Below are 144,179 nucleotides of genomic sequence, written 5' to 3'. Positions count from 1 at the left end.
ACTTGCGGGTTCCGCCCATGAACCTATGCATAAGGGTTGGCACACGTTCTTGATTCTCCGGTAGAAACTTTGGGGCACTCTTTGAAGTACTCTTATGTTGGTTGGATGAATCTGAGATTGTGTGATGCATATTGTATAATCATGCCCACAGATACTTGAGGTGACAATGGAGTATCTAGGTGACATTAGGCTTTTGATTGATTTGTGTCTTAAGGTGTTATTCGAGTACAAACTCTTTTATAGATTGATCCGAAAGAATAGCTTTGAGGTGGTTTCGTACCCTACCATAATCTCTACGTTTGTTCTCCTCTATTAGTGGCTTTGGAGTGACTCTTTGTTGCATGTTGAGGGCTTGTTATATGATCTATCTATGTTATTATTGTTGAGAGAACTTGCACTAGTGAAAGTATGAACCCTAGGCCTTGTTTCCTATCATTGCAATACCGTTTACGCTCACTTTTACCACTTGTTACCTTGCTGTTTATATATTTTCAGATTACAAAAACCTATATCTACCATCCATATTGCACTTGTATCACCATCTCTTCGCCGAACTAGTGCACCTATACGATCTACCATTGTATTGGGTGTGTTGGGGACACAAGAGACTCTTTGTTATTTGGTTGCAGGGTTGCTTGAGAGAGACCATCTTCATCCTACGCCTCCCATGGATTGATAAACCTTAGGTCATCCACTTGAGGGAAATTTGCTACTGTCCTACAAACCTGTGCACTTGGAGGCCCAACAACGTCTTCAAGAAGAATGTTGTGTAGGAGACATCAAGCTCTTTTTTGGCGCCGTTGCCAGGGAGGCTAGGTAAGTGAAGGTATATATTTAGATCTTGCAATCAAATCTTTTTGTTTCTTGTTTTAGCACTAGTTAGTTTATAAAATAAAACTACAAAAAAATGGAATTGAGTTTGTCTCATACGCTTCATCTTTTTAATATCTTTCGTGAAAATGATGGAAAGGAAAATTGTGCCAAAGTGTTAGAAGAAGAAATCTATAAAATGTTTGGCACTAAATATTTGTATGATGAGCAAGATTGCAATGTTGTTAGTATGAATTCCTTGAATATCCGTGATGCTAATGATATGCAAAGCCACAAGCTTGGGGAAGCTATGTCTCATGAAGATGATATTTTTTGTCCCCCAAGCTTTGATGAGAAAATTTACTATGATGAAAGCATGCCTCCTATCTGTGATGATTATTGTGATGACACGTATGCTTTAAAGAATAATGATAACCATGAAACTTGTCATCTTGATCTTAATTTGCAATCATATGATAGTTATTTTGTTGAGTTTGCTCTCACTACTATTCCGAATGAGAAGAATTTTGCTTATGTGGAGAGTAACAAAATTTCTATGCTTGTAGATCATGAAAAGAATGCTTTAGGTGCAGGTTATATTGTTGAATTCATTCATGATGCTACTGAAAATTATTATGAGAGAGGATCATATGCTTCTACATATTGCAATAATATCAAGTTTCCTCTCTATGTGCTCAAAGTTTTGAAGTTATGCTTGTTTTACCTTCCTATGCAAGTTGATTCTTGTTCCCATAAGTTGTTTGCTCACAAAATCCCTATGCATAGGAAGTGGGTTAGGCTTAAATGTGCTATTCATACTCTTCATGATGCTCTCTTTATGTTTCAATTCTTATCTTTTTGTGAGCATCATTAAAATCATAATGCCTAGCTAGGGGCGTTAAACTACACCGCTTGTTGGGAGGCAACCCAATTTTATTTTAGTTTCTTTCTTTTTGGTTCTGTTTAGTAATAAATAATCCATCTAGCCTCTGTTTAGATGTGGTTTTGTGTTTTAATCAGTGTTTGTGCCAAGTAGAACCTTTGGGAAGACTTGGGTGAAGTCTTTATGATCATGCTGTAAAAAACAGAAACTTTGGCGCTCACGAGATTAGCTTCAACTTTTTTACTGGAGAGTTCTATTTAGTTTATTCTTTTTGCAGATGATTACTAGACAAATTCCTTAGGTCCACCAATTTATTTTAGAATTTTTGGAGTTCCAAAAGTTTTCGTTAGTTACAGATTACTACAGACTGTTCTGTTTTTGACAGATTCTGTTTTTCGTGTGTTGTTTGCTTATTTTGATGACTCTATGGCTAGTAAAATAGTTTATAAATCATAGAGAAGTTGGAATACAGTAGGTTTGACACCAATATAAATAAAGACTGAGTTCATTACAGTAACTTGAAGTGGTGTTTTGTTTTCTTTCGCTAACGGAGCTCACGAATTTTCTGTTAAGTTTTGTGTTGTGAAGTTTTCAAGTTTTGGGTAAAGATTCGATGAACTATGGAATAAGGAGTGGAAAGAGCCTAAGCTTGGGGATGCCCAAGGCACCCCAAGGTAATATTCAAGGATAACCAAGCGTTTAAGCTTGGGGATGCCCCGGAAGGCATCCCCTCTTTCATCTACTTCCATCGGTAATTTACTTGGAGCTATATTTTTATTCACCAATATGATATGTGTTTTGCTTGGAGCGTCAATTTGTTTTGTTAGTTTTTGCTTGCTGTTAGTCAGAATAGTGTTTTGCATCTTTAGTTTCAATAAAAAAGTCAAGGATAGCCTTTGCCATGCTTATTTTGCTAGTATACATGTTGCTGTTTGAAAACAGAAAGTTTACCGCTGTTGCAAAAATTCTCTAGAAAAGTCAGAGAGTGGTATAATGTTGAATCGTTTTTCATATTGAGATCTAATAAATTTATTATAGTGGGAATTTTAGTTCATAATTTTTGGAGTTAGGTAAGTATTGATAATCTAGCATTCTTTACAGACTGTACTGTTTTGGCAGATTGCTGTTATGTTTGCATTGTTTGCATATGTTTGCTTGTTTAAAGATTCTATTTAAGGATAGGAGTATTAAATATGCAGAGGCATTTATTATGCAATGTTGAATAATAATGTTAGTGATTTGTTACAGTATAAAATGATAAGGTTTTGCATTGGTTTATACTAACCTATCTCACGAGTTCTTGTTGAGTTTGTTGTGAATGAAGCTTTTGATAAAAAGAGAAACCATGATATGAGAGGAATTAAGGAGACACAAAAGCTCAAGCTTGGGGATGCCCAAGGCACCCCAAGATATTATTTCAAGAAGTCTCAAGCATCTAAGCTTGGGTATGCCCCCGGTAGGCATCCCACCTTTCTTCTTCAACAACTATCGGTTAGTATCGGTTGAGCCTAAGTTTTTACTTCTTCACATGAGTTGTGCTATCCTTGCAATGTAGTTTTATTTAGCTTTGCTTGCTGTTTGAATACAATACCAAGATATGAAATTATTAAATGGGAGAGTCTTCACATAGTTCTATAATTATTCGACTACTCATTGATCTTCACTTATATCTTTCAGAGTAGTTTGTCATTTGCTCATAGTGCTTCACTTATATCTTTGAGCATGATAATTTTTGCTCTAGTGCTTCACTTATATATTTTAGAGCACGGTGGTAGATTTGTTTTAAAGAAACTATTGAACTCTCATGCTTCACTTAGATTATTTTGAGAGTCGTTAATAGCATGGTAATTTGCTTAATGTTAATATACTTGGTACCCAAGATATGTGAAACTTTCTTTTGAGTGAACTGAATACTAAGATAAATTTAATGCTTAATAATTGTTTTGAGATATGGAGGTAATAATATCAAAGTTGTGCTAGTTGATAATTGTCAATTTGAGAAATACTTGTGTCGAAGTTTGCAAGTCCCGTAGCATGCACGTATGGGTAAAGTTGTGTAACAAATTTGAAACATGAAGTATACCTGGCTTGTGCATCCTTATGAGTGGCGGTCGGGGACGAGCGATGGTCTTTTCCTACCAATCTATCCCCCTAGGAGCATTGCGCGTAGTACTTGATTTTTGATGGCTTCTAAATTTTTGCAATAAGTATATGAGTTATTTTGACTAATGTTGAGTCCATGGATTATATGCACTTTTACCTTTCCGCATTTGCTAGCCTCTTCAGTACCGTGCATTGCCCTTTCTCACCTTGAGAGTTGGTGCAAACTTTGCCGGTGCATCCAAACTCCGTGATATGATACACTCTTTCACACATAAACCTCCTTATATCTTCCTCAAAACAGCCACCATACCAACCTATCATGGCATTTCCATAGCCATTCCGAGATATATTGCCATGCAACTTCCATCATCATTATTATGACATACATTACTTTTGTCATATTGCCATTGCATGATCATGTAGTTGACATCGTATTTGTGGCAAAGCCACCATGCATTATTTTCCATACATGTCACTCTTGATTCATTGCACCATCCCGGTACACCGCCGGAGGCATTCATATAGAGTCATATTTTGTTCTAAGTTTCAAGTTGTAATTGTTGAGTTGTAAGAAAAATAAAAGTGTGATGATCATCATTATTAGAGCATTGTCCCAAGTGAGGAAAGGATGATGGAGACTATGATTCCCCCATAAGTCGGGATGAGACTCCGGACGAAAAAAAGGAGGCCATTAGAAAAAGAGAGAGAAAAGGCCCAAATAAAAAAATAAAAAAAATGAGAGAAAAAGAGAGAAGGGACAATGCTATTATCCTTTTACCACACTTGTGCTTCAAAGTAGCACCTTGTTCTTAATGTAGTGAGTCTCATATATTGTGCTTCAAAGTAGCACCATGTTTTTCATATAGTGAGTCTCATAAGTTGTCTTGTTCATACTAGTGGGAATTTTTCATTATAGAACTTGGCTTGTATATTCCAATGATGGGCTTCCTCAAATTCCCTAGGTCTTCGTGAGCAAGCAAGTTGGATGCACACCCACTAGTTTTCTTTTGCTGAGCATTCATAGCTCTAGTGCATCCGTTGCATGGCAATCCCTACTCCTCGTGTTGACATCAATTGATGGGCATCTCCATAGCACGTTGATTAGCCTCGTCAATGTGAGACTTTCTCATTTTTTGTCTTCTCCACACAATCCTATCATCATATTCTATTCCACCCATAGTGCTATATCCATGGCTCGCGCTCATGTATTGCGTGAAGGTTGAAAAAGTTTGAGATTATTTAAGTATGAAACAATTGCTTGGCTTGTCATCGGGGGTATAGAAGTTGGGAACATCTTTGCGTGACAAAAATGAAGCATAGCCTAACTATATGATTTTGTAGGGATGAACTTTCTTTTGCCATGTTATTTTGAGAAGACATGATTGCTTTGATTAGTATGCTTGAAGTATTATTATTTTTATGTCAATACGAACTTTTGTCTTAAATCTTTCGGATCTGAATATTCATATCACAAGTAAGAAGATTTATATTGAAATTATGCCAAGTAGCACTCCACATCAAAAATTATCTTTTTTTATCATTTACCTACTCGAGGACGAGCAGGAATTAAGCTTGGGGTTGCTTGATACGTCTCCAATGTATCTATAATTTTTGATTGCTCCATGCTATATTATCTACTGTTTGAGGGAATATTGGGCTTTATTATCCACTTTTATATTATTTTTGGGACTAACCTATTAACCGGAGGCCCAGCCCAGATTTGCTGTTTTATGCCTATTTCAGTGTTTCGAGGAAAATGAATATCAGACGGAGTCAAAACGGAACGAAATCAACTGGAGATGTTATTTTGGAAGGAAAACCACCTGATGGACTTGGACCCCACGTCAGAAGATACGGGAGGTGCTCACGAGGGTGGGGGCGTGCCCACCCGCCCGGGCGTGCCCCCCTTCCTCGTGGGGCCCCCGTAGCTCCACCGACGTACTCCTTTCACCCATATATACCTACGTACCCTAAAACTTCCAGAATAGAAGATATATCGGGAGTTCTGCCGCCGCAAGCCTCCAGAGCCACGAAAAACCAATCGGGACCCCTTTCCGCTACCCCGCGGGAGGGGGATCCATCTCCGGTGGCCATCTTCATCATCCCGACGCTATCCATGACGAGGAGGGAGTAGTTCACCCTCGAGGCTGAGGGTATGTACCAGTAGCTATGTGTTTGATCTCTCTCTCTCTCTCTCTCGTGTTCCCTCTATGGCACGATCTTGATGTATACCGAGATTTGCTATTGTAGTTGGATCTTATGATGTTTCTCCCCCTCTACTCTCTTGTGATGAATTGAGTTTCCCCTTTTGAAGTTATCTTATCGGATTGAGTCTTTATGAGAACACTTGATGTATGTCTTGCCGTGATTATCTGTGGTGACAATGGGATATCATGTGCCACTTGATGTATGTTTTAGTGACCAACTTGCGGGTTCCGCCCATGACCCTATGTATAGGGGATGGCACACGTTCTTGATTCTCCGGTAGAAACTTTGGGGCACTCTTTGAAGTACTTTTATGTTGGTTGGATGAATCAGAGATTGTGTGATGCATATCGTATAATCATGCCCACAGATACTTGAGGTGACAATGGAGTATCTAGGTGACATTAGGCTTTTGATTGATTTGTATCTTAAGGTGTTATTCTAGTACAAACTCTTTTATAGATTGATCCGAAAGAATAGCTTTGAGGTGGTTTCGTACCCTACCATAATCTCTACGTTTGTTCTCCGCTATTAGTGGCTTTGGAGTGACTCTTTGTTGCATGTTGAGGGCTTATTATATTATCTATCTATGTTATTATTGTTGAGAGAACTTGCACTAGTGAAAGTATGAACCCTAGGCATTGTTTCCTGTCATTGCAATATCGTTTACGCTCACTTTTACCACTTGTTACCTTGCTGTTTTTATATTTTGAGATTACAAAAACCTATATCTACCATCCATATTGCTCTTGTATCACCATCTCTTTGCCGAACTAGTGCACCTATACAATCTACCATTGTATTGTGTGTGCTGGGGACACAAGAGACTCTTTGTTATTTGGTTGCAGGGTTGCTTGAGAGAGACCATCTTCATCCTATGCCTCCCACGGATTGATAAACCTTAGGTCATCCACTTGAGGGAAATTTGCTACTATCCTACAAACCTGTGCACTTGTAGGCCCAACAATGTCTACAAGAAGAAGATTGTGTAGTAGACATCACATGCATGGAGGGTGCGCAGATGGCCCTTGCCCGTGTCAAGACATACTGGGCGGAGATGGAGGCCACCGCCGTTGCATCCCAAGATCCGCACGAAAGCCGAGTACCTGCCGAGCACTACTTTCAAGAAGTTCTGGAAGGCGCTCGTGCAATAGAGACGCAGTGCTTGAAGGATATTATGTTTGAATAACATGTATTCTTGTTGAAAACAATATTTTGCTGAAATCTAGAAGCTTTTTATACTTGTGCCTGCAAGAAATATAATACCTCCTGTGCGGCCGTTAATGTATATATGTATATAACCTGAAAGATGGCAGTCGTCGGCTTCAGCCCCCATGCACATAATGCGGGGGTGTTCGTAGAAGACGCATTTTCACACTTGATCCAACGTCTTGGTCCATTAAGGAGGTGATAGCGCAGCGAACTAGGCAATCAGACTATAATGCTTTATCACTTTCACTTAGCCATAGGAGTTTGACAGTGGGGCTACTATATAGCCCCTGGTGGCGCCGCGCTCACCTGAATTCGGGGCGCGTGTGTGCCTAGCCGGGAAATGGCCCTTCGTTAATGCGGAGGAATCCCGAAGATTCTGATAGGTCATCGAGTGGTTGACCAGTCTCACGCTATATCATGACAGTCAGTTTTCGTCTTTCTCTACTAAGGTGCTCACCTGGCTGAACCGGGGCACAATCGCAGTAGTTCTCCTGGTGCCGCCTTAGCCGATAGAGCGGTACGTAAGGCAACAAAACACAAGAGCCGGGCAAACCCAACATTTGACCAAAGGCATGATTCGAAGCTGATGCATATAAGGCCAAACTCACGACACCGAACACTCCCTAAGGTATTCGGTCTTTATGATTTTAGATGGGCTGAATAATGCCCTTAGTAATAAGCCCCTAGTGTCCACGTGCGTGCAGTATTCTGACATGGCCACATGCCAAGACGTCAGCCCCCTTCTCGGTTATACTGAGAATCCGGGGGATGTGTATCAACAAGAGACAGTAAAAAAGGTTTACGCAGGGTCTTAATCTAAAAAGAATCCTTGGAACGGGTCCCTGCTGCACGTCTGCGCCTGTGTCTCCGTTGTGCCGTGTCCTGGACGGGTGTAGCACGGTGTTCATCTGTAAAAGAAAGGAACTTAGATGAAAAAGTAGTCGTGTGAAATGTTTGTTATACTAAATAAACAAAGTATAATTCAAGATGGGTAAAATTGAGCCTTATTGTCACTTGTTTTACATGCGTGGAGCCCCTTGTATAGGGGTATACAGCTATTAAACCTTTATAAATTATATGTTTACGCTGGACTAGTCTAGCCGTGTCCGTGGTCTTAATGACCTGTTAAATGCTTTGGTTGGTAACGCCGTTTTAGTGCGTGGCTGCCAAGGCAGCCGCACAGTCTTCCGCGCGCGAGGAGCGCTCAATATTTCCCTTTAATGACATGATGCCTCGTGGACCGGGCATCTTAGGCGTGAGAGACACATAATGCGGTATTGCGTTAAAGCGGACGAAAGCTTCGCGTCCCAGTAATGCTTGATAACCACTTTGAAACGGAGCGATGTGGAAGGTTAGCTTTTCTCTACGGAAGTTATCGGGGGAGCCGGACATAAATTCTAGTAGGAGGGAGCCCTTGCAATGGGCTTCTGGGCCTGGTGTTACTCCTTTAAAGGAAGTGTTGCTATGGCTAATTTTTGTTGGGTCCATGCCCATTTTTTGGACTCTGTCCTGATATATCAGGTTTAAACTACTGCCGCCGTCCATCAGGACTCGTGTATAGTGGAATCCGTCAATTATTGGGTCTAACACCAAGGTAGCCCAGCTTGCGTGCCGGATACTTCCGGAGTAATCTCGATGGTTGATGGTGATCGGTTTTGACAACCAGTGGCGAAACTCCTTTGTGATAGGCCGCATGGCGTGTATCTCTATGGGCGCCACTTTGTTTCTCCCTTTTGTCACGTGTAGTACGTTTACTATTTTGACTTCTTGTGGGAATTTCTTTTGTTCCCCAGTGCTTTGTTTGTGGGATTCATCATCATCTTCACTTGGTGTATCCAGCCCCTTGTGTTTGGCGTTGAGTTTGCCGGATTGCTTGAAGACCCAACATTCTCTGTGAGTATGATTTGCAGGCTTCCCAGGGGTGCTTTGGATTTGACATATCTTGTCTAGGATTTTGTTTAGGTTAGACAGTTTGTCCCTGTTATTTTTGAGGGGCGGCTTTTGCTGACCCTGCCGAGAGCTTTTGAATCCGGTGTTAACTGTCGTGCTCTTCGGGCTGTTTCCCTTATTCCGGCGCTGGTCTTTGCTGCATCGTGGCTTCCCGTTTCCATCCCTGACTTCGGATGTACTTGGGTCGCTGGTGCTGCATCTTGCCAACCAGCTGTCCTCTCCCGCGCAAAAGCGGGTCATGAGGCTTGTTAATGCGGCCATTGTTCTTGGCTTTTCTTGGCCGAGGTGTCTGGCGATCCATTCGTCTCGAACGCTATGTTTGAAAGCTGCTAAGGCTTCAGCATCCGGACAGTCGACTATCTGGTTCTTTTTGGTAAGAAATCTGTTCCAGAGCTTCCGGGCTGACTCTCCGGGTTGTTGAGTTATATGACTTAAATCGTCTGCATCCGGTGGTCGGACATAGGTCCCTTGAAAATTTGCCCGAAAGGCATCCTCGAGCTCTTCCCAACTTCCAATGGTGTTTTCGGGAAGGCCTTTAAGCCAATGCCGAGCCGGCCCTTTGAGCTTGAGGGGTAAGTATTTGATGGCGTGGAGGTCATCTCCTCGAGCCATGTGGATGTGGAGGATATAATCCTCAATCCAGACCCCCGGGTCTGTAGTTCCGTCGTATGCCTCTATGTTTACGGGTTTGAATCCCGCTGGGAATTCATGGTCCAGCACCTCATCGGTGAAACATAGGGGGTGTGCGGCACCCCTGTATTTGGGTGTGCCGTGGTGTTCCGATATTTGTTGTGTTGCATTGCTTGCTAGAGCTTGCTTTCTTGGCCCGTAGATAGATCTGGCTGGCTATCTTTTTGATGCGAATCCTCGTGTGGATCGCGTGCTGGCTTGTGTGCAGCGCCATTTGCCGCTCTATGTTGGCCATGAGGTCGTCTATCCAACCGGATGGATGCTTTGTTTTTTGATTGCGGGGGCTCTAACGCCTCATCAAATTCGGGCAGTAGCTTTCGCTTCGGGTAACTCTTTGTGTGGCGACTGCCGCCATATTTGTCTGCAGTGTTGAGTACTTTGCTCCATCTGATTCTGAGTGCATCTTCTGCAGTCTTGAGCTTATGCTTCTGCTTTTTCAGGCTACGCGCAGTGGCGACGAGCCTTTTGTGGAGGTTCTTCTGCTCCAGGAACTTGTCCGACGTGAGGTCATCCGGACTGTTATCTTCGCCGGGGACGGGTTGTTTGGTTTGGTTATCCAAGTTGCCTTGTTCGGACAGTTGCTCGATGCCATGTTCATCGTCCGCCAGCTCGCCCTGCTCTGTGGCTGGGTCTGTATGACCCTGTCTCTGTCGAGGCGGGGTTTGGAGCGGCGCTTGCGCCGCCACTTTGACTATTTTTCAAAGGAACGATCCTTCGTTGCGTCCTCCCGTTCCTCGATGTTTCCTTTGGGTGTGTCCACCATGTATACATTGTAGGATGAGGTGGCTGTCCAGTGCCTTGTAGGTGCTGGTTCCTGTTCGTCTCCTATATCATCGTCCATACCGTCAATGTCTTCGGAGTCGAAGTCGAGCATGTCAGTCAAGTCATCGACAGTGGCTATGAAGTGGGTGGTGGGTGGGCGTCGAATTTCTTTGTCGTCCGCATCCCAATCCTGCCAGTCGTAATCCGGCCAGGACTCTCCTGACAAAGAGAGAGACGTTAGTGAATTCAGCATGTCGCCAAAGGGCGAGTGCTGAAAGATATCCGCGACGGTGAACTCCATCATCGGCGCCCAATCGGATTCGATTGGCAGGGGTGCGGATGGTTCAGAGCTCGGAGGAGAGTCCGGCAATGTGGAGTCACGGGCCTCGCGAAGGATAAGGTTGGTGTTTGGCTCAATCGTCGTTGAGCCTGCAGCCTCCGTGGAGGGGTCTAGCCGCCCGCCCTTGGTCGGCGTAGTTGGCTCCGAATTAAAGGTCGGAGCGGATGCGGGTGCGGCCTCCAGGACACTGTTCGACGGCAGAGTTAAATAATGCCCATCGTGACAGTGCGGCGCACTCGGCAGGGGCTCGAATCCGTCGAAGATCAAGTCTCCGCGGATATCGGCCGTGTAGTTTAAGATTCCAAACCTGACCTGATGGCCAGGGGCGTAGCTTTCAATCTGCTCCAGATGGCCAAGCGAATTGGCCCGCAGTGCAAAGCCACCAAATACAAAAATCTGTCCGGGGAGAAAAGTTTCACCATGGGCTGCATCGCTAACGATGATCGAAGGAGCCATCAAGCCTGATGATGATGACACGGAGGAACTCTCAATGAAAGCACCAATGTCGGTGTCAAAACTGGCGGATCTCGGGTAGGGGGTCCCGAACTGTGCGTATAGGCGGATGGTAACAGGAGACAAGGGACACGATGTTTTTACCCAGGTTCAGGCCCTCTCGATGGAGGTAGAACCCTACTCCTGCTTGATTAATATTGATGATATGGGTAGTACAAGAGTAGATCTACCACAAGATCAGAAAGGCTAAACCCTAGAAGCTAGCCTATGGTATGATTGTTGTTGTTGTGTCCTATGGACTAAACCCTCCGGTTTATATCGACACCGGAGGGGGCTAGGGTTACACAGAGTCGGTTACAACAGGAGGAGATCTACATATCCGTATTGCCAAGCTTGCCTTCCGCGCCAAGGAAAGTCCAACCCGGACACGGGACGAAGTCTTCAATCTTGTATCTTCATAGTCCAACAGTCCGGCCAAAGGATATAGTCCGGCTGTCCGAACACCCCCTAATCCAGGACTCCCTCAACGTCCCTTGCGGGGGTGCGAGCAATTAGGGTTCCTTAGGATTAGTACCTTTGTTCCCTGCGAGGAACTGAAGCAACACCCCGTGGGGGTATGTAAGGCGCCTGCCATGTCTTTTGTGAATATTATATCCTTAATATGAATCGATGCGAGGTGCTTGTCTTGTCCCGGCTCGGCTCCCCCTTTCTATCCTCATGAGGACTTGGCGCTCTACACTGACAGGTCCTAGTCCCCAGGCAGGCTTCAGCCGTCGCTGGTATGCCAGGTCGCGATGCCGTGGTCAAGGCCAGGAGGTGAGCGGCCCGAGGTCCGGTAAGAGCCCCCGAGTCACGATGCTTGAGAGGTCCCCTTTAGCGCTCGAGCAGCCCTCGCTGGGCAAGAAAGGAAGGCAACGTCGCTGTGACAGAGATGCACTGGGCGAGGGTTTGGCACTGCGTTGGTCCATCTCCTGTAAGGGCGTGACTTATCTTTTGAGTTTGGTGTAGCTCTTCGACGAGGCGCCTGGCCTGAGTGGCGACAGCCGGGGCGCTGCTGGGTTAGGTCCTCGCGAGCTTCTTCCCACTCCCCCGCACTTTCCTTAATGCTCTATGTCCTCAGGTCCCGGCCCTTGAGCGAGCTCAGCCGCGCCTTGCATGAAAGGTCGTGATGCCGTGGGTCAAGGCCAGGGGGTGAGGGCTGGAGAGCCAGTAGGAGCCCATGAGTCGCGATGCTCAGGCGCCCCCCTTTTAACGTGCGAGCGGTCCATGCCGGAGAGAGGGAGAGATAGCCCGCGACGTCCCTAGCGTTGCTCCTGGAGTGGGTCCTACACACCAATCATAAGGAGAAACAAGACCTGTCGCTACGGTTGCCAGCCAACCATTGGTCGCTTCGAGGGAGTGATTGGGGCACTGAGGGCCTGGTGAGGTGGCGCCTTGCGGGGCTGCTGCGGCCAGAGCTCGACCACTCAGATTTATCAGCATTGCAGGGACGGACCCGTACGCAGACGTTGTGCCAGAGCGAGCGGCTCCATAGGTAGGCGTCAATCGAGCAGGTGGTTAGGTTGGGTTTGTTAAGCGCACAGGAGGAAATTCATTTCAGGTAGATGCAGGAAAAGCAAACGCTGCTGGGTCGGGCCTGAGCAGCTTGGGGATGATGCAGCGCGAGGGGCGCCCCCAACAAGCTAGGTAACAAGCGTAAGCAAAACGGATACATGCCGCGGGGACGGACCCACGCGGCCTGGGAATGATGCGGCCCTGTGGGCGCTTCCAGCTAAAAATGGAACTTTGAAAGATGTCACACGGTGCCGTTGAAGATGAATGATGCTGAAGAAGCGGGCGATGCACGGTGGAGACGTCGGTCCTCATGAGCCCCCAGCCCCAGGAGCCTCGAGAGGCTCTGGGGGCACGGGTAGGTCTTCGAGGGCCATCTCCACCTCTGCCAGGACCACACAATGCCTGACCTCCTGAGCCTCCAGAACGGTTCTCATCAGGCGCTGATGAGCGGCGATCGCATTCGGTAGGCCGAAAGGCATGCGAACGTAGCTGTGAGGTGGTCCCTCGCAGCGCCCTGCGCGCGAAGGCCGGAGGCGCTCCTAAGACGCGGCTCAGTTGAGCCTTGGCACGTCGATGCAGACGCGCAACCCACCATCCTCGCCTGGATGTGGGGCTACGGCGGGCAAGCGGTTGCTGCCGCGCATGACTCTCGAATCCTGTAGCTCCTGGGTGTTTCTTGCGATGAACTCCTGAGGGTTTGGTCTTCCTTGCCTTGTACCTTCCTGAGGGAAACGTGCCTGGAAGCACCCCTCCAAGTGGTGCCCGAGCGCCTCCCTCGTGACGTTGGCAAAGTCGGTGGCTCTCCAAGAAAGAGCCCCCGAGCCCTGCCTGAGCAGGGCGCCGGGCGCGCCTTCCTATGCGAGAGAGGGTGGCGCTCCCTGAACGGGTGCAAATCCTGACGCAACGCCTCCAGAGGCGCCTGCCTCCTTTTGGCTTGGACCAGGCGAAGCCTTCTTCTTCTTCAGGGTTACCTCGGGAAGTCTTCCGCTCCTGTGATCTGGGTCTTCGATTGCTGTGGCTTGGGACGCGCGCTCAAGTGAACACACTGCGTCCCTTTCTTCACAGGGTACGGTGATGACTCCACCGCTTCCCAACATCTTGAGGACATTGTAACCATGGTGAGTCACTGCCAATAACTTGGTTAGGGCTGGGTACCCAAGGATGGCATTGTACGGTAGGCGAATGTGGGCGACGTGGAAGTTGATGAGCTCGGTGCGGTAGTTGTTGCGCTGCCCGAAGGTGACTGGAAGGCGAACCTGCCCTATCGGAATAGTGGAACCATCAGTGACTCCTGACAAAGGCTTGGTCGGCTGAAGCTGATCGTACGACACTTGGAGATTGTTGAACGTCTTAACGGACAGGACGTTGAGTCCTGCTCCGCCGTCAATGAGGGTCCTGGTGACCTGCACATTGCTGATGACTGGGGAGCCAAGCATTGGGAGGACTCCGGCTGTCGCCGCGCACTTGAGCTGATCCGCTGAGCTGAACGTGATAGCGCATGCAGACCACTTGAGAGGGCGCGTGGCCTCAAGCTTGGGGAGGACTGCAGTCACCTCACGAGCAAACTACTTGAAGATGCGCTGTGATGCTGGGGCTTGGGCGCCACCCAAGATGCAAGCGCTTGCACATAGCTCCTGGAAGCCCCCAGCCCCCTCGTCTTGATGTTGGTCTTCATCCCTCCTTGGTTGTGGCGGCAGAGGAGGAATGCCTGCATTGCCGTGTGGGCGATCCTCACGAGGCTGATCTCTCCAGCCTCCCTCGCGAGGCTGGTCCTTCCAGCGATCCTCGCGAGGTCAGTCACGCCACCCCTAGCGAGGGCCACGGTCTTCCATCATCCGCCACCTCTTCCTCCTCCTCGGCCATAGCCCCTGTCGTTGCGCTCGGGGCGACGGTCGATTCGCCCATCTCGCACGGCCCTGAGCTCTTCACATTCGTTGGTGTTGTGGGTGTGGAGGTCGTGGTACACGCAGTATCGGCTGCCCTTGGATGACTCAGGCTGATCCCTGCCTCACTTGGTGTCTGGTTCCGCTGCAAGCACGGCAGCCCCCTTGCGCTTCACGTCCTTGGCCTTGAGCTTTTTCTCTTCTGGGTCAGCTGCCGGGAGCTCGAGGAGGGAGAGGCGCCCTTCCTCAGCCCTGGTGCACTTGGTCGCCAAGTTGAACAGCTCCAGGGATGTGCACAGGTCTTCATGGATTGCTAGCTCCTCCTTCATCTTGATGTCGCGCACGCCATCGGAGAAAGCTAAGATGATTGCTTCTTCAGTCACCCTGGGGATCTTGAGGCGAGCGTCGTTGAAGCGCTGGATGTATTTTGCAGGGTTTCCCCTTGCTGTTGCTTGGTCCGGCGCAGGTCGCTCACGGCCGGGGGCCGGTTGCGAGTGCCCTGGAAGTTGGCGATGAAGCAGGTGCACATCTCGTCCCAGGAGGACATCGTGCTGGGAGCCAGGTTCAGGAGCCAGGTGCGGGCGCCGTTCTTGAGCGCCATGGGAAACTAGTTCGCCATGACCTTTTCGTCTCCGTTGGCCGCTTTGATGCCCAACTCGTAGAGCTGTAGGAATTCCGCGGGGTCCGCCCTGCCATCGTAGCGAGGGGGCAGGTCAGGCTTGAACTTGCCTGGCCATGTGACGCCACGTAGCTCGGGAGTGAAGGCGCAACAGCCTGCTGTGGCCACCGACTCCCTTTGCTGGTGCTGGGCCTGCTCCTGGTGATTACCACGTGCCGCCGCTTGGAGTAGCTCGGGGTCTTGGCGTGGAGGCGGAGGGACGCGATCTTAGCACGCCGGCTGGGAGTGTGCGAGCACCTTCTTGGGGACGAGGGATCTCCTGGCAGCTCCCTTCTTGCCGCGCTAGCGCTGGACGCGGAGGGTCTCGCCCTAGGGCTGCGCGCCTTGGATCCAGGGCGCCTTCTCGGGGAGGAGGTGGTGGAGGCGCCTCCTGATCCTTGCCCCCTGCACGGAGTGGAGGGCGAGGCAGCTAGAGGGACGACAAGGGGGAGCCCCCTGCGGTGCTGACGAGCTCGGTGATGTAGGCGAGCCAGTCCTCGTAGAGGTCGTCGACGGGGCGGTAGTGCAGGAGCTTTCTTGCCAAGAGCAGCATGGCGTGCACGTCCGGGGGGGCGCGACTGGCATGGGACGACGAACCAGCTAGAGTTAGCGACGGGGTGGCGGTGCGGCCATCCCGCCGCACCGAAGGATGCTGGGACGAGGCCAGCTGCTCGTTCCCCATTGGGCTGGTGGCGGCGTTGGCGGCAGGCGACGGGGAACGACGAAGGCGTCCGCCGACTGGCACCGTCTGGGCGACGCGGGTGGCGAGAGCAGTCCGGCGCTCGGCGTGAGCCCGACGAGCGTCAGCCATGGACACGATGGAAGAACACACGTGAACAACGGAAGAAAGATTCCGACGCACCCCTACCTGGAGCGCCAAATGTCGTATTTCGGGTTCCGGCAGACCCTTACGGTTCGAACTCTAGGGTGCACGCGGAGATCTCTCCCCTACCGATCTACGTCCGATCTCCTCGCGTGATCTAAGCTGGAAACGACGAACAACACAAGGGACACGAGATTTATACTGGTTCGGGCCACCGTTGTGGTGTAATACTCTACTCCAGTGTGTGGTGTGGTGGATTGCCTCAGGGGCTGATGATGAAGAGTATAGGGGAAGAACAGCCTCGCGAGAGGTGTTCTTGAACTAATGCGATGAATTGTTTGGGTGAGTTCGATTGCCTCTCTCTCTCTCTCTTTTCTAGGACTCTATCCAATTTGATCGGATTAGATTAGATTAGATGCCTCTACTCTGTGGTGGCTAGCTCTATTTATAGAGGCCCTGGGCCTCTCCCCAAATAATGAGTGGGAAGGGCGCCAACAATAGGCCATTTTGAAGGGGAACATCTAGTACAAGTTATCCTGACCAAAGGTGGTCTTCGGCTGCCAAAAGCACTGGTGATGACGCTGTCTTGGGCTCCACGGTGACCTCCGCCCTACCGCTCTACTGGTCTTGGTCTCGTTGCACCAGAATGGTAAACTTTGCCCGATGCCTTGGCCTATGCTTGGTCCCTTTGCACCGAAGGGGAAACAAGGACACTACACAGGCCGGTGCCCGCCTAGTCTTGATCGTCATGGCTTGCGTCATGGGCTCCTCGCGAGGTACCCCTGCCTTGATCTCTCCGCCTCCTCGCGAGCCTGCCTGATGAGGCTGCCCCTGAGGAAGCTTCCTGTCGTCCGCCCCGCGAGGCTTGGCCCGTCGCGAGGGTCTTGAGCCTGAGCTAATGAAGATGGGCCGCGCTGGGCCCCCACTCAAGCCACGCCGCAGGCCGCAGGTAGGCAAGTCTGGGGACCCCCGTTCGCAGAACACCGACAACAGTGATCCAGTTTTTTCTTCATTTCTTTTAAATGTGAGAAGGAATAATTGTGGCATGTTTGTTTAACCAAACTGCAGTTCATCATAGGCATTCATCTTGTACTCAGACAACAGACTGATCCAATTTTTCCCAGTAATATAAGTGATGGATAGTGCCTTCATTACTGACACGACATAAGAAGTGAAACCTGCAAAAATAGCCGTCGTAGAGCAAACCAAACGGTTTATTCTGTGATAAATGTCACATGGCAAAACCTGCATCGTAAAATGGCAGGAAAAGAAAGAAAACATGACATTAAATCAATAATATTTAGACAATAAATCAATAAGATTTACTTGATGTGACACGAGTGAATCCTTACCAGGAAATCACTATGTTGAAGTACTAAAGAGAAGATTGATCGTCCAACTACGCGTGGCATGCAGGGCCCCCGCCTAGTCCCACAAGAAGGACAACCCAAAGGTCATGACAAATCGTATGGACCGAACATCCATGGGACTGGAAATCCTGGTGGGTGCGATAAACCCTGCAATGTATACACATATTGGAGTGTAACCATAATTGATAAACCGTCCTCACAAAAAAGATGATCTGGATACTTCAAAATATACAGACTGAATTGAGTGGACAGACATTAACATAGTCTGTTCTCAGGACTCACCACACACCAAAAGTGGCAGTACTAAACAATACAGGGTTCACAAACACAAATGAAGTACTAAACAATAATACTTACTACAGACAAGCAAAGTTGCACTAATTAAACTTTGCAGACTATTTCTGGCCACCGACCTACAGGATGAACCCCGCATAACTAACTAAGCCATGGACTTCGTGAGAGATGTCTACCTGCATAGCAGAGTGGTCTTTCCACTCATAAATATGACGATGAAGACATGACACATAAGATTTGTCAAGAAGCTTTACAAGTACCACACCCTTCGTAATCAAAGGCACAGCCAGGAAATTGTTGTGGTCAAGTATAGCCTTGAGAACACGCTTGACAATAAAGCTACAGGAAAACACTAGTTGAGGACATGTGGCAACAAGGACACAACAGCTGGATAGTTTAGCAATAGAACTCATCCTCAGGTCTTCCAGTTCACAAGGCATGACTTTGAGAACTTCATCTCCACCGCGGACCTGGTTCTTAATCAAACAGAAATCAAATATTTTATTACTACCTCCATTTAGAAATATAAGATGATTTTCGATATTATACTCCATATATGACTACATATACGCATAGAAATGAGTGAACAAAGACACTAGAACATGTCTTCAAAGGCATGCGAGCAGAGGGATTACTTGCAATATCCATAACACAAGTTACTGAGGCAAATATACCCTTTTCAAAGGTAGCATTGATGTTCATAAAGTAGTTGAAAGTAATCTATAAGAAATAAGTGTCAACCTCTCGCATGTTTTGGTCAAAAGAGGAATTTAGAACCGTGATTTGGCACACAAAAATCACATGCAAGATCACCCAGAAATTTGTACTACTAGTACTAGTACTGAGTGTTAGATGAAAAAACACGATCAAGATTGAGAAAAAGATCATCAAGAAGAGATATTACCTGGACTTGCTTAACGAGGGATCACAAAGAGGGGGGCTTGGACAGGGCGATGGATTTGAGCTTGTCTGCGGTAGTCTCGGCGGGGTGCTTGTGCTTGTTCGTACCATGAGCCTCGACGGTTTTGGCCAGAGCCATAGACATCACTTCGGCCGGTGCTCAACGTCCATGAAGAGACTATCAAATAGAAATAAAAGAAAAGAAACCATAATCACAAACCCAAAAGAAGAACAGAGGGAACGAGTTAGAGGATCAGTCTCGGGGTTGAAAGACCGGGCCTTGGCCAGAATCAACATCATTGATGCGCTCACCTTTCCTTCTTTGGGAGAGAAGAACAATGGGAGAAGCAGGTCGGGGTTTTCTTTAAGAAATGAGGAACAAGATGAGGGAGATGCGAGTGGGGGTTTTCTTCAAGAGAGGAAGCTGAGAGAGAAGAGTGAAATGATGGTTGCTTCGTCCTCCAACTTACTACTGGAAAGGAGGGGGTTTTGTGATTTGACGGCTCATTGGGCATTACTGCGCGCTTCGATCGGGGTAGTCTACCGTGCACTTGGGCACTCTACTACGGAGTAATTTAGCGCATGGCTGGTGGACCCCGATGCTGGCTGTCCCACATGTCGGCGAATGTGAGTATTAAGGTTCCTGACGACCGTGGAGGAGGATCCGCACGGTAGAGCGTGTCCACTATTTTTTTGAAGAAAAAAATGATTACACCAAGCGTCTACACTCTTATGACGGAGGAGTGCGAAACATGGCAACCACTTGAACATACACAGTGCTCCTACTACTAGGCATGTGCAGTGGTTCATACGTCAGTACTACATAATCTTGTTGCTAGTGTAGTAAGATATGACGATAACAAATGATGTTGTGCGCATGTCAACTATATGAATAGTAATGTAGTAACATAGTACCACTTTTTCGACTGTCTGGTCGAGAATGAATGGTGAGATCAATGTTAACAGAACTAGGTCTACAACGCACGGAGAGTACGATGCTACATTACTCCATGAAACATGAACCATATGAAGCACGGATCAATGTTAGGCAGGGTGTATGAACGGTGCACGGGATGGGAGCAAAAGTTCCCTTCTCGACCCACTTTTGGGTGTTTGGCAGAGTGCATGAAGGGTGCATGAGTCCACACTAGTAGGTTAACACAAATACACGAAGAGGGAACAACTATATTGAGATGAGAATGCAACCAAACACACCCACACGCTTTGTGCTACAGTGACTGATCTGCACCGTCTGAGTTTAATCCAATGGTCATGTTGCGCCGAGACATGGACATGCCCATGCAGAGGGCGCCTAAACACCACCGAAGTCCCTCTACTTCTCGAGGTGCACGCCGTTGGTGATGCAGGGTGCAACCGCCCGCAGAGCCCGCTCCCGGTGGACGGGAGCCAGCTCATCAAAGATGGCGTCCAATGGCATGAATGGATTCCGGTGACGGAGCCCTGAGAGGATTCACCTAGCAACGGCAACGGCAGCCCACAACCTCTCCTTGCCCAGCTCCGCCCCCACCATCGTGCGGAGATGGCTCAGCTCCTCGGAGATATAGGTGAAGAAGGAGACCAGGTCAGGAAGCCACAGGTCGTTGAAGTCGACGGGGTGGTCAAACGGGTTTAGCCTGATGGCCGGCATGGTCGCGCTGGCACGATGGTAGGCATCGTGCAGCCGCAACACGTGCGTGTCAACTTGGTCCACCAAGTGGCTGAGGCGATCCTGGACCTCATCATGATCGGCTCGCTTGCGCTCTAGCCGGCTCCCCTGAGAGCCTATCGTATCTCCCGCTTTCTACAGCAACACCGCCGATGCCTCGAGCATCTTTGTGGTGGACGCCTGTCGCTTTTGAAGCTCCGTGAACTCCCGCACATAACAGAGGAGCATGGCACTCCTCTCGTCCTTCAGCTCACAGAGCTCCACATCCTTGCCCTGGAGCTCCTGTGTCAGGCGCCTCAACTCAGACTCCGTGATCAGCTGCGCCGCCATGGCACCAGGTAGAAGCAATGGGGAGAGGAAGCAAAGGGGTTGAAACGGCTGAAAGGCAATGCAATCTACGGGAAGGCGAAGGGAGGCAGTCGAGGAGAGGAGAATATTTTGGTTTTCACCATGGGAAAACACCAGTCGACAACTTCTCACATCAGGGAGCAGTGGGTTTTACAGGCGGAGTCATCATGACTAATTGCTGCCGCACCTACTCCTATCAATCAAAAACTTAAAAATCCTCCCACGCCTGCTCCCGTCAATAAAAAATTAAAAATCCTGCCACACCCAAACACCAGAGCAACGCCGCGGTGGATATTTAAATTTACCTGCCGGCAAGGAGATAAAAAAGGGGTGAAAAAAACAAATGTGGCGGCAACCTAGCTAATCGGTCGCACTACCCCAACTAGCTATCCACCGTGCTTCACTGATGTACTCGGCGAGAAAGGTGGTCTTTCATGATTTGATGACTCATTTACTTGCTTCGGTGCTACGATCGAGGAGGACCCAGAAAACGCGCGGTAGGGCGTCCCACGTCTCAGCAAGGAAGAATGTATGCGTGCACCACCCAGGAGGACCCCGAAACCGTGCGGTAGGGTGTGCCACGTCTCGGCACGGAGGAAACATGTGCTTGTAAAAATATATTGTATCAGACGTAGTACCTATGGTTCGACCTCGGGACCCAGCCAGTCGGTCGGAAACACCCCACTAGCCACACAGCTTCATCATGCTAACGTGGCACGGAGGATAGGTGTGGTTAGCTCCATCTCTACCAGCCACAACATCTATTTTTCTAGGCGATTCTTCTATTTTCCAAGCTTTTTTAGTTATAATAACACCACAGCAAGCTAGCGCCGCTCTTCGTGTGTGCCCGTGCGTCTAAAGGTTAGATGATGGAGAGGAGAGAGAGATCGCAGACCTGGGACCCACCAGTAACTGAGTCAACGGTCATGCATGTGTTTACTAGGCACTCCCTCTACTCTACTCAACGTAATACTGTATAAAATCAAGTTATGGGATAAAGCCAACAACTATTGTTGTTTCAGGCTATCGACTTACGCTTTGTAGTCTAGGATGCTAGTTCGAATCTTGTCTTTCAGATTTGTTAGTTTTAGGTCCAAATTTGATCAATGACAAGTGGGACCCCTGTGTGTTGTTCCGATATTTCAATGTGGGATGGTTTTTTTGAACATACACTTTGCGCGGTTAGACAAATAACGGCACGAGTTACACATATTTTGCAAGTTTACAAACAAAAATGACAGCGGCATAGAATATCATATCCACCCCGCATCTTAGATGCTATGGTGATACGAGTTTTTACATCGTTGGAAGTGAGATCCGATGGCTTGGGAGTAGTCTTTGTAATTATGCGCAATTTCCAAACTCTCCAAAGGTTTTTTTGCAAATAAAACATTCAGGCCTCGTGTGTGCCGCTACATCTTGGATCCAACGGCGGCTCCCCGTTGCTCATATTAGGTGCTCCCCGTAGCTTAATTAGCCGCTATGGTGATACGAGCATCTAGGTCGTATGATCTGTGATCAGATGGCACATGCGTAGTACTTGTACTTTCTGCGCAATTCCCAAACTCTCCCAGCCGTATATTGCAAAAACATTCAAACCTCCTACTGTGGGCCGTTAGATCTCCATGAACTCGTATCACCATAGAATCTACGGTGCGGGAGCACATCATATTCTCCCGTGCGAGAAAACATCAGGTGCTCTCGCAGCTTGGATGCTACGGTGATACGAGCTTTGAGGTTGTTTGATCTGAGATCCAATGGCATCTGAGCAGTCTTTGTGCTTCTAAGTAGTGGCCGAACTCTTTGGAACCTTTTCTGCAAAAAACCATTCGAACCACCGAGGAGTTGTTGGGTCACAAATCCAACGGCTCCGAAGAGCTTGTATCACCAGAGCCTCTAAGGTGTGGTAGCACATGATATTCTTACATACATGAGAATATGATGTCCTCCTTCATCTTAGATTCTATGGTGATACGAGCTTCGAGGTCACTGGATATGGGATCTAAAGGCATCTGAGTAGTTTTTGTACAAATTGTGTGCAATTCTCAGACTCATTAAGCTTTCCTGCAAAAATATTAAGACATCCTGCGAGCTGCTATATCTCAGATCTACAAGCTCCAAGCAACTAGTATCAGCATATAGCATCTAAGGTGTGGGGGCACATGATATTCTCTCGGGGACAAGGGGGTGCACAACCAATCGGTGTTTGGGAGGGTGGGGACAAATATAATCTAAACAATCCTAAACAGAGCTTCACAATTTTATCTAAGGTCGAGGGGTTAACCCCCGACAATCTACATTGCTCCACCTAAACACAACATTTGCATGTACTGTAGTACTAGACTTAATATTCATGTTTCAGTTTCCTCTTCATTTTAAATATTGAATTGAGGACCATGCAGGTCTTACATTTTACTCTCTTCGTTCCTAAATATTAGTCTTTTTAGAGATTTCAAATGGACTGGCACATACGGATGTATATATACATATTTTAGAGTGTAGATTCACTCATTTTGCTACGTAGTTAGTCACTTGTTGAAATCTCTAAAAGACTAATATTTAGGAACAAAAGGAGTATTTTTGAATTAGTGTCATACATGCATGGTTTGGAAAAATAGATGCACTATACTTATTGGATTGTTGTTGTGTTCGTGTGTGTGTGTGTGGTCATATGGTTGATACATACACAGTTTTCTCACCACCATATTGTTCATCTTTTAAATTTGAATTTGCAATGAAAAACTTACTAGGGATACCATGAAATGTGAAATCCACGTTGAGATCACTATATCACAAACTCACTCTAATTCAAGACTCGTCATAAATCAATTACCACGTTGAGATTACTATTTGCAAGGAAAATACGGGCATTGTAATACACATAGATTCGTTCGTCATTTAAAAGATTCCTTTCGTATTCTCGAATGGTAGGACCCAACGGCGTACCAACTAGACCTTGGCTCGTGTTGATCCTAAAAAAAAACCGGGCTCGTGTCCTTCTGGTGGCGTGCGTGGTACGCACATTAGGTAACCCCAACCAGTCGAGCCTCCACGTTTCGAGTTGAAATATCTAGTGGCCAAAATTCCAGCCCTAGGAAATTCCCCTCATGTCCCCGGTCTATAATGACTACCGATGAACAATGGAGGGATGCTTTAGTAACTAGACAACGTTACCTACCATGCCAAGCACGGTTGAATTCCCTCGGTCACCGCTCCCCAAGGTCACCCGTCAACTGCATTGCCTACTACTACACTAGGGAGCACAGAATTGAGCCCGTTTGTTCGTGCCTAGTACTTGAGTTAATATATCAGGCAATGCACTGGTACGGAGGGAATATCCATTTACTCTGATATAACTTGTCTGAAGTCTAACTAAGCAAAATGTTTGACCAAATCCTTTCTTAAGAAATACAACATGACAGATGTATCGCTTAAAAATTTATTGCATGATGCAGGTTATGATATTGTTTTGAATCCTGGATTTTAAATTTCAGAAAATCCAAAAGTGACCAGAAATTGATGAAACTGAGCATGGTCATGTGATATGGCACAAATATCCCTTCGTATTTTTTTATTCAATCTGAGACAAGCTGCTTATGACAAGTTGCACAAATGAAGAGCCAAGGTATTTTGGAACAAAGACCTGTCACGTTAAGGCGAACACTTTCACTATTGAAACTGTGGGCGTTTACGTGCCGCCACGAGTCCCGCTTCTCATTGGCAGGTGCCGCCAAAGCAAGCGTGTGAGTCGACGGGAGGCGTGCGAGCAGACCGCTGCGCCAGCTGACAGGGAGGCGTGCGAGCAAACCGCTGCGCAGGCTCACCGGGAGGCGAGCCCTTTGACAGCGCAGGACGAGGCCAAGTCGCGGGAGGCCGCCCTCATGGCCGAGTTCGAGGTCGAGCGCTCCGCCTGGACTAATAGGGAGGCGATGCTGACCTCTGGCTACCACGAGCTCGAGGACATCGTTGATGGTAAGTCTCTTTCATTTCTTTGGGCTTCCGACTGTGTGTCAGGCCGACTTCTGATTTTCCGATTTTTCTTCTTTTTTGTCTTGGCAGACTTCTTTCCTGGTCATTCGCAGGCAGTCCCTTTGGCCATCGAGGTTGCTCGGGAGGCGCGAAGGGCGAAGGGTGAGGTGATCGCCGCCAATGCCCCCCGAACCATCGACGAGCAGCTCCTGAGCATTGGGGCCCGTCTTCGTCCGGCTCACCGGCTGCTGCGCCGGCTTCGGCGTGCCGGTGCCCAGGCGGTTGCTGCCCTGTGGCTGGAGATGCCGGCTCTGCGCACCGCCAGTCGGACCGCCGACTGGCTGGAAGTTGCCGCCGGCCGTCTTGAGGCTTGGAAGGGCTCCTCGGCCCGGGCCGGCGCACGCCGGGGCTTGGAGTTCGTCAAGGCGTGGTATTCGGGGCTAGACCTGGACCGTTTGGCCGCGTTCTGGTTAGAAGCCCAGGCCGACCTGGAGGCTATAGAAGGCGCCCTTGTGGAGCGCGTGGCAGCCATCGCCGAGTACACGGACACCAGCGTCTTCGTGCCCGAGCGGACTGAAGAAGGCGAGGAAGTGCCACCGGACTGGTTCGGGATGAACCCGGAGTATGACGAAGACTCGGCGGAGGTGATCGACTCCAGTGCCGATGAGGAGGACGAGGCGGAGGATGGAGGCGAGGAGGAGGCGCCAGAAGACGAAGCAGGCGGCCAGCCTCAGCCTGATCGCGCCTCCAGCAACGAGCCGCGCGGAGACAAGGCGACTGCCGCCGGAGGCGACCAGGCTGAGACCGCCCAACCGACTGCCCCGGCACCCGACACCGCCGTCACCTCCGATCCTCCGGCCCCGGAGGCCGCCTCCTAGACTACTTTTCCGCTTCTGTTTATCTGTCTTCAGTAATCTTTTGAAAGACTTGTTAGGTTCGAACAATTCCACCCGCAGGGTGTATCCTGAATTTCTATTCGAAGATTCGGCCGAGGGCCTATGTAAATATTTATCTGATTTCCGCCTTTCCTTGCTTATTGCTCCTTAGACTTTTTCCTTTGCCGTCTTCCTTTAGTTGCCGCCTTGCCGGCTGGACAGCCGCTCTGCGGACTGTCGCTAGGTCAAGTGCTTGGCTACTTCAGGAAGGCAAGTACTTAGCCGTTTAGAGTTTCTTTAGCAAGTCGGCTAGAAAGCGACAGGCCGACTATCCGAGAGTCAGCTGTCTTTGATAAAAGCTAAGTCGCTGAGCCGACTACTCGTGAGTCGGCTCTGTGGGGGGAGGCTGGTAGCCGGCTTGAGCTATGCATAAGCTTTTAGGTCCTTAGCCATTTTTTCACGTGCGCGCTCGTTCTTGCTTGTTCTCTGCCTACCGGCAGTCGCTCTGCGAGCTGCGGCTTTCGAAAGGAGCCGGCTTGAGCGCAACACATTACTCGTCTGACTGCAGGAAGCATTTCATAGCGCAAGACGGCAAGTCCCCGGGCCAACTAGTCGGACCCGATGCCAGACAGTATGATAAAAAAGAGTAGCATATTCGGAAGCGTAATTCTTATCATACAGATAACGAAAAGGCAGTCCCCGAGCTCGTCTCGGGGGGCCTAAGGTCTTAGTACTTTAATACAAAAGGGGGTAGTGCGATACATACTGCATCAACTGTAAAATCTTCGAAGAAGATTCACGTTCCACGGGTGCTCTGTTTCTTTGCCGGAGTCGTCCCTCTTGCGCGCTCGAGGCTTCTAAGCGTTAATCAGATAGTAGGCGTCGTTCCCTAGCACCTTGCTGATGATGAAGGGACCCTCCCAAGGTGTCGACAACTTGTGCTGGCCGGCTGTTCTCTGAATCAGCCGGAGCACAAGGTCGCCCTCTTGGAATGGTCTCGGCTTGACTTTGCGGTTGTAATATCGGCGCAGACTCTGCTGGTAGATGCTGGACCGACTGAGTGCCAATAGCCGGCCCTCTTCCAGCAGATCAACACCGTCCTGGCATGCTTCTTCGGCTTCCTCTTTGCTGTACATGGTGACTTGTGGAGAGTCGAACTCTATATCCGTCGGGATGACAGCTTCGGCACCGTAGACGAGGAAGAAAGGCGTGAAGCCGGTTGACTTGTTTGGAGTCGTGCACAGACTCCAGAGGACGGCTGGCAGCTCCTTGACCTAACAGCCAGCCGAACGCTCGAGTGGTTTGACCAGTCGAGGCTTGATGCCGGACAGGATGAGGCCATTTGCTCATTCCACCTGGCCGTTTGACTGCGGATGGGCAACGGACGCTAAGTCCAGTCGGATGCCCTGCGTCGCGCAGAAACGAGCCAAGGCGCCCTTGGCAAAGTTTGTGCCGTTGTCTGTGATGATGCTATGCGGTATGCAGTATCGCACCGTTATGTCGGCGATGAAGGTTACTGCAGTCGGCCCGTTTAACTTCTTGATGGGCTTTGCTTCCACCCACTTGGTGAACTTGTCCACCGCGACAAGCAGATGAGTTAGGCCGCCTCGGGCCGTCTTGAATGGTCCTACCATGTCCAGGCCCCAAACTGCGAAGGGCCAGGCGATGGGGATTGTCTTCAGCGCGGAAGCCGGCTGAAGTGGCTTGGAGCGGAACATCTGGCACCCCTTGCATTTTTGGACTAGCTCTTTAGCTTCTTCCAGGGCAGTCGGCCAAAGGAAGCCGTGCCGAAAGGCTTTGGCGACGAGTGCCCTTGAAGCCGCATGGTGGCCGCACTCGCCCTGATGGATGTCTCTGAGGATTGCTTGGCCTTGTTCTGATTCTACGCAGCGCTGGTAGACACCAGTGACACTGCGCCTGACTAGCTCTCTGTTGACTATGGTGTATGCTACCGCTCGGCGCTGCACTTGCCGAGCCAGGATCTCATCTGTCGGCAACTCTCTGTTCACTAGAAATTTGAGGATGGGCTGCGCCCATGAAGGTGCTGCTATCTCTTCAACTGCTACCACAGCGACTTGGACAAGGGTGGCTGGGCTGGGAGGCGGCGGGCTGGAGTCTGCAGCCGTTTGCTGGATTGACGGAGTCTTTGGGCCGACTGGCGCAGCTCCTGGGCCGGGCTCTGAAGTCCCCGGGCCGACTGGCACAGTCCCCAGGCCGGGCTCTAAAGTCCCCGGGCCGGTTTCAACTGTGGTTTTCTTGAGGTTGTCTGCTGGGGCTTTGGAGTCGGATCCGACTACTTCTGGAGGAGCCGGCACAAAGATGGAGTTTGACTCTGGTGAAGGCTTGATAGATGGCTTGAGGAGGCGCTGAAGGGCGACGCCAGAAGGTATCGCTTGGCGAGTGGAGCCGACTCGTGCCAAGGCATCTGCTTGATCATTGTCATTTCTTGGCACGTGAAGGAATTCGCACCCCTCGAAGTATCCGCTGAGTTGCTGCACCAGGAAGCGGTAGCTTGCCATGTTTGCGTCTTTGGCGTCCCAGTCGCTGGATGATTGCTGAACCACCAAGTCGGAGTCGCCATAACACAGGATCCGGCGAATGCCGAGTTCTTTGGCAAGCCGGAGCCCATGAATGAGCGCCTCATATTTGGCAACGTTGTTGGAGGCGGCGAAGTGGATCTGCAGCACATACTTGAGCTTGTCGCCTTTAGGGGAGGTGAGGACAACGCCGGCTCCCAGGCCGGTGTGCATCTTGGAGCCATCGAAATGCATCCGCCAATGGGTGGAGTCAGGCGTTGGCGGCAGGTACTGGGTCTCGGCCCAGTCGACGAGGAAGTCGGCCAGCGCCTGCGACATGATGGCGGTGCGGGGCTGGTAGTAGATGGTGTAAGGAGCTAGATCTATAGCCCATTTGGCCACTCGGCCGGAGGCGTCTCGGCTTCCAATGATCTCGGCGAGCGGAGCGGTGCAAACCACAGTGATTGGATGCTCTTGAAAGTAAGGCTTCAACTTCTTGGCGGCAAAATGCACACCGTAGCACATCTTCTGGTAGTGAGGGTAGTTCTGCTTGGAGGTCGACAGTACCTCGCTCAGGTAATATACCAGTCTCTGGACAGGGAGCGCCTTGCCTTCCTCCTTGCACTCGACTACAATGACTGTGCTAACTACTCGACTGGTGGCGGCGATGTACAAGAGCATGGGCTCTTTAGGAGTCGGAGCCGCCAACACGGGGGGAGTAGTCAACATCTTCTTCAGCTAGAGAAATGCCTCATCCGCCTTGTGGTTCCACTCAAAAAAGGTGGTCTTCTTCATGAATTAATACAAGGGCAGAGCTTTCTCGCCCAGCCGACTGATAAATCGGCTGATGGACGCCGAGCAGCCGGTGAACTTCTGCACATCCAACAGTCGGCTAGGTACCTCCATTCTCTCGATGGCCTTGATCTTCACGGGGTTGCACTCTATGCCGCGTTCGGAGACCAGGAAGCCAAGGAGCTGGCCGGCTGGTACTCCGAAAACGCACTTCTCCGGGTTGAGCTTGTTCTGGAATCAGCGCAGATTTTCAAAGGTCTCCTTGAGGTCTTCCAGCAGTGTCCCATGCTTCTCCGTCTTCACCACCACATCATCCACATAGACGTGGGCGTTCCTGCCGAGTTGCTTGAGGAGGCACTTCTGCATGCAACGCTGAAAGGTGGCGCCGGCATTCCTCAAGCCGAACCTCATTGTCAGGTAGCAGAAGGCTCCAAATGGTGTGATGAATGCGGTCTTCAGTCTGTCCGCTGGGTTCAGCTTGATCTGGTGGTATCCTGAGTATGCGTCTAGGAAACTCAGCAGCTCGCATCCGGCTGTGGAGTCTATCACCTGATCAATTCTTGGCAGAGCAAACGGGTCCTTTGGGCAGGCTTTGTTGAGGCATGTGTAGTCGATGCACATCCGCCACTGCTTGTTCTTCTTCAGTACCAAAACCGGGTTTTCCAGCCACTCTGGAAAAAACACTTCCATGATGAAACCGGCTGCCAGGAGCCGGGCTATTTCTTCTCCAACAACTCTTCTTTTCTCTTCTGGCAGGCGGCGCAAGGGCTGCCTGACGGGCTTCATATCAGGCCTGACGTGTAGCTTGTGCTCGGTGAATTCCGTCGGTACACCCGACATGTCTTTGGGGGACCATGCAAAGATGTCTCGATTCTCACGGAGGAAATCGACGAGCTCGCCTTCCTATTTGCTGTCAAGGCCCGTGCCCATGACAACGTACCTTTCTGGGTGCTCCGGGTCCAAGGGTATCTTCTTGGTCTCTTTGGCCGGCTTGAATGATCCTTCTGCCTCCGACTCCTTGGGGTCGGGCAACATCTCTGGCTGCTTTCCGGCCATCGCCACGACTCGGTCAAGGAGCCGCTTCTCGGCCGCGATCACCAGGGACTCGGCCAGCCGACTGCTCTCGGCCGCGCAGGCGGACGACTTCTTGTAGTCGCCGGCTACGGTCAGAATCCCCTTGGAACTCGGCATCTTCATCTTGAGGTAGGCGTAGTGGGGAACCGCCATGAACTTGGCCAAGGCAGGTCGGCCAAGCAGAGCGTGGTACGGGCTCTCCAAGTCCACCACCTGGAACCAGACCGGCTCTTGGCGGAAGTGATCTTTGTCTCTGAAGAGGACGTCTATCAGGATCTTGCCGATCGGTGAACAGGAGAGGCCGGGTACAATTCCATGGAACACGGTGCGGCTGCTCTGCAGCTGTCTTCGCTTGATTCCTAGCTTCTCCATGGTGTCCTTGTACAGGATGTTTATGCTGCTGCGTCCATCTATCAGGACCAGCAAAAAACGGGCGGCCCGCCTATCAGTGGCCAAGGTCGCACCTAGGACCAGGGCATAAGAGCCCGGAATCGGCATCACCTCTGGGTGGTCCACCCGACTCCAGCTGATAGGCCTCTCGGAACAATGCATGAACTCTGGAGCATCTGTTGCTACTGCATTTACTTCTTGTTGCTGTTGGCGCCTGCTGCGCCGGTCATCTGCCACACTGGTGAAGACTACGTAGGCTCCATGCTCTTCTGGGAACTCGTCTTGTACTGCACCGACTGGCCGAGCCGCCGGCTGCTGGGGCGGCGGCGGAGGCGGCGGCCCAGCAGGCGGCGGAGGAGTGAGACCGTCTCCCTTGGCGATCCTGGTAAGCCAGTGGCACTTTCTGGTGGTGTGGTTTGACGGCTTCGCGCCGCTGTGGAACTTGGAGGAACCATCCAAAGTCTGCTCATAGGAGAAGGCTAGCAACCAATTGGATTTGCCGCCCTTCTGCCGCTTGGCCGGAGGCTGCCCTTCCGGCTGCTGATCTTCAACTGCCGCGACCTGCCGACTGTTGGAAGTCCGCTGCAGGGCCTTGCGTTTGTTGTCGTTCTGTTGCTGTCGCCGACCGGTGTCTCCAGCCGGAGTTCTGGGAGCCTGGGGAGTCACCTTGCCAGTCGCGTTGACTTGAATCTCCGTCTTCATGGAAGAGTCGGCCGTGGCGTACTTGTCTGCTATGACTAGCAGTTCATTAAGGGTTTCTGGCTCGTCGCAGAGGAGTTTGTGCTTGAGGAGGGTGCCCTCTCGGCACCCGGCAGTGAAGTACTTGATAGCCTGCACCTCGTGCACGCCCTCGCAGGAGTTTCGAAGCTCGCCCCAGCGCGTGAGGTAGTCGCGTGTTGATTCTTTAGGGCCTTGCACGCACAAGGAGAGCTGGCGCGGCTTGGGAGGTCGCTTGTACGTGCTTGTGAAGTTGTGGATGAAGGCTTCGGTGAAGTCGACCCAGCTATTGATGCTTCGGGGCTTCAGGCTGTTCAGCCATGTCTGGGCCGTGCCCTGGAGCATGAGAGGAATGTACTTCATGGCAACTCGCTTGTTGCCGTTTGCTATGTTGACGGTTGTGGAGTAGTCTATCAGCTAGTCTTCCGGCTTCACGGAGCCGGTGTACTTGGGTGTGTCTTGGGGGAGCGTGAACCCTTTGGGGAAGGGCTCGTCTCTGATGCGGGGCCCGAAGCAAGGCGGACCCAGCTCGTCTTCTTCTTCCAGCGCCAGGGATCGGTGGAGTCGGTTGATCCGATGACGGGCGTCATTCTCTCCGACTCCCTCTCGGTGGCCAAGGCGACCTCCGAGAGTCGGATGCTCAACAGGCGGCGGGGAAACCCGCCGCTCTCTTCTGGGCGGGGGAGGCAGGTAGTCGTCCCGCCGCTCTACTGCTCTCGGGCGGCCGTCTTGGTCGCGGTCGATGGTGATATGAGTCCGACTGTGACTGACAGCTGGCTTCTTCTCTTTCCTTCCGCGGACTCCGCCAGTCGGCGTCCGGGAGGTCGCGCCTTGATCTCGGCGGGGAGGGAAGTCGTCGTTCGGCTGCTGCAGCGCATCTGCGCGGCCACCGGCCGCGTTTTGCGCAGCAACCGCGTCAAGGAGCTGCTGGACTCGCTCCGTCATCACACGGCGCTCTTCGCCCTCGAAGTTCTTCAGCTCGTCAGTCGCCGCTTGGGCGTCGCGGATGTTCTCCGCTGGGGTGGCGTACACGGGGCGTTTTGCCCCGAGCAAGTCGGCGATGGCTGCGCCGCGCTGCCAGACCGCACCTAGACGGCTCGGCCCAGTTGGAGCCGGCGAGCCGCCCACGGCGCGATACATCTCGCGTTGGTATGCCTCTGACAAGCGCCTCGTGCTTGCCAGTTTCTTGGTGCCTTCGATGATCTGAAGGCGGCGCATCTCCAGCGTCTCAGCGTCTGCGTCCTCTGGAATGGGCGCGGTTAGGTCTTGCAGGGCCGCAGCTAGCGGGACCTGGGCTTCTTCGCCGGAGTGCTCGCCGTGGCTGATGACGAGCACCTCCGTGACGGCGCTTCCGCCGCTCTCCTCGTGCGGAAGCAGCTCGTCGTAGACCACCATGTTGGTGGGGAAAACATCAAGCGACACGGCGTCGGAGTCGACCAGCATCGGGTCGGAGGAGCCTACGCACTCCAAGTCTACGGTAGGCTCGCCGGCGACGTGGAGTTGGTCGAGGAGGCCCGCGAGAAGGCCCTCGGGGCCACCCATGCCTGCGTCGGATGCAGGTTCGTCGGAGAGGCACACCTCGCTGATAAGTTCGGCGAGGCCGCTCGCGGCGCAGGCGGCCTCAGCGCCGCGCAGCGTGTCGATGCAGACTCCGTCAGGCGAGCCTGGCTGGCTGCGCTCGCCTGGGAGGAAGAGGGTTCCCGTCCAGAATAGATCTCCGGACGACGGTGCACCTCGCCCCACGGTGGGCGCCAAATGTCGGGGGTTGGGTGCGACATATGCCAAAGGATGGCTTATCATGGTGGGGGCGAGTAGAACATCGCCGGTGCCTGGAAACGGGATGAGGCGTAGGCATGCACGCCGGCGAATCTTACCCAGCTTCGGGGCTCTCCGGGGAGACAACACCCCTACTGCTACTCTGCGGGGTCTCCACATGGTCACTATAGCAAGGTGACTGCAATGGTGCTCCTAGAGCTGTGTTGGGAGGCAGGAGAGGGCAAGGCTAGTTCTCTCCTCCCTGGGCTATGTGTCTATCTCTATCAAGGTCCGAACCCTTTGCATGGGTGCCCCGGGGGGTTTATATAGGCCTACCCCCCGGGGATACAATGGTAATCCGACTGGGCATGGGGTCCAGCCGTCTGTCTCTCATGTCGCCGTCCTTCCCGCCGGCTTCTGGGGCCCGCCGACTGGTGGGTCCCGCGAACAGGCCAGACACTGTGCTGCACTCCTGATAACGCAGGCTTGGTCATTGGGTCATGGCAACAGTTCCGCCGTCTATCAGGCGATCACTGTCGCCACTCCCCATCCAATCTGGTTTATTGCTTGTGGGGCCCTGGAGGGGAGACGGCCGACTCCGGGGAGGCCGACTCCCACAGGGCCATCTTCGGGCGCTCTGGCCGCCTTCGATTCACCCACTGACAGGCGGCCCCGCGGTCTTCGGGCCGTACAGGCCGGTGTCGTGGGCACAGTGCGTCGTGCACTATGGCTGAGGTCAAGGCAGGCATGGCTACAGTGCCGCGCCTCGCCGGAGATCTCCCAGCGATACGGCTCACTATAGCCATGCCAGGCCCTCGTAGCAGGGAGGGATGGCCACGTCGTGACCGTACCCCGCATCGGGCTTCGTGAAGTGTCATGGGCCGACTCCCATAGTCGGCACTCCTGGAGGTCGCCAGCATGGAGTCGGCTTGCTTCGAAGTCGTCATCTGGGACTCGGCTTCTCGGGAGATCGCCAGCTGGGACTCGGCCTCTCTGGAGGTCGCCAGCTGGGACTCGGCTGGAGGGGCATGGCCTGCCCCGATGTCTTGAAAGATCCTGGGTCCCGGGTCAGCCTACCCGTGGCCCATTACTCCGACAAGTGGCAAAATGTCCACTCCCACGTCGGCTGCGTGAAGCCAAGTGTTTGGGAGATGGAAATTATTGTCTACCCATTACACGGACAATCCATCGGCCCGACTTCCACTGCTCTCAATAGGGGTAGGTTAGTAACTTCAATTAGACGTGACACGACCGCCTCTGAGCCCATTCTGACACGGTGGGCGCCAAACATGGGCGGCAAAAGACATTTGATTCAAGCTCGTCTGAAAGACCTCTGTTTCTCCCTTCATTTCCCCATTCATACACGGTGGGCGGTAAAACAAACTCGACTCAGCCGAAATCGATGTAGGCAAATATTTTCAATAGGGGCAGGTTTGTAACTTCACTCAGACGTGACACAACCACCCTGCCTGTCTGCCCCGTTCATACACCGTGGGAGCCAACCATGGGCGCCAAAACACCCTCTCCTCGCCCGAAATCGCTCTAGGCAAATATTGGCGAGATGAGAGATTACTGTCCTATCCCCAACCGATGAGACATCTAAATTTGAAACGGGGGCTAAGTTCGTAACTTTCCCATATTTCAGACAGGCGCATCCCAAGAACATGGTTCCCCGTACCTCCCCCTCCATTTTCCCATTCATACATCATCCGCGCTAGAACACCATCCCCACACCAGCCTCCTCCGTCCGCCACCCCATCCATCACCGCCGTCCTCCACCCCATTCCTCGCCACCGTCGTCCACCATGCCGGAGCGCCTACCAAGACCGCTTCGTCCACTGCTAGAGATGGACGTTTCTCATCCACGGCGATGGACCAAGAGCCTTGCATCGCGTCCTCTCACTTCAGTGGCGCCGTCGTCCTCTTTGCCGGGGCCACTCACACGACCTTCTCTTCCACCGCAATGGGACTTATCCCTCGATGCACCCGTCTACCGTCACAGATCTGCTTCAATGCCACCGACAGCCATCGCACCCCCGAGGCCTACACAGCGCTGCAAGAGAGGTGGTACTTCATATCTCCTCAACTTTTTCATCTCAACCAGAAAATAGATCGTAACTTGGTTACTCTACTTTCTTTTCAGCTCTTAGAATTTCGTTCTTAGTTTGAAGCAAACAATGGATGCTAAATCTCATTTCTCCGGTTTGCAGCTTTAAATCTGCCATGGCATATTCATAATACAGTTTAATTGATCATGTTTAGGGTTTAATTGATCATGTTGCTTCCATGGTGGTTTCTTTAATAGAAATCAGAGGGGAAACCCTCTTTTGCTCAAAAAAATGCTGAGGGTTTTCCCCTTTTATGATCACTATAAGATCAGCATACGTGCTTCGTGTCATAATAGCACTGCTCCACCAATCAAGCTAAACAAGCTTAGTTGTTCAAATACGAATATGATATTATTAAAACATAGTCGTTTAATTGGTCAGCTAAATGTTCCTAATTTAGTTTCAAAAATGCATGTTCGCCGCTCAGGTGTGTATCTGTAAAGGGTGCCCATGGTGGGCCGCGGCCCACCCTGGGATTTGGGTCGTCCCAGGCCCTGATTCCCCTCTGTTCTGCTGCGCGCTTTCGATCTCTACTCGCCCCCAGCCGCCTACCTCACCGGTGACTTGCCGTCCCTGGACTACATGACTCTAGGAGGAGACGCTGGACTAACAGGAGGTCAGGAGCCGCTCGCCCAACAGCGTCACCGCTACCCGGGTGCACGACCGTGCCTATCTTCCCAGTCCGTTCAGGGCTCAGGCGTGCAACACCCACTAAGCCAAACCGATTTATCATGAGATATGTCCTCAACACTCAACAGCCACTCCTCATCACCCATTTTCTAATTGAATCATTATTCATTAGGCATGACTGTCATTAGGGTTTGTTGTGTGATGAGTGCTACTTACACTTAATGGTTCAGATGTATTTCAATAATCCTTAGTACCTGCAAAGTTCACAGGGTTTCAAAATTCCGGCCCTAGGAATAGACACTAGTCATTTTGGATTGTTGGTCGTAGTGACATTGACCCAGATTACTACTGCAGGCCAGGTTTGTTGACAATTTTACTTGTATTTCTTACTCATTCGATATGATATCGAATTATTCATGTCGATTAGTTGCGAACAATAAGTGCTAGACAAACTTCTTGATTCAGATTTTGGACGGTCTCTTACTGTAGTTACAATTCTGCATAGTTGTCCTAGTAATCCTCACAAGTAAATGATTGATTCACTACATCTATGCTTGCCTTGTCAAATTTGATGTCAATATTCTTTGAGGGTGGACCACCCTGTTTCAAAATACTGGAACCATAGACATGAGTGAATTGTATTTCTCTGTGTGATCTCTTCCATCATGTGTAGGCAACGAACATTGCATTGTATAGAAAGAAAGTGTCATTTCTAGCTTTTACATAGGCTACGATCTTTTACATGGAATACAATCTGCCTACTTGCTTTCTGTCATAGTACCAACACTCCACCCTTGAAGCTAAACATTGTGCCACTCATAATTCCTTAGTTTATTTGTTCAAATACGATTATATGATTCTAATGTTTCTACTTCAGTTTTGAAATGTGTGTCTGCCTGTTATAGAGACATAAGGGGTTTGTATTTCTGTGTGTGGTCTGGTTAGCACGGTCGGGGGTGAACTTTGCATATGCAGGGGTTTATAGGGAGACACTCTTCGAGTTGAATCCGCAATGCATTCCATAGATAATCTGACTACTTTTTATGTTTTCATGAATCTCAGATTCTGAATAGCATCATAATGATTATGAGCTTGCGCACATGAAAAGAATAAAGCAGAACAATGCCATGGCTGTCAAACTTGGCATTAAGGGACTGAAATCAAGTCTGGATGCAATGCAATGCAAACACTCTCCACCAACAGATTCATGCTCAGAATATGATCCTAACAGTGAGTCTGAGCTAGAGGGAGACCTAAGTCAATGTAGCTCCGTAGTGGAGGAGTCACAGGCAGATGCCCTATCTTATTCGCCCATCAAGGTGCTTGCTCTAACTTTCCAAGGTTATATTGGTCACACATATCTTGCAACTGATGCTTTGTATTGCTTCTACTTTGTTGCACTGCCATTAGCTTAGTTTACACATCATGTATGTGAATATGCCCTGCCTATCCATTTTCAGTACATATTCCATCTGTCATCATACCATATTTATCCATTCAAATGTTGTTCTTGTGTATCAGACATTCAAAAGGAAGAGGGTGATTGCTGATCACGGAGGAGCACAAGCAAAGTATTTGGAAAAGGTAGTGACACCTGATAAATCAAATAGCCCATTAGGTGTAGTTGCAATATCACCTAGCCCACAAAACACCCCAACTCTAGCAGACTCTAGCCCTACTAGACTGGTCATTTCTGATGCCCCAACTCAGCAGACCCCAACTGCAGCAAACAGTATGATGATGCCAGTTTACATAGCACCAGCTCTACGATGCAAAACCCCCATTCCAGCAAAGAGTACACCAAATCCAATTGCCAAATCCCTTTTCGAACCAAAGAGAGCCCCAATTGCATAAAATAGGACCCCTGTTCCATTTCTTCCCAGTTTAGAAGATGAAGATTATATTGTTGTTAGGAACTTTGTGTCGGATTTCGGGTTCCGGCAAACCCTCTAGGTTCGAACTCTAGGGTGCACGCGGAGATCTCACCCCCTACCAACCTGCACCTCGTCGCCTCGCAAGGATCTAAACTACACAAAGAGCAACACAAGGGACATAGGGTTTATACTGGTTCGGGCCACCATTGTGGTGTAATACCCTACTCCAGCGTGTGGTGTGGTGGATTGCCTCAGGGGCTGATGATGAGCAGTACAAGGAAGAACAGCCTCGCGAGGGTCTGTTCTTGGCCGGTGCAACGAACTGCTAGGGGGAGTTCGGTCGCTCTCTCTCTCTCTAGATTCAAGATGCCTCTACCCTGTGGGTGGCTAGTCCTATTTATAGGCAAAGGCCCTGGGCCTCTTCCCAAATATTGAGCGGGAAGGGCGCCAACAATTGGCCATTTTGAAGGGGAACATCTAGTACACTTATGCTGACTAAAGTTGGTCCTCGCCTGCCAAAGGCTCTGACGATGACGCCGGCTTGGGCTCCACGATGACCTCCTTCCTGCCGTTGTGTTGGTCTTGGTCTTGTTGCACCGAAATGGCTGCCTTTGCTTGATGCTCTCGCCTGCGCTTGCCTTCTTTGCACCAAAGAGGAAATGAGGACACTGCGCGGGCTGGCGCCCGCTTGGCGCCCTTGGTCGTCATGGCTTGCATCATGGGCACCTCGTCAGGTACCCCGCCTTGATCTCTCCGCCTCCTCGCGAGCCAGCCTGACGAGGTTGTGCCTGAGGAGGCTTCCTGTTTTCCGCCCCACGAGGCTTGGCCCCTCGCGAGGGTCTTGAGCTTGTGCTGATGAAGATGGGCCGTGCTGGGCCACCCCTTGAGCCACGGCGCAGGCCGCAGGCAGGCAAGTCTGGGTACCCCCGTTCCCAAAATGCCGACAGTAGCCCCCAAGCCCAAGGCGCGCCTGGACTTGGCTTACAGGAGAAGCGAAGGGGCAAGTGCGAAGCGCCGCGGGCTCTAACAGCCTACGGCCTTGGGCGCCGCATGGCGGTTGATTGGAAGTGGGCGTCTCTGCTTCCCCACGACGCCTCGGCGACTACACGAATTGACAAGTCCCTGCATGCAAGGCGGGTCATGATTACCTGTGATCGTGGAGGTCGACGGTTGGCCTGCCCCGGTTATAAATACGGGATGGCGCGTGCCCTTCCAGTCCATCCCTTCTCGCTTCTCCTTCTTCTCCATGGCTCCGCCGAAGAGGTTCTCGGCCGCGGAGAAGGGAAAGGCCCGCCAGGTGGAGCCTGACTCTCCCCCAGCCAAGCGCGGTCGAGGTCGCCCTCGCAAGCACCCTGTGGTTCCCGCAGCGGCTTCTCGCGGCCGTGGAGGCGATCTCCCGCACGGCGACGGGCGCCAGGCCGCTGATGGGGGGCGTGCTACGGCCGTGCGACCCCCTAGGCCGCGCTTCCATTTGGCAGAGGTGCTACCGGAGTTTGTTGTGTGGTCGGCAGAACCGACCAGCACCTGGCTCCAGCTTCCCCGCTTCCTTTTAGGTGAACTTCTAGCCGGCGCCCCCGGCGGCCTCCAGCTCCAGGCGGACGGTTGCTGTAGCCGGGCCTCCTGGGCTTCGCTGGAGGTCTCCGCCGCCGAGAGCGTGGCCCTGACCCGCGGCTGGCAAACGTTTGCCCGCGTGCGTGGTCTGGGCCGATGGTGCACCCTGCACTTCAATTTCGATGGCGACGCTACCCTCTATGTGAGGGTGTTCAGGGAAGACGGTCGCCGTGCTGGGTGCTGCCCCGAGGACGACGACCGCGGCCGTAGGCCTAGTCCCGGCGGCGATCGGGACGAAGATGGCGGCGCGCGCGTTGTTGGCGGCGCTTGGGGTTTGTCAAGCTTCAGCGACTCTTCTTCGGACAGCAGCTCTTCCAGCGGTGGCCGTGACCAGCCTCCGTGCCACCGCGCCCGGCTGGAGGGAGGTAGCGGGTTCGCCCGCCGTCGCGCCTCGGTGAAGCGTGAGAGGGAGTCCGCTTGAGCTCCAGAGGCAGTTCGAGCCTCCGCCGCGAGTCGGTGTCAAGCGAGCCGCGCCTGTCTTATTATTTTCCTTTTCCTGCGCAAAGAGACAGTAGTGTAGGGCCCCGCGGGGGCGTGCTTGGACTGTTGCTGTTTAATTATCATACTGTTTCCACTACTTTCGTATCAGGCTTCTATGCCACACGCCTGCGCATAGAAATTACTTAGCTTGGGGGCGACCTGTCGCAGTCTTCGCCTCCCGAGGCCGAGGCCTCATCAAACGCTTCATGCCCTGCAAAGATTAGCCAGGATAGGTAGTTTCCGGCCTCAGTCGTGGAGGAGACCAACCCAGGTCCTGTGTTCGCGTCGCGGTGCCTGTGGAGCACGGATTGGAGGGGTGCTCCCGTAGCGAACCCGGTTAGGGAAGCCTCAAACAGTAGAAGCAGAAAACACTCACGAGGCTGCCGGCGTTGCTCCCTCGCGAGACTCGCACGAGAGAAATCGAGGTAGGAGAGCGAAGAAGGCAAAGAGTCGCAAGCCAAAGACGGCAACACCTTCAATAAAACTTTAAATGGGAATGAACAAGCCAACTGCTGAAAGCAAATGAAAAAAGCCGCATCCTGCACCTAATCTAGTCTTCGATGTCTTCTCACCAGCGCGGAGCTAAGTGCTGCCACTGGGCGTGGGAGGGAGCCCCAGGGCCTGATGCCGGCGCTCTTGAGACTCCGGGGCGTGTACAACCCCAACTCATGATTACGTGAGAGTGTCACAGGCGGCGAGCTTCACAGGCGTTGGCCTTCTTCATAGGCACCGGGCCTTTTCCAAAACGCAATCACTTCACAGGCATTCGCCTTCTTCACAGGCACCGGGCTTTCTCAGAAAGATAAGCTTCACAGGCGTTTGCCTTCTTCACAGGCACCGGGCCTTTCTCAGAAAGATAAGCTTCACAGGCGTTTGCCTTCTTCACAGGCACCGGGCCTTTCTCAGAAAGATAAGCTTCACAGGCGTTTGCCTTCTTCACAGGCACCGGGCCTTTTTAGGGGTAAAACCTCCGGAGGTGCTGGATGTTCCACGCGTTCTAGACGGGCACCCCCTCCTGAGTCTCCAAGCGCGTGGATCCGGGCCTTGAAACATGAACAACCTTGAACGGGCCCTCCCACATGGGAGAAAGCTTATGTAGTCGCTCCCTGGAGAGAACCCGTCTGAGCACGAGGTCCCCTACCTCAAGGGTTCTGGGGGGAATGTTGCGGGAGTGATATCGCCGCAGTGCTTGTTGGTACCTCGCCGCTCGTAGCGCGGCTTCTCGACGGTGCTCCTCCCCCAGCACGAGGTCCATCCCCCGCATGGCGTCCTGCTGTGCCTCGTCGAATGCCAGGACACATGCGGAACGACGTCTGACCTCGTGAGGGAGGACTGCTTCAGCTCCATAGACCACGAAGAACGGGGTCTCGCCAATCGGCTTGGTCGCGGTCGTGCGTATGGACCACAACACGGACTGAAGCTCGTCATACCAGCCTCTGCCGCAGGCCTCCAGCTTCTTCTTGAATGTCCTAGTTTTGAGGCCCCTCAGGACCTCTGCATTGGCCCGCTCGGCCTGACAGTTGCTCCGTGGGTGTGCTACCAAAGCGTAGCATAACTGCGTCGCAAGGTTAGCACAATATGTTTTGAAGAGGTTACTGGTGAACTGTGAACCATTGTCGGTGATGATGCGGTTCGGCACCCCGAACCGGCTCACGATGCCCTTGATGAACTTGACCGCAGAACCTGCGGGGATGGTGTGGACGGCTTCCACTTCAACCCACTTGGTGAACTTGTCCACGGCGATGTAGAGGTAACGATAGCCTCCTGGCGCCCGAGGAAACGGGCCAGGATATCCATCCCCCAGACTGCGAATGTCCACGAGAGGGGTATAGTTTGCAGACCTCCCGCTAGTTGATGGATCTGCTTGGCACGAAATTGGCAGGCCTCGCAAGCCTTCACCAGTTCCACGGCATCACTAAGCGTAGTGGTCCAATAAAACCCGCTGCAGAACGCCTATCCAACAAGGGTCCGTGATGATGAATGATGCCCATAGTTTCCACCATGTATGTCTGCCAGCAGCTCCTTCCCTTGCTCCCTGGATATGCAACACAGGGACACATCATTTGGTCGCTTCTGGTAGAGCTCTCCATCCCTGATGCAGTACGTCGTGGCTTGCCGCAACACACGCTCCGCTTCCTCCTCCTTTTCCGGCAAGGTCCCTTGCGTCAGGTAGCTCCGGAGCTCTGTGATCTAGCATCCCTCCTGAGGCTCCAGCGTTCGGAGCAGACGCGCTCTCGAGGCTGGGCCATAGACCGGGGCTCCCGAGGCAGGTGGCTGGGGGAGCTCTTCCTGAGGCTGCACCATGCTTGACAGCGATGGCGTTGCCGAGGGCTTGAAGAGCCGCTCCTCGAAGACGCCGGGCTCCTGAGGTAGTCGCCTGGATGCCCGTTTGGCGATGTCGTCAGCCTCTTGATTGGTGCCACGAGGCACATGCTGCAACTCCAGTCCCCAGAACTGCTTCTCCATCCTACAAACCTCTGCGAGGTAGGCTTCCATGTGATCATCCCTCAGCTCGTATACTTTGTTGGAGAAGTTGACGAGGAGTTGTGAATCACCCTTGATGGTAAGGCGCTTCACTCCCAGGGCAACCGCGGCCTTCAGGCCTGCTATTAGGCCCTCATATTCCTCTATGTTGTCGGAGACCTTTTCTCCGTGCTGGAAACAGAGCTGCACGACGTAGTAGAGCTTGTCTTGAGTAGGAGATATAAGCACTGCGCCAGCTCCCGCGCCGTGTTTGGAGAACGCCCTGTCGAAGTACATGATCCAACCGTCCGGTGCCTCGCTTCTTGGGGAGAGGGATCGATCCTCATCAACCTTGAGGCCCGGCGCCTCCGTCCATTCTGCAACGAAGTCCGCTAGCGCGGCTCCCTTGATGACTCTGGTGGTGCTGAATTCTAGCTCAGACGCTTGCAACACGATGTTCCACTCAGCGAATCTTCTAATTGAGTTGGGCCTCCTGAGCACCCTTTCCAAGGGGTACACCGAGACAACCTTGATGGGATGGCCCTGAAAATAGTGTCGCAGCTTGCACGAAGCCACCAAGAGCGCGATGAGGAGTTTCTGGGGCATGGGGTACCGCGCCCTCGCGTCCCGCAACACTATACTGACGAAGTACACAGGGTGTTCGACGAGGTTGGGAGTGTTGGTGTTGTTGGCGTCCTCCGGAGGCCGTGGCGCCTCCTGAGACAGTGGAGCCCCAAGTGGCTGGTCGTTAGGGGGAGGGGTCTCTTCTGTTCCGGGTGCGCTTCCCTATGGTGGCTGATCCTTCTCGGCTGTGGTAGTGGTCTCTGTGAGGCGCCCTTGATCACGCTTCGCCTTGCCCCGGGCAGCCGCCGCAGCTTTGGTCCGACGCTCCTCCATAACCGCCACCAGGGCTGCGCTGGCAGAGCAGGGGGTGGCTACAAGGTAGAGCACCAGGGGCTCTTGGGGGCGCGGAACCACTGAGGGAGTCCTGGACTAGGGGGTGTCCGGACAGCCGGACTATCATCGTCCGCCGGACTCCAAGACTACGAAGATACAAGATTGAAGACTCCGTCCCGTGTCCGGATGGGACTTTCCTTGGCGTGGAGGGCAAGCTTGGCGATACGGATATGTAGATCTCCTACCATTGTAACCGACTCTGTGTAACCCTAGCCTCCTCCGGTGTCTATATAAACCGGAGGGCTTTAGTCCGTAGGACACAACATACATTACAACAATCATACCATAGGCTAGCTTTAGGGTTTAGCCTCCTCGATCTCGTGGTAGATCCACTCTTGTACTACCCATATCATCAATATTAATCAAGCAGGACGTAGGGTTTTACCTCCATCGAGAGGGCCCGAACCTGGGTAAAAACATCGTGTCCCTCGTCTCCTGTTACCATCTGCCTAGACGCACAGTTCGGGACCCCCTACCCAACATCCGCCGGTTTTGACACCCACATTGGTGCTTTCATTGAGAGTTCCTCTGTGTCGTCATCGATAGGCTTGATGGCGTCTTCAACCAGCAACGCTGTCCTGGGTGAGACTTTTCTCCCCGGACAGATCTTCGTATTCGGTGGCTTCGCACTGCGGGCTAATTCGCTTGGCCATCTGGAGCAGATCGAAAGCTACGCCTCTGGCCGTCAGGTCAGATTTGGAAGCCTAAACTTCACGGCCGATGTCCGCGGAGACTTGATCTTCGACGGACTCGGGCCACAGCCGAGCGCGCCGCACTGTTACGATGGGCATGATCTAGCTCTGCCGCCGAATAGTGCCTTGGTGGCCGCACATGAATCCACTTCAGCCATCAGTCCGGAGCCGATCGCCCAGATCGAGGATCGGTGGGTAGACGCCGCCTCAGGGGCTTCAACTTCCACGGCGATGGAGCCGAACATCGATCTTGTCCCCCGTGAAACTCGTGATTCCGAGGCGCCGGACTCCTTGCCGGACTCTAAACCTCCCGTGCCCCTACCAATAGATTCGGATTGGGCACCGGTTATGGAATTCACCGCCGCGGACATCTTCCAGCACTCGCCCTTTGGCGACATCCTAAATTCGCTAAAAAATCTCTCGCTATCGGGAGAGTCCTGGCCGGACTATGGCCAGGACGGTTGGGATACGGACGACAAAGAAATTCAGAGCCCACCCACCACCCACTTTGTAGCCACTGTCAATGATCTAACCGACATGCTAGACTACGACTCCGACGACATCGACGGACTAGACGACGATGCCAGAGACGAACAAGAAACAGAGCCTATAAGGCATAGGAGGACCACCCCGTCACATGACATATACATGGTGGATACCCCAAAAGAGAGCGATAACGAGGACCAATGGGCCGCGGCAGAAAATAACCCCGCCGATAAACAACCAAAACGGTGGCGCAGACGCCGCCCTAAGTCCTGCCTCGACAATAACAACGCTCCTAAGGAGCCTGCAATAAAGCAGGGCTCACAAGTGGACAACGAATATGCAGATAAGCAACTGTCCGAACACGATGAGTCAGATAATCAGTCCAGGCCCGACGAAAACAACAGTCTGGACGATCTCATGCCGGACACACCGCCGGAGAGCAAAAACATTCGGAAAAGACTCGTCAACACTGCAAGAAGCCTGAAGAAAGAAAAGCGGAAGCTCAAAACGGCGGAAGACACACTCAGAATGAGATGGAGCAAAGTACTCAAGACCACGGACAAATACGGCAATGGTCACCAATCAAAGAGCTACCCGAAGCGCAAGCTGCTACCAGAATTCGACGAAGAAGCCATAGAGCCTCCACCGTCAAGAAACAAAAAGGCTGCCTGGTTGGATAGATAGCCAGATGATAGGCCACATTCTGAAAGCGGCACCGCACATAAGGAACCTAGAAAGACAGATAGCCCACCCAGGTCCATCTATGGGCCAAAAAAGAAGGCCCCAGGAAGTAAGGCAACACGTCAAGTGTCCGAAGACAGTGGCGCACCCAAATACAGGGGCGCCGCACACCCACTATGTTTCACCGATGAGGTGCTGGATCATGAATTCCCAGCAGGATTCAAACCCATAAACATAGAAGCCTACAATGGAACAACAGACCCTGGAGTCTGGATAGAAGATTACATACTACATATACACATGGCCAGAGGAGATGATCTCCACGCCATAAAATACCTACCCCTCAAGCTCAAAGGGCCAGCCCATCATTGGCTTAAAAGCCTCCCAGAAAACATTGTGGGAAGCTGGGAAGAGCTCGAGGAAGCGTTTAGAGCAAATTTTCAAGGGACCTATGTCCGCCCCCCGGATGCAGATGATTTAAGTCATATAGCTCAACAGCCCGGAGTGTCAGCGCGCAAATTCTGGAACAGGTTCCTCACCAAAAAGAACCAAATAGTCGACTGTCCGGACGCCGAAGCCTTAGCAGCTTTCAAACACAATGTCCGGGACGAATGGCTTGCCAGACACCTCGGCCAAGAAAAACCGAGGACAATGTCCGCGCTAACAAGCCTCATGACCCGCTTCTGTGCGGGAGAGGATAGCTGGCTAGCGAAATGCAGCACCAGCGACCCAAGTACATCCGAGATAAGAGATGGAAACGGAAAATCGTGGCGCAGAAAAGAGCAGCGCCGGAATAAAGAGAAAAGCCCAAAGAGCACGGCAGTCAACGCCGAATTCAAAAGCTCGCGGCCAAACAACAAAACATCGCCTCTTAAAGACGACGGCGACGAACTGTCCAACTTAATCAAGATTTTGGGTCGGATATGTCAAATCCACAGCACCCCCGGAAGGCCTGCAAACCACACCCATCGAGATTCTTGGGTTTTTAAATAGTCCGGCCGATTAAACGCCGAATACAAGGGGCTCGACGCGTCAAGCGAAGACGATAAACCCCGCCAGCAGAGCACCGGAAAACAAAAACTTTCCCACAAGGGGTCAAAGCAGTGAATTAACTTCATGTGATAATACGGAAAAATAGTGCGGCACTTCCTAAAAAGAGCTTCGCACGGACCAACCCAGAGATTGGATATCAAAACCAATCACTTTCGACCATCTAGACTTTTCCAGAAGCGTTCGAAACGCGGGACGGACTCCCCTGATATTTAATCCCATAATAGACGGATTACAATTTACTAAAGTCCTAATGGATGGAGGCAGCGAATTAAACCTGCTGTATTCACACACAACCCGTCAGATGGGGATAGACCCTACAAAAATCCGACACAGCCGCACTCCCTTCAAAGGAGTGACGCCAGGCCCTTACGCCAAGAGCACAGGCTCAATATTACTAGATGTCGTGTTCAGATCACCGAATAACTCTCGGCGCGAAAAACTAAATTTTCACATCGTCCCATTTGAAAGGGAAAATCAAGCACTCTTGGGATGAAAAGGTCTCGTCCGTTTCAACGCCATAACGCATTACGCTTCTCTTACGCTCAAGATGCCCGGTCCGTGTGGCATCATTTCAGTGCAAGGGTCACTCAAAGACCCCGGACTCGGATAGACGAGTCCGGCTTCAGCAGGCTAGGGTTTCCCTAGCCGCACACCCCTTCACAGGGGGCTGCGCACACAAACAATCACGGGTTCAAATAAACCCCGCTCTATTTATTTATATTCCTTCTTTCACACATACATCTTTCGCACAAATTGTTTTCAAACTGAAACGTTCCTCTCCTTTTACAGATGAACAACGTGCATACCCGTCCAGGATAATGGCGCAACGGAGACACAGGCGCAGACGTGCAGTAGGGACCCGTTGTGAGGATTCTTTTCAGATTAAGACCCTGCGTAAACCTTTTTTACTGTCTCTTGTTGTTATTCTCCCTCGGCTCTCTTCCTATAGCCAATGCGGAGCCTGACGTTTTGGCATCGGCCGCGTCAGAAGACTACGCCCGTACCTAGACACAAGGGGCTTAGGGCGTCGTTCTGCCCATTATAATAAAGACCGGACACCTTCGGGAGTGTTCGGCGTCTCGAGTTAGGCATTATATGCATCAGCTCCGAATCATGTCTTTGGTCAAATGTTGGGTTTGCCCGGCTCCTGTGTTTTGCTGCCTTACGTTCCGTATCATCGGCTAACGCAACACCAGGAGAACTACTGTGATTGTGCCCCAGTTCGGCTGGGCGAGCACCTCAGTAGAGAAAGCCGAAAACTGACTGTCATGATATAGCGAGAGTCTGGTCAACCACTCGATCGACCACCGGAGTGTTTAGAATTCCCCGCCTTGACGAAGGACCGTTTCCCGGTCAGGCACACACGCGCACCGAATTCGGAGAAGTGCGGTGCCCTAAGGGGCTATATTGTAGCCCCACCCTCGAGCTCCACAGGCTAAGTGAAAGTGATATAGCATTATAGTCCGGATTGCCTCGTTTGCTACGCTACCACCTCCTTAACAGGACCGAGACGTCGGATTAAGTGTGAAAACGCGCTATTTTTGCGAACACCCCCGCACCTTGTGCGTGGGGGCTGAAGCCGAAGACTGCAATCTTTCAGGTTATACAAACGTATACGTAAACGGCCGCATATGAGAAGTTTCATTACTTGGGACGCACAAGTATAAAAAGAAATCATAGCATAATCATTGTTTTTACAAGCTAAAAACGTTCATTTGAACGTGACATTTTTCGAGCACTGCGACTCTATAACACGAGCGCCACACATAACTTCGCCGAAATAGTGCTCGGCGGGGAGCCGGTTTTCATCCGATCCCTGGGCGGCAATAGCGGTGGCATCCATCTCCGTCCAATGCGCCTTCACGCGGGCAAGAGCCATTCGTGCGGCCTCGATGCAGGCCGACCGCTTCATCTCCTTGATATGCGGCACCGCCCCAAGGAATTGCTGCAGTAAGCCGAAGTAGCTCGTCGCCTTGGGCCTTTCCGGCCAGACATGAGCCACGATGTCAGTCATGGCAAGTCCGGACAACCTATTTAGCTCGGCCCATTCGGCCAACCGGTCGGTCAACGGAAGTGAGCGATCCGGACTATGGAATTGAGACCAAAATAGCTCTTCCGTCTCGTGATCCTTCTGGCTCCGGAAGTGCTCAACGGCATCCGCCGCACTTGCCGCTAAGTCCATATACGGATCCTCCGGACTCCACAGCCGATCAAATTGAGCATACTTTTGATCCATAAACCGGCGACGCAGCAGATAAGGCTTGCCAGCCACGATATCTCCGGCCTGGCGCAGTTCCTCCTTCATGGCCCGCATCGCAGATCGGGCATCCTTGGCTTCGGCGGTGGCCTTCCTTAGGTCTTCCCGCTCCGATAAATGCTTCTTTTCAAGAGCCTCGCTGCGGTCGGCAGCATCCTTCACTTTCACAGCCAATTCGGCAACCTCTTCCCTGCCTAGGTAGTGCGCAGCCTTTTTGGCTTTCAACACCTCGGCCGCCCTCGAGGCAGCCGCGTCACTCCTTCGGGCTTGCTCCTTAGCTTGGGCAAGTTCGGCCCGAAGGTTCTCCACAACAGCAGCACCGTCTGTAAAACAGCATATAATTTATCAAGAAGAGGGCTTTGACCTCCTTAATAAAGCAACTGCGGAGAACTAATTTACCTTGCGACTCGTCAAGTCGCCGGTTAACGAGCGCGATGTCCGCATCCGCCACGTCAAGTTGCCGCATTAACTCGGCAACTCCAGTAGTCCGGCTATCCCTCGGACTATCCGCCACCTGCATAGGAATGGCGACATTAATCACCTAAGATTTTGATCCTCGGCACGCTGCCGTCTTCGACAACCTACCGAGTTTCGGGGGCTACTATCTATACAGGGCGCATTTTCATATGCAAAACTATTAATAAACAAAGAGATGCGTTATTTTCGCGTACCTGAAACCCCGCCAGCAAGCTCATAGCGGCATTGCGCAATCCGCTCTCGGCGGACGAAATCCTTCCAATCACCACACGCATCAACGCACAGTGATCTTCTGAGATGGACGCGCTCCCAAACAGATTCTTCAGTTCTCCCGGCCGAATACTAGTGGGTGCCGAACTCTCTGGCCCCTCTGGACTCGGGGATACCCTCCGCGACGATACTTCAGGCTCGCCCGCCTTATCTGACGGCGCAGAAAACGGAGGCGTTTCTCTCTCCATCATCTCCGGAAGAAGGTCCCCCGAAGATGAACTCATCTAAGAAGGCTGCAGATCTGAACTACAAGATAAATGTTTCGGTTACCCATAGAAGCACAAATGGAGGTATTTCCCTACTAATGGTCTCCCTTTTTTTTATATATACTTACGGTTCGCTGGAGGGCTGATCCTTTGGCGATGATTGTGCGTCCGGATCTTCTCCGGACGCCGGACCCCCCAGTGAAGATTTCTTCCCCCGCTTAGGGGCTTTGGCCTCCGGATCTTCAGAGGCGGTCCTCTTCTCCCCTTGGGAGGAGGGGTTTTTTCCCCTTTCTTCAGACGCCCCTCGGGGTGAAATAATAGCTCCTTTATTTTCCCCATCGCCCCCTTCCGTGGGCGCAACCTCCAACATTCTGACCAGCACGGGCTCCAGTGCGGTCTCTGGGAGGGGGGCCGGACACCTTATCAGCCTCGATTGCGCTACCCACTCCTGTGAAGAGTAATGGGTCAAGAGGCGAACTCTAGAAAAGAAGATAAATAGAGCGTCCGGACTATGAGCTATTTACCTGGGTATCCGGGCAATCGCGGCTTAGGCCTGCGTCCTCGGCCAACTCCAGGCACGCTACCTGCAGCCTGAAGAACAACTTGTACATCTCCACGGGTGTCGCACCCATGAAGTGTTGGAGAATCCGAGGTCCCTCCGGGTTGAATTCCCATAGACGGAGAGGACGGCGTTTGCAGGGCAGAAGGTGCCTGATTAGCATGACCTGCATCTCTACAATCAGATTGATCTCCCTCGTCTGGAGATCTCGAATCCGGCCCTGCAATAGGGGCACGTCTTCGGACGGCCCCCAGTTGAGCCCTTGGTTGACCCATGACATCAGTCGACGTGGAGGTCCCGGGCGGAATGGAGGCGGCGGCTTTTGGTTGCTACCCTTCGGAGCGGTGATGTAAAACCACTCCTGCTGCCACAGCCCGAGCTCCTCTTGGAAGGAACCCTCGGGCCACGGGGCGTTGGCCTTTTTGCTTATGGCCGCCCCACCGCACTCTGCTTGACGCCCCCCGATCATCTTCGGCTCCACATTGAAGGTCTTCAGCCACAGGCCGAAGTGGGGAGTGACGCGGAGGAAAGCTTCGCAGATGATAATGAATGCGGAGATATGGAGGATGGACTCCGGAGCCAAGTCGTGAAAGTCCAGCCCGTAGTAGAACATGAGCCCTCTCACGAAGGGGTCCGTCGGGAAGCCTAAGCCCCGACGGAGGTGGGACACGAAGACAACGAACTCACCGGGCTCAGGGGCGGGCACGGCCTGCCCTTGGGCGGGCAACCTGTGCAAAACCTCATAGGCCAGGTACTTGGCCTGATGTAACTTTAATATGTCCTCCTCCGTGACGGAGGAGGGCACCCACCGGCCCTAGAGGTCGGAGCCGGACATGACTGAGAATCCGAAGTGCTCGAATCTGAAGCTCTGGGTGTTGGAACTGGGAGCGAGGAGGACATTCGATGCGAGATTGAAGAAACAAGGACAGGCCTTGGTCCTCTTATAAAGGGGGAAAAATACCAAGAGCCGTCTCCGTGACCGTTCGGGATTCACCTTCGATAGAGGAGGCACGGCGACGGGAACGGTTGGGTTACCCACGCACGTATTGATGAGAATCCCGGGATAAGGGGAACACGATCTCTGCTTCGACAAGACATGCCAAGGAAACCGCTTCGCTAAACGTGCTGAGGTGGTACGAAGTAAAAAACGATTCAAACAAAGGCTTGGTAGCGGTGTGACGTCATGCCGCATAATACGTCAGCAGATTGGACTGGTGTACATTTTATTCTCTCTACGGTGGAATGTGGAATTTATTTTGCAGAGCCGGACACTATCCTGGTGATCACGATCTTCTCCGGATTATTCAAGGAAGGAACCCGCCTTGCAATGCCGAACATTATGCGCGCCGGACTTATCATCATTGAAGCCTGGTTCAAGGGCTACTGAGGGAGTCCTGGACTAGGGGGTGTCCGGACAGCCGGACTATCATCGTCCGCCGGACTCCAAGACTACAAAGATACAAGATTGAAGACTCCGTCCCGTGTCCGGATGGGACTTTCCTTGGCGTGGAGCGCAAGCTTGGCGATACGGATATGTAGATCTCCTACCATTATAACCGACTCTATGTAACCCTAGCCTCCTCTGATGTCTATATAAACCGGAGGGCTTTAGTCCGTAGGACACAACATACATTACAACAATCATACCATAGGCTAGCTTTAGGGTTTAGCCTCCTCGATCTCGTGGTAGATCCACTCTTGTACTACCCATATCATCAATATTAATCAAGCAGGACGTAGGGTTTTACCTCCATCGAGAGGGCCCGAACCTGGGTAAAAACATCGTGTCCCTCGTCTCCTGTTACCATCCGCCTAGACGCACAGTTCGGGACCCCCTACCCGAGATCCACCGGTTTTGACACCGACAACCACCATTACCGGAGGGCTGGTTAAGTACCTTTTGAGATCTTGGAACGCCTTGTCGGCCTCTTCAGTCCATTCAAAGGGGCCCTTTTTCTTCATTAGCTTGAAGAAGGGTAGCGCTCGTTCCCCCAACTTGGAGATGAAGCATCCTAGTGCGGTCACGCGCCCAGTGAGCTTCTGCATTTCTCTAAGGGTCTTCGGCGGGCTCATGTCCGCGACTGCCTTGACCTTTTCTGGGTTAGCCTCGATGCCCCGATGGGACACGAGGAAGCCCAAGAGCTTGCCCGAGGGGACCCCAAACACACACTTCTCTGGGTTGAGCCGCAGGTCCACTGCGTTGAGGCCCGCGAAGGTTTCCTCCAGGTCTTGTATCAGGGTTTTGGCCTCCCGAGACTTCACCACAATGTCATCAACGTAAGCCTCAACATTCTTCCCGAGCTGCGGACCCAAGGTGATGTGCATCAGCCGCTGAAAGGTCGCTCCTGCTTGCGCAGCCCGAATGGCATGCATGTGTAGCAGTACACTCCACACGGGGTCAGGAAAGCCGTTTTCTCCACGTCTTCTACCGCCATCTTGATCTGGTGATAGCCAGAGAAGGCATCCAGGAAACATAACAAGCCGCACTTGGCGGTGGAATCAACGATCTGATCGATACGAGGGAGCAGGAATGGATCCTGCAGGCAGGCTTTGTTGAGGTTGGTGAAGTCGACACACATGCGTTCCTTCCCCCCTTTCTTTGGCACGACAACCGGGTTAGCCAACCAATCTGGGTATCGAACCTCGCGAATGACCCCTTCTGCTTCTAGCTTGCGGGGCTCTTGGACGATGAAAGTCTGCTTTTCAGTGGACCGCCGTCTCGCTTTCTGCTTCACGGGGCGTAGGTTGGGGCACATGTTGAGGTGGTGCTCGATTACGCCTCTCGGGATCCCTGCCAACTGATCTACTTCCCATGCGAATACCTTCTTATTCGCGCGCAGGAACTTGACCAGGGCCTCCTCCTGCTCGGGCTCGAGGTTGGCGCCAATGGTGAACGTGGCGTTAGTGGACCCGTCCTCGTAGACCAGTATCTGCTTGGTTTCTGCTTTGTCTTGGGTGAACAGCTGCTTCTTCTTGGCGAGCGCAGCCCCCTTAGGCTCAGGGGCGTCTCAGTTGGCGGACTGTGCCGCCGCCGCAGTCTTGAAGACGACCTTGAGCACTTGCAACGCATCCCCGGCGTCTCCGGACACGGTGAGGACGTCGTTGCTCCTGGGCATCTTCATGAGGTTGTACGCTGGGTGTGTCGCGGCCATGAATCGGGCTAGTGCTGGGTAGCCGATGATGGCGTTGTATGGGAGGCCGATGGGGGCGATGTCGAAGTCGATTAGCTTCGTGCGGAAGTTGTCGTAGGTGCCGAAGGTCACCGGAAGACGGATCTGCCACATGGAGCCGACTGAAACGCCTCCGACGCCCAAGAAGGGCCTGCTAGGCCGAAGCCGCTCCGGCGGTATGTGGAGGAGGCTGAAGGCTTCAACCGAGAGCATGCTGAGGCCCACACCGCCGTCGATGAGAGTCCTGGTGATCTGGCGGACGAATGGCTTGAAGTAGCGGCGCCGAAGGATTGGTAATCCTACAGGCAGTCAGGCTCTGATACCAAAGCTGTCAAGCGCCGATCCTAAGTCACCCCGATCTAGGCTGTAACACAACATATCACTTTGCTGGCTCACGCACGGTATTCCCACAGGTGCCACCTTACCTGGCCCGGGACCGTTTGCGCCTTGTGGCTCACGTATATGATAGTGTCGCTAGCATCCATATGACAGAGAACCTGGGCTAACATGACTAATCGTGAACCCAAAGTGGCACTAGGTTACGGGGACAAGCATACATGACCCAGCCTCGAATGTGCCGGTCATCAGCGTGTGAATCTGGGCTATAGCAACTGGGCTAACAGGATTCCGGAAACATGGGCTTTAGTAGGCTAGCAGGACTCTGGAAGTCACCGTGTGACATTTCCCCGAAGGGACAGACACATGAACGAAGTGGGACACATGCCGGCCAGTCTGGGTGTTCCGGAGCAGTAGTAACTGGGCTAGCAGGACTCCGGTAAACCCGGCTGTAGCAGACTACCATGGCTCAGTGGAAGCACCAGACTACATTTCCCCATAAGAGAGGCTACCAAGGATAGACAACTAGGTTGTCGAATCCCACACATACCAAGCATTTCAATCATACACACAATATGCTCGATATGTGTAAATACAACATGGCATCACAACAAAACACTAGACTCAAAGTATTTATTCATTAGGCTCCGAGGAACCAAGTATTACAATCATGGGTCTCATGACCCAACATACAGAGCATACAAGCAACAAGCACATGCGGAAGCTTAACTTGTCTGAGTACGGATAACTACAAATGGAAAAGGCTGTGAAGCCTGACTGTCTACAAGACCCTGCCAAGGGCACAAGATCGTAGCTGAGGTAACAAGCTAAACGTCGAGGTCCACGCGGAACTACTAGTGAGACTGATGTCTCTCTGCAAAAACATAAATTAAGCAAACGTGAGTACAAATGTACCCAACAAGACTTACATTAGAACTAGCTACCTATGCATTAGTATCAACAACAGGGGTGGTGGAGTTTAACCGCAGCAAGCCAGCTTTGACTCGGTGGCTATCCTGAACTACGACTGAAAGTAACTCTTTTGAGGTGGCGCACACGAGTCTACATATTCACCATATCAATACACCACTATGGATCTGCTCCCATCTCCCTACGAGAACGCCATCCATAGCACTCACCCTTATCCTGCACATTTTAGAGTATCCAGTTCCACTTGTCTATGAACTATACAGGCAACCCAGAAGTCCTTTACCGCAGACACGTCTATTCGAATAGATCATTTATAACCTTGCAGGGGTGTACTTCTTCACACACGCTCTCGCAACTTACCACCATGTACACGTCGTGTATCTCGACAACGTTCAAGCGGAAGCCTGGCTCGGCCACGACCTGACTAGTCCAGGTTTATCGCCTATTCGGGTTCCATCCGCGAGGAGATTCGGCCGGGGTTTCGCTCACAGCCTCAAACAATGTGTGCAGGGTTCACGAGACACCAAACGGGCACCCGATACACCTTGCCACGGTGTATCTACCGCATCAAAGCCCACCCTTAGGGTCAGCACTATGCACGGCCTCCAACACATATCCTACAAACATCAGAAACTAGTTGCAACTCTTGGAGAGAGATCAAGGCAGTTAAGAAGTCGACAAGGTCCATTGTTTTCGAGCCCAATGTGTTAGTAGTTGTTCATGGATCACAAACACAGAACTCAGTTCCTAAGGATGGTTTCAAAGAGACAACCCACCATGTACTCCTACATGGCCTCTCACCGGTACCTTTACCAAATCGTGTTTATTGTGCCAATGATAGGTCATGCAGAGGAAAAGGGGTTCAACAACCGCAGCATGTAACAGATGAATCATTGTTCTCCTAATGCAGTAAAAGAGAGCAGGAGCGAGAGAGTGGGATTGTATTGGAATGAGCAAGGGGGTTTTGCTTGCCTCGCACTTCTGAAGATAGTATAGTTCTTCATCGGTGTCACCGATCTCATCGTCAGAACCACGTCTTCTGAGAGGGGACAAATACCGGCAATAGAGAAGGAACACAATGAATGCAATGCAACAATATGATGCATGATCATGACATGGCAAGATGTTGTGATTTGAGCTAATGTAGCTAGCAACAGAAGAGTTTGAGTTGATTTGGACCAAAGGTTCAAATTCAAAATCAAACTATGAAATTCCAAAGTGCATTTATATGTTTTGATCTATATAACAAGATTAAGTTGCTTTATCATGCATGAAACCAGTACCAATGGATAGATTAGATTTTTCTGATAATTTTTCATATATAAATCTTTTCAATATGCGTTATAGATTAATTTCTATGATTTTTTTAAGTTTAGGGTATTTCTGAAAATAAATAAATCATTTAGATTTAGTTAAATTCCAGAAAAGGCTTTGTGACGTCAGAGTGACATCATCACTACATCAGCATGTCAAAGGCACCATCCCAGGTCAAACTTGACCATTTGGGCCCACTAGTCAGTGACTCAGTGCTGCCTAGGGTCACAGACAGGTGGGGTCGGGTCAACGGACACGTCAGCACGATCAACTCTGACGCGTGGATCCCACTGGGTTATAAACTAATCAAAACAGAAAATAAACCTGGTGTTAGTTAGGCGTGGGGCCCAGCTGTCTGTGTCACTGGAGGGTTTAATTAGTGGGTCATTAGCCACTAATGATGCCCACGCCACCTAAACGGCGATTAGTCGCCGGTGCTAAGCAGGACGCGACGGCACTCCTCGTCCGGGCGACTCCAGCGACGAGAGCGTGCGCGGCTAGGCTCTACGAGTGCAGCGCGACGAGGCGCGTCGGGTGGTGGCATCGAGGCGGCTGGAGGTGGAGCGAAGCGATGGCAGCGGCGACAAGCGCGGCGGCCGGAGCTCGGACGTCGACGAAACCGACGACGCAGCGCGCGGGGCAAACAACAGTTAGTACCTATAGGTTCTACACATGCTCATGAGGCCAACGGGCGTATGCACGGGACCAGTTGGTCACCGGAGCCTCGTCGGCGACGAGCTCGGGCGGCGGCGCATTTGGGCGCACGCGATGCGGTGGCTACGGCGTGCAAACGAAGCAAAGGAGAGGGGTGTCCGGGACAGGAGCTCACCGTGATCACGTTGGGCGGGTCGACGAGCTCTAGGAAGCACCGGAGTGAGAGAAGCGGCGAGGGGGATCTCCGGCGCCCGGTGATGAAGACGGTAAAGATGGCGACGCTATGGGGCACCCGGTGGTGCGTGTGTTCTCGAGGAGGCGTAAACGACGGAGGCGGAGCTCCTGGACATGTTGGGGAGGCTAGGCGGTGGCTGTGGCCACGGCGAACGGCGTCGATGGCGATGGTGGCGCTCGTGCACGAGGTGCAAAGCGAGGGAGAGGAGGGGATGAGGACGAGGGAGTGGGCGAGATGGTCCGGGGAGATGCATGATGTCGTCCAAACGCATCAAGGCAGCGGTGGAAAGTAGGACGTGGCACAACACATTGTTGCGCGCGTCAGACACGCGCCTCCTGTCCTTCTGGCGAGAGGAGGGAGATGACTGGCAGAGCTGGTGGGCTAGGCCGCTAGGTGGGCTGCTGCTACAGGTAAGAGGCCAGGTTAGTTTCTTTCCCCCTCTTTTCTAATCATTGTTCTGTTTTCTACTTATTCTGTAACTTTAGAGCTTTATTAAAAATACCAAAGCAATCTCAAAATTCATGAAACTGCTCAAGGCTACTGTTTGGAATATTTCCAACAGTAAACATTTTATTTCATGAATATTTGGACTTTTAAATATTATATAGCATTTAAATGCCGAAATGCAAATAGCATATGATTTAATTCAGTGACCCAATGCAGTCCTAGAAAAGTGTGAACCATTTTTGTCAGAAGTTCTAGACCAAGGCAAAGATGATGAACATTTTTGAAGGGCATTTCAGGTTCATTGAAAAAAAAATTATTTTGATCCTAGTTGCATTTCATTTGGTGCTATGGTTTGAACATCCCCATTTCAAGTTTAACTGAAATTTAAACATGATGCAACACCAGATGCTAGCACTAGGCATTACTAGAACTAGGGATGTGACAACTCACCCCCACTAAACAAGAATCTCGTCCCGAGATTCAAGCGTAGGGTAAGATGGAAGGGGGAACGCATAACTAATACAACCTTCACGATCCAGGTTGTACTTCATAAGAACGTTGATACGATCACCATCTTTGTCTTGATGTCTTGCTCTGAGAACTCCAACTAACATGACAACGGGAAGAAAGGGAGAGTTTTAGAAGAATCAATCTCCTTAAGGTTTGAGCAACTTAGGATCATATTAATGATCACAAGATCAACTCACGGAATGAGATGTAGAAGCATCTCTGGAGTTGATAGGCAAAACATGTATCAGGTGGGATGGAAGAAACAATTTGATGAGGGTTTCAAAGTAGCGAGGAAACAATTACCATGATCCCATAATGGGGCACGTTGGGGAGGTGACTCGTAGAGTTATTCCCTTAAATGGCAAAAATAATTACTTTTGATATCTAGATCATTGAAAATCTTTATACCAGCCTAAGGCAATCACAATCGATCGTTTGGCGGAGTTAAAAGGAATGGCATATCCGGATTCGAATGGATGATGTGGACTACCTTGTTGAAGACAACACGATGGATGATTTTGCTTATCATCGAAAATGGATGGGACCCATGGTAGGACCATTTCTGAAGATGATCCTGAACAAGAATTGCTAAGAAGGGCAGTCCAAGGGAGATTGGCACAAGGCGTTGCAAGCTAGGAACAAAATGCAAATGTCGGGAATGTTCCAACCATCATATCTGCCTGAGATTCAGATCTGGTTGGTGTCAGGATATTCCAGACTCATCAAGTCTAGAAAGAAAAATGAAAGTTTGCAACACAAATCGACGAGATGACGTTGCGAGATTCTCGGGGAGTGAACTACGATAGCAAGCTCCAAAACATGAGCTGGTTCTGCTACATACATGTGAACACGTTGTCCAAGACAAGCATAACCACGTAGAAGTCTTATAATAAAACGCTATCGAGTTCAGGTTAGGATCCATCATCAAGGATTTCGAAGTCCTTGCATAAGTCGTATGATTAGCTCTTACGAAGAAACTTCTTCTCCCTGAACAAATCAGCCAGTGGCTTGGTGTGCCAGGGAATACATATGGAATGGAGGTAATTAATCTACCAAACCACAAAATACTTCGCACATGCATGACTGGCTTGGGACGATTCCAGGGGAAGCAAAAGTAACTTTCTCAAATTCACAGCGCCAACTTGCACCTAATGCACGTGAACTTGGAGAAAGTCACTTCTTACACCAAACATGTATTTCATAAATGGGACATGAAGATAATGCTTACAAAAGTTTCCAACACTAGCTTGATGTTCAACATGAATCATGGAGGAGACAAGATGCTGCTGATGGGCTCAATAGCAACTCATCAGAATTTCCATATCACTGGACTTCCACCATCATGTGAACACGGTGATAGCATTGGTCAAACCAAAAGATGTAATGGTGTATGCTCGAGGGATCAACCACGAGTAACACAACATTACGAACATCGTTGGTTCTGATTTGACTTGACGATAGCCCATACTCAAGTCAAAGTTTTGACAACGCAATAGATCCAACAATTGATCACGAGGATCAATCGATAGAGATATCATCTTTCTTCAACACACACACACACACACACACACACACACAAAATATATACCTTTGGAATGAACTAAGTCAGAAAAAGCTTTATCTTCCAACTCCCCAAGTTGTTGTTTAGCTCAACCGACTAGTTCAGGGTATCCAAGACAAAATCTTGGAGAATGGGTTGTTTGGAGGAAAACCAACATGATCACGAACTCAATGTAGCGGTCAGGTGACAACCTGGTAATACTTCTGAGAAGATAATCGGAACATCACGAACCACCGATATGTTACTAAGCTCGAGAACAATCTTGCTTTTGAGGCAAGATGATATGATCAAAAGAGCAAGGGATTGACACAATCCTAACTCATTGATCGAAGGGTGCAATGGAAATAAGGACTAGGTAGCACGATCAATCCTAGAATAGTGGTTCGATAACCAACACACTAAGAATGATATTAATGTCCATTAACTACCCAGCAACACGGTTGCTAGGAGTATTGATTTCACACATTATGGTTCACTTATCGGCATTCCAGTTGCGACAACATGGGACCGAGAAATGAGAAATGATGGCAAGAAGTATCACTGTATCAAGAGTTCATAGGATGGTGTGCAATTCCCGTGATATTCCTGACATAAAGAAGGTAATACTCCAGGGTAGAACAGAACAAAAGCTAGATTGGCATTTTGATCTGTGGAATACAATTACTTTGACCCAATCCAAGAAATGGATAAGGTACCGGAGTTTGTTCCTCCTAGTCACTCCAGAATAGAATGGCTTGACGGACCACAAGAATAATAGGCATCAATGAATGAATGCACACATACTCTTGACTATCAATTGATAGATGAAGGTCAGAAAACAACTAGGGATTAACAACTAAAAGGAACATATAACTTTCTGAATTGGAATGCATGTATTAGCATGTCGAACGACTTCAACATATTTCTTCCGGATAACCCATGTAGTAAGTTAGAACTGGCAGAGTGACAATATAGAATCGAGAACTCATGAAGAGCACCCTGATTGTGATCGTTCGGTTCAACGAGGAACTTCTACCATAAGTAGTTCATGGTATTTGGAAGAAGAAAATACCACGAACCTCGAGGACTATCGCAAAGATTACTAATATCCTAAAGGAACGAGCAAACACTACCAACACGAGTTAAGTTGAGTGAATCTTGGGCTCAACAACCCAGAAATAGAATGCCTACTAACTAAATGGCATCACGAGATGCTTGCGAGAATGGTAGCCAGAATTATCACACTGGGGTATAAAGCAGTGCTAGACTAGTCGGTGGTTCTCTAGGATGACTGGGGTCATAATATTAGCTCCAACATATATGTTAAGGCAATGGAGTACCTCAACAGACCATTTAGTGTGCTTAATCTGGCCCATAATAACATCAAAAACGGGAAGAAGGGATTTGCAAATGCATCAGACTATTTAGAAACCTGGGATGACTCGGACAGCATAACGGCTGTAATTGCTCAAAAATATTTGGGACATCCTGCAGAAATGGTGGCATAAGCACTTAAGATCGCAATATCAAGGTTCTGAGATCAATTGTCAACACACGGAAGTAGTAGGAACGGAACTGAGGCTTGAATCCATCAATCCTATGAGTCTACGGATTAGTAACACGTGATCCTGATAGAAAGACGAGAAGCCTAGTTCTTAACCCCATAGAAAAGAAGAGGTTGACTCAGATCAGAAGGCATAACATAAAGGAGTAAAAAGAGCCTTACGTTCCCATCCACAATCAATCCCCTTATATAACTAAAGCATTTCTAGACTCAACTTTGACCAGTTTGGCTTGGTAATCCTACAGGCAGTCAGGCTCTGATACCAAAGCTGTCAGGACCCCGGTCCTAAGTCACATCGATCTAGCCTGTAACACATCATATCACTTTGCTGCCTCACGCACGGTATTCCCACAGGTGCCACCTTACCTGGCCCGAGACCGTTTGCGCCTTTTGGCTCACGTATATGATAGTGCAGCTAGCATCCATATGACAGGGAACCCAGGCGGACATGACTAGTCGTGAACCCAAAGTGGCACTAACTTACGGGGACATGCATACATGACCCAGCCTCGAATGTGTCGGTCATCAGCGTGTGAATCTGGGCTGTAGAAATTGAGCTAACAGGACTCCGAAAACTCGGGCTGTAGTAGCCTAGCAGGACTCTGGAAGTCACCGCGTGACACTTCCCCGAAGGGACACACACAGGAACGAAGTGGGACACATGCCGGTCAGTCTGGGTGTTCTGGAGCAGTAGTAACTGAGCTAGCAGGACTCCGGTAAACCGGGCTGTAGCAGACTACCATGGCTCAGTGGAAGCACCAGACTACATTTCCCCATAAGAGAGGCTACCAAGGATAGACAACTAGGTTGTCGGATCCCACACATACCAAGCATTTCAATCATACACACAATATGCTTGATATGTGTAAATACAACATGGCATCACAACGAAACTCTACGACTCAAAGTATTTATTCATTAGGCTCCGAGGAACCAAGTATTACAATCATGGGTCTCATGACCCAACATACAGAGCATACAAGCAACAAGCACATGTGGAAGCTTAACTTGTCTGAGTATAGACAACTACAAATGGAAAAGGCTGCGAAGCCTGACAATCTACAAGACCCTGCCGAGGGCACAAGATCATAGCTGAGGTAACAAGCTAAACGTCGAGGTCCACGCGGAACTACTAGTGAGACTGAAGTTTCTCTGCAGAAACATAAATTAAGCAAACGTGAGTACAAATGTAACTCTTTTGAGGTGGTGCACACAAGTCTACATATTCACCATATAAATACACCACTATGGATCCGCTCCTGTCTCCCTACGAGAACGCGATCCATAGCACTCACGCTTATCCTGCGTATTTTAGAGTATCCACTTCCACTTGTCTATGAACTGTATAGGCAACCCAAAAGTCCTTTACCGCGGACACGGCTATTAGAATAGATCATTTATAACCCTGCAGGGGTGTACTTCTTCACACACGCTCTTGCCACTTACCACCATGTACATGTCGTGTATCTTGACAACCTTCAAGCGAAAGCCTGGTGAGGGAGTCGGCCACGACCTGACTAACCACAAAAGTCTCTAGTCTAGGTTTATCGCCTATTCGGGTTCCATCCGCGAGGAGATCTGGCCGGGATTTCGCTCACAGCCCCAAACGATGTGTGCAGGGTTCCCGAGACACCAAACGGGCACCCGGTACACCGTGCCATGGTGTATCTATCGCATCATAGCCCACCCCTAGGGTCAGCGCTACAAACGGCCTCCAACACATATCCTACAAACACCAGAAACTAGTTGCAACTCCTCGACAGGGATCAAGGCGGTTAATAAGTCGACAGGGTCCATTGGTTTCGGGCCCAACGCGTGGTAGTAGCTGTTCATGGATCACAAACACAGAACTCGGTTCCTAAGGACGGTTTCAATGAGACAACCCACCATGTACTCCTACATGGCCTCTCACCGGTACCTTTACCAAATCGTGTTCACACACTTAGCTCTCAACAGTAGGACATGTTTACAACTTTCCAATTCATCCCCGATGAATTAGACCTGACACAACTCTAAGCAGTAGCAGGCATGACAAACAAGCATGAATGAGTAGGCACATCAGGGCTCAAACAACTCCTACTCATACTAGTGGGTTTCATCTATTTACTATGCAATGACACGTCATGCAGAGGAAACGGGGTTCAACTACCACAACAAGGAACAGCTGAATCATTGTTGTCCTAATGCAGTAAAAGAGTGCAAAAGCGAGAGAGTGGGATTGAATTGCAATGAACAAGGGGGTTTTGCTTGCCTGGCACTTCTGAAGATAGTATAGTTCTTCATCGGTGTCATCGATCTCATCTTCAGAACCACGTCTACTGAGAGGGGACAAATACCGGCAACAGAGAAGGAACACAATCAATGCAATGCAACAATATGATGCATGATCATGACATGGCAAGATATTGTTATTTGAGCTAGTGCAGCTAGCAACAGAAGAGTTTGAGTTGATTTGGACCAAAGGTTTAAATTCAAATTCAAACTATGAAATTCCAAAGTGCATTTACATGTTTTGATCTATATAGCAAGGTTAAGTTGCTTTATCATGCATGAAACCAGTACCAATCGATAGATTAGATTTTTTTGATAATTTTTCATAGATAAATCTTTTCAATCTGAGTTATAGATTAATTTCTATGAATTAAGTTTAGGGTATTTCTGAAAATAAATAAATCATTTACATTTAGTTAAATTCTAGAAAAGGCTTTGTGACGTCAGAGTGACATCATCACTACGTCAGCATGTCAAAGGCGCCAGTCCAGGTCAAACCTGACCATTTAGGTCCACTAGTCAGTGACTCAGTGCTGCCTAGGGTCACAGACAGGTGGGGTCGAGTCAACGGACACGTCAGCACGATCAACTCTGACGCATGGGTCCCACTAGGTTATATACTAATCAAAATAGAAAATAAACCCGGTGTTAGTTAGGCGTGGGGCCTAGCTGTCTGTGTCACTGGAGGGTTTAATTAGTGGGTCATTAGCCACTAATGATGCCCACAAAACCTAAATGGTGATTAGCCGCCGGTGCTAAGCAGGACGCGGCGGCGCTCCTCGTCCGGGCGACTCCGGCGACGAGAGCATGCGCAGCTGGGCTCTACGGGTGCAGCGTGACGAGGCGTGTTCGGTGGTGGCATCGAGGCGGCTGCAGGTGGAGCAAAGCGATGGCAGCGGCAACAAGCGCGGCGGCCAAAGCTCAGACATCGACGAAACCTATGATGCAGCGCGTGGGGAAAACATCAGTTAGTACCTACAGATTCTACACGTGCTCACGAGGCCAACGGGCGTATGCACGGGACCAGTTGGTCACCGGAGCCTCGTCGGCGATGAGCTCGGGCGGCGGCGCATTCGGGCACAGGCGAAGCGGTGGCTACAACGGGCAAATGAAGCAAAGGAGAGGGGTGTTCGGGACAGGAGCTCATGATGATCACGCTAGGTGGGTCGATGAGCTCTGGGAAGCGCCAGAGCGAGCGGAGCGCTGAGGGGGATCTCTGGCGGCCGGCGATGAAGACGTTGAAGATGGCGACGCTGTGGGGCATCTAGTGGTGTGTGTGTCCTCGAGGAGGCATAGACGACGGAGGCGAAGCTCCTGGACGTGTTGGGGAGGCTAGGCAGTGGCTCTGGCCGCGGCGAATGGTGTCGGTAGCGATGGTGGCGCTCGGGCACGAGGCGCGGAGCGAGAGAGAGGAGGGGATGAGGACGAGGGAGTGGCGAGAGGGTCCGGGGTGATGCGTGGCGTCGTCTAGATGCGTCGGGGCAGTGGCAGAAAGCAGGACGTGGCACGACGCGTGGTTGCGCGCCTCGAACACGTGCCTCTCGTCCTTCTGTCAAGAGGAGGGAGATGACTGGTAGAGCTGGTGGGCTACGCTGCCAGCTAGGCCGCCAGCTGGGCTGCTGCTACAGGTAAGAGGCCAGGTTAGTTTCTTTCCCCCTCTTTTCTAATCCTGTTTCTGTTTTCTACTTATTCTATAACTTTAGGGCTTTATTAAAAAATACCAAAGCAATCACAAAATTCATGAAACTACTCAAGGCTACTGTTTGGAATATTTCCAACAGTAAACATTTTAGTTCATGAATATGTGGACATTTAAAATATTATATAGAATTTAAATGCCCAAATGCAAATAACATATGATTTAATTCAGTGACCCAATGCAGTCCTAGAAAAATGTGAACCATTTTTGTCAGAGGTTCTAGACCAAGGCAAAGATGATGAACATTTTTGAAGGGCATTTCAGGTTCGTTGAAAATATTTTTATTTTGATCCTAGTTGCATTTCATTTGGTGATAGGGTTTGAACATCCCCATTTCAAGTTTAACTGAAATTTAAACATGACGCAACACCAGATGCTGGCACTAGGCATTACTAGAACTAGGGATGTGACATGCCACCAATTATAAGAAAATATTAGTTAGAAGTCGCATCTTCGTGAGAGATTCGTTGCTACTTCTAAAGTTAAATTCTGATTAGTTAGACATAATAGGTGGATTAAGAAGTAATCAAGGCAACAAGCAAGAACCAGATACAAAACTAACAAGGATGAACAATTGGAACGACGTCGGGGTGGAAGATTGGAGTGAAGATGAGACCAGGTCTTGCTATTTCCATCAACATTCATGCGCCAACTTTCAGTCTGTAACACTTGAGAAAGTTTATCCAAGTTCGCCCATAAAAAAAGCAGCGATCTTCTTGGTTCATGAACCCAACTCGGAACTTATATCCATGGCTTGTCTTCACTGTTACCATTAAACTGGTGTATTCAGTTATGGCAAGGCCGAGCATCTTGAGTACATGTGTTCTGGCAAAGCAAGTAATGCACTCCAAGAAAAATAATATGAGAACACAATGTATTCCCTATCCAAATCTATAAATAATTTCCTCCTTCACGTCAGTGTTGACCATCGTACTAGTAAATTTTATCCAAATATAGCAATCCAAATTTCCAAATTAGTCGACAGCATGTTCAAAAAACCCCACCCTCACGGATAGAAAACATGATTCTAGGAACATATTGTTCGCGTTTTAAAGTCCTATGTTAGGATGAGAAGCAACAAGTGTGGCGTCTCGCCGAGGGTGCAGAAACCTGTAGGGTCCTCGCACTTTGGGCACTGCAAATGAAACACACTAGATTCAGTAGGAAGAAAAATACATCAATAGCGGCGGCTTCCATCCTAGGATTACCCGCGACCAAGGGACTTGGATTTATCAGGGATGGATGAAGATTTCGTACCTGGTTCTCCATGAAAAAACCCCATGCAATCGCCGAGAGGGGGTTTTCTCTGAACAAGCAGACAAGGGAGAAGGGGATTCAGGCCCAGTGAAATATTGCCTCTTCGTCCGTCTAGCTTACTGCTAAAGCTGGAAAGGTGGGGGCTTCTGTGATTTGAGGGATCATTGGGCATTACTGCGGCACTACGACCGGGGTGTGTCTACCGTGCAGTTGTGCACTCTAATTTGGTGCATATTGGCACGTGGACCCTGTTGCCGGATGCCCCACATATCAGCGAAAGGAAGTAGAAAGACAGGAGTAACTAGTTACACATAAATACTATATTTTTGACAGAGAGATACTCCCTTTGTAAAGAAATATAAAAATATTTTATATCACTACTTTATACATAAGAAAAATCAAGGGAATATATATAACATATATAATTATAAAAAACAGAGTTTTTTTAACACAGTATAGACGAGTTGGTGATGATGGTGTGCCTGCCATCTTGCAATATAGGCCGTCCGATTTATATCTGATGGATAGGAAGGAAACTATGGCAATTTTGCAAAAAGGTACCCACACACCTCTCCACATTTGCAAATAAGGCCTTCCCTCATTCATCCTTTTCTTTCACAAGATAAAATACTTATACAAATGCATCTTGATGTTACGTGCAATGCACGAGCATTATGGGGGTTCAGCTAAGAATATAATACTCAGACAGGCTCACGGTTCTGGACTTTGGGCCACAGTCTGGTGGTCCTGCATGTTTGGGTGCCCATGTGTTCTACCTCAGCGCTTTTCATATTGCAAGCGATTGGTACGACGCTGGTTTTAGATGCTGTTGCAAGGCGAATTCACAAAATTGAATAAAGCATGACAACTGTTGGAATGAAATTGAATGACAGTTCCTAACCAGCAATCAGAGTTGCAATTCTATCAACGATATACCATGTGATAAATAATACTGTTGTACTACTTATGCACACAGGACACTTGTTTCACCATGCCAGATTATTTCATCAAAATCTGTCGGAGGATAGATCAGTTCGGCAGTTGCGTGCTGCTACTGAAGAATTTCAAAGTTGATTTGGACCAGCTCTCTTTGCCGAGAAAGTTCGATTTTGACATCATCCCCTACCGCAAGATATGATTTAGATTTGAACCTTGACCATCCATTAGTATCAATCATCATGCGACCATCCTTTGTACTTACGGTATATTGAGCAGGATCATTTACACCAAGGTTGCGCATGGTAAGAGAAACTTGGCCACGGTTGCCCGGATTGTTGAACGACTCCCTCATTGCTCTAGGAATTCTCTGTTTGCAAACAAGAGGACATACACAAACAGTTAGATCAACACAGCGAAGCATGTGAAACAACATGGAAAGAAAAAAGAGCAAAGCACTTGGGCGGCCAATGCTTACCAAGAAGGTGGACATGTCGGTTTTTGTAAGGACTTTGGTATATGAAGTGCGAACTGCAGCCCAATCTGTTGCCGGTGCAACTACTGGTTCGGTTTCCGCTGCACAGGCTGGAGCAGATGCAAGTGCAAGTATTGGTGCAGGTGGCGAAGCCATTGCTGGTTCCCGTGCCAGTGCGACTGGTAGTGCCGCTGCTGCTGTCGGAGATGGTGCTCCTTGTAGAGCTGGTGCCAGTGTCGGAGCAGGTGTTGGTGTCGACGCCCGATCCTCGGTAGATCAGCCTGATCCGCTGACGCGGTCGGTGCCTAATCCTCAGCTGGATCAGACTGAGCTGCTACCGTTGTCAGTGCTAGAGCAACTGCTAGTGCTCAATCCGTTGCTGAAGGTGGTACCGATGTGCGAGACAACGGCGATCGTGTCTGGTCTGCTATGATCAGCTTTCTAACTTGTCTAGGATCCGTGACCTTGATCCAGTTTTTTTCTTCATTTCTTTTAAACGCGAGAAGGACTAATTGTGGCGTGTTTGTTAAACCAAACTGCAGTTCATCATAGGGATCCAACTTGTACTCAGACAACAGACTGATCCAATTTTTTCCAGTAATATAAGTGATGGACAGTGCCTTCGTTACTGACACAACATAAGAAGTGAAACCTACAAAAATAGCCATCATAGAGCAAACCAAACGGTTTATTCTGTGATGAATGTCACATGGCAAAACCTGGATCATAAAATTGCAGCAAAAGAAAGAAAACATGACATTAAATCAATAAGATTTAGACAGTAAATCAATAAGATTTACTTGATGTGAAACGAATTAATCCTTACCAGGAAATCACTATGTTGATGTACTAAAGAGAAGATTGATCGTAGAACAACGCGTGGCATGCAGGGCCCCCGCCTACTCCCATAAGCAGGATAGTCCAAAGGTCTAGACAGATCATATCGACCGAACATCCAAGGGACTGGAAATCCTGCTGGGTGCGATAAACCCTGCAATGCATACAGATATTGGAGTGTAACCATAACTGATAAATTGTCCTCACAAAAAGATGATCTGGATACTTCAAAATATACAGACTAAATTGAGTGGACAGACATTAACACAGATTATTCTTAGGACTCAACACACACACCAAAAGCGGTAGTACTAAACAATACAGGGTTCACAAACACAAATCAAGTACTGAACAATAGTACTTACTATAGACAAGAAAAGTTGCACTAATTAAACTCTGCAGACCATTTCTTGCCACCGACCTACGGGATGAACCCCGCATAACTGACTAGGCCATGCACTTCATGTGAGATGTCTACTGGCACCATCACCATCTCGTCAACCATGGAGAACCTAACAGAGTGGTCATTCCACTCATAAACATGACGATGAAGACATGACGCATCAGATTTGTCGGGAAGCTTTACAAGAACCACACCCTTCGTAATCGAAGGCACAACCAAGAAATTGTTGTGGTCAAGTACAGCCTCGAGAACACGCCTGACAACAATGCTACAGGAAAACACTAGTTTAGGACACGTGGCGACAAGGACACAACAACTGGATAGTTTAGCAATAGAACTCATCCCCAGGTCTTCCAGTCCACACGACATGACTTTGAGAACTTCATCTCCACCGCGGACCTGGTTCTAATTCAAACAGAAACCAAATATTTTATTACTACCTCCGTTCAGAAATATAAGATGATTTTCAATATTATACTCCATATATGACTACATATACGCACAGAAATGAGTGAACAAAGACACTAGAACATGTCTTCAAAGGCAGGAGAGAAGAGGCATTACTTGCAATATCCATAACACAAGTTACCGAGGCAAATATACCCTCTTCAAAGGTAGCGTTGATGTTCATAAAGTAGTTGAAAGTAATCTATAAGAAATCAGTGTCATCCTCTCGCATGTTTTGGTCAAAAGAGGAATTTAGAACCGTCATCCGGCACACAAAAATCACATGCAAGATCACCCAGAAAGTTGTACTGCTAGTACTAGTACTGCGTGTTAGATGAAAAAACACGATCAAGATCGAGAAAAAGATCGTCAAGAAGAGATATTACCTGGACTTGCTTAATGAGGGATCCCGGAGAGGGGGGCTTGGACAGGACGATGGCTTTGAGCTTCTCTGCGGTAGTCTCGACGGGGTGCTTGCGCTTCTTTGTACCATGAGCCTCGACGGTTTTGGCGAGAGCCATAGACATCTCTTCGACCAGTGATCCAGCATCCATCAAGAAACTGTTAAATAGAAATAAAAGAAAAGAAACCATAATCACAAACCCAAAAGAAGAACAGAGAGGGAGTTATAGGATCAGTCTTGGGGTTGCAAGACCGGGCCTTGGCCAGAATTAACACCATTGATGCGCTCACCTTTCCTTCTTTGGGAGAGAAGAACAATGGCAGAAGCAGGTCGGTATTTTCTTGAAGAAATGAGGAACAAGATGAGGGAGAAGCGAGTGGGGGTTTTCTTCAAGAGAGGAAGCTGAGAGAGAAGAGTGAAATGATGTTTGCTTCGTCCGTCCAACTTACTGCTGGAAAGGAGGGGTTTTGTGATTTGCTGGCTCATTGGGCATTACTGCAATGCTTCGATCGGGGTAGTCTACCGTGCAATTGGGCACTCTACTACGGAATAATTTAGTGCATGGTTGGTGGACCCTGATGTTGGTTGTCCCACACATCAGCGAAAGTGAGTAGCAAGGTTCCCGACGACCGTGGAGGACGATCCGCACGGTAGAGCATGTCCACTCTTTTTTCTGATGAAGAAAATGATTACAACAAGCGTTTCCACTCTTATGAAGGAGGAGTGTGAAACACGGCAGCCACTTGAACATACACAGTGCTCCTACTACTAGGCATGTGCAGTGGTTCATACGTCAGTACTACATAATATTGTTGCTAGTGTAGTAAGATATGACGATAACAAATGATGTTGTGTGCATGTCAACTGTATGAACAGTAATGTAGTAACATAGTACCGCTTTTTCTACTGTCCGGTCGAGAATGAACGATGAGATCAATGTTAACATAACTAGTTCTACAGCGCACGAAGAGTACGATGCTACAGTATGATACGTCTCCAACGTATCTATAATTTTTGATTGTTCGTTGCTATTATATTATCTGTTTTGGATGTTTAATGGGCTTTATTATGCACTTTTATATTATTTTCGGGACTAACCTGCTAACCGGAAGCCCAGTGCAAATCGCTGTTTTTTTGCCTATTTCAGTGTTTCGCAGAAAAGGAATATCAAACGGAGTCCAAACGGAATGAAACCTTCGGGAGAATTGTTTCTGGAACAAACACAATCCAGGAGACTTGGAGTGGACATCAAGGAAGAAACGAGGCGGCCACGAGGTAGGAGGGCGCGCCCAGGGGGGTAGGAGCGCCCCCACCCTCGTGGCTCCATCGACCTACTTCTTTCGTCTATATATACTCATATACCCCGAAAACATCTGAGAGCACCACGAAACCCTATTTCCACCACCATAACCTTCTGTAACCATGAGATCCCATCTTGGGGCCTTTTGTGGCACTCCGCCAGAGGGGGAATCAATCACGGAGGGCTTCTACATCAACACCATAGCCTCTCCGATGATGTGTGAGTAGTTTACCACAAACCTTCGGGTCCATAGTTATTAGATAGATGACTTTTTCTCTCTCTTCAATTCTAAATACCAAGTTCTCCTCGATCCTCTTGGAGATCTATTCGATGTAATACTTTTTGCGGTGTGTTTGTTGAGATCCGATAAATTGTGGGTTTATGGTCAAGATTATCTATGAGCAATATTTGATTCTTCTCTGAATTCTTTTATGTATGATTTGATATCTTTGCAAGTATCTTCGAATTATCAGTTTGGTTTGGCCTACTAGATTTACCTTTCTTGCAATGGGAGAAGTGCTTAGCTTTGGGTTCAATCTTGCGATGTCCTTTCCCAGTGACAGCAGGGGCAGCAAGGCACGTATTGTATTGTTGCCATCGAGGATAAAAAGATGGGGTTTATATCATATTGCTTGAGTTTATCCCTCTACATCATGTCATCTTGCTTAATGTGTTACTATGTTCTTACGAACTTAATACTCTAGATGTATGTTGGATAGCGGTCAATGTGTGGAGTAATAGTAGTAGATGCAGAATCGTTTCGATCTACTTGTCACGGACGTCATGCCTATATACATCATCATGCCTAGATATTCTCATAACTATGCGCTTTTCTATCAATTGCTCGACAGTAATTTGTTCACCCACCGTAAGATATGCTATCTTAAGAGAAGCCACTAGTGAAACCTATGGCCCCCGGGTCTCTTTTCTATCATATTATATCTCTTTTGTTTACATCGCATCTCATTTACTATTTTGCAATCTTTACTTTTCAATCTATACAACAAAAATACCAAAAATATTTATCTTATTATCTCTATCAGATCTCACTTTTGCAAGTGGTCGTGAAGGGGTTGACTACCCCTTTATCGCGTTGGTTGCAAGGTTCTTATTTGTTTGTGCAGGTACTAGGCGACTTGCGTGTATCCTCCTACTGGATTGATACCTTGGTTCTCAAAAACCGAGGGAAATACTTACGCTACTTTGCTGCATCACCCTTTCCTCTTCAAGGGAAAACCAACGCATGCTCAAGAGGTAGCACAATACTCCACAAAACATGAACCATATGAAGCACGAATTCGTGTTAGGTAGGGTGTATAAAGGGTGTGCACGGGATGGGAGAAAAAGTTCCCTTCTTGACCCACTTATGGGTGTTTGGCAGAGTGCATGAAGGGTGCATGAGTCCACACTAGTAGGTTAACAAAAATACACGAAGAGGGAACAACTATATTGAGATGAGAATGCAACCAAACACACCAACACGCTTTGTGCTATAGTGACTGATCTTCACCGTCTGAGTTTGATCCAATGGTCATGTTGCGCCGAGACATGGACATGCCCATGTAGAGGGCGTCTAAACACCACCAAAGTCCCTCTGCTTCTCGAGGTGCACGACATTGGTGATGCAGGGTGCAACCGCCCGCAGAGCCCGCTCCCGGTCGATGGGAGCCAGCTCGTCAAAGACGGCGTCCAATGGCACAAATGGATTGCAGTGACGAAGCCCTGAGAGGATTAGCCCAGCAATGGCGATGGCAGCCCGTAACCCCTCCTTGTCCAGCTCCGCCCCCACCATCACGCGGAGATGGCCCAGCTCCTCGGAGATATAGGTGAAGAAGGAGACCAGGTCAGGAAGCCGCAACTCATTGAAGTCGAAGGGGTGGCCGAACGGGTTTAGCCCGACGGCCGGCATGGTCGCGCTGGCACGACCGGTAGGCATCACGCAGTCGCAACACGTGCGTGGCAACTTGGTCCACCAAGTGGCTGAGGTGATCCTGGACCTCATCACGATTGGCCCGCTTGCACTCCAGCCGGCTCACCGACGGCCTATCGTAACTCCCGCTTTCTGCATCAACGCCACCGATGCCTCGAGCATCTTTGTGGTGGACGCCTGCCGCTTTTGAAGCTCCGTGAACTCCCGCACATAACGGAGGAGCATGGCACTCCTCTCCTCCTTGAGCTCACGGAGCTCCACGTCCTTGACCCTGAGCTCCGCTTCCTTGGCCTGGAGCTCCTGTGTCAGGCGCCTCACCTCAGACTCCATGATCTGTTGCGCCGCCATTGCACCAGGTAGAAGCAATGGGGAGAGGAAGCAAAGGGGGCGAAACGGCTGAAAGGCAATGCAATCTATGGGAAGGCGGAGGGAGCCAGCCGAGGAGCGGGGAATCTTTTGGTTTTCAGCATGGGAAAACACCAGTCGACGACTTCTCACATCAGGGTGCAGTGGGTTTTACAGGCGGAGTCATCATGACTAATTGCTACCATGCCTGCTCCCGTCAATCCAAAAATTAAAAATCCTGCCGCGCCTGCTCCCGTCAATCAAAAAATTAAAACTCCTACCGCACCCAAAAACCAGAGCAACGCCGCGGTGGAGATAAAAAAGGGTGGAAAAACAAATGTGTCGGCGGCCTAGCTAATCGGTCGCACTAGCCCAACTACACTACAAAAAAATACACTTCCGTGATGATACGTGTTTGTCACAGTAGGTCAAGTTTTATGTCATGCGTGTACATCCATGACAATTTTATGACAGAATCAAGATAGTCATACCTGTGCTGTCGTAGAAGTGTTCCATGACATTACCAAATTTATCATCACGGAAGTGTCCACTTCCATGACGATAAATCGCGCGTCACAGAAGCGCCTTCGTCAAGGGTGACCGACACGTGGCATCCATTGTTACGGAACGCCGTTAAGCTATCAGGTCCGGTTTAGGATCTTATAACCCGTTAACAGCCCCGACCAATGGGGATTTTCCATGTGTAAAATCATCATTGGCTGGAGGAAACACGTGTCAGCTCACTATTGGGACATATGTCATCCACTCATTGGACCCAAGGCGCCTATGAAACGTTGACACATGGCACAGCCCAACAGAGGCCCATTCCTGTGAAAAGGCCGGCCCATTTGACCTGGTCAAAAGGTGGCGGGCCGGCCCACGACAAGCCTGTTAATGACATGTTCGCATATAGCCCATTTACAGCCAGCTAACCTACAGCCCGTTTACGGCCTATCAGAATTAGGCCTAGTAGCTTCATCTGGGCCGTCGAATAAAATTCCAGCCCGTTTTAACTTCCGGCCCATGTATGGACCATGACATCTTTCGGCCCATATGAGGCCCTTAGTAACTCTCGGCCCATTAACGGCCCATGGTAAAACTGGCCCGTAATGAACAGTGTATCACTTTATACCCGTTAACGACACATGGTGAAACTGGCCCGTAATGAACAGTGTATCACTTTATACCCATTAACGGCCCATTATTTCGTTGGGCCGTTTCCAGCCCATGTTATCTTTCGGCCTTCTCACGGCCCATTTATTCTTGGGCTCATTTCCAGCATTCGTTTACTTATGGCCCGTTACTGTCATTTTCTGCTTGTGGGCCAAATTCAGCCCGTGGTTACAGTCGGACCGTTTGTGGCCCATTAATACGTTGGGCCTTTTTCATAACATCATCAAATACGGCCGATTAACGACGGCCCGTTATGGTTGGCCCATGAACGGACGATTTCAATTCTATCCCATTTACGGCCATAATGTGGTCTGTTATTGGCCCATGTTTGGCCAACCGATCATACGACCCGTAGAAGGCCCATTGATGATACGGCCCGTAGGAGGCCCATTGTGTCTACGGCCCATATAAGGCCCATTGTTTCTACACCGCAGAAGGCCCATTGTTTCTACAGCCCTTAGAAGGTGCATTGTTTCTATGGCCCGTAGGAGGCCCATGTTAACTACAGTAAATATGTAGCACATGGTTATTGTGGCCTAGTTTTCAAAAATAGGTTATTGCGGCCACTAGCAAACCGCGGAAAAAGAACTGCACTGACTACAAGAAAACAAATAAACAAGACAATAAGGAAATAAATAAGCAAGCAACTTACGCTAGGCTATCACGACTATTACACATATTACATCCATTGGGCATCAAAGTTCGCCACCAGTGCAAATATAGGGAACAAAGCAGCATATAAACGCCGCAGCAGAACAACTCCAGAACTGAAACCACTTCAGAAGAGCTCAAGAAAATATATCCTGGGTGCCCATAATGCTGTCAAGATTCTTAGCAAGCTTATTAACTTTCTCTTGTTTGGCGCCTAAATCCTCCAGCACTTGCTGTTGCACCAGAAAGTATGCATATGAATTCTGCAGGGACTTCCTTGGTCCTTCGGCTTCTTGTCACATAACATCTGATTGATGTCTTTCAACTTGATTTTGAGACTCAAGAACCCAAACTGATTCAGGCAGCGAGTTCGAAGAGCTGGTGCCAGCAGTAGTAGCCAGTAACTCGAACACTACGTCAAGACAGGACTTTGGGGTTGTCTTAGTGTGTTCAATATAGTTTTTATCGGCTTTCTTGGAGACCAACAGGGATGTCTCACTATCTTGATCCTTATCTGCATTACTTCCTTTACCATTGCATAACGGGGTACTCTTCTCCAATATTTTATCTGCGTTCTAAAAGAGAAACAAACAAACACATCACAGGTTTACGATGTAGTATATGAAACTCATTTTGGTAAACCAGTTCAGTAGTAAGGTGGACAGGATAACAACATGAAATAAACATATATCTATGTAGTATGGTCACTGTATGGTCTATATCATTCTAGTTTATGTTGCCAAATCAAGATAGATACAGTTCGAATCATATCTATTTAAGACAAAGCAGCATAGACAGAATATAATTGTGGGAAACTACACAGCAATAACAACACTTGTAATGTGCATGGCATGAGAACATAACTGTTTATTCAATTGAAACTGAGATCAACATAGAGCAAGTTACAACATCAAGCACGTTAAAGAAACAGGTTTAAAACATACCTGTTGTGCCATTGGAGTTTCAGTTGCATCCTTCAAATTTGAAATTAGTGGGTATGAGTAAATACAGTGATGCAAGAGCAAAGTAGTAGGAACCATAGCTACGGAACCTGATCTGAGAACAATTCTTCTTCTGATTTAAGAGTTGACTTGGGGTTTGTAATGGTGGTCCTTGTGCTTTGGGCACCGCAATTGCCTTACTAACTGCTCTATTTGGGTGCTCTGTGGTGGAGACGGTGGTGTGTCAATGGTAACTGGGTTACTATCTGCTGGGGTTGGGGTTAGAAGGGGTGTAGCTGGTTCTCTGTCCAACAAGGTAGGGGTACAATCTGCGTGAGTCTGGGTTATGTGTGGTGGGGATGGTTCTTCGGAAAGTACAACTGTGGTTCTATCTCCATCGACAGGTAGCACAATCTTTTCTGAAGACTGTGTTTTTACTCCCACAGATACTGCCATCACCCCCTCCAATTGAAATGGCTGATAAACAAGAGAGATAATTGAATGTACAGACATTGTAAGATAGAAAGGTGCAATGGATAGTAGGGAAGAAAACAGGGCATGAAATAATTTACATTTATGTTGTCTAACCAAACAGAATAGCAGGACATAATTTGACATATATGATGGCTCATTAAACAGGATAGCATGACACAATTTCATATGTATGATGGCTAACTAAACAGGATAGAATGACATACTTCAAAATATGATGACAATGTAAACATGATGGCATGATATAACTATACGATGTGTCTATTAAAGTGGTTGGCATGCCATAAATCACAAACATGCCGTTGATGGAAACATGATGGCATAATATAATTCACGGATATAATGATATAATTCAAAATATGATGACTATGTAAACAGGATGAGATGATATAACTATATTATGTCTTTAGAAAATGGGTTGGCATGCCATAATTCATATACATGCTGTCTATATAAACATCATGGCATGATATAATTCAAATATATGATTTATATACTAAGGAAGTGAGCAGAGGGCAATCGCATATATGATGTGTCAACTAAGGAGATGGTATTAAATATTATGTATATGATGTAAAAACTAAGAATTGCAATACAACATATGCATGATATGAGTAATATAACCCTGCCAAGTTCGAGCATACACCTCAGGGGGATAATTGGACTGGTCATCTGCCTCTGAATCCTCCTCTGAAGAGCTATCTGTAACCAGGAAGATATCTGCTTCAGCAGGTAGCATTGTCTGCTCTGAAGACCTTGTTTTCACTCCAGATTTGTCCATCACCAATTCAAATGGCTGATGCACAGGAAGAGCAGTTGAATATACAAACATTGTCGACAAAAGCAATGAGAAATACAAAAAAAGGACGGCATGATATAATTCACATATATGATGCTTGGCTAAACAGCATGGCATTGCATAATTCACATATATAATGCCTTGCAACAAGATAGCATTGCATAATTCACATATATAATGTCTTGCAACAAGATGGCATTGCATAATTCACATATATGGTAATTAGACACTAAACAGGTGGCATTCACACAAAGCATGTCTAAACAAAGCAAATGAGATAGCAATGCAAGATACCATACGCACGACATGAGGAACATAACCCTGCCAAGTTAGAGCATGCACCTCTGGGGGGGAATAGGACTGGTCATCTGTCTCTGAATCCTCCTCTGAGGAGCTATATGTAACCAGCAAGACATGCCCTTCGTCAGATAGCATTGTCTGTTATGAAGACCTTGTTTCCACTCCAGATTTTTCCATGACCGTGCCGAATGGCTGATGCACAGGAAGAGTAATTGAATGTACTAAAATTGCTGACAAATTTAACACGTAATAAAAAATGATGTCATGATATAATTCACATATAAGTTGACTGGCTAACCAGGGTGGCATTACAAAATTCACATATATGATGCCTGGCTAAACAAGATGGCATTGCATGATTCACATATACGATAAAGAAACTAAACAGATGGCATTGACACAAAGCATGTCTAAACTAAGCAGATGACATCTTTGATGTATACACTAAACAATGCAAGGCACCATATGCATGATATTACCAACATCAGCATGCCAAGTTAGAGCGAAGACCTCATGGGGTAAATAGGAGTGGTCTTCTGCTTCTGAATACCCCTCAGAACAGTTATCTTCCTCTTGATTATGATCCGAAATGGGTGGAGGGGGGCTGCCTTTGCGCCACCAGGGAGCGACCTCTGCATGAAATTTTATTGCCATGCAAGGCTCGTCTCTTTTGCTCTACATGTTCAGTTCCATTGTGTACAATAACTGACATGCATAGGAATAGAACATAGTGAGATTATGTAAGGAGTGCATGCACAAATCCAGAGTGATGGTAGCAAACTGTGGATAGACCCAAAACCAATGATAGCAGGCAGATAATAGCTTTGCTCCTTTAATGTTTGTTTGCACCCAACATGAAACTCATAGTAGACACCCACACTACTAGGAAAAGGGCTATAGCTAATATGGACATTAATGGCGCACCACATATGTGGTGCGCCACTGCTATATAGCAGTGGCGCACCATGTGTAGGTACGCCATTACTGTCCATATCACTAATGGCGCACCACACCCACGGTGCGCCACTACTAATTTTTTTTCCAAAACTAGTAATGGCGCACCACACACTCTGTGCGCAACTACTAACATTTTTTTACTTTTTTTTTCCAAAACTAGTAATGGCGCACCAGGGTATAGTGTGCCATTACTAGTTCAAAGTAGTAATGGCGCACCGCAACCATGGTGCGCCACTACTAACAATTTTTTTAGTTTATTTTTGCAAAACTAGTAATGGCGCACAACGTAACAGGTGCCATTGGTAACCATTGGCGGGTGGTGCGCCATTGGTAACCTGAGAGCAGCTAGATATTTTGGACAGCCACCTACCACACTCACTTTCCCCACTTCATTCTCTCCACCTCCTCCTCCAAGCTTGTCTCGGCTGCCTCCTCCTCCTCACCTCATTTGCACCATAGATTCACCCAAATTAAGTGGTTAAATTTTCTTTTTTGATAGGTAAGTAAGGGGAAAGCTTTCTTTATGTTGTAGATCTACCTTTTCTCCCTCCAACAACGTGCACATGCACTTTTTATGGCCTAGATCTACGTATGTTTGTGGTGTTGCATATGTTTGTGGTGTTGCATATGTTTGTGTTTGCAGGTACCGGTATTTGAAATGCGATAGGTGCCAATATTTTGCCGGAATGTTGATTCATTTCTGTTTCGGCGAGAATTTGGCACTATGCATTCTTTTTGGTCCTATTTTTAGGCAAAGTCATGCCAAAAAAAATTTGGTTCTAAAATATCGTTTTGCTCTACCCCGCAAGCGACCATGGTCCACACGATGACCGAAGGCATCACGAATAGGTTTTTGAGCTCCGCGAAGGCCGAGATGCTTCTAAAGAACGAGACGAAGATAAGATGTCCGTGTCGAAGATGCAAGCTGAAGAGCCTTATGGACCCGGATTCCGTATAGGTGCGGGACCACCTGCTCTTGCATGGTTTCATGGATGGCTCTCGGTGCCAAGGTGATGAAGATGATTATGAAGTCATCCTTGGGGGCCGGGCAAGAAATGAGGAAGGGCAGCAAGACAACCGCGGCGAGGGCGGGCGAGAAGATGAAGAATCTCCAGGACATGATCACGAAGTAGATGCAGTACACAGTCATCATGTAGAAGATGCCGGACATGATGATGAAGAAGATGCTGGAGAAGACGAAGGGCATGATCATGAAGATGACGATGCCGGAGCAAACGACGATGGACCATCGATGGGCTGGGTGCAGGACCCTCATATTCAAGATCTGCTTCTCAAGCAAACGGATAACACAAGAGATGCCGCTCGAGAGAAAGCCAAGCTGGATCAACTGGAGATAGATGCGGTTACTCCATTGTATGAAGGATGCAGGCGCGAGGATACCCGCCTGAAAGTAACGCTCATGGCTCTGGAGATGAAGGTATAACACAAAATAACCGACGCATGCTTCGACGAGAACATGTCATTCTGGCACGAACGTCTTCCCAAGGGGAACAAGTGCACGCCCGACCAGTTTCGAGGAGGCGAAGAAAATCGTGTGTCCTCCATATTTACCGCACGTGAAATATCATGTGTGCATGAACAATTGCATCATTTATCGGGACGAGCACGCGGAGTCTACCATATGTCCGGTGTGCGACGTCACTCGATACAAGAAGAGGAAGAAAGCTCCTCAAAAAGTGGTGTGGTACTTTCCGATCACTCCTCGTCTGCAGCGGTATTTCGCGGACCCTAAGCTAGCAAATCTCCTGCGTTGGCACATGGATAGGGAGGAGAAGAAGCAAGAAGATGACAGAAATGATCCGGAGATAAATAAAAAAGACCCTAAGGATGCGAGCCATCGCAAGCGTTGAACTTCAAACACCCATAATTTGGGGACAATCCAAGGAACATCATGTTGGATGTGAGCACCGATGGAGTCAATCCGTTTGGCAGCCAGAGAAGCACACATAGCACCTGGCCTGTGTTTGTGTGGATGTACAACCTTCCCCCCTGGTTGTGCATGAAGAGGAAGTACATTGACATGAGTATGCTAATTGAAGGGCTGAAACAACCAGGGAACAACATCAATCTATATCTGGGGCTGCTGAAAGAGGAGCTAGACACGCTGTGGAAAATGCCAGCCAATACGTGGGACGCCGCAGAGAAAGAATATTTCCCTATGAGAGCCGCACTGCTCACGATGGTGCACGACTATCTCGGTTAAGAATATGTCGCGGGGCAGGTGGTCCACAGATTTTTTGGATGCGTTAGATGCATGGATGACACAACATATCGCCAGCTAGATAGAGATCCCGGGTCTTCGAAAACCGTGTTCATGGCACATCGAAGGTGGCTTCGCGATGATGACTCATGGAGAAAACACAAGGATCTGTTCGATGGTGAGACCAAACCCTGAAGACACCCGTGTACGAGGAGCAGCGAGGAAATAGACGAGCTGTTGAAAAATTGGAAAGAGTGCCCACTGTCGGGAAAGAAGCAAAAGGCGCCAGAGCCGGGAAAGAAGAGAAAGGCACCAGAGCTGCTGCTGAAGGTATGGAAAACGAGGTCTGTTTTGTGGGACTTGCCGCACTGGAAGATCCTCTGTGTGCCTCACAGCCTGAAGACACCCGTGTACGAGGAGCGGCGAGGAAATAGACGAGCTGTTGAAAAATTGGAAAGAGTGCCCACTGTCGGGAAAGAAGCAAAAGGCGCCAGAGCCGGGAAAGAAGAGAAAGGCACCAGAGCTGCTGCTGAAGGTATGGAAAACGAGGTCTGTTTTGTGGGACTTGCCGCACTGGAAGATCCTCTGTGTGCCTCACAGCCTTGATGTCATGCATATCACGAAGAACGTATGGGAGAGTCTGATTGGTACCCTGCTCAACATGCCAGAGAGGACCAAAGATGGGCGAAAAGCAATGGCAGACTTGAAATCAATGGGCATCAGGGAGGAGCTTCACGCTAATGATGATGATGATGAGGCGAAGCAGGACAGGGAAAGTCATCGCAAAGGGAAAAAGGCCAAGAAGATCGGAAATGACTACCCTCCCGCGTGCTTCACTCTAAGTCAGGAGGAGATAGAGCAGTTTTTCACCTGCCTCGTAGGAGTACCAGTTCCTTACGGTTACGCGGGGAAGATAAGCAGATACCTAGACTCAGCGCAGTAGAAGTTCAGCAGGCTGAAGTCTCATGACTGTCACGTGCTGATGACGCAGATACTTCCAATTGCAATCCGTGGGATCATGGACGCGCACGTCCGTGAAACGCTATTTGGCCTATGCAACATTTTTGACGTCATGTCTCGGAAGTCGGTTGGCGTGAGGCAACTCAGAAGGCTACAGGAAGAGATCATGGTGATAGTATGCGAGCTTGAGATGTACTTCCTACCCGCATTCTTCGATGCTATGGTGCATCTTCTGGTCCATATCATGGAGGATATCATCCAACTCGGGTCGATGTTCCTGCACAACATGATGCCGTTCGAAAGGATGAATGGTGTCATCAAAGGATACGTTCGCAACATGTCACGTCCAGAGGGAAGCATAGCCAGGGGTTTCTGACCGAAGAGTGCATCTCCTACTACATGAATTATCTAGGCATTGAGAACCCCGTTGGTCTGCCCATCAACAGGCACCTCGGCAGGCTCACTGGATGGGGTCACCGCGATGGTCGCCGCGAAATGCATGTCGACTTCGAGGGTCGACTCGCCGACTTTGAAAGAGCAAACCTAGTTGCGCTACAACACATAGACGTGGTCGATCCTTGGGTGGTAGAGCACAAAACCTTTATTTAGAAGACGTACAATGGCCGAGGACGGACCGAGATATAATCAAAGAGCACAACTCATGTTTCACGCGTTGGTTCAAGGAGAAGCTACTATCGTACCCTTTACATGAGGATTCTTCCGCGGAAGAAAAACTCATTCACCTTGTCACAGGGCGCCGAGCACAACCTGATGACCTATGAGGCGTACAATATCAATGGCTACACATTCTACATCAAGGAGAAGGACATGAAGAGCGATGGTTATCAGAACTCCGGGGTAACGATGGAATCCTACACCGGTAACGACAAGGAGAGATACTATTGAAGGATCGAGGAGATCTGGGAGCTGAGCTATGCTTGAGAGAAGGTCCCGATGTTTCGTGTCAGATGGGCCAAGAGCGTACAAAAAGAAGACCGGTATTTCACCACCATGGTTATACCCGAAGCCAAATCCAAGACCGCTGGCGCAAACATTACCGCGAAAAATGAGCCATGGGTATTGGCTTCCCAAGTGGACCAATGCTTCTTCATTACCGACCCGTCAAAGCCCAGTTGTGTTGTCGTGAGGAGAGGCAAAAGGAAGATCATCAGAATGGATGGAGTCGCCAATGAGCAATACTTCAACAAGTACGGAGACCCGAAGATGGAACATGACGACAATGATGAAGTGCCATACACCACAAGAAGAAGCAGGACCACCCTACCTAAAGAACGTCCGTTCAACAGAAGAACTCCATTTGCGAAAAAGAAGGGCAAGAATATTGTGAAAAGATAGCTAGCTAAGATCGATTGTATTTAAATTGTAGTCTTCATTTCTCGATTGTATTTCGACATACTGAAAGGATATTTCTTCTGTTCTAGTCCTCATGAATATTTTTTATGTTTATTCTGGTATTTATGTTTATTCTGGTATACCAATTTTTATTTATGTTTATTCTGGTATTGAATTTACAACTCACAAAAACTATTGAATTTTTTAATATTTTTTGAACTCATGAATATTTTTAAATTTCATATGCACGTTTTGAATTCATTAATATTTTTTCAAATTTGATGATATTTTTTCATATTCATAAATGTTTTACCAATTCACAAATGAATGCAATTAAAAATAAAAAAACAAAACTGATGATATTTTCAAATAACAAATTTGATGATATTTTCAAATAACAAATTTGATGATATTTTTTCATATTCATAAATATTTTAAAATAACAAATTTGATGATATTTTTTCACATTCATAAATGTTTTCAAATTTGATCGTCATTTTCTAAAAAAATATTAGATGCAACTAAAAATAAATAAAAAAAGTTAGTAATGGCGCACCAGGAGAAGGTGCGCCATTGATATCAAGGTACTTATGGCGCATCCCTAGGAGGTGTGCCATTGGTATACCATTTTTTATGATATTTTTTCAAATATTTTCAAGTAACAAATTTGATGATATTTTCAAATAAAAAATTTGGTGATATTTTTTCATGGGATAATTGCATTTTTACCCCTTCTTGGTTCCTACCCACGGGTTTTGCCCTTACTTTTCGAGCTTGCTCAATTTTTCCCTTACTTTTTCCGTCGAGGTCCCTCGAATGCCCTTTGACCGTTTGACCAAAACTTTAAAAATTCATAACTAATTCATATGAACTCAGAAAAATGCAAATAAGATATCAAAATAGTCAGATAAACATTACCTTTATGTGCATATCATTTGCATTCAGCACAAAAGCACCGTTTAAACTGCCTGAGGTAATTAATGTTATTAACATTATTAAAAATAAAAAGTTATAAAACAAAATTATTTTCATGAATAAAAATTACATGCAAATGTAGGTGATGTTTTCTGGACATCCTCATATCTTATTTGCATTTTTCTGAGTTCGTATCAACTTGTTATGAATGTTCTAACGACTTTGACCATTATTTGGAAACTTCATAACAAGTTGATACAAACTCAAAAAAATGCAAATAAGATATCAAGATGTTCAGAAAACATCACGTATATTTGCCTATAATTTTTATTCATGAAAAAAATTGTTTACGCCTTTTTTATTTTAATAATGTTAGTAACATTAATTACCTCGGGTAGTTTAAACGGTGCTTTTGTCCTGAATACAAATGATATGCACATAAAGGTAATGTTTATCTAAACATTTTTATATCTTACTTGCATTTTTCTTCGTTCATATGAATTAGTTATGAATTGTCAATGTTTTGGTCAAACGGTCAAAGGGCATTCAAGGGACCTCGACGGAAAAAGTAAGGGCAAAACTGAGCAAGCTCGAAAAGTAAGGGCAAAACCCGTGGGTAGGAACCAACTAGGGGTAAAAATGCAATTGTCCCTTTTTTCATATTCATAAATATTTTCAAATAACAAATTTGATGATATTTTTTCACATTCATAAATGTTTTCAAATATTATAGTCATTTTCTAAAAAATTATTAGATGCAACTAAAAATAATAATAAAAAGTTAGTAATGCACACCAGGGGAAGGTGCGCCATTGCTAGCACTGTGTTTATGGCGCACCCCTAGATGGTGCGCCATTGCTAACCTTCCCCCTCTATGTAGGTGTGTTCTGTCCATCTCGCTGTCCCTCCCTCGCCAGATACCCCTCGCCACCCGCACCCGCTCCACCGCCACCGATGACCCCCCGCACCCGACGACCCCCGCGCCCGCTCCGCCGCCGGAGTCGCCTCTGGAGCACTAGGAGGTGGAGGTCCGCGTCCATCAGGAGAGGAGGCCCGAGCACCTCGCGACCTCCCCGCCGTCTATCACCGCCTCCCCCAAGCTCGCCGTCTCCGCCCTCCGTCGTCTTCGCTCCGGCCACCACCTCATCGTGGTTAAGTAATCTTCATTGCCCTCCTCCCTCTGCCTCTCTTCTCCTCTCTTCCTCCTCTCCTCCCTCCCGGCCATGCCCTCTTCTTCTCTCTTTTGCTAGGTTTAGGTCAAATCCCTCTCGAATTTAGGTCAAATTAGATTCAAAAAATTGCGAATTTTGGTCAAATTAGCAAGTGTCCATCTTTTTGCTCTATAGCAAGTGTCCATCTTCCTATGTAGGCATGGCGATGATTTTTTTAGAATGGGGATTAATTTAGGAACCAAACATTGGTCAGGTGGGCTTCCTAATCATGTTAAATCCAAAGATGCTAAATACAATGTTTACGTTGAATTGGTGTCATGTAGGAGAAAATACCTGCGGTTTTAGACTTTTTTGAGGCAACACAGTGGGTGATCTTCCAACTGCATTTTTTCAAAGATAAAAACTGTACCATCTACTTATCTACTTATGAGATCAGTAAAACCAGTGCTTGAAATCAATTAGAAATTGCTTTCCTCCTCTTCTTTCTGCTCCTTACCTAGACATAAACTTGGCACGTTTTAGCAACAAGAATACAAATGATAGTCACTGCAGTTGCACATGATCTCTGCTAGTTATAGAAATTCATTGCTTGTCCTATGTTTCCTGTCAGGGTATTGTTCAGGAAGATTGCTTGAGTTTGTGTCCTTGAATGTGTAAATCTGCAGTTCTAGCCACTCCTTGCTGCTAGTTCATCAAGGAGTTCTGCTGAAAATTAGCTCAAGAAGTTGCATCTGGCTTTTACAAAGTTGTTTTGGCTTAAGAGGATAAGTTGTTGTATATACTGTCATAAAATTTGCTTCATATGCTTGTATTTAGGTTCTAAAATCACTTTTGTTGGAGCTTTATTATTTCAGCAAAACTGATAGATTTTGTTCATTGATATGCTTCCTCTGATCTTCTTTGGCAAGAGGCCGAGAGGTGGTAGCAGATAGATTTAGTTCATTGGTACAGTAGCTTTGTTTACGGTGTTAACTAATTCATGCCACCAAATGGTAGAGACCGAGACCAGGTCTCTTCTAGTTTCCCATGAATTAATAAACCATGCATGGTATCAAGTGAGCCATGCACAGCCATGAAAACAGCTTGCTTGCTACTGTTTTAAATAGTTAGTCAAATGAATTGCTTGCTTGCTACTGTTTTTAGCTACTATTTTTATTCAATAATTATTGGAGTTTATATCATATATATTACTGGCATGTATTTCATATGTTCTATAGCATTAAGGCTACATAGCATGCCATTTCTGTGCCTTGTATTAATTGCTTTCCCTACATGTTTGCAGGTTTAAGTGAAAAAAGAGGAAGAAAGGAGAACCAGGGTAGGGTTTCATGGCTAGAAGACATATTGCTGGGTTTTGTCTCCGACCATCGTGTCATGATGATATTGGGGGGTTTTGTCTCCGACCATCGTGTCGTGATGATATTGTGGGGTGTTGTGGGGTTGCAGCGGGGCAGGGGTGGGATAATGATTTTGCAAGTACCCCGAGAGGCCCTTGAGTTTTCCGGAATGTCGATTAACTTCCGTTCCGGCAAATTCGGTACTCCATATGTCCTATTTTCAGCAAAGGTCATGCTGAAATTTTCCGTGAATTTTAGCATGACTTTGCTAAAAATAGGACATATGGGGTACTTGCGACTAATGCATGGGCCGGGGTATCTTAGTACTTAATTAAGTAGGATCAACTGTTTTTTTGTCCATCACTCGATAAACTACATGTATGTGTATTTAGCATGACCTTTTTTAGGCAACAAAGTGGGTGATCTTCCAACTGCATTTTTCAAAGAAGATGCAAATGAATGAAATTGGCTCACCGTGCCAAGGGAAATCAGGCTCAATGTAGGACATATGCAGTTGATTTGCTGTTCTTATGGAATAAATAAGAGGTGTTTAACTGAAACCATTTACTGTAGGACTTGCAAGCAGCTGTGCTTGCAAGCAGTAGCCCTTCTCTCTTCTTCTCATTTCTCTCATCTCAAGCAGTTAAAAACTTTTTTTAATTAAAACTACTCCACTCAAAATTAAATGAAACTTTTCAAACAAAAATGATCATATATATATATGGAGTAAAGTTTCAGTATAGTTCCAAGCACAGTAAAGTTTCAGTAATGTTATGGAGTACTGAATTTTGCAATTTGGTTCTCTGTAATTTTGCAATATTGCTTGCATTCAGTATTGCTTTAATCTGTGAAAATTGGAGTAGCATTATTGCTTGCTATGTACTGCATTTTTTCTAGGGACCTGATACTCCATAGTGGTGCATTTTTACTGCAAACTAAACAGGAGTAAACTAGAGTAGGACCTGATACATTTAAGCCATTTGCTAGCACTTCTTGACTAAGACAATTCCTATGAATTTCTGTAGATTTCCAAAATTCAGTTTTGTACCGCACACCGAAGCCCCAAGAAAGAAAACTGCAATCTGAAACAGATGATCAATTTTCAGCCCTTGGATTAGTTTGGTATTTTTTTCACACTTAGACACCCTTGCTTGCCATGTGTGTGAGAGAGATAGTGAGAGGAGACAAGAAGAAGGGGGTTAGGAGGGACTTGGACCTTAGTAACAACACACTAACAAGTTCCATCCCAAAACACCTAGGCAATATCACAAACATCTCTCAATTGTTCCTTGACAATAACCAACTTTTTGGTGACATTCCTCGAGAATTAGGTTATTTGGTCAACTTAGAGATCTTGTTCCTTGACAATAACCAACTTTTTGACCAAACTTTTTTCCTATTTAGAGCGAAACATGGCCCACAACAATGAGGCCAGCAGTTCGGGCAAGGCATTCTGGGAGGTATCTCAGGAAATGGAGGAAGAACCTCACCGCTATGAGGACGCCGCGGAAGACACCGATCCTTACTACACAACCCCTAGTGGCATCGGGGATGACACCACTGACGGTGCCGCCGAGGATACCACCATTGATGATGGCAGTGCACACACAGATGGAAGCCAACTGAAGAGGCAACGAAAGGACCGGCGCACGAACGTGCTCGGCACCGTCAAGGAGGAATTTACTGAAGTGTCCTCCGGTGGGCGTCCAACAGCGCCCATAGAATTAGTCAAGGGGTACGCGGGACAGCCTGGGTGCATTCTCTGGAGCACCGTCTTGATCGACACCGAGAACCTAAGGCATCGTGACCGAGGGAATTTGCGCAACCTCCTCTTCACGAAGCTGCACGAACGATACAAGTTCCCAAGTGACTTCGCAAACACACGCCTTTTAGCGAATAAAGTGAACAGTGCCGCCCTCATGAAGATGAGCACGACCCTGGATACTTGGAGAGCCTTGATGAAGAGAAGGATTGAAAAAGGTGATAGTTATAAGAAGATCAAGGAGATAAATCCTTCGATCAGTGAAGCTGACTACATGGAGTTCAAGATCAAGTGCGAGAGCAACGCAACTGTGGAATCAAGTCAGTGGGGGAAAGGTATGCGGGACTTGAGCTTAGGGGTCCACAAACTCGGTCCCGCGGTTACAGAGTGGCGTAACCTATATGGGACAAGGAGGACACGGAGCATGCCGAGCAAGGCCTACCACCCCTCTTTGTTTAATACCGTGACAAGCAGACAAGGAACTATGTCAGGGCCCGGTACAAGATTGACCCGGTAACAAAGGAGCTTACCACGGATCCGAAGACCAGGGCGCTTGAGCTTGTTCTGGTAAGGAATACACCCCCGCGTAATTAGCTCCATACGGTTGCGTTCTAATTAATGAAGCCAAATTTCTAAATGGTACATGTTCCTTCCGCAGGACACTGAAAGCAGTAGCGCGGGGTCATCTAAGAGCTCCCCTTGGGACACCACTTTAAATAGGGCATTGAACGTAATGAAAAACAAGGATAAGCTCAATAAGCCGTCGTCAGCTGGTCGTGTGGCCGGCAAAGGCTTGTCCACGAAATTTTCAGAATACTATACTGCTGGGCGAAAGGAGAGAAATACCAGCTCGGAAAGCCAGGAGCGCGAGGTTCAAGAACTCAAGGCAAAAGTGGCGCGGATTCCGGTGATAGTCGAAGAGCAAGTGTGAGACCAACTGGGAGTGACGATGTCAGGACCGGATTTTCGGGATATTAATTTCCTAGAAAATGGCCCTTGTGCTCACCAGCCCCAGGACTACTTTTAGCTGGCGAGACACAAACTTGATACAAAAACTCCAAGAAAATTACATAATATGTAGTACAAGGCCATTGTGGCCTATGAGTACAACAAATGGTTTCTAGTGGCTGATGGCGGAAGCAGTTTGTGGTTCCTCTGCATCTGTGGGACTCCATTTCTCACAGGAATAGCTGACCAGGATAATTCCTATCTTCGCAAGGCTGCTATCACCAGTGTGTAGGTCCCGGGGCTGTTAGTGCACCGCTCCTCTCCATGCAAGAAATCTGGCCAAGACAATAGCCAGGGACAAGCCAATGAGTACTTTTGAATGTACTCGCAAATAGTATGAACACCGGTATAATATACAGATGATAATCATGCTCTAAATTATTCTATGATCACAACGTCAGTCACAAAATAAGGTCCTGGATGTATGCACACATAAAAGGGCTTGTAAAGTAAATCAATAGCAAACATGCCACAGTCGGGCGTCTGTGCGACACCACATAAAGGGCTTATAAATAATTTAAAAGACAAGCATGCCACAGTCGGGCGTCTGAGCGACACCACATAAAGGGCTTATAACTAATTTAAATGACAAGCAGGCCATAGTCGGGCGTCTCCGCGACACCACATAAAGGGCTTATAAAGTAAATAAGTAACAAGCATGCCACAGTCGGGCGTCTCAGCGACACCACATAAAGGGCTTATAAATAATTTAAAAGATAAGCATGCCACAGTCGGGCGTCTGAGCGACACCACATAAAGGGCTTATAACTAATTTAAATGACAAGCAGGCCATAGTCGGGCGTCTCAGCGGCACCACATAAAGGGCTTATAAAGTAAATAAATAACAAGCATGCCACAGTCGGGCGTCTCAGTGACACCACATAAAGGGCTTATAAAGAAATCACAGTAAATATCCGGGAGGTAGAACCATCCCAGGGATACTTGATAATTCAAATAATATAATGGGTTAATCCATAACAAATAATAATCACGATCATCACAAGTCACAAGTCATGATCCAAGTCCTGGTTTAACGTTTCTCCTCCGAAGACCGACACTAAGACCGACACTTGACCCATTCCAGACTGTAGTCCTTAACCATGGACACGGCTATTCGAATAGATTTAACCTCTGCAGAGGGTGTACTCTTTACCCACTAGCAACGAATTCCTTTAGTCCCTCGGGACTAATTCCACCTACGGTCTTTCATTCGAAAACACACCTGACCGCACACACCAGCCTAACTCACCGGTGCCTGGAATCACCCTTGACACCTGTTAAGCGAAACTCTAAGTGGGGAGGCTACAACCTCGTCTAGCATGGGATCACAAAATTTATACTGCGCGCAAACTAGGGGAGCTACCCCTTCGGCTACAACCGAAACACCCATGCCCCCGGACCAGGTGGCATGCCTACTGGATGCAACCAATATCTTCCACCATGGCCTCTCTGTACGGTGTGTGCTAGGAAAGGTGTTGACAACATACTGAACCGTACCCTACCTATGGCAGGGACAAGTGGTAGAACGAAACAAGTATGGGGGTTACCGGAACAAGACTCGATCTATGGTCGACTCAGGAGGTTTAGGCATTCCCTGCACGATTAGCATAACTAATATATTTCAATCCAACAGACAGAATCACCACTCATCATACCTCATCATGCCATACCGGGCACAACCGTCTCGACGAGGAACTGGAGACAAGCATCGTGTCTACCCAAGACAGAGGCTTTCCCGGTTTCCTTCCGGTAGGCATGAAAACTATATGAGGGTGACCACTATCACAACATATCAATGTTCAAAAGCACGATATCATTAACATGCACTAACGAGTAGGATCATATCATCCCAATAAATAAATGAAATCCCGAGGCAAGGTGTTGTTGTAACCGAATCAAACAACACGCGAAAATATTATGCTAGGGTTCATAATGCTTGCCTTCAATGTGTGGAGAGGTCAGGTGCTCTCCAAAACTTTTGAAAGTTATAATCTCCCCTCCAAATTCTTATTTTCAAAAATATTCCAATAACACATACTTTAAAAACAGTACAAAAAGTTGTCCTAATTATTTTTGAAATAAATCTTAAAATAAACTAGACAATATATGAGAGAGGTAGGAAAAAGAATGAACTCATTTGGAGTTATATTTAAAGAGTTATAGCTAGTCAAACTTTTGGTCAAATTCAGTTTTTAAAATAAAACAGAAAAAGGAAAAACGTTTCGAAAACTGACCACGTCGAAGGCGTATTCCGAGTTTTCGTCTCCACTTATCCAGCGTGGACCGCGCGTGGGTCACTGACAGTGGGTCCAGCGGGCCCACTGGTCAGGTTTGACTAGTCGTCCTTCCCTCCTCTTCCTCTGCCCGAGCAGAGGCGGGACTCCAGTGATCGCCGCTGGCGATTGGCGGCTCCTCGCGGGGTTCCGAGGGCGGGGATGGATCCGCCAGACCGGGGCGGTCTTCTCGGTGGTTGTTGGGTCACCAGGGGTGGAGGGAGTCGCCGTCGACGAGCCTCGCGGCGGCCGGCGGCTTCGGGAGTAAAGTGGGTTTGGGGCTATGGTGGCTCTCCATCGCAGTCGGGGGTTTGGGCGGCTCCGCAAGATGAAGGGGAGTCGGTTTGTGGTGTTGGATGGACGGGAGGGGGCCTGGTTGTGCTGAACGGGGCCGGGAGGCGGCGGTGGCCGTGCTGGCCGGAGACGGGGAAGATGGCCTTCCCAGGTTGATTGCTGGCTACGGGAGCTCTAAGGTGGTTGGCTTGAGGTTGCCTGAGGGCTCGAAGGGGTGCGGGGCTCCTTAAATAGGCGGCCGAGGTCGGTTCCGGCGGCGGTGGATAAGGTCGTCGGCGAACTGCCTCTCTGTAGTGGACAGGGCGACGTGGAGCTGGCCGGCGCACTCCGACGAGCTCCATACTGTTCAAGGGGCGAGCTGGCGCGCTCGTATGGCTTGGGCGGCGCCGCCCGTGGCAGAGCCCTCTGTGGCCGGCCACTAGCCGCCATGGCCGACCTGACAGCGGCGCTGTAGGGCGCCAGGGGCGGCTCGGCGGAGAGGGAGGAGGCGGCCGTGCTGGCTATGAGAGGCCAAGGGCCAGAACGGGCGCGGGGAGGGCGGCAGCGAGACGCGGCGACTCGGTGCGCGCGCGTGCAAAACGGGCGCTCTGGGCGCACCCAGAGCACGCACGCTACGTGCTCGGCGAATTGCCATGGCAGGCCAGGAAGCTCCAATCCACGAGCGGTTTGGCAGGGTGGGGCTATAGGCTACGGCAGAGCTATGAGACAAGCTGATTTGGCAAAGCAAGCAAGTCTAAAGTGCGAACTAAAAACCATGCCCAAACTGGCCATGCACAGAAGGTGTTTGACAAAATGATAAGGGCATCTAGACAACTTTTGCGAGGGGCCAAAACCTCCAGATCCTAGTCTCCTTGGGTGTAGGTGATGGTGGTAGGTTTAGTTTGCCAAAAGTAGAAACTTGTTAGTGCAAATATTTGAGAAAACCAATTCTAGACAGAATCTAAAGACTATCATATCATGTACCAAAAATATTCCAAAGGGTGCATGCTCCTGGACATAAGGGTTTTGTAGGAAGGACTACAAGTAGGAAAAAGAATCATGGGTACAGGAGCTAGTAAAAATGTGTTTGCAGTACAAATCATCAAGATGGGCCAGAATGGAAATGAGGTTGATTCACTCAAAATTTTCAAAGAACCTAACTGGTTTTTTTGCATAAAGTTGAATAATATACTCCTATTAACACCCCATAATTTTGGTGGAGGTTTTAAGGAAATATTTAAATAGGTTGCAGTGAAAAATTGCCCACTGGACCAGGGTTGAAATCTGGTGTAGAGCTCTAAACGTCCAATGAATGAAAAACATTTTTGCATAAAAGTGATTTAAAAACATCACATGTCATCCCCAAATTTTGGTTGGAATTTTATATAAATATATCAAAAGGTTGTAGTGCAAATTGGGTCCTGAAACTTAAGAAAAAAATCATTTTGAGGGTCAAGGCTCAGGGAGAAATAATTATGCCAATAAACCCACTGATAATAGAAATGTTTTTCTTGAAAAGGGGAAACAAGTCCAATAATATATTTGGAGAGTTTTCACTTGGGGGTAAAACTCCATAATAACAAAGAAAAGAATGGTCCTGAAATCAAAAGGAAAATCCAAAGAAAATGAAAAATATAATTTCCTGGCAAAAATTTAATTAATAAAACAAGGTTAAAATTTTGGGGTGTCACAACACTACCCCCCTTAGGAAAAATCTCGTCCTCGAGATTTGCTAAGGATTGTTTTTGAAAAATATTGCTTTTACCATATCAAAAATAACCACTTTACTTACGTAATAAAAAAATGGCTACAGTGAGAGGGCAATAAGTGGTGTAAAACTACAGTGTGGGGCACTGGTGCTGTGTGGAGAAATCCTCGGTTTGGGAAAAAACGAGCGATTTCTACGTCGAACACAGTAAATTTAGAATAAATTCTAAATTCTAAAATACGCTGGTCGTACCCGAGAGCACGGTGCTCCCTTTGGCTGACAGGTGGACCCAGGGCCCACTGTCAGTCTCTTCTCCTTCCTCTAGTTCTCTCTTCTTCCTCTCTCCCGAGCGCTTTCCCGCGCTTTCTCCACCGGCGACGTTTAGCGTGTAGGGCATCTAGGCCGTACTGCGGTAGTGTGCGGCGTGCTAGCTGGCGGCACAGCGTGCACTCACCTCGCGGGCCAGTGCGCTGTCGGCACTGCTCGCGGATTCGCCTCCGAACACCGGCGGTCGAGCGACGAGCGGCGCTGGTGGACCTCGCCCACCGTACACCGATCTCGAGCTATAAAACGATCGGGGTGCTCCTGTGCGCGATGATCCTCGATGATCGTCGCGATGCTGCTGCTCGAGTGTTGGCGCTCCGCGGAGGCAGTGATCACAGGGATTAGGAGGGGTGTCGGGTGCTAACTGTTGTCGGGAGGTGATCAGTTAGATGCAACACGGTTACAAGGTTTTGCAAGCAGTGTATGTGTTCGAGTGGTTGTGGTTGTGAGTCTGCTGCCGCGGTGCTGTGTGAATAAAAATTCCATGTCGTGAGGAAATACACGATGCAGCAACTCAAGAAAAAGAATTCCTACTCCAGGATTTTTCGCGAGAGGAATCAGTTAATTTAAATAGCAACAAACAACTCATATTAATAGAAACTAAATAATTGACTCATCGCACAAACTCAGGGTACCACGCATAAGTTACAACACATAAATAAATGTTGCAATAATAAACACAGCAGTGACGTCTATAATGAAAACGGTAACTGGACGGGGTCCCGAGAAAACATCTTTGGTACTGGGACACACTCCTCTTCTATCGGGGGAAGTAGATTGACCAGTCGATGAATGCGTCTCTCCTGGTCGGGCCTCAATGGCCTGCCGATAGCGATCTGAGGATTTAAATCAGCGAGACTCTGGAGATAACCCATTACTCGCTGGGTCAAACGTTCTTGAGCGATAACATACTGGACAAGGTTGGCCAGTACTGGGTCTCTCTCAATTCGTCCACCGGGAAAAGATGTTACTTCTTCGGGTGTTGCACGGCTCGGAAAGTAATAATACCCTCGTTCACTGGCATAGGGTACCATGAATCGAAGGCGAACAAGCGCTTCGTGTGCAGTCGCTTCTATGGCCATTTGTGGAGCTGGCATAGATTTCCCCACGAAGGAGACTTCCGTTGGGTCTTGGTTTGAGTTTACGGGAGGGATGTTCACTACTGCCCAATACTTCGAGGTGGATGAGGTGATTCTCGATTTGAGCAGCTCGTACTGGGGTGGTTGGGTAGAACCCATGGTACTGCAGGTAAAGTCCCACAATATCTTAACAAAACTACCCGGGGTTGCATCTGGGGTTCTCAGATAAATACTAGGGCTTGGCATGGCAAGAAACGGTTGTGAGGGTGGTGCACAAGGTGAGGGGGACTCGGCAAGGTCACGAGGTGGCCTTTATATATAGCACCCGGGCTGGGTTATTTACCACGGTGAGGGGCACTAGTTTGCCAGTTCTGCTTTCATGGGGTTCGGGGTCAAAGCCACAGATACACACATCCCACAAAAGTGACGTGTTACTGTGGGTTTCGTCGGGGTTGGTTCTTGGTAGCTACGCCCGGAATTAAAAAAGCAGTCGTACACCAACGCAGTTATGCATGGCTACAATTTAAAATAGGGACGCACAAGCAGACAACATTCCAATATGGTGATACATGACCACATAATTATAGGGCGTGGGGTATACTAAGACTCGGTACTACTCGAGTGACTTAGTCTACTTCGTTTATATCTAAGCGGGCGTTCCTCATGGACGTCAAGGTTTCGCCACGGTTTTCACCATCGGGATTTGCCGGAGGGGGTTGAGGAACTGCAGGGTCGAGGTAGCGATGATGACCATCGCGGGGATTGTTGGCCACAATCCCGTTGGAGCGTGTTCCCAAAAGGCGACGAAGCACTTCTGGGGTCATCAAAGCACCTTGGTCGATGGTTGGGGCAGACCTCGGGGACTCGATCGGTTGTCGCAACAGCATGACTGGGTTGTCCGCGTTGGGCTCATCCTCTCCTCTAGCCGGGGCTCGGCGAACCAGCTCTCCACAAGCTACGATCAGACCCAAAGTGATCTAATCAAACAGTTCCTCTAGTGCACTTACGTAGCGCACCAGATGCAATAATGCAGGATCCGTCTCGTGATCTCCGTTGGCAATCTGTGGTGGTCTACCATACCCATCACGACTGGGGTAGTAGTAGAACGAGCGACAGTTAACTCTGGGCGACAAGTGCCGGAGTTGAACTATAGCCTCTCGAGCAGCTAGTTGGATGGCTTTTTGCTCAAAGGAAGTTGTCCTTCCGGTGAACCTGTAGGGGTGTTCTGGCGATAGACCCCTACCATAGACGTGCACAGTGGCCCAAAATTGACGGCTCTCACCGCTCATGGACCCTTGGTATACAACATATTCTGGGGGCTCTCTAACGCGAAGGCACGGCGGGTGAGGTTTGCGAGCACGGTCACAAAACCTCCAAGGTTGGTTGCGGTGGTCTCATTGTGAACAATGGGGCCAGGCATTATAGCTCGGTTTGGGGCAGAGGCTGTGCTGTGCGGGGTTGAAGCTAGCGTGCCCTTTTTATAGAAAAAGGGGACAGAGTCTTCCTTCGCACGCTTGCGAAAAGGACTATTTAGGGGCCGGTCATTGGCACGTGATCGATAGGATAGGCTGATAGGTTGGGCACCGACTGCCAAAAGGTATCGGGTCACTGTGTGGCTATCTTGCACGCGAAGCATGGCCGGGGTTTGGTTAAGGTCTGGGGGTTTGGTTTACCTAGGTTTTTCGACCAGGCTAAGATAGGATTAGCTAATGGTCATCCTAGCTCTGATACCAAGTTTGTCAGGACCGGATTTTCGGGATATTAATTTCCCAGAAAATGGCCCTTATGCTCACCAGCCCCAGGATTACTGTTAGCTGGCGAGACACAAACTTGATACAAAAACTCCAAGCAAATTACATAATATGTAGTACAAGGCCATTGTGGCCTATGAGTACAACAAATGGTTTCTAGTGGCTGATGGCGGAAGCGGTTTGTGGTTCATCTGCGTCTGTGGGACTCCATTTCTCACAGGAACAGCTGACCAGGATAATTCCTATCTTCACGAGGCTGCTATCACCAGTGTGTAGGTCCCGGGGCTGTCAGCGCATGGCTCCTCTCCATGCAAGAAATCTGGCCAAGACAATAGCCAGGGACAAGCCTGTGAGTACTTTTGAATGTACTCGCAAACATTATGAACATCGGTATAATATACAGATGATAATCATGCTCTAAATTATTCTATGATCACAACGTCAGTCACAAAATAAGGTCCTGGATGTATGCACAGATAAAAGGGCTTATAAAGTAAATCAATAGCAAACATGGCACAGTCGGGCGTCTGTGCGACACCACATAAAGGGCTTATAAATAATTTAAAAGACAAGCAGGCCACAGTCGGGCGTCTGAGCAACACCACATAAAGGGCTTGTAACTAATTTAAATGACAAGCAGGCCACGGTCGGTCGTCTCCGCGACACCACATAAAGGGCTTATAAAGTAAATAAATAACAAGCATGCCATAGTCGGGCGTCTCAGCGACACCACATAAAGGGCTTATAAATAATTAAATGACAAGCAGGCCACAGTCGGGTGTCTCAGCGACACCACATAAAGGGCTTATAAAGTAAATAAATAACAAGCATGCCACAGTCGGGCGTCTCAGCGACACCAAATAAAGGGCTTATAAAGAAATCAAAGTGAATATCCACGAGGTAGAACCATCCCAGGGATACTCGATAATTCAAATAATATAATGGGTTAATACATAACAAATAATAATCACGATCATCACAAGTCACAAGTCATGATCCAAGTCCTAGTTTAACAGTTTCTCCTCCGAAGACCGACACTAAGACCGACACTTGACCCATCCCAGACTGTAGTCCATAACCATGGACACGGCTATTCGAATAGATTTAACCTCTGCAGAGGGTGTACTCTTTACCCACTAGCAATGGATTCCTTTAGTCCGTCAGGACTAATTCCGCCTACGGTCTTTCATTCGAAAACACACCTGACCGCACACACCACCCTAACTCACCGGTGCCTGGTATCACCCTTGACACCTGTTAAGCAAAACTCTAAGTGGGGAGGCTACAACCTCGTCTAGCATGGGATCACAAAATTTATACCGCGTGCAAACTAGGGGAGCTACCCCTTCGGCTACAACCGAAACACCCATGCCCCCGGACCAGGTAGCATGCCTACCGGATGCAGCCAGTATCTGCCACCATGGCCTCTCTGTACAGTGTGTGCTCGGAAAGGGGTTGACAACGTACTGAACCGTAGCCTACCTATGGCAGGGACAAGTGGTAGCACGAAACAAGTATGGGGGTTACCGGAACAAGACTCGATCTATGGTCAACTCAGGAGGTTTAGGCATTCCCCGCACGATTAGCATAACAAATATATTTCAATCCAACAAACAGAATCACCACTCATCATACCTCATCATGCCCTACCGGACACAACCGTCTCGATGAGGAACTGGAGACAAGCATCGTGTCTACCCAAGATAGAGGCTTTCCCGGTTTCCTTCCGGTAGGCATGAAGACTATATGAGGGTGACCACTATCACAACATATCAATGTTCAAAGCATGGTATCATTAACATGCACTAACGAGTAGGATCATATCATCCCAATAAATAATGGAAATCCCGAGGCAAGGTGGTGTTGTAACCGAATCAAACAACATGCGAAAATATTATGCCAGAGTTTAGAATGCTTGCCTTCAATGTGTGGAGAGGTGAGGTGCTCTCAAAAACTTTTGAAAGTTATAATCTCCCCTCCAAATTCCAATTTTCAAAAATATTCCAATAACACATACTTTAAAAATAGTACAAAAATTGTCCTAATTATTTTTGAAATAAATCTTAAAATAAACTAGACAATATTTGAGAGAGGTAGGAAAAAGAATCAACTCATTTGGAGTTATATTTAAAGAGTTATAGCGAGTCAAATTCTGTTTCTAAAATAAAACAGAAAAAGGAAAAATGTTTCAAAAACTGACCACGTCGAAGGCGTATTCCGAGTTTTAGTCTCCACTTATCCAGTGTGGACCGCACGTGGGTCATTGATAGTGGGTCCAGCAGGCCTGCTGGTCAGGTTTGACTAGTCGTCCTTCCCTCCTCTTCCTCTGCCCGAGCAGGGGCAGGACTCCGGCGATCGCCGCCGGCGATTGGCGGCTCCTCGCGGGGTTCCGAGGGCGGGAGTGGATCTGCCAGACCAGGGTGGTCCTCCCGGTGGTTGTTGGGTCGTCGGGGGTGGAGGGAGTCACCGTCGACGAGCTTCGCGGCGGCCGGCGGCTTCGAGGGTAAAGTCGGATTGGGGCTATGGTGGCTCTCCGTCGCAGTCGGGGGTTTGGGCGGCTCCGCAAGACGAAGGAGACTCGGTTGGTGGTGTTGGATGGACGGGAGGGGGCCTGGTTGTGATGAACGGGGCCGGGAGGCGGCGGTGGCCGAGCTGGCCGGAGACGGGGAAGATGGCGTTCCCAGGTCGATTGCCGGCTACGGGAGCTCTAAGGTGGTTGGCTTGAGGTTGGCTGAGGGCTCGGAGGGGTGCAGGGCTCCTTAAATAGGCGGCCGAGGTCGGTTCCCGCGGTGATGGATAAGGTCGTCGGCGAAACGCCTCTCTGTAGTGGACAGGGCGACGTGGAGCTGGCCGGCGCACTCCGACGAGCTCCATACTGTTCAAGGGGCGAGCTGGCGCGCTTGTATGGCTTGGGCGGCGCCGTCCGTGGCAGAGCCCTCTGTGGTCGGCCGCTAGTCGCCGTGGCCGACCTGACGGCGGCGCTGTAGGGTGCCAGGGGCGGCTCTGCAGCGAGGGAGGAGGCGGCCGTGCCAGCTGCGAGAGGCCAAGGGCCAGAACGGGCGCGGGGTGGGCGGCAGCGAGACGCGGCGGCTCGGTACGCGCGCATGCAAAACGTGCGCTCTGGGCGCGCCCAGAGCACGCATGCGACGTGCTCGGCGAATTGCCATGGCAGGCCAGGGAGCTCCAATCCACGAGCGGTTTGGCAGGGTGGGGCTATAGGCTACGGCAGAGCTATGAGACAAGTTGATTTGGCAAAGCAAGCAAGTCTAAAGTGCAAACTAAAAACCATGCCCAAACTGGCCATGCACAGAAGGTGTTTGACAAAATGATAAGGGCATCTAGACAACTTTTGGGAGGGGCCAAAACCTCCAGATCCTAGTCTCCTTGGGTGTAGGTGATGGTGGTAGGTTTAGTTTGCCAAAAGTAGAAACTTGTTAGTGCAAATATTTGAGAAAACCAATTCTGGACAGAATCTAAAGACTATCATATCATGTACCAAAAATATTCCAAAGGGTGCATGCTCCTGGACTTAAGGGTTTTGTAGGAAGGACTACAAGTAGGAAAAAGAATCATGGGTAAAGGAGCAAGTAAAAATGTGTTTGCAGTACAAATCATCAAGATGGGCTAGAATGGACATGAGGTTGATTCACTCAAAATTTTCAAAGAACCTAACTGGGTTTTTGCATAAAGTTGAATAATATACAACTATTAACACCCCATAATTTTGGTGGAGGTTTTAAGGAAATATTTAAATAGGTTGCAGTGCAAAATTGCCCACTGGACCAGGTTTGAAAACCTGGTGTAGAGCTCTAAACATCCAATGAATGAAAAACATTTTTGCATAAAAGTGATTTAAAAACATCACATGTCATCCCCAAATTTTGGTTGGAATGTTAAATAAATATATCAAAAGGTTGCAGTGCAAATTGGGTCCTGAAACTTAAGAAAAAAATCATTTTAAGGTTCAAGGCTCACGGAGAAATAATTATGCCAATAAACCCACTGATAATAGAAATGTTTTTCTTGAAAAGTGGAAACAAGTCCAATAATATATTTGGAGAGTTTTCACTTGGGGGTAAAACTCCATAATAACAAAGAAAAGAATGGTCCTGAAATCAAAAGGAAAATCCAAATAAAATGAAAAATTTAATTTCCTGGCAAAATTTTAATTAATAAAACAAGGTTAAAATTTTGGGGTGTCACAGACGATCACTGCCATTGTGCCTACTTTGATTGAGGGGCTGCAGGCGTCGATTGCGGGCGGCCAACAGGGGCCGCCCCCGATTCCCAGCTTCACAGGCAGCAACTCGCACAACATGCCAGCGGCACCATTGGTGTCTCCGGCGGAGGCGACATTGGTGTCTCCGGCATCGGCGCCGACATTAGAGCTTAATGCACCCGGGTGTGGGAAGAATACGCCAGCCGGCACCTCGGCAGCAAGCGGACCCTTCGTCACTTGCACGCCTGTCGTTGGAGGTGCCTCGCCATTAGCCGAGCTCGACGCCATCACGGTAACTAAGCCTCTCGGTCGATGGCTTCATCTCCTTGCCTTTGACTGGGCATCCCTGAGGCCCTACATGTTTTCGTAGGGCGCCGCCGACGTTCCATGCATTCTGCTGCACTTCGTGGATGGCGAGTTGATCGATGTCGCCAAGGCCAGAATCTTTCAACCGGGCATCCGTGTGTTCCAAGGTAATCCGATGCCACCCACCGTGTATAGGGTTCAACCGGTTCGGGTGTTGCGGGGCTTCGACGAGTTGTTACCTCTGTATCGACCCCCTGGGGCCGATGAAGATGATGTGATGACCCTCAGCGCCTGCATAAGCTGACCTATGCTTTGGCCGAAGAGCCAGATTCGTTTGGGGGCGGGGGACACCACCCCACAGAAGAAAACCGCCAATCGTACCGGTGCTAAGCCATGGCAAGACCGCCGCAACGCTACCGCCGTCAGCTGATCCGGACATGCATACGACACAAGATCCGGGCGATGACAACGGTACATTTACCAACGTCGATGAGTACTTCAACGAACATGGGTACAATGACGAATTCTTGGGGCTTCTAAAGAACCTAACCCTACAAAAGACGATCGCGATCTAGCTGGTACCGCGGAGAAACCCAATTGCAACAGGCGTCGTCTGGCGTTCAGTTCTCAGGAGACGCCTCCAGCTACCGCCTTCATTAAGCCTCAGATAGCCGAGGTGTGAAATATTATCAGCCCCAACACACTCAAGAAGGTGGTCTCTCAGCAGAACTCGATCCAATTACAGCAGAAGAAGCAGAAGGGACGAAAAAGAAAGAATAACAAGGGTGTGAGCCAGCCGGCACCGAGTATGATCCGTGCTCAGGATGGTCCACCTTCACCTAAGGATATCTCGAGGAGGGTGCGTGTGGAGGGTAGGCCGATGCTACCGACTAATCTGCTCAATGCTGCAACCGGTGCTATGCGGAGTCTGCATGATATTGTTCTTTCTTTGGAGAAGCGGCGTCTCTCCGAGAATGATGTGGCATACCCGGTTTTCGTGGCCAAGGTGCCAGAGGACAAGGGCTTTGTGGATAGCACCATGGGGGGTATGATCGTCCTACGATTTGATGACATCTTTGCTATGTTTAACCTTCATCCGCTGCACTACACCTTCGTTCGGCTATTTTCGCTGAGTATGGAGATGCGCATCATTAGAGACAAGACCCCGGACATCGTGATAGTCGACCCCTTCTACATGCGTGCCAAGATCTTGGGCAGCGCTGGGGACCGGCAAGTCGCGAGTTCATACCTCGAAGGCGTCATTCCGGCGAACCCGGATAAGGATAACTTCCTCGTGCCTTACTTTCTCTAGTAAGTCATCCCCTCACCACCCCGTAACATATGATCTCTTAGATTTCGATCATTCTTTTTTTCTAACATTCCGTGTTTTGTGCAGTTACACACATTGCACACACATCCTCTTAAGCCTGAACTATTCCATGGCCACGTATTTCGACTCGGACCGCCAGTCGAAGAAAGACTACACAAATATCCAGCAAGTTCTCGATGATGTTCTCCCCGGCTACGCCAAATCTGGAGGCACCTTCAGGAGGCAAATTTTTAGGTACGGCAAGGACGTGTTCACCCACGTAACGACGTTCCCCTGTGTCAAGCAGCCGCCTGGCGGTCAGAAGGATGCCTACTATGCCCTCCATCACATGCTGGGGATCGTACGGGACCATAATCACCTTCTGCTACCAAATAGTCTCAAAGATTGGGACGCACGCTTGTCGGCAATCCAGGATGCGGACCTTAGACAAGAATTCTTTCGCATCCAGTCGGAGTTTGCGGAAATCATCCATCAAGATGTCCTTCGTACCTCAGGGCAGTTCTACCTCAAATATCAACCGTCCAACAGTGAAATAGAAACAACGCTACAAATGCAGGCTGACAACGACTGCACATTCATGACCATCACGAAAGACGGCGGCATCATCCATGCGCCGGTCCCTAAGTCGAGTTGAAAGTAGTTGAGGGAGTCCTGGACTAGGGGGTGTCCGGACAGCTGGACTATCATCGTCCGCCGGACTCCAAGACTATGAAGATACAAGATTGAAGACACCGTCCCGTGTCCGGATGGGACTTTCCTTGGCGTGGAAGGCAAGCTTTGTGATACGGATATGTAGATCTCCTACCATTGTAACCGACTCTGTGTAACCCTAGTCCTCTCCGGTGTCTATATAAACCGGAGGGTCTTAGTCCGTAGGACAACAACCATTACAACAATCATACCATAGGATAGCTTCTATGGTTTAGCCTCCTTGATCTTGTGGTAGATCCACTCTTGTACTACCCATATTATCAATATCAATCAAGCAGGAGTAGGGTTTTACCTCCATCGAGAGGGCCCGAACCTGGGTAAAAACATCGTGTCCCTTGTCTCCTGTTACCATCTGCCTAGACGCACAGTTCGGGACCCCCTACCCGAGATCCGCCGGTTTTGACACCGACATTGGTGCTTTCATTGAGAGTTCCTCTGTGTCGTCACCGATAGGCTTGATGGCTTCTTCAATCAATAACAACGCTATCGAGGGTGAGACTTTTCTCCCCGTATAGATCTTTGTGTTCGGCGGCTTCGCACTGCGGGCCAATTCACTTGGCCATCTGGAGCAGATCAAAAGCTACGCCCCTGGCCGTCAGGTCAGATTTGGAAGCCTAAACTTCGCGGCCGACATCCGCGGGGACTTGATCTTCGACGGACTCGAGCCACAGCCGAGCGCGCCGCGCTGTCACGACGAATATGATTTAGCTTTGCCGCTGGACAGAGCCGATCGCGCAGATCGAGGACCGGTGGCTGGACACAGCCTTGGGGGCTGCGACTTCCACGGCGATGGAGCCAAACACTGACCTCGTCCCTTATAAAGCTCATGACTCCGAGGTGCCGGACTCCCTGCCAGACTCCGAACCTCCTACGCCCCTGCCAATCGAACCCGATTGGGCGCCGATCATGGAGTTCACCGCCGCGGACATCTTTCAGCACTCACCCTTTGGCGACATCCTAAATTCGCTGAAGCATCTCTCGCTATCCAGAGAGCCCTGGCCGGACTATGGCCAGGATGGTTGGGATGCGGACGACGAAAAAATTCAAACCCCACCCACCACCCACTTTGTAGCCACTGTCGACGATCTAAGCGGCATGCTAGACTACGACTCCGAGGACATCGACGGTATGGACGACGATGCTGGACACGATCAAGAACCAGTGCCTACAGGGCACTGGAAGACCACCCCAACACATGACGTATATATGGTGGATACCCCAAAAGGAAGCGATGACGAGGAACAACGGGGCGCGGCAAAGGATAATCCTGCCGATAAACAACCAAAATGGCGATGCAAGCGCCGCCCTAAGCCCCGTCTCGACAAAAACAACACTCCTAATGACCCAGCAATAGAGCAGGGCAAACCAGTGGACGACGAACATGCAACCAAGCAACCGTCTGAACAGGACGAATCGGATAATCAATCCATTCCTGGCAAAACCAATAGTCCGGACGACCTCACGCCGGACACACCACCGGAGCACAAGAACCTTCACAAAAGACTTGTCGCCACCACAAAAAGCTTGAAGAAGGAAAAACGGAAGCTCAAAACAGCGGAAGACATACTCAGAACGAGGTGGAGCAAAGTACTCAAGACCGCAGACAAATATGGCAATGGCCATCAATCAAAGAGCTACCCGAAGCGCAAGCTGCTGCCAGAATTTGACGAGGAAGCGATAGAGCCACCACAGTCAAAAATTAAAGAAGCCGCCTAGCCGGATAGACGACCAGATGACAGGCCAAAAGCGACAAGCGGCGCCGCACTCAAGCTGACTCATCACCCTGGGAAAACAGATGGCCCAACCAGGTCCGTTTACGGGCCAAAAAAGAGGGCCCCAGGAAGCAACACAACACGCCAAGTTTTCGAAGACAGCAGCACACCCAAATACAGGGGCGCCGCACACCCACTACGTTTCACCGATGAGGTGCTGGATCATGAATTCCCAGCAGGGTTCAAACCCATAAACATAGAGGCATACGACGGAACAACAGAACCTGGAGTCTGGATAGAGGATTACATACTACACATACACATGGCTAGAGGAGATGATCTCCATGCCATAAAATATCTACCCCTCAAGCTCAAAGGGACAGCCCGACATTGGCTCAAAAGCCTCCCAGAAAACACTGCTGGAAGTTGGGAAGAGCTCGAGGACGCGTTTAGAGCAAATTTTCAAGGGACTTATGTCCGCCCTCCGGATGCAGACGATCTAAGTCATATAACTCAACAGCACAGAGAGTCAGCGCGCAAATTCTGGAACAGGTTCCTTACTAAAAAGAACCAACTAGTCGACTATCCGGACGCGGAAGCCTTAGCAGCTTTTAAAAACAACGTCCGCGACGAATGGCTCGCCAGACACCTCGGCCAAGAGAAGCCAAGAACAATGGCCGCGCTAACAAGCTTCATGAGCCGCTTTTGCGCGGGGGAAGACAGCTGGCTAGCAAGATGCAGCACCAGCGACCCGAGTACATCCGAGATCAGAGATGGAAACGGAAAATCACGGCGCAGAAAGGATCAGTGCCAGAATAAAGAAAAAAGCCCAAAAAATACGGCGGTCAACGCCGGATTCAAAAGCTCGCGGCCAAACAACAAAACACTACCTCTTAAAGGTAACAGTGATGAGCTATACAACTTAAACAGAATTTTGGATCGGATATGTCAAATCCACAGTACCTCCGGAAGGCCTGCAAACCACACCCACCGAGATTGTTGGGTTTTTAAGCAGTCCGGCAGACTCAATGCCGAACACAAGGGGCTTGACGCGCCAAGCGAGGATGATGACCAACCCCACCAGCAGAACACTGGAAAACAAAAGGCTTTCCCACAAGAAGTCAAAACAGTAAACTCACTTCATGTGATATTACGGAAAAACAATGCGGCACCCGCTAAAATAAGTGTCGCACGGTCCACCCCAGCGGAACCTTGAAGTTGGATGTCAAAACCAATCACTTTCGACCACCTGGATTATTCCAGAAGCATTCGAAACGCAGGATGGACTACTCTGATATTGGATCCCATAATCGACGGACTAAAATTTACACAAGTCTTGATGGACGACGGCAGCGATTTAAACCTGCTATATCCGAACACAATCCGCAGATTGGGAATAGACCTTACTAAAATTCGACATAGCCGCACTTCCTTTAAAGGAGTGACGCCAGGCCCTTACGCCAAGTGCACAGGCTCCTTACTACTAGAAGCTGTGTTCGGGTCACCGGACAACTTCCGACGCGAAAAGCTAATCTTTCATGTCGCCCCATTCAAAAGTAGTTATTGAGCACTATTGGGACATGAAGCTTTTGTCCGCTTTAACGCAATACCACATTACGCGTCTCTTACACTCAAAATGCCCGGTCCACGAGGCATCATTTCATTAAGAGGGTCATTCAAAGACCCCAGACACGGCTAGACGAGTCCGGCATAAATAAGCTAGGGGCTCCCCAGCCGCACACCCATTCACAAGGGGTTGGGCATATAAGCAACAATGAGCTAATATAGGCTCAACTTTATTAATTTATTAATATTTTAATTTTTATGCCCTTTTCGCACGATTTCTTTCAAACTAAGTTCCTCTCTTTTTACAGATGAACACCGTGCACACCCGTCCAGGATAACGGCACAACGGAGACACAGGCGCAGACGTGCAGTAGGGACCCGTTGCTAGGATTCTTTTCAGATTAAGACCCTGCGTAAACCTTTTTTACTGTCTCTTGTTGCTATAATCCCCTGGTTTTTCATGATAACCAGAGAGGAGACTGACGTTTTAGCATCGGCCGCGTCAGAGGACCTCGCCCGTACCTGGACACAAGGGGCTTAGGGCATTGTTTCGCCCATTATTATAAAGACCGAACACCTTAGGGAGTGTTCGGCGTCTCGAGTTAGGCATTATATGCATCAGCTCCGAATCATGTCTTTGGTCAAATGTTGGGTTTGCCCAGCTCCTGTGTTTTGCTACCTTACGTTCCGTATCATCGGCTAACGCGGCACCAGGAGAACTACTGCGATTGTGCCCCAGTTCGGCTGGGCAAGCACCTCAGTAGAGAAACCCAAAAACTGACTGTCATGATACAGCGAGAGACTGGTCAACCACTCGATCGACCACCGAAATGTTTAGAATTCCTCCGCTTTGACGAAGGACCGTTTCCCGGTCAGGCACATACACGCCCCGAATTCGGAGAGCGCGGTGCCCCCAGGGGCTATATCGTAGCCCCACCCTCGAACTCCAATGGCTAAGTGAAAGTGATAAAGCATTATAGTCCGGTTGCCTTGTTTGCTACGCTACCACCTCCTTAAACAGGACCGAGACGTCGGATCAAGTGTGAAAATGCGCTATTTTTGCGAACACCCCCGCACCTTGTGCGTGGGGGCTGAAGCCGACGACTGCCATCTTTCAGGTTATACATACGTATACATAAACGGCCGCACGGGAGATATTTCAATACTTGAACGCACAAGTACAAAAAGCGCCTATATCATAAACATTGTTTTACAAAATAAAACATTCATTTGAACATAACATTTTTCGAGCACTGCGACTCTATTATACGAGCACCATGCAGAACTTCCCCAAAATAGTGCTCGGCGGGTAACCGGTTCTCATCCGAACCCTGGGTCACAACAGCGGCGGCATCCATCTCTGTCCAATGTGTCTTCACACGGGCAAGTGCCATCCGCGCACCCTCTATGCAGGCTGACCGCTTCATCGCCTTGATATGCGGCACCGCCCCAAGAAATTGCTGCAACAAGCCAAAATAGCTCTTCGGCATGGGCCTATCCGGCCAGACATGAGTCACAATATCCGTCATGGCAAGCCCGGACAACTTATTCAGCTCAGCCCATTCGGCCAACCGATCGGTGAGCGGAAGTGAACGATCCGGACTATGGAATTGAGACCAAAACAGCTCTTCCGTCTTGTGATCTTTCTGGCTCCGGAAGTGCACAACGGCATCCGCGGCACTTGCCGCTAAGTCCATATAAGGATCCTCCGGACCCCACAGCTGGCCAAGTTGAGCATACTTAGGATCCGTAAACCTTCGGCGCAGCAGAAAGGGCTTGCCAGCCACAATGTCTCCGGCTTGGCGCAGCTCCTCCTTTATAGCCCGCATTGCAGATCGGGCGTCCTTGGCTTCGGCGGTGGCCTTCCCCAGGTCTTCTCACTCCGATAGGCACTCCTTTTCAAGAGCCTCAGTGCGGTCGGTAGCATCTTTTAACTTCACGGCCATTTCGGCCATCTCTTCCCTGCTTCGGCAGTGTGCAGCCCTTTTGGCTTCTAACTCCTCGGCTGCCCTCAAGGTCGCCGCATTATTCCTTCTGGCTTGCTCCTTGGCTTGAGCAAGTTCGGCCCAAAGGCTCTCCTCAGCAGCAGCACCATCTGCGTCAAGCACAAATATTATAAGAGATGGGCTTCGGCTCCCTTACTAGGTGACTGCAAGAATAAAAACTTACCTTGCGATTCTTCAAGTCGCCTATTGATTAGCGCGATGTCCGCATCCGCAACGTCGAGTTGCCGCTTTAGTTCGGCAACTCCATCACTCCAGCTGGCCCCCGGACGATCCGCCACCTGCATAGGAACGGCGAAGATTGAAACCTGCGATTTTGATCCTCGGCACGCTGTCGCTTTCGACAACCTACCGAGTCTCAGGGGCTACTATCTATATAGGGTGCACTTCCATGTGCAAAACTGTTAAAAGGTGTGTCATTTTTACAAACCTCAAACCCCGCCAGCAAACTCCTAACGGCATTATGCAATCCGCTTTCGGCAGACGAAATCCTTCCAATCACCATATTCATCAATGCATGGTGATCTTCTGAGATGGACACCCTCTCAAGCAGATCCTTCAGCTCCCCCGGCCGAACACAAATCAGCGCCGAATTCTTTGGCTCTGCCGGGCTCGGGGATACCCTCCGTGACGACACTTCAGGCTCGTCGCCCTATCCGACGGCGCAGCAGACGGAGGCGTCTCGCTCTCCATCATCTCCGGACGAAGGTCCCCCGAAGATGAGCTCATCTGAGAAGGTCGGAGATCCGAACTACAAGGTAAAAGATTCGGTTATCCTCAGAAGCACAAATAGGGATGCCTCTTATTACTGAACTCCCTTTTTTCTACTTACGGCTCACTGGAGAGCTTGTTCTTTAGGGGAGACTGTGCGGCCGGGACCTCCCCGGACGCAGGACCCTCTGCTGAAGACTTCTTCCCTCGCTTAGGGGCTTTGGCCTTCGGATCTTCGGAGGCGGTCCTCCTCTCCCCCTGGAGGGAGGGATTCTCGATCCCCCCTTCTTCAAGAGCCTCCTTGGGTGAGGCAGTAGCTCCCCTATTTTCCCCTTCACCTTCTTCTAAAGGCGCAACCTCCAACATCCTGACCAGCATGGGATCCGGCACGGTCTCTGGGAGGGGGGCTGGACACCGTATCAGCTTTGCTTGCGCTACCCACTCCTGTTAAGGGGCAACGGGTTAAAAGGCGAATCATAGAAGGACAAACAGATGGTATGTCCGGACTCGGAGCTACTTACTGGTGTATCCGGGCGATTGCATCTTAGGCCGGCGTCGTCGGTCAATTCCGGACACGCCACTCGTGGTCCGAAGAATAATTTGTACATATCCACGGGTGTCATACCCATGAAGTGTTGAAGAATCCGTGGTCCCTCCAGATTAAACTCCCACAGCCGGAGAGGGCGGCGTTTGCAGGGCAGGAGACGCCTAATCAGCATGACCTGCATTGCCACAACCAGATCAATCTCCCTCGCTTGGAGGTCTCAAATCCGGCCCTGCAGTAGGGGCACGTCCTTTGACGGCCCCCAATTGAGCCCTTGGTTGACCCACGACATCAACCGTCGTGGAGGTCCCGAGCGGAATAAAGGCGGCGGCTTCTGCCTGCTGCCCTTCGGAGCGGTGATATAGAACCACTCCGCTGCCACAAGCCGAGCTCCTCTTGGAAGGAGCCCTCGGGCCATGGGGCGTCGGCCCTCCTGCTTACAACCGCCCCGCCGCACTCTGCTTGACGCCCCCCGATCATCTTCAGATCCACATTGAAGGTCTTCAGCCACAGGCCGAAGTGAGGGGTGACGCGGAGGAAGGCTTCGCAGACGACAATAAATGCGGAAATATGGAGGATAGACTCCGGAGCCAAGTCATGGAATTCCAACCCATAGTAGAACATGAGCCCTCTCACAAAAGGATTCGTCGGGAAGCCTAAACCCCGACGGAGGTGGGATACAAAGACGACATACTCGCCGGGCTCGGGGGTGGGTATGGCCTGCCCTTCGGCGGGCAACCTGTGCGAAATCTCGTAGGACAGGTACTTGGCCTCTCGCAGCTTTAGCACGTCCTCCTCTGTGACGGAGGAGGGCATCCACCGGCCCTAAAGGTCAGAGCCGGACATTGTTGAAGGTCTGAAGCGCTCGAATCTGGGGCTCTGGGTGTTGGAACTTGGTGCAAGGAGAGGATTCGATGGAAGATTGAAGAAAAGAAACGAGCCTTGGTCCTATTATAAAGAGGGAGAATACCAAGAGCCGTCTCCGTGACTGTTCGGGACTCGCCTTCGATAGAGGAGGCGTGGCGACGGGCGCGGTTGGGTTACCCACGTCCATATTGATGAGAATCCCGGAATAAGAGGAACACGATCTCTGCTTCGACAAGACATGCCAAGGAAACCGCTTCGCTGAACGCGCTGAGGTGGTATAATAAAAAACGATTCAAGTAAACGCTTGGTAGTGGTGTGACGTCATGCCGCAAAATACGTCAGCAGATTGAACTTGTGTACATATTATTCTCTCTGTGGTGGAATGTGGAATTTATTTTGCAGAGCCGGACACTATCCTGGTGTTCACAATCTTCTATGGATTATTCGGAGGAGGAAACCGCCTTGCAATGCCGAACATTATGCGCGCCGCACTCATCGTCATTGAAGCCAGGTTCAGGGGCTACTGAGGGAGTCCTGGACTAGGGGGTGTCCGGACAGCCGGACTATCATCGTCCGCCGGACTCCAAGACTATGAAGATACAAGATTGAACACTCCGTCCCGTGTCCGGATGGGACTTTCCTTGGCGTGGAAGGCAAGCTTGGCGATACGGATATGTAGATCTCCTACCATTGTAACCGAGTCTGTGTAACCCTAGCCCTCTCCGGTGTCTATATAAACCGGAGGGTTTTAGTCCGTAGGACAACAACCATTACAACAATCATACCATAGGCTAGCTTCTAGGGTTTAGCCTCCTTGATCTCGTGGTAGATCCACTCTTGTACTACCCATATTATCAATATCAATCAAGCAGGAGTAGGGTTTTACCTCCATCGAGAGGGCTCGAACCTGGGTAAAAACATCGTGTCCCTTGTCTCCTGTTACCATCTGCCTAGACGCATAGTTCGGGACCCCCTACCCGAGATCCGCCGGTTTTGACAGCGACAGTAGTGATGTTATGTAGTTCTGAAATATCGATTAGCTCATGTTGTAATTAAACTTTAATGAACTTGTATGTCTCTGTGGTTTGGACAGTCATTCAACTTATATGTAATTGATGCTATTTATTAGTAGGACCATGAATCGTGCTATTAATGTGTTGCTTTTCTCTTCCGATCCTTTTGTTGCATACTTATATATTGCTTATGTATGGTCTGTGAATTGCTACTAACATTTTGTTTGTCTAGTGCGTAGAGATGCCGTCGTATGTCGTGTACAAGGGTAAGGTTCCTGGAGTCTACGACGACTGGGAGGAGTGTCAGAGACAGGTTCATAGCTTCAGTGGTAACAGTTACAAAGGGTACACCACTAGGGCGGAGGCGGAAGCTAGATACGCGCGCTATCTAGCGGGAGAGAGGAAGTGTGTTGGAGGAACCGGATGAAGACCAGTTTCATCGTGATGATGCTCATCGTGATGACCACAGCTCTCTTCTATGTGATGGTAGTTTAGATGATCGATATCGACTTGTAATGTGAAGACAAACTCGCTACTCGCGGTCTCAAGACTTGTAATGTTCTAACTTTGTTCGGTATTTTGAATTCGGAGACTAATATGATGAATTGTATTCGGAAACTAATCTTCTATTGTATTTGATAAATCTTCTGTTTATATGTTGTGCTATCTATATTCCGTGTAGTAATGTATTTTGTAACCTGTGCAAATATCAGAAAAGAAAAAAAATCCTAAAATTCATACTAGTGGTGCACCATACTGCACTTTAGTGGCTCACTACAATAAACACACTAGTGGTGCATTACCTAGAAGTGCGCCATTAGTAACCCAGAGCACAAGGTAAATATGGCCCCCTGGGAGGCATAGTAATGGCACACCAGGGGACATAGTAATGGCGCACTGCCTGGTGCGCCACAATTGTCTGGTATACTAATGGTGCACCAGGGGTGCGCCATTAGTACTTGTTACTAGTGGCGTGATGATAGTGGTGCACCTATAGTGCGCCATTAATGGCCAAAACAGGTGCACCACTAATTAGCCTTTTCCTAGTAGTGCCAAGATTAACCAGATAGTAGACATATAGTACTGATTGATGCCCCAATATGTACCCCAAAACCATTAAAAACTCAAGTTTCAGCATAAGTTTGGGCCTGACTCAGAGTCTAATAGATGAACACGACGATAAAGTAGCATGTCATCATATTAAGCGATGCATAACGTAAGCAGACACGGAAGAGTGCGACCTCTCTTGCGGACCCATGTAGTCCTCAAGGCCATCTTCTCAGTTGATGATGGTAATGCAGTTGTCATGGCTGCCGGCGGCGGGGAAGAAGATCTGAGGTGGTGAAAGACAGTCTGGAGAGCAGATCCCTGCTGTGGTGAACCCTTCCGTTGTTGGAGCAGCTGAGCTGAGGTGGAACACAACACTGCAGGAGCAGGACAAACCACACAAGGTTTTCTTTGACACATATCTGTAACAGAAGTAATTGTGTAAGGGCTTCTTTGAATTTTAGGATTCTAACAATGGAGGGATGGGAAATAGACAGGAATAGGATAGGAATGCACGTGCAAAATAGAGAATTTAAAAACACAGGATTTCTGCCAATCTCGGTGTTTGGTTCACAAGAATTGGAAGATCACAGGATGCAAAGAAGCATGGTGAGATTAAGTCAAACCACAAGAAAATGTACGGTTATAATGCTATTATGCTACAATCTCTTAGTCTTGTGCTTCATGAATAGGAATTTGAAAAGGAGGACAAGTGCAAATTAAAATTCCTATGGTTTTTGTTTCAAGGAGACACTAAAGGAACAAATCCTAAAGTTTTCCTTTGCTCTATTCCTTTGCACCAAATTCATGAAAAGTAGTACTATAGGAAATTTTCCAATTCCTATGTTTTTCATTCACTTTTCCTTTCAAGCACTGGCGATTCTAGTAGGTAGGTTTGAGCAAGGAAAAGCCTACACTAAAAAATGTTTTTGTGCTACTTCTTTTACTTTGGACCGAGGCCACTGCCCTACTAGCTCAGCTCCCATGGCCATCGACAAATGCACAGGTCAAACGCGCATAGATAAATAATGATGACGTTCAAGAGAGTCCATCACGGATAGGTAAGTTGCCTGGTACCTCACTACTTGTCATATAATAGGATAAAATAATCGTATTTCCTGTTACTCCGTGTGCTCAGTGGACAATATATATAACATGTAGAGTAAAAAAGAGATGCAACAAGTGTACAACCTCTTTGGCGAAGCCATATCGATCTCAGCGTGATTGGGTTGGCCGGTGAAGATGCTCCGGCTGACTTGGCTGTCGGAGGAGGGGAAGAAGATCTTAGGCGTGTGGAGATGGAGCTCGAGGTACTGCTCCGTTGTGATGGAGGGTTTCATTGTTGGAGCAGCTCGGGTGAGTTGTACGACGCCGAGGCTGAAGCAGGACAAGAGAGACAATGTTAACCTGAGTGGAATTCTAATAGCTTCTCCAATAGATGACATAAAATACATAACCACAAAGTGCTAGATGTAAAATACATCAGCCACTCATCTCTGAACTTAACTGTCGAAACTGAATTTAACTGTTGAAATTGAACTTAACTGTCGAAACTGAATTTTGCTGTCGAAACAGAATTTTACGGTCGAAACTGAACGCACTAGAGGTGAGGCTACACGTCAGTCGACTGACTTTTTCATCTCTGGTCAGTCGATTTTGGAGCCTTTGGATACGAAATCAAGGGCCTGCAGTTCATCTTCAACCTCCACCCCCTGAGCCTCCAGCCACCACCGGCCAAATAGCTGCCCCCCGCCGCCCGCGGCCGGCGGTGCGTCGCCCCACCTGCCCCAAAAACACTCCCCACAGCCGGTCCGCCGCCGCCCTGGCCATCCATCTAGGCCCTCCCGTGCAGAGCTTTTTCTCCGGCGATCCCCACGCCACCGCCCCACCACCACCAGCGACCACCGCCCCCACCCTGAACCCTCAGATAGATAGTGGGGTACCTCTCTGCCGGCGAGCTCCCCTCCCCGCTGCGACTGGTTCTTCCTTAACTCCGGCGAGCCCCCCACCCCCTGAAAATCAACTGACCCAAAAGTCGATTGAGTCGACTGAAGTGTAGCTAAATCCAAGTAGCATCGCAAGCAAGAGCAAGAGCAAGAGCAGCAGCACAAGCATTCGCAAGAGCAAGAGCAGACCAGGCAGGGGACCGATAGCAAGAGCAGAGCAGTAGCGCGAGCGAGAGCTAAAGCAGTAGCAACTCCTACTGATGTGGATGTCGCCCCCGAGGGAGTGACGCCATGGAGGAAGTGGCCGGCGATGCCGCCGTGGATGGAGCCGCGCCGTGTCGGCTCAGGACCGAGTGCCGGCAGCACCGTGAGATCGAATCAAGAAGAAAAATGCGGCGATTAGTGTACAACCTCTTTGGTGGCGTCTATTAGGCCGCAACTTCATCCGAGGAAACGGTGATGATGATGCTCTTCCGGTGGTGCAGGTGAAGACGGCGGTGTGGGAATGGAGGTGGCGCGAAAGATGAGGGGAACATCGGGCAGCTCCTTGGGGGTGGAGGACGGGGCGGCTGTACCGGCGGAACGACCAGATCGACGATGGATCCTCATCCGATACGGTGGATGAGGGACATCTTGGTGTTGCTGTGGATGACGTTGTCAAGGAAGAGGCTCCGGCTGGGTGGTGGACGGAGGAGGGTGTGGGGCTTCGTGGGTTTTCCCGGCCTCGGTGTACGAATGGGTGGGTGGATGGGATGGGAGTGGGGAACCATCGCTTAGGGACGCGCTTGCCCGAAATGTGGGGTAAGTTACGAAATTACCCCCACCAATTTGAGGCGGTTCTTTCGGTTCAGTGGTATCACGGGCATTTCGCGTGTCGGGATTTCATAGGAGGTGGGAGTTTTCACGCGCGTTGTAATTTTTGAATAGCAAGGCACGGGTTGAGATGGAGGGTGTTGTCGGAGCACAACGAGACAAAGATATATCTTAAATATTTCGGGCTAACAAGGCGCGGGTTGAAATTTCCGGACAAGCCTAACATGTACTGTACCAAATCAATTCGCACTACAAATGTCATTCAAAACTTTGAATTCATGTTATTTCAATCAAAATATTTCGCTACAACCTACTACTCAAATGAACGTTTTAGTGCATTCCAAACATTTATACTACCGCTTTAATATGAACTAAATTTGAATTCGTTTCTCTAATTGAATAAAATGTACAATCATGATTGTTGTGAAGTCAAAGCATTTCAATTTGTTTCTCTGTTTTAATAATATCTACAATCATCATTATTGTCAAGTTAAACTATCGTTTGTGTATTATCTTCACAACACACCACATGATTAGTCTCGAATTACATATGAACTATGTGTACTATATGAACTCGAACTCGATTTTTTGAATCAACTTTTTGTTGATTTCAAATCATAGTACATTTCAAGCTCTAGCTAGATCTTCGTAATCTAAACCATGTCTCATATGTATAATGTGTTTATCACATTATGTATGGTGCCCCGCCCCCTACGCCTACAAGTATGTAGATGTGAGTTGCAAACACCACACATTACCACAAATTCAAATAAAATGTGAGAATGTTCAATATATATTATTGTTTAGATTGTTCGATATTTAGTTGTAAGCTGCAAACACCACACATTATCACAAATTCAAATAAAATGTGAGATTGTTCGATGTATAGTATGGTTTAGATTGTTCGACATTTAGCTGTGAGCTGCAAATGCCATGCATTATCACATTATGGTATAACATGTGCAAAACCACAACACGCGTATCACTGCTATATTGATGCATGCATATGTTTAAAACACTATGATCTCCTATTCAAATATATGAATCCACTTTCATATCAAATTATGATCTTTCTTAGTCTCTTACACCCACACAATCCTCTAACCTTTGTAGCTACCACTAACTTTCTCTCGTGCATGCACATGCCCTCCTCGCCCTCCTCCTCCCTCAGCATTCTATCCATCGCGCACATTAATTTTTTTCTTTAGGTCGTTCTCCCACAGTCTCCACAACTCCTTTCCGGCACACACCGATCAATAAAACTCTCTAGTGATGTCTGCCTACAACATACACACGCACCTTCAATCTCCTCCTTTATGTGTCCTTTCCTCATGTCTCTCATACGGTCCCACACACATGTAAACTCTCGCCCCTCTTTTCATCGATCTCACAACCGCACACTCCTCCCCCTATCTAGCTAGTAGTTGGGCCTCTCGCACCACCTCCTAGCTCCATTGTCTCTGTCCATCCGTCTCGCCGTGCCTTTTTTGCCTCTAACAAATGGTCGTACACCGACCGATCTCCCGCTATACATATAGCTAGCTAGGTCCTTATAACTCATTTTTTCCCACGCGTCGATCAATCTACCTCATTAGTTATGTCTCTCCCTTCCTCCAACAAAGAACAATTGATCTATGAATCTAGTTAGGTTTGCTTACAAAACACATGGTTCCCCTTCATCATCCATGGATGCGTCCAGACAGATCTATCACGCATAGGCACACACAGAAACACATCCCAACTCTTATTGATAATATTGCAGTTCCACCCTCAGTTTCTCTAGTAGGCCTCTCCCACCATCTTCGCGAAGCAACTCCATCACCCATCCAGAACACTACCCCTCTCCCTCTCTCTCTCCTCTCTCTCTCTCCTCTCTGTCTCTCTCTCTCTGTCCCATCCTATTTCCTGTCCTTCAGTTATGTATGGATGTGGACCGATCTCCCTCAAGACATAGCTGGGTCTCTCCTTCTGAACACATATATGAGTCGTTCTAGCTCTATAGTTAGGCCTCTGCCTACCCCTCCCCCACCCCCTCCCCCACACACACCGATACATCGAGCGCTCTAGTCATTTCTCCCTGCCACACACAAACTTGACCTGTGCCCTCTGATGTTCTAGTAGGTCAGTCGCCCTATATCTTTGACTTGCACACACACACAATTTCGATGGCTCTCTTCATCGATCTCGCACCCACTCACTTGATCCTCTATTCGACTCTATCTATATCTATGACCCCTCCCTCTCTTCTCGTGGATCGCCTGACCTCTATATATGATATGGATAGGCCTCCATTTCACACACATTGCATGCAAAATTTTAATTGATATGTCATCGACACATATTCCCACAAATACATTCACGAAATCAACCCACGCCCCAAAAAAACAAAAAACACTCACGAATGCACAAGCCATTTGTCTAGGTTTGTATCTCTCTCACACACACCCACATAGGTGGGGGACGTGCACGAAGAGAAGAGGTGCACGCATGGCGCACGTACTCCCGTCTCTTTCCCAACCACACCCGCGCGGGTACACGGTGGAGCTCATTTCTGTACAAAAAGGCAGCCCGCGTGGTAATTCAAGATGTGTACTGGTTGTCCACTTGATGGAGGGAGGATCGTCTACCACTAGTGAACAAAAAAATGCGACTTGACGCATTATGTTAAAAAAGAGGCAAACCATGTGGGGCCTACCTTAGAGGCAAGGCTCTATACAATGGAGTACCTTTGATGTGTCCTGTCAACTCGCAGAATGAGGAGAAGCTTGCTTAGTACACCGTCTTCCCCACCCATGGGCGCGGTGGCTCACAGGATGAGGTGAAGCTTGCTTACTAGTAGTAGTACTGTACGCCTTTCGCCCGCTCCCTCTCACGCGCGCGGTGGCTCGCAGGACGAGGAGAAAATTTTACTACTCCCTCCGTTTACTCCTCGTCCCTACTACCTTGGTTAGAGAGATTATCATATTGTTTGGAATATAAAAGTCCTTTAGTAGATTTCAATATGAACTACTAGTACATACTCCAAACACTGATGTATATAGATGGATTTTAGAGTGTAGATTCACTCATTTTGCTCTGTATGTAGTCCATATTGAGGCCCTGTTTGGTTCATAAGTCCTAGGACATTTTCTAGTCCCAACTCCTCAAAAAGTCCCTCCCTTTTTGTTTTCAGGGACTAAAAAGTCCCTAGTCCCTCCCTAGAGGTTATTGAATGACCATGTTACCCCTAGTATACAGAAAAATAACAACCAAACAACACCATGGGCCGGCGGGGCAATGGGTGCAGGGAGGGGCATTGTTGGAAAAGTCCCAAAAAAGACTCTCCTTGAGAGTCTTCTTCATTAAGTCCCAAAAAGCAAGTTTTAGTCCCTAGTAGTCCCTCCTGTTTGGTTAAAATGTCTCTAAGAGGGACTTTTTCTAGTCCCTACGTTAAAAAGTCCCTGGAAACAAACACCCCCTGCATAAAGTTGAGACACTTATTTTGGAATGGAGGGAGTACATATTTGCTCTGATCTTTTTGAGGAACCGATATTTTCTATGATCTGTCAATCATTGAGATGCACTAGCATGCATGTTAGTCTCCTTTGTATTTGATAAAATGTTGCAACGGGCAACCTTGGAGGAAAGATACATGTAACAGAAGCTAGAAGCTTCATAGCATTGTACTATCTCGCTGATAAATTACAGTACGTACTATACTAGTACTTCCTCCGTTCCTAAATACAAGTCTTTGTATTTCCGAAAAAATAAGTCTTTGTAGAGATGTCACCATGAACCACATACGGATGTATATAGATGCATTTTAAGTGTAGATTCATTCATTTTGTTCCGTATGTAGTCCACCTAGTGGAATCTCTACAAAGACTTATATTTAGGAACGGAGGGAGTACTATGTAAAGAGTTAGGTGTCGCACGGTGTCCTGAAAATATGGTGATAGTGTGAGGTGGGCCATGTAATCACTGAGCCTGCGTGTTCTCACTGCTCTTGCACTCCTCCGCCGTAAGAATGGAGAAAATTGTAATCTAGTAGTACCTCCTGTCAGTGTCAAAACCGGCGGATCTCGGGTAGGGGGTCCCGAACTGTGCGTCTAAGGCGGACGGTAACAGGAGACAAGGGACACGATGTTTACCCAGGTTCAGGCCCTCTCGATGGAGGTCATACCCTACGTCCTGCTTGATTGATCTTGATGATATGAGTAGTACAAGAGTTGATATACCACGAGATCGGAGAGGCTAAACCCTAGAAGCTAGCCTATGGTATGATTGTTGTTGGCCCTACGGACTAAACCCTCCAGCTTATATAGACACCGGAGGGGCTAGGGTTACACAGAGTCAGTTACAAGGGAGGAGATCTACATATCCGTATCGCCAAGCTTTCCTTCCACGCCAAGGAGAGTCCCATCCGGACACGGGACGAAGTCTTCAATCTTGTATCTTCATACTCCAACAGTCCTGCCAAAGGATAGAGTCCGGCTGTCCGGTTACCCCCTAATCCAGGACTCCCTCAGTAGCCCCTGAACCAGGCTTCAATGACGATGATTCCGGCGCGTAGATTGTTTTTGGCATTGCAAGGCAGGTTCCTCCTCCGAATACTTCATAAAAGATTTTGAACACGAGGATCGTGTCTGGCTCTGCAAAACAAATTCCACATACCATCGTAGAGAGAATAATATTTCCACAAATCTAATCTGCTGACGTATTTCGCAGTGTGACATCACACCACAGCCAGGTCATTTATTCGAATCATTTTTCATAACCAATCTCAGCGTGTATAGCGAGGTAGTTTCCTTGGCACGTCTTGTCGGGGCAGAGATCGTGTCCCCTTTATTACGGGATTCTCATCAACACGGACGTGGGTAACCCTACCGTGCCCGTTGGTATGACCCCTCGATTGTGGGTAAGTCCCAAACGGTCACGAGGAGGACACTTGGTATTCAACCTCTTTATAAAGAGACCAAGTCCTATCCTTTTCGATCTTAATAGAATCCACCTCCCGCCTCGAGTTCCAATACCCAAAGCTCAGGTTTAAGCGCTTCGGACTTCCGATCATGTCCGAATCTAACCTCCAAGGTCGGTGGATGCCTTCCTCCATCTCGAAGGAAGACGTGAGAAAGCTACGAGAGGACAGATATTTGACCAGCGAAATCTCGCATAGGCTGCCTGCTCGAGGGAAGGTTATTCCCACTCCCAAGCCCGGTGAGAGCGTCATGTTCGTATCTCGCTTCCTTCGAGGGCTAGGCTTTGTGCTAGATCCCTTCGTGAGGGGGCTCATGTTTAATTATGGGCTGGACTTTCACGATTTGGCCCCGGATTCTATCCTCCATATTTCGTCGTTCATCGTTCTATGCGAAGCCTTTCTTCGCGTTACCCCCCACTTCCGCCTGTGGCTCAAGACCTTTAAGGTGGATCTGAAGATGATTGAGGGGCGACACGCGGAGTGCGGAGGCACCGTGATAAGCAAAGGCGCCAATGTCTTATGGCCGGAGGGTTCTTTCCAGGAGGTGTCCGTCTTATGGCAACGAGAGTGGTTTTATATCACACCTCCTAGGAGTAATAAGGGGTAGTTCTCCCCGCTTTTCGCTCGGGTCCCCCGCCACGACTGACGTCGTGGATTAGTAAGGGGCTAGACTGGGGGCCAGCAAAGGATGTGCCAATACTTCAGAGCCGCATCCAAGATCTCCTCGAGGGAGATGTCAATCTGACCAAGGTGATGCAAGTCATGTTAGTGCATCGGGCCTTACCCTGCAAATGCCGTCCTCTCCGCATGTGGGAGTTCAACCTGGAGGGATCGCGAGCTATTCAGCACTTGCTCAACATGACGCTCGAGTAGATGTATATATTGTTCTTCGGACCGCAAGTAACGCGGACGGACATCACCGAGGACGCCGGTCTGAGCTGCAATCGCCTGGATACCAAAGTAAGTAATCCTGCAACCGGACATGTTGTGTGTTTATTTATCGCAACATAGCTCTAAAAAAGCCGCTCTTTGACCAGGATTGGATGGCGAAGGCGAAGTTGATCAGGTGTCCGGCCCCCTCCCCGAGACCTCAGAGAATCCCGTGCTGAACAGGATGCTAGAGCTCGCGCCTTATCAAGCGCCCTCAGGGGAAGAAAAATCAGGGGACAAAGAGGCCAACACCTCCGCGAAGGAGGGCGACCAGGGAGAAGGAACTGCAATTCCCTCTCCCCAAGGAAGGAAGAGGACCACCTCTGACGACCCGAAGACCGTGGTCTCAAAACGGGGGAAGAAATCTTCACCAGACGGTCCTGCCCCGGGGGATACCCCGGCCATATCACACCCACAAGGGGATCAGCCCTCCACCGTGCCGTAAGTAAAAGGGTACTTTATGGTGGAAATATCATGCCTTACTTCTGAGGCGAATAACCGAAGTGTTCATCTTGCAGTTCGGATCATAGCCCGTCTCGACAAAGTTCGTCTTTTGGGGATCTTCTTCCGGAGATGATGGAGAGCGAGACGCCTCCCCCTACCATCCCATCTCATGCGATGGGTGACCCTAAAGTGTCATCGCGGAGGGTTTCTCCTGATCCAGCAGGGCCAGAAGATAATCTTTTGGCTACCCGAAGTCCTCAGTATCCGGCTTTTGAAGAGAGCCATCGGAAGAGTCCGGCGCCGCCTGGTGTGCGGTCGGACATATTGGAGGATCTGCTAAAGCAAGCGGCTATCTCAGAAGAGCACCACACATTGATGGGTACGGTGATTGAAAGTATTTCGTTCGCCGAAAGCGGGTTGCATGAAGCCTTATGAGTCTACTGAAGGGCTTTGAGGTACGTGAAATGGAGTACGTTTTTGACAGTTCCACACATGTTTAGGTGCGCCCTGTGTAGATAGTAGCCGCTGAGACTCTGGGTGCTGTCGAAGACGACGGCGCACATTGGATCATACTCCCAAGAATAATGGTGCCGCTTTAATATGGAGGTGGCAGAGGGTCCGGTGGCCAGCCGGACTGATGAGCTTGCCGAGCTAAAGCGGCAGCTTGATGTGGCAGACGCCAACATCGTACTTGTCAACAAGCGGCTTGACGAGGCACAGGGTATGTGATTTCTCCAGTGACACATGTTAAGAGGAGCATGATGTTAGTATCTATAACATGTTTGTGAATGCATATGGAGTTGCGGCCGTGGAGAACCTTCGGGCGGAACTTGCCCGAGCAAAAGAGCGAGCAAGGAAAAGTGATGCCGCTGCCCTAAAGGCAGTCGAGGAGCTGAAAGCCGAACATGCTGCTCACTGCCAAAGCAAGGAAGAAATAGCTAGTATGGCTTTGGAATTGAAGAATGCCGCTGACCGTTACGAGCTTCTCAAAAATGAAGATCATGCGAAGAAGACAGACCTGGAGAAGGCCAAGATGGCGATCAAAGACACCCGCTCTGCAATGAGAGCGATGAAGGAGGAGCTGCGTCAAGCCAAGGATATCATGGCTGGGAAACCCTTTATGCTGCGGATGAAGTTCAGAGATCCAAAGTACGCCCCTCTGGACCGGCTATGGAGTTTTGCGGACGCGTATCTGGATTTAGCAGCTAGTGGTGCCGAAGTGGCGGAATACTTCTGTCGGATTTCCGGTTCCGGCAGACCCTTGAGGTTCGAACACTGGGGTGCGCACGGAGATTCAACCCTCTGCCTACTTGCTCTTCGCCAATCACTAGGACCTAAACTACCAAACAGAACAGCACAAGAGACACAAGGTTTATACTGGTTCAGGAGACCATTGTGGTGTAATACCCTACTCCAGTGTGTGGTGTGGTGGATTGCCTCTTGGGCTGATGATGAACAATACAAGGAAGAAGAGCCTCGCGAGGGTCTGTTCTTGGCTGGTGCTACTTGGTTCTGGCTCTTGGATTCTCGATCCGGTCTCTAGATGTCTCTACCCCGGGGGTGGCTAGTCCTATTTATAGGCAAAGGCCCTGGGCCTCTTCCCAAATATTGAGCGGGAAGGGCGCCAACAACTGGCCATTTTGAAGGGGAACAGCGGGTACACTTATCCTAACTAAAGTTGGTCCTCGCCTGTCAAAGGCTCTGGTGGTCACGCCTGTTTGGGCTCCACAATGAGTTCCTTCCGGCCGTTGGGCTGGTCTTGGTCTTGTTGCACCAAAATGGATGCCTTTGCTTGATGCTCTCGCCTACACTTGCTCCCTTTGCACCAAAGAGGAAAGGAGGACACTGCGCGGGCTGGCGCCCGACTGGTGCCCTTGGTCGTCATGGCTTGCGTCACGGGCACCTCTCGAGGTACCCCGCCTTGAACTCTCCACCTCCTCGTGAGCCAACCTGACGAGGCCATGCCTGAGCAAGCTCCTTGCCGTCCGCCCCGCGAGGCTTGGGCCCTCGTGAGGGTCTTGAGCTTGTGTTGATGAAGATGGGCTGTGCTGGGCCTCCTTTGAGCCACGCCGTAGGCCGCAGGCAGGCAAGTCTGGGGACCCCCGTTCCCAGAACACCGACAACTTCCGAGATAAAAAAGGTCACGAAGTGGAAAATCTATTCTGGTCACAATTCAACGTTCCGGAGCGTCCGCTTCCATTGACTGATCGGTTGGCCGAATGGGCCGAACTTAACAGATTGTCCGGGCTTGCCATGAGGTCTATTGTGGATCATTTGTGGCCGGAAGGGCCAAAGCCGAACAGTTATTTTAGTTTGGTGCAACTGTTCCTTGTGTAGTGCCACATATCGATGCGATGAAGAGGTCGGCGTGCGTAGAGGGTGCGCGGATGGCGCTTGCCCGTGTCAAGACATACTGGGCAGAGATGAAGGCCACCGCCATTGCAGCCCAAGATTCGGACGAGAGCCGAGTACCTGCCGAGCACTACTTTCAAGAAGTTCTTGAGGGTGCTCAGTGAATAGAAGCGCAGTGCTCGAAGAATATTATGCTCTAATGACATGTATTCACATTGAAAAACAATATTTTACTGAATTGTAAAGGCTATTTTCACTTTTGCCCTAAAGAATTATGATACCTCCTATGCGGCCGTTTGTGTGTATATATGTATATAACCTGAAAGTTGGTAGTCGTTGGCTTCAGCCCCCATGTATATAATACGGGGGTGTTCGCAGAATACGCATGTTCACACTTAATCCAACGTCTTGGTCCCCTAGGGAGGTGATAGCGCAGCGAACTAGGCAACCGGACTGTATTGCTTTAACACTTTCACTTAGCTAGAGGAGTTTGACAGTGGGGCTACTATATAGCCCCTAGTGGCTCCGCGCTCATCCGAATTCGGGGCGCGTATATGCCTGGCCGGGAAACGGCCCTTCGTTAAGGCAGAGGAATCTCGAAGATTCCGATAGGTCATCGAGTGGTTGACCAGTCTCACGCTATATCATGACAGTCAGTTTTCGGCTTTCTCTACTACGGTGCTCGTCCGGATGAACTAGGGCACAATCGCAGTAGTTCTCCTGGTGCCGCCTTAGCCGATATAGCGGAACGTAAGGTAGCAAAACACAGGAGCCGGGCAAACCCAACATTTGACCAAATACTTGATTCAGAGGTGATGCATATAAGCCCCTAGTGTCCAGGTACATGCAATATTCTAATGTGGCCACATGCCAATATGTCAGCATCCTTCTCAGTTGTAATGAAAATCCGAGGGATGTGTATCAACAAGAGACAGTAAGAAAGGTTTACACAGGGTCTTAATCTAAAAAGAATCCTTGGAACGGGTCCCTGCTGCACGTCTGCGCCTGCGTCTCTGTTGTGCCGTGTCCTGGACGGGTGTAGCACGATGGTCATCTGTAAAAGAGAGGATCTTAGTTGACAAATTGTCGTGCAAAAGGTAGGTTATTCTAAATAAACCATGTACAGTTCAAGATGAATAAAGTTGAGCCGAATTGTCACTTGTTTACACGCGTTAAGCCCCTTGTATTGGGGTATAGCCACCAAACCTGTTATTGATTATATATAACTACGCCGGACTCGTCTAACCATGCCCATGGTCTTAACGACCTGTCAACTACTCTGGTTGGTGAGGCCGTCTTAGTGTGCGGCTGCCAGGGCAGCCGCACGATCTTCCGCACGGAAGGAGCGCTCAATATTTCCATTTACTATAATGATGCCATGTGGACCGGGCATCTTAAGCTTGAGAGAAGCGTAATGCAGTATTGCATTAAAGCGAGCGAAAGCTTCGCGTCCGAGTAGTGCTTGATAGCCACTTTGGAACGGAGCGATTTGGAAGGTTAGCTTTTCACTTCGGAAGTTGTTGGGAGAGCCGAATACAACCTCTAATAATAGGGAGCCCGTGCAGTGGGCTTCTGTGCCTGGCGTTACTCCTTGAAAGGTAGTATTGCTATGGCTGATTTTCATTGGGTCTATACTCATTTTGTAGACTGTGTCCTGATATATCAGGTTTAAACCACTGCCGCCGTCCATCAGGACTCGTGTGAAATGGTATCCGTCAATTATCAGGTCTAACACCAATGCAGCCAATCCTGCATGACGGATACTTGCCAAGCAATCCCTATGGTCAAAAGTGATCGGTCGGGACGACCAGTGGCTGAACTCTGCGGTGATAGGCCCTGGGGCATGTGTCTCTAAGAGCGCTGCTTTGCTTCTCCCCTTCATCACGTGTAGCACGTTTACTGTTTTGACTTCTGGTGGGAATTTTTTTCTGTTCCCCAGTGCTTTGCTGGCGGGCTCGTCCTCGTCTTTGCTTGGTGTATCCTTCCCCTTGTGTTCGGCGTTTAGCTTGCCGGACTGCTTGAAAACCCAACATTCTCTATGGGTATGATTTGCAGGTTTATCGGGGGTGCCATGGATCTGGACAATTCGTCTCTGTTTAGGCTGGACAGTTCGTCTCTGTTGCCTTTTCAGGGCGGCTTTCGCTGCCCTGGCCGAGAGCTGCTGAATGCAGCGTTTACTGCGTGCTATTCAGGCTGTCTTCTTTATTTTGGCGCTTGTTTTTGCTGCCTCGTGGCTTCCCTTTTCCGTCCCTGACTTTGGATGTGCTTGGGTCGCTGGTGCTACTTCGGGCTAACCAGCTGTCCTCGCCCGCGTAAAATGGGGTCATGAGGCTTATTAGGTCTGCCATTGTTCTCGGCTTTTCTTGGCCGAGGTGTCTGGCAAGCCATTCGTCTCGGACGCTGTGTTTGAAAGCTTCTAAAGCTTCAGCGTCCGGACAGTCGACTATTTGGTTCCTCTTAGTGAGAAACCTGTTCCAGAGCATTCGGGCTGACTCTCCGGGCTGTTGAGTTATATGACTTAAATCGTCTCCATCCGGTGGTCGGATATAGGTCCCTTCAAAATTTGCATGAAAAGCGTCCTCAAGCTCTTCCCAACTTCCAATGGAGTTTTTAGGGAGGCTTTTAAGCCAGTGGCGAGCTAGCGCTTTGAGCTTGAGGGGTAAGTACTTGATGGCATGGAGATCATCTCCTCGAGCCATGTGGATGTGGAGGATGTAGTCCTCAATCTAGACCCCCTGGGTCTGTCATTCCGTCATACGCCTCTATGTTTATGGGTTTGAATCCCTCTGGAAATCCATAGTCCAGTACCTCATCGGTAAAACATAGGGGGTGTGCGGCACCCCTGTATTTGGGTGTACCGTGGTGTTCGGATGTTCATTGTGTTGCATTGTGTGCTGGAGCGTACTTTCTTGGTCCGTAGATGGATCTGGTTGCGCCGGCCTTTTGGTGCGAGTCCTCACGCGGATTGTGTACTGGCTTGTGTGCGGCTTCATTTGCCGCTCCCTGGTAGCCGCGAGGTCGTCTATCCGACCGGATGGTTGTTTTGTTTTTTGATTGCGGGGGCTCTAAAGCCTCATCATCGAATACAAGCAGCAGCTTTCACTTCGGGTAGCTCTTTGTGTGGCGACTCCCACCGTACTTTTTTGCGGTGTTGAGTACTTTACTCCATCTAATTCTGAGTGTATCTTGTGCAGGCCCGAGCCTTTGCTTCTGCTTTTTCAGACTCATCGCAGTGGTGACAAGCCTTTGGTGGAGATTCTGTTCCTCCGTGTGCCTGTCCGGTGTGATGTCATCCGGACTGTTATCTTCGCCGGAGATGGGTTGTTTGGTTTGATTCTCTGTGTTGCCGTGGTCAGACGTTGGTTCCATGCCGTGTTCGTCGTCCGCTAGCTCACCCTGCTCTATCGCTGGGTCTATATGATCACTGTTTCTGCCGAGGCGGGATTTGGAGCAGCGCTTACACCGCCGCTTTCACTACTTATCGAGGGAACGACCCTTCGCTGCATCCTTCCGTTCCTCGTCGTTGTTTTCGTTTGATGTGTCCACCATGTATGCATCATATGATGAAGTGGGTGTCCAGTGCCTTATGGGCAGTGGTTCCTGTTCGTCTCCTGCATCATCGTCCATACCGTCGATGTCTTCGGAGTCAAAGTCGAGCATGTCGGTCAAATCATCGACAGTGGCTACAAAGTGGGTGGTGGGCGGGCGGCGAATTTCTTCGTCATCCACATCCCAATCACGTCGGATATAGTTCGGCCAGGATTCCTCTGACAAGGGGAGAGACCTTAATGAGTTTAGTACATCGCCGAAGGGCGAGTGTTGAAAGATATCGCGGAGGTGAACTCCATGATCGGCGCCCAGTCGGATTCGATAGGCACGGGCGCAGGCGGTTCGGAGTCCGTGGCTGGAGATAAATCCAGGGATTCAGCGTCACGGCTCTCGTGAGGGGTAAGGTTAGTATTCGGCTCGACCATCGCTGAGAATGCGGCCTCCGTGGCGGGGTCTATCCACCCGTACTTGGATGGCGTAGTTGGCTCCGAATTGAGGGTCAGAGCGGTCGCTGGTGCGATCTCGCAAGCACTGTTCGAAGGCAGAGCTAAATCATGCTCGTCGTGACTATGTGGCGCACTCGGCATGGGCTGGAATCCGTCGAAGATCAAGTCCCCATGGATGTCAGCGGTGTAGTTCAAACTTCCAAACCTGACCTGATGGCCAGGGGCATAACTCTCGATCTGCTCCAGATGACCAAGCGAGTTGGCTCACAGTGCGGAACCACCGGATACGAAGATTTGTCCGGGGAGAAAGTTCTCACCCTAGACAGCATCACTATCGATAATCGAGGGATCCATCAAGCCTAACGATGATGACACAGAGGAACTTTCAGTGAAAGCACCAATGTCGGTGTCAAAACCGGCGGATCTCGGGTAGGGGGTCCTGAACTGTGCGTCTAAGGAGGATGGTAACAGGAGACAAGGGACACGATGTTTACCCAGGTTCGGGCCCTCTCGATGGAGGTAAAACCCTACTCCTGCTTGATTGATTTTGATGATATGAGTAGTACAAGAGTTGATCTACCATGAGATCGGAGAGGGTAAACCCTAGAAGCTAGCCTATGGTATGATTGTTGTTGGTCCTACGGACTAAACCCTCCAGCTTATATAGACACCGGAGGGGGCTAGGGTTACACAGAGTTGGTTACAAGCGAGGAGATCTACATATCCGTATCGCCAAGCTTGCCTTCCACGCCAAGGAGAGTCCCATCCGTACACGGGACGAAGTCTTCAATCTTGTATCTTCATAGTCCAATAGTCCGGCCAAAGGATATAGTCCGGCTGTCCGGATAACCCCTAATCCAGGACTCCCTCACCTCGCCGAGAGCGTGGGACATCCAGTAGTCCTACCACCTCAATAATAATGACCAATGAGCCGTCAAATCACATAGACCCAACAGTAAGTTGGACGGACGAAGCAACCATCACTCTTGAATCCGCTTCTCCCTTCATTGCAGGCGCCAGTGAGAGGTCGCGCCCGCTCTACCCGGGCATGAATGGAGCACTGATTCTTTCGAGCGGCGCTGACAGTTTCGGGAGAGAAGCGCGCCCGGGCGATGGAGGGGCTTTGGGTGGGCCAGGTGGTCAGGAGCGGGCGTGGCAGCTGTCCGCCTGTCCCTACCGGACGCCCAGAAATGAGAGGATACACCGACTCTCGTGACTAAAATCATACACTACACACCATCTCTCTGTAGGAGTAGGTCGATCTTTCGCTCTCGCTAACACACACATGCTATTAAACGCACACACACACACACACACGCACACACACACACACAGGTTCATAGAATAGGAAAATCGTGCGAGTGCGAAGCCACAGGAAGTGAGATACAAATGGATTACGTACAAGAAGAGAAGAGGTGACGAATATTCCATCAAACCTAGACTGAGGAGTAGTACTCCCTCCATCTAGGTGTTAAGTCATCTTACGGAAATCAGATATTCCCAAAATGTTTAGGCATCGTCCATTAACTTTGCATCTCAATCCCCTCCTGGCCTCGTTGCTAGCGAGCGTTGTTACTTAGGGAGCGTTTGGATCCTTAGCAAGAACAGCTTATAGCATAGCCGGGCAAGGTTAGGCGTTTGGAACTGTTAAAATATGTTAGCTTTTGTGGGCCATCTAGCTTCACTACTAGGAAAAGGCTATAGATGGGATGGGCACTAATGGCGCACCTGTCAAGTGGTGCGCCACTACTATATACTAATGGTGCACCGTTTGGTGATACACCATTAGTGTGGAAGACACTAATGGCACACCAGACACACGGTGCGCCACTAGTAATAATTTTTTTCCATTTTCCATACATACTAATGGCGCATCCGGGCGAAGTGCGCCATTACTAGTTCTAACTAGTAATGGCGCACCAGACAGACAGTGCGCTAGTACGGTATTCTTTTTTTATTCTTTTTTTTTGCAAAACTACTAATGGCGCACCGTGTCACAGTGCGCCATTACTAATTTAAACTAGTAATTTCGAACTGTGACTCGGTGCGCCATTAGTATATATATATATGTATATTTTTTTTACTTTTTTGCAAAACTACTAATGGCGCACCACCTGCAGGTGCGCCATTAGTAACTAGGCATACTAATGGTGCATTTGCAGGTGGTACGCCATTAGTAACCTGGGACCCCAACAAGATATTTTGGACAGCCACACCTGCCCACTCACTTTCCCACTTCATTCCCTCCACCTCCTTCTCCAAGCTTTCGGCTCCCTCCTCCTCCTCACCTCATTTGCACCATAGATTCATCAAAATTAAGTGGTGAAATTACCTTTTTTTTGATAGGTAAGTAAGGGGAAAGCTATCTTCATGTTGTAGATCTACTTTTTTCTCCATAGCTCGCTCCAACAACGTGCACATGCACTTTTTGTGGCCTAGCTAGATCTATATATGTTTGTGATGTTGCATATGTTTGTGGAGTTGCATATATGTTTGTGTTTGCAGGTACCGGTATTTGAAATTCAATAGTTGCCAATATTTTGCCGGAATGTTGATTCATTTCCGTTTGGGCGAGAATTTTGGCACTATGCATTCTTTTTGGTCCTATTTTTAGGGAAGTCATGCCAAATTTTTTCTTTGTTCTAAAATATCGTTTTGCTCTACCCTGCAGGCGACCATGGTCCGCACGATGACCGAAGGCATCGTGAATAGGTTTTTGAGCTCCGCGAAGGCCGAGATGCTTCAAAAGAACGAGACGGAGATAAGATGTCTGTGTCGAAGATGCAAGCTGAAGAGCCTTATTGCGGACCCAGATTCCGGGAAGGTGCGGGACCACCTGCTCTTGCATGGTTTCATGGATGGCTATCAGTGGCATGGTGATGAAGATGACTATGAAGTCGTCCATGGGGTCCGAGCAAGAAATGAGGAAGGGCAACAAGACAACCACCGCGGCGAGGGCGGGCGAGAAGACAAAGAATCTCCAGGACATGATCACGACGATGATGATGTACACAGTCATCATGTAGAAGATGTCGTACATGATGATGAGGAAGATCAAGACGAAGGGCATGATCATGAAGATGAAGATGCCAGAGTAGACGACGATGGAGGCTGGGTGCAGGACCCTCATATTCAAGAGCTGCTTCTCAAGAAGATGGATAATGAAAGAGCTACCGCCCGAGAGAAAGCCAAGCTGGATCAACTGGAGATAGACGCGGTTACTCCATTGTATGAAGGATGCAGGCCCAAGGATACCCGCCTGAAAGTAACGCTCATGGCTCTGGAGATGAAGGTAAAACACAAAATGACCGACGCATGCTTCGACGAGAACATGTCATTCTAGCACGAACGTCTTCCCAAGGGGAACAAGTTCCCGACCAGTTTCGAGGAGGCAAAGAAAATCGTGTGTCCTCTGGATTTACTGCACGTGAAATACCATGTGTGCATGAACAATTGCATCATTTATCGGGATGAGCACGCGGAGTCTACCATATGTCCGGTGTGCGGCGTCACTCGATACAAGAAGAGGAAGAAAGATCCTTGAAAATCGATGTGGTACTTTCCGATCACTCCTCGTCTGCAGCGGTATTTCGCGGACCCTAAGGTAGCAAAGCTCCTGCGTTGGCACACGGATAGGGAGGAGAAGAAGCGGGAAGATGACGGAAATGATCCGGAGACAAATAAAAAAGACAAGATGCTGAGTCACCCTAAGGATGCGAGCCAGTGGCAAGCGTTGAACTTCGAATACCCAGAATTTGGGAAGGATCCAAGGAACATCGTGCTGGGCGCGAGCACCGATGGAGTCAATCCGTTTGGCAGCCAGAGAAGCACACATAGCACCTGGCCTGTGTTTGTGTGGATGTACAACCTTCCCCCCTGGTTGTGCATGAAGAGGAAGTATATTCACATGAGTATGCTAATTGAAGGGCCGAAACAACCAGGGAACGACATCAATCTGTATCTGGGGCTGCTAAAGGAGGAGCTAGACACGTTGTGGAAAACGCCAGCCAATACGTGGGACGCCGTAGAGTAAGAATATTTCCCTATAAGAGCCGCACTGCTCACGACGGTGCACGACTATCTCGGTTACAGATATCTCGGTTACGAATATTTCCCTATGAGAGCCGCACTGCTCATGGCGGGGCAAGTAGTCCACGGATTTTCTGGATGCGTAAGGTGCATGGATGACACAATGTATCGCTAGCTAGATAGAGATCTCGGGTCTTCGAAAACCGTGTTCATGGGACATCGAAGGTGGCTTCGCGATGATGACCCGTGGAGGAAACGCAAGGATCTGTTCGATGGTGAAACCGAACCCCAAAAACGCCCACGTACGAGGAGCGGCGAGGAAATAGACGAGCTGTTGAAAAATTGGAAAGATTGCCCACTGCCGGGAAAGAAGCAAAACGCACCAGAGCCGGGAAAGAAGCGAAAGGCGCTAGAGCCGCTGCTGAAGGTATGGAAAACGAGGTCTGTTTTCTAGGACTTGTCGTACTGGAAGATCCACCATGTGCCTCACAGCCTTGATGCCATGCATATCACGAAGAACGTGTGCGAGAGTCTGCTTAGTATCCTGCTGAACATGCCAGAGAGGACCAAAGATGGGCCGAAAGAAAGGGCAGACTTGAAATCAATGGGCATCAGGCAGGAGCTTCACGCTAATGATGATGATGATGATGATGATGATGATGAGGCGAAGCAGGACACAGAAAGTCGTCGCAAAGGCAAAAAGGCCAAGAAGACCGGAAATGACTACCCTCCCGCGTGCTTCACTCTAAGTCAGGAGGAGATTGAGCAGTTTTTCACCTGCCTCGTAGGAGTAAAACTTCCTTACGGTTACGTGGGGAAGATAAGCAGATAGCTAGACCCAGCGAAGCAGAAGTTCAGCGGGATGAAGTCTCACGACTGTCACGTGCTAATGACGCAGATACTTCCGCTGGATACCCCTTCGCCCGATCCCCCCTTCCCTCTCCCTCGCCAGATCCCTCTCCCTCGATCCACCGCGCCGCTCCTTCCCTCGTCCCTCCCTCCACTGCGTCGCCGCCGCTGCTGCCCCGACCCACTGCGCTGCGGCCGCCCACGCACCCCCGCCGCCTCCCTCTCCCCTTCCTCCCCCTTGAGCCCGCGACCTCCCCGCCACCACCAAATCTCTCTCATCGGAGCTGCCCCTCGACAGCGGCTAGCCTTGTCGGACGCGCTCCTCGAAGGCGGCGCGAGCCTCCCCGCACGGCTGCTGCTCATCGAGGACGGTTAGTGTCTGTCCCTCCCTCCCTCTCTCCCCGGCTCATCCCCATGCCCCCACGGGGCGGCGACCTAGGGTTAGGAGCAGGAGCTCGCCGCCGCCGCCCCGTCGTGCCACTGCTGCTGCTTCTTGCGGCCACCTTTCCCGCGCGCTCGTGCGCGGACACCGGGCCCCACGTGCTCATGCGTTGCCGCCGCCGCTATCACGCGGCTGCTGCTTCTTGTTGTCAGTTTGCTGCCATACCTTCAATTCCTTCCATGCATATCTTCAATTAACCATAGGGTTCCTAAGGTTTCTCAGATAGAGATATAAGTAATGGCCACTATAGATAGATGCGTGCAAATCACATGTTGTTAAGACAAGTCTAGGAAAATTATTTTGCCTGGTCCTACATGTTGCTATCAAAACCGGTCAAGAAATTCATAATTGCCATACATTTAGCTACCATTTGGTCATACAAATTGGTGCTCCTGCATATTATTTTTGGTCCTTATAAATTGTTCAGTAGTGTTCCTGGGGATGACTAAGGAATTGGTGCTTTGTTATGATTTCTTGATAGAATTTTTGAACTACTGTCCTATGTATTAGTACTGATTATTTGGGTCCTTATCCTTGCTTCAAAGGATGCTGGTAGGTAAATCGGTGGCCTTATTAACCATGCTATGCCATTGCTAGCTTTCTTTTATGCATTATTTGTATACCATGTGATTTATATATTTGAGGTGCACAACCTTTATGTTGTGAATATCTTGTCCACTTATTGTTCAAGTAGTTACAACTTGGTCATCACTGTCTTTACCTGACCTATTGCAGATCTTGTGAGAATTATAGTGCTCAAACTGTCTGAAGATATTGCATGGTGGTTATGATGTAGTGTTTGACTTGTTTATTATGTTGTCTTGTGTCATTGTCTTGTTACCTTTTATTGGCAAATCATTTGGTTCACATCCTAGAATCTTGTTGGATTTGTAACTTGGTCCACTCAACTTCTTTTGTACCATGTGAGTCATCATTGATGAAGTAGTAGTTTAAGGTCTGTTGGGTGTACCTAAATTACTCTAGTGATAGGAGTAGTAGTGGTGGCCATCTAGTTGGACTACTGCTGCTAGGACATGCTCCAGATTTTAGGATTTCTTTTCTTTTAGGATTTATTTTCTTCTAGGACTAGGTTTTTATTATTTTTCTGTTGTGATTGTTTTTTGAGCTCTTTCTTTTTCATTTCCTACTATCCTTATCCTAATTATCTTAAATTGTTATGATATGTGTAACAGGATTAGATCTTGGATTTGCTAGTGGACTTTGGGAGTTTCTTAGCCAGCTTGGTGACTCCATATTTTTCACTATTTCAGCAAGTCTTTTGTAAGCATTAAACTTTCAACACTACATTTTTATCTTATGTGTACATCTGTTTGCTTCTAATTGCTATATATGTATTGTTGTTACTAAAACTGTAGAGTAGTAATGCTCCACTTCCACATATTTCTAGTTAGTTATCTTCCAGTAGTATTTCAAATTGAAGCCATGAGCATGTTCTGTCATGAAAATAGAGTTTTGTCTCTCATGTTCTGAATTTCCTCTTTTCGTCAAATTTTGCTTCACAATAGTATCTCTGCGGTTGTTGTTGATCATCTTTCAACTTTATCTTTGTACTAGTATTTGAGCTCTTTCCATCATCTACTGTCATGTGGAACTCTTTTTACAGTTAAAATGACCATGATTTACTGTGTCCAGTAGTTGGGTTTTTTTAAGTCTGTTTACCACTCTAGTACACTTCTCTTACACTTACTGAGGACTTGTATTTCTGCTTTTTAGGTCGGCGTAAATTTGGTAGTCTATGAGTTTTGTTAATCCTATGATCTGTCGCTCTGTCAGCCTTTGTAATTTGCACCTATATTATGTAACACTACTTGATGATGTTAAACTGTAACTCCCTTTCCTTAGAACTGTAACTAGTCAAATGTTTAGTGTGTATGTCTAAACTTGAATGTTGCGATGCTGTTTTCTTCAGAGGCTACTGTCAAAAACTTGAGCTACTATCTTGCAAAGATGATGATCGTCTTGCTAGTTTGCTGGGTTTTGTCTCCGACCATTGTGTCGTGATGAATTTGCAGGTACCCCGAGAGGCCCTTGAGTTTGCCGGAATGTCGATTAACTTCCGTTCCGGCAAATTCGGGTAATCCATATATCCTATTTTCAGCAAAGGTCATGCTGAAATTTTCCGTGAATTTTAGCATGGCTTTGCTAAAAATAGGACATATGGGGTACTTGCGACTAATGCATGGGCCGGGGTATCTTAGTACTTAGTTAAGTAGGATCAACTGCCCCGCCATTCTTGCTGCATTAAACCATAGGTGGCAATAGAGCCATGTGATTAGGCCCAACTTAGAATTCTCGTTAGCATTGATAAACCCTAGATGATAAACCCAACATAGGTGGCAATAGAGCCAAGTGATTAGTGCCAAGTGATTAGGCCCAACCTAGGGTGCCTCGGTATCGATAAACCCTAAATGATGAAAACTTAACTTGGCTGCCCCGGATGCCTCGGTGTCGATGAGAACCTAAATGATGTACGCTTAGGCTTTTAGGGTGCCTCGGCATCGACAAACCCTAAATGATAAAAGCTTAGCTTTTAGGATGCCTCGGTGTCGACAAACCCTAAATGATGAGACCATGATCTTGTTTCTTGACAATAACCAACTTTTTGACCAAACTGTTTTCCTATTTAGAGCGAAACATGGCCAACCACGATGAGGCCGGCGGTTCGGGCGGCAAGCAATTCTGGGAGCTGTCCCAGGAGATGGAGGAATAACCTCACCGCTATGAGGATGCCGCGGAAGACACCGATCCTGACTACACAACCCCTAGTGGCGTCGGGGATGACACCACTAATGGAGCCGCCGAGTAGTATTAAAATTTATGAAATAAATAACAAGCAATGCCACAGTCAGGTGTCTGAGCGACACCACATAGAGGGCTTTTAAAAGAAATCCCACAGTCTGGCGTCTGAGCGACACCACATAAAGGGCTTTAAAAGAAATGCCACAGTCGGGCGTCTGAGCGACACCACATAAAGGGCTTTAAAAGAAATGCCACAGTCGGGCGTCTGAGCGACACCACATAAAGGGCTTTAAAATAAATGCCACAGTCGGGCGTCTGAGCGACACCACATAAAGGGCTTTAAAATAAATGCCACAGTCGGGCGTCTGAGCGACATCACATAAAGGGCTTTAAAATAAATGCCACAGTCAGGCGTCTGAGCGACACCACATAAAGGGCTTTAAAAGAAATGCCACAGTCGGGCGTCTGAGCGACACCGCATAAAGGGCTTTAAAAGAAATGCCACAGTCGGGCGTCTGAGTGACACCGCATAAAGGGCTTTAAAAGAAATGCCACAGTCTGGCGTCTGAGCGACACCACATAAAGGGCTTTAAAATAAACAATCATAGTGAATATCCCGGAGGTAGAACCATCCCAGAGATACTCGATAATAACAATAATACCACGGGTTAGTCAACAATAATAATAATCATAATTATCACAAGTCACAAGTAGTAATTCCATTTCTGGTTTAACAGTTTCACCTCCGAAGACCGACACTAAGACCGACACTTGACCCATCCCAGACTGTAGTCCTTAACCATGGACACGGCTATTCGAATAGGTTTATTCTCTGCAGAGGGTGTACTCTTTACCCACGAGTAACGGATTTATTTAGTCCATCAAGACTAACTCCGTCTACGGCCTTTTAGTTGAAAACACACCTAACTTGCACACACCATCTTAACTCACACGTGTCTGGAATCACCCACGACACCTGTCAAGCAAACTCTAAGTGGGGAGGCTACAACCTCGCATAGCATGGGATCAAATTTATATCGCGCGCTCTAAGGGGTGGCCTCCCCTCTCGGTCCCAACCGGAAACACCCATGCCCCCGGACCAGGTGGCCTGCCTACCAGCTACAACCGGTATCTTCCACCCTGGCCTCTCTGTACGGTGTGTGCTAGAAAGAGGTTGACAACTTATTGAACCATACTCTACCTGCTGTAGAGACGAGTGGTAGTACGAAACAAGTATGGGGGTTACTGGCACAAGACTCGATCTACGGTCGACTCAGGAGGTTTAAGTATTCCCTGCATGATTAGCATAACGAATATATTTCAACCAACAGAGTCACCGCTCATATCACCTTACCATGCCATACCAGACATAACCGTCCCGACAGAGACCGGCGATAAACTCATGCCTACCCAAGGCAGAGGTTTTTCCCGGGTTCCTGCCGGTATGCATGCAAGGCACGTGAGGGTGATTATCATCACAAGTGTGTTCATTTCCAACAGCATGGAAATCACTAATATGCACTCATGCATATGATCATACCACATGAAATAACAAGTCCTTCGAAATGTGGTGGTGTTATAAATGTATCAACGATCACACCAAAAATATTATGTCGGGATTCAGAATGCTTGCCTTCAGGTCACGGGAAGGCAAGGTTCATTTCAAACTCTTGAAACATTTCTCCTCTCTTCAAAAATCTTGGGGTTTTACGCTTTCACTTAACACGCGTGGCGGCGGAGTGGGTCACTGACAGTGGTCCTAGGTGGCCCACTAGTCAGGTTTGACTAGTCTTCTCCCTCCTCTTCCTCTGTCCCGAGCGGAGGCGGAACTCCGGCGATCGTCGCCGGCGACTGGCGGCTCCTCGCAGGGTCCCGAGGGCGGGGATGGATCTGCCACTCCTAGGCGGCCCTCCTGGTGGTCGACTGACCGGCAAGGATGGAGGGAATCGCCGGTGGCGAGCTCCGCGGCGGAGGGAGCTTCGGTGACATAGTGATTTTGTGGCGGCGATGGCTCCCGAACAAAATTGAGTAGGGGGAATGGTTCACGGGAGGAAGAGGGGGTTCTTGGTGAAGAGAACGGAGAGGGGGAGGTCCTGGTGGCGCTGGAGTGAACGAGGCAGTGGCGGCGGCAGGAGTTGCCGGAGATGAAGAAGACGACCTCCTCAGGTCGATTGGATGCCATGGGGAAACTAGGGAGGTGGACTGAGGTTGCATGCGTGCTCGGATGAGTTCGGGGGTCCTTATATAGGCGAGGCAAGGCGGTTCCGCGGCGGTGGATGAGGACGCCGGCGAACCGCCATTCTCTAGCTGCAGGGGAACGTGGCGGCGACGAGAGCTAGGCGACACCCTTCTGGATGAGCTCGGGCTATGCCAGGGGCCAGGTGGCGAGCCGAGGTGGCTTGGGCGGCGCCGAACGGAGCAGAGGCTGTCGGCCGACGCCGGCGTCCCGCCAAAAGTGCCCTGACGGTGGCGCTGTGCGGCTTTGGACGGTTCTTGCGAGTGGATGAGGTCGGGCGCGGCTCTGCGGGCCAGCGGGGGTAGGTGGCGCGAAGCGGGCGCGACGCGGCGGCTCGGGCGCACGTGCGTGCCAAACGCACGCTCTGGGCATGACCAATGCACGCCCGGAACATGTTCGATCAAATGCCAGGGCAGTCTAGAGGCCACGGTTGAGGCTGGCAACAAAGAGTTCTAGTCCGAATAGCACGAACCAGCTCTCCTCGAGCTGCGATCAGATCAATGGTGATCTGGTCGAACAATGCCTCTAGTGCACTTACATAGCGCACTAGGTGCAACAATGCGGGATCCATCTCGTGATCTCCGTGGGCAACTTGGGGTGGTCTTCCATACCCTTCGCGTCTAGGGTAGTAGTGGAACGAGCGACAGTTAACTCTGGGCGACAACTGCCTGAGATGAACTATAGCCTCTCGAGCGGCTAGTTGGATGGCTTGTGGCTCAAAGGAAGTTGTTCTTCCGGTGAACCTGTAGGGGCGCTCGGGCGACAGTCCCCTACCGTAGATGTGCACAGTGGCCCAAAATTGACGGTCTTCACCGCTCATGGGTCCTTGGTACACAACATATTCTGGTGGCTCCTCTAACGCATAGGCACGATGGGTGAGGTTTGCGAGGATGGTCACAAAACCTCCAAGATTGGTTGCTGTGGTCTCATTGTGCACTATGGGGCCTGGTATTATGGCTTGGTTTGGGGTAGAGGCTGTGCTGTGCTGGTTTTGTGCTAGCGTGCCCTTTTTATAGAAAAAGGGGACGGAGTCTTCCTTCGCACGCTTGTGAATGAGACATCTTGGGTGCTGGTCACTGGCGCGTGATCGACAGGCTAGGTTGATAGGTTGGGCACCGACTGCCAAAAGTGTCGGGGTCACTGTGTGGCTATCTTGCACGAGAAGCTTGGCTGGGGTTTGGTTATGGCTTGGTGGGTTGTTTGCCTAAGTTTTTCGACCTGGCTAAGATAGGATTAGCCAACGGTCAGCCTGGCTCTGATACCAAGTCTGTCACGACCGGTTTTTCCGGGTATCAATTTCAAAAAAAGACCGTCGTTCTCATTAGCCCCAGGATTACTGTTAGCTGATGAGGCGCCAACTTGATACAGAAACTCCAAGCGAAATACAAAATATGCAGTACAAGACCATTCTGGCCTGTGAGTACAACAAATGGTTTCTAGTGGTTGATGGCGGAAGCGGTTTGTGGATCATCAGTGTCTATGGGACTCCAATTCCCACAGGAACAGCTGACCAGGTTAACTCCTATCTTCGCGAGGCTGCTATCTCCATTGTGTGGGTTCCGGGGCTGGCATCGCGTCGCTCCTCTCCGTGCAAGAAAATCTGGCCAAGACAATAGCCAGGGACAAGCCAGTGAGTACTTTGAATGTACTCGCAAACATTATGAACACATGTATAATATAACAATGATGTGCTGAAAATATTTTATGCTCATGACGTCAGTCACAAAAGATAAATGAAACTCTGATGCGTGCAAGCAAGTTATTTATAAAAATGCAATAACATAGTAGTATTAAAATTTATGAAATAAATAACAAGCAATGCCACAGTCGGGCGTCTGAGAGACACCACATAGAGGGCTTTTAAAAGAAATGCCACAGTCTGGCGAATGAGCGACACCACATAAAGGGCTTTAAAAGAAATGCCACAGTCGGGCGTCTGAGCGACACCACATAAAGGGCTTTAACAGAAATGCCACAGTCGAGCGTCTGAGCGACACCACATAAAGGGCTTTAAAATAAATGCCACAATCGGGCGTCTGAGCGACACCACATAAAGGGCTTTAAAATAAATGCCACAGTCGGGCGTCTGAGTGACACCACATAAAGGGCTTTAAAATAAATTCCATAGTCGGGTGTCTGAGCGACACCACATAAAGGGCTTTAAAAGAAATGCCACAGTCGGGCGTCTGAGCGACACCGCATAAAGGGCTTTAAAAGAAATGCCACAGTCGGGCGTCTGAGCGACACCGCATAAAGGGTTTTAAAAGAAATGCCACAGTCGGGCGTCTGAGCTCAGGAACTCCGGTGATCGTCGCCAGCGACTGGCGGCTCCTCGCGGGGTCCCGAGGGCGGGGATGGATCCGCCACTCCTAGGCGGCCCTCCCGGTGGTCGACTGGCCGGCGGGGACGGATGGAATCGCCGATGGCGAGCTCCGCGGCGGAGGGAGCTTCGGTGACATAGTGATTTTGTGGCGGCGATGGCTCCCGAAAAAAATTGAGTAGGGGGAATGGTTCACGGGAGGAAGAGGGGGTTCTTGGTGAAGAGAACGGAGAGGGGGAGGTCTTGGTGGCGCCGGAGTGAATGAGGCAGTGGCGGTGGCAGGAGTTGCCGGAGATGAAGAAGATGACCTCCTCAGGTCGATTGGCTGCCATGGGGAAACTAGGGAGGTGGACTGTGGTTGCATGCGTGCTCGGATGAGTTCGGGGGTCCTTATATAGGCGAGGCAAGGCGGTTCCGCGGCGGTGGATGAGGACGCCGGCGAACCGCCGTTCTGTAGCTGCAGGGGAACGTGGCGGCGACGAGAGCTAGGCGACACCCTTCTGGATGAGCTCGGGTTGTGCCAGGGGCCAGGTGGCGAGCCGAGGTGGCTTGGGCAGCGCCGAATGGAGCAGAGGCTGTCGGCCGACGCCGGCGTGCCGCCAAAAGTGCCCTGACGGTGGCGCTGTGCGGCTTTGGACGGTTCTTGCGAGTGGATTTGGTCGGGCGCGGCTCTGCGGGCGAGCGGGGGTAGGTGGTGCGAAGCGGGTGCGACGCGGCGGCTCGGGCGCACGTGCGTGCCAAACGCACGCTCTGGGCACGCCCAGAGCCCGCCCGGAACATGTTCGATGAAATGCCAGGGCAGTCTAGAGGCCACGGTTGAGGCTGGCAACAAACAGTTCTAGTCTAGGGTTAGCAATGGAGCTAAGGGACATAGTGGATTGGTCGGGAGCTCAAGTCCATAGTGCAACCAAAGACTTATGTCAAAACTGATCATGCCCACAAGGTGTTTGACAAAATGCCAAGAGCACTTAGGCATTTCTTGGAGGGGCCAAATCTTCCAGATTGAAGTCTCTTTAGATGCAAGAGGGAGTTGTGTGGTTATTTGGACAAACGGGGAAACCTACTAGTGCAAGTTTTGCAAAACTACATTTCTGGGCAGGGAGTGAATGGTATCATTTCATGAACTAAAAATGATCCAATAAGTGCATGCTCCTGGACTTAGGGGTTTAGTATGGAGGACTAAAAGAAGGATAAAGAATCAAGGGCCAGAGAGAAAGTAAGACTAAGGTTGCTGTACAAACTATCATGATGGACCAGAATGAAGATGAGGTTGGTTCACTCAAAATTTTCAAAGAACATCACTGGATTTTTGCATATAATGGAATGATATGCTCCTACTGACATCCCAAAATTTTGGTGGATGCTAGAAAGAAATATTTAAAAGGGTTGTAGTGCAAAATTGCTCTCTGGACCAGAGAAGAAAATTGGGTGTAGAGCTCAAAATATTCAATGGATGGAATATATTATTGCACAAAAGTGATTTATAGACATCACATGACATCTCAAAATTTTGGTTAGATTTTTAGATAAATATATCAAATGGTTGTAGTTCAAAAGAGCTCGAAAACTTAAAGAAAGTCATTTTAATGATTTAAGCTCCGGATGAAATAATTTAATAAATGAATCTACCGATCAAGAAATGTTTTTAAATGAGAGGGAAAATAAGTCCAATATGTTTTGGAAGGAGCCACTTGGGAAAAATTCCTTAGTATTAAAAGAAAAGTTTTGAAATCAACAGAGATATTCTTGCAGACAAAAATTTTAAACTCTTGGCAAAATTTTAATAACTAAAACCTGGTTAAATTTTTGGGGTGTTACACCGAGGATGCCACCACTGATGATGGTGGCGCACACACAGATGGCAGCCAACCGAAGAAGCAAAGGAAGGAGCGGCGCCCGAATGCGCTCCGCACCCTCAAGGAGGAATTCACTCAAGTTGACTCCGACGGGCATCCAACGGAGCCCAAACATGTAGTCAAGGGGTACTCGCTTCAGCTCGGGTGCATTCTCCGGATCACCGTCTCGATCAACACCGAGAACCTTAGGCATAAGGACCACGGGAATTTGCGCAACCTCCTCTTCACGAAGCTGCACGAATGATACAAGTTCCCCGCCGAATTTGAAAACACACGCCTCTCAGGGAATAAAGTGAACAGTGCCGCCCTCACGAGGATGAGCACGGCCCTGTCTACTTGGAGAAGAGCGGTGAAGAGAATGATTGATAAAGGTGATAGTTATGAGAAGATCAAGGCGAAATATCCTGTGATGAGCGAAGATGAGTACAAGGAGTTCAAGATCAAGTGCAGGAGCAGCGCAACCTCCGAATCAAGTCAGTGGGGGAAAGAAATGTGGGAGTTGAACTTAGGGGACCACAGACTCGGTCCCAGTGGTTACAGAGTGGCGGAGCCTATATGGGACAAGGAGGACACGGAGCGTGCCGAGCAAGGCCTACCGTCCCGCTTCGAGAAATACAGCGGTGACAAGCAGACCAGGAACTTTGTCAGGGCCCGGTACAAGGAGGACCCGAGAAAAAGGAGCTTACCACGGATCCGAAGACCAGGGCGCTTGAGCTTGCTCTGGTAAGGAATACACCCCCGCGTAATTAGCTCCATATGGTTGCACTCTAATTAATCCCCAATATTTCTAAATGGTTCACGTTCCTTCTGCAGGACACTGAAAGCAGTAGTGCGGGGTCGTCTCAGAGCGCCCCTTTCGACACCCCTTTAAATAGGGCGTTAAACATAATGAAAAACAAGGATAAGCTCAGTAAGCCGACGTCAGCTGGTCGTGTGGCCGGCAAAGGCTTGTCCACAAAATGGTCGTCATACTATACCGCTGGTGGGCGGAAGGAGAAAAAGACCAGCTCGGAAAGCCAGACGTGCGAGGTTGAAGCACTCAAGGAACAAGTGGCGCGGATTCCGGAGCTTGTCCAAGAGCAAGTGGAACAACAACTGGGAACGAAGCTCAACGCCATGGTGTCTATGTTGATTCATGGGCTGACGACGTGGATTGCGGGCGGCCAACAGGGGCCTCCCCCGGTTCCCAACTTCACGTCCAGCAACTCGCACACCGCGCAGGCGGCGCCATTGGTGTCTCTGGCGGCGCCATTGGTGTCTCCGGCGGCGCCATTGGTGTCTCCGGCGGAGGCGGTGTTCGTGTCTCCGGCGCCGGCACGGGCATTGGAGCTTAATGCACCCTGGTGTACGCCGTCCGGCACCTCGCCAGCAAGCGCCCCCACCGTCAGTTGCACGCCCGCCGTTGGCGGTGCCTCAACATTAGCCGAGCTCGACGGCATCACGGTAACTAAGCCTCTCGGCCGATCACTTCATCTCCTTGCCTTTAACTGGGCATCCCTGATGCCCTATATGTTGTCGCAGGGCACCGCCGATGTTGCTTGCACTCTTCTGCACTTCGTGGGCGCCGAGTTGGTCGATGTCGCCAAGGGCAGAATCATTCAACCGGGCAACCCCATGTTCCACGGTAATCCGATGCCACCCACAGTGTATAGGGTTGAAGTGGTTCGGGTGCTGCCAGGCTGCGACGAGCTGTTACCTCCGATTCGACCCACTGGGGCCGACGAAGAAGATGAGATGACCCTCAGCGCCTGCATAAGCTGGCCCCTACTTTGGCCGAAGAGCCAGATTCGTTTGGGGGCGGGGGACACCACACCACAAACAAGAACGCCAGTCATGCTGGCGCCAAGCCATGGCAAGAACGTCGCAACGCTACCGGACCTGCCGGACATCCCTATGCCGGACATCCCTATGGCACAGGATCCGGACAGCCCTATGGCACAGGATCCGGACGACGACGACAACGTCGACGGTAC

This window comes from Triticum aestivum, chromosome 7B (genome assembly GCF_018294505.1).
Source record: "Triticum aestivum cultivar Chinese Spring chromosome 7B, IWGSC CS RefSeq v2.1, whole genome shotgun sequence".
NCBI classification, from domain to species: domain Eukaryota; kingdom Viridiplantae; phylum Streptophyta; class Magnoliopsida; order Poales; family Poaceae; genus Triticum; species Triticum aestivum.
The sequence above is the reverse complement of the archived record's forward strand: the minus strand, read 5'-3'. Positions refer to the sequence as shown.